At 40.0% G+C, this 144179-nt stretch overlaps 1 protein-coding gene across 4 annotated transcripts; it reads left to right on the plus strand.

Annotated features, from left to right (window-relative positions):
• Positions 1–6893: 6893 nt before the first annotated feature.
• Positions 6894–105899, plus strand: PAPSS1 (3'-phosphoadenosine 5'-phosphosulfate synthase 1). Of its 4 annotated transcripts, none has more exons than XM_057705970.1 (13): positions 7073–7309; positions 11723–12637; positions 21003–21117; positions 26336–26571; positions 32267–32405; positions 36178–36296; positions 55109–55222; positions 57856–57967; positions 60327–60532; positions 63649–63784; positions 76507–76775; positions 90965–91194; positions 105179–105899. In XM_057705970.1, exons 3-13 carry the CDS (start codon positions 21006–21008, stop codon positions 105315–105317), a joined length of 1812 nt encoding a protein of 603 aa, XP_057561953.1. In that variant the 5' UTR covers positions 7073–7309; positions 11723–12637; positions 21003–21005; the 3' UTR covers positions 105318–105899. The 4 variants fall into 4 exon arrangements, with proteins under 4 accessions (XP_057561952.1, XP_057561953.1, XP_057561954.1 ...); XM_057705971.1 differs by lacking the exon at positions 11723–12637 and adding an exon at positions 19394–19453; XM_057705969.1 differs by lacking the exon at positions 11723–12637 and having other exon boundaries at positions 6894–7309.
• Positions 105900–144179: the final 38280 nt, after the last annotated feature.

The following is a 144179-nucleotide window of genomic DNA, read 5'->3' on the forward strand; positions in this document are numbered from 1 at the left end:
AGATAAATGTATCCAACTGCATCACTCCCTCACCCCCAGAAGTTGCATGATTTACCCAAGGTCATATGCGCAAAGTAAAAAACCTAGATTTCTACCAAGTTATTTCCTCTCACTCTGAAGATTTCCTTTGAATTATGAATGAGACATAATTTTAAAATATAATAATTTTTAGTAACGTCTTATGAAATTTACTATTTGGGGGCTTTTTTCTAAGGAAAAAAAAAGACAATGCTAACCACAAGGAAGTGCTTCAGAAGAAATTTCTTTATTCAATTGAATCCCCCTAGTGGAGAAGATATGCCTCTATCTATTTTCATATACCTTCTCCACACACAAAACATGGAGAAAATGGAGCTGCATTGACTAGAGGGGTCATTTTCTCTACAGACTGACTTAGAAATCTTCTGACAAGTCCCAGAGACTTGAAGGGAACTTTCCTGAATCTGTGGTGATTCCTTCCAGATGGAAACCAAATATCCCTGACTGCTTCCAAGCCAACACACCAGTTTCTCAGCTGGTGGGGATTTAACAAGGGAGTGTGGAGGCGAATGGCATCCTAATGACCATTTACCTCCGGCCTGTGCAGCAGATTTTTAATTTTCCCAGGTGAACTTCAGAGACTGATGCTCTGACATTACCAAGGTAAATGACTTACAATATTATCAAGCTTACTTACTGAGAATACCTGTGTACCCAAAGGGTAAAAATACACTTTGCTCTGGGTTTCCTATAGCTCCTCCGTTTAGCTTAAAATATTTCCTTTGCAGTTTTGATAATGTTTGAAATATACAGTTAAATTATGAGAGAGATCTTAATGCCTAAGGTTAATTACTTAGTTATAGATATTTAGGAATGCCCATCCATTATTTAAAGCAATAGTTCTCAAAGTATGGTCCTCTCTCACTAATGGACTTGCTTCATACTAAATGAGAAAAAGCCTTCAATGGACATTCCCTCATCTTTCCACCACCTATACAAATGGACTGGCATCTGTGCCCACCTTCTCCTTTCACTTTTTTTTTTTAAATTTTTTTAAAATTTATTTTTTGGCTTCTTAAGTTGGGTCTTAAGTTGCTGCTCATGGGCTTTCTCTAGTTGCAGAGAGCGGGGGCTACTCTTCATTGTGATGCACAGGCTTTTCATTGCGGTGGCTTCTCTTGTTGTGAAACACAGGCTCTAGGCACTTGGACTTCAGTACTTGCAGCACACGGGCTCAGTAGTTGTGGCATATGGACTTAGTTGCTCCACGGCATGAGGGACCTTCCCGGATCAGGGATCAGACCCATGTCCCTTGCATTGGCAGGCAGATTCTTAACCACTGCATCACCAGGGAAGTCCCTCCTTTTACTTTATTTTGCAGGAATTACTTATTGGCCATTAAAGGCCCATCCCTTCCTTGTGCTTCAGATTCTCAGCCACAAGGACCTCCATCAGTTACCCTCTCTCTCTGTTGGATCACTCTCATTAGCGTACAATTTACTCTAGTTTTTCTCTTTTCATTTTAAACTATCCTCCATATTATCCTTCAACTATGTCCCATATCTCTGCTCCTTTTTTCAGGCCAAACATCTTAAGGGTTGTTCTCACATGCTCACTTCATTTGACTTCTAATTCACTCTTTCCAAAAGAAGTTTTTTTGTATGTGTGTGTAAAAATGATATACCAAATAGTTTAGAGTCAAATAATTCTATAAGGAATTTTAAAGTAGAGAGCAAATCCCTAGTCATGGTCCCCTTCTCCCCCAATTTTCCTTCCCTGGAGGCAACCACTCTTTTTTTTTTTTTTTTTAATTTTTTATTTTTTTGGGGGTACACCAGGTTCAATCATCTGTTTTTATACACATATCCCCGTATTCCCTCCCTTCCTTGACTCCCCCCCTCGAGTCCCCCCCACCCTCCCTGCCCCAGTCCTCTAAGGCATCTTCCATCCTCGAGTTGGGCTTCCTTTGTTATACAACAACTTCCCACTGACTATTTTACAGTTGGTAGTATATATATGTCTGTGCTACTCTCTCGCTTCATCTCAGTTTCCCCTTTACCCCCCGCCCCCTCCCATACCTCGAGTTCTCCAGTCCATTCTCTGTATCTGCATCCTTGTTCTTGTCACTGAGCTCATCAGTACCATTTTTAGATTCCGTATATGTGAGTTAGCATACAATATTTGTCCTTCTCTTTCTGACTTACTTCACTCTGTATGACAGATTGTAGTTCTATCCACCTCATTACATAGAGCTCCATCTCATCCCTTTTCATAGCTGAGTAATATTCCATTGTATATATACGCCACATCTTCTGTATCCATTCATTTGTTGATGGGCATTTCGGTTGCTTCCATGTCCTGGCTATTGTAAATAGTGCTGCAATAAACATTATGGCACAAGTTTCTTTTGGGATTATGGTTTTCTTTGGGTATATGCCCAGGAGTGGGATTACTGGATCATATGGTAGTTCTATTTGTAGTTTTTGAAGGAACCTCCAAATTGTTTTCCATAGTGGCTGTACCAACTTACAGCCCCACCAACAGTGCAGGAGAGTTCCCTTTTCTCCACACCCTCTCCAACATTTGTGGTTTCCAGACTTTGTGATGATGGCCATTCTGATTGGTGTGAGGTGATACCTCATTGTGGCTTTGACTTGCATTTCTCTGATGATGAGTGATGTTGAGCATCTTTTCATGTGTGTGTTAGCCATCTGTATGTCTTCTTTGGAGAAATGTCTATTTAGGTCTTCCGCCCATTTGTGGATTGGGTTATTTGCTTTTTTGGTATGAAGCTTCATGAGCTGCTTGTATATTTTGGAGGTTAATCCTTTGTCCCTTGTTTCAGGCAATTATTTTTTCCCATTCTGAGGGTTGCCTTTTAGTCTTGTTTATGGTTTCTTTCACTGTGCAAAAGCTTTTAAGTTTCATGAGGTCCCATTCGTTTATTCTTGATTTTATTTCCCTGATTCTAGGAGGTGGGTCAAAAAGGATGTTGCTTTGATGTATGTCATAGAGTGTTCTGCCTATGTTTTCCTCTAGGAGTTTTATGGTGTCTGGCCTTACATGTAGGTCTTGAATCCATTTGGAGTTTCTTTTTGTGTATGGTGTTAGGAAGTGTTCTAATTTCATTCTTTTCCATGTTGCTGTCCAATTTTCCCAGCACCACTTATTGAAGAGGCTGTCTTTTTTCCATTGTATACTCGTGCCCCTGGAGGCAACCACTCTTAAGTCTTTTAGCAAATTCTCTTGGTATATATCCCCATATCTTGAAACAATGGGTGTACTGCTATTCTTGGCCCTTATGTTTTAGACAATATCTCTTGTTCTCTTACTATGGAAAATGAGGATTTATCTCTTTCCTCTCCTATCACCATCACACACACCACACACACACACACACACACACACACACACACACACTCTCATTTTATCCCCTCAACCTCTCCAGCTAGTCATACTGCAATTTTGTTAAAGTTTATATTCATAGTTTACATTATTATGACTAAATATGTGTGATTTAGAGCAGAGCCATGTAGTAAAACTATTATTAGTCTTCCTTTCCAGCATGATCTTTTTCCTCTGGAAACAGTTTCTTTTCTTTTTCTGTCTTTTTTTTTTTTGTCTTTTTTTTTTAAGCGGGTGTGTGTGGCTTTCTTTGAAAAATTCTTTGCTTTTCCTCTTCCTAAAAATAACTACTCTTGCATAAAAAAGAACTAGTATAGAAATATACTTTTTTAAAAAGAATACTTCATAAGTGGCTCTCGCAAACACTTCTGGTGCCCACTCACATCCCCTCAGCCCTTTCTACTGTGGAGCACGCCATTCCGACCTCCACCTGTGAATACACTTACACCTCTTTGCGTGAGGGCTTTCTTTGGGGCTAGTGTCCTCTCTATCGATGTGCATTGCAGTCTAAAAGTACCAGAGAATGAACACTCCCTGGGAGTAGGCCTTGAATACTGACTGAAGGGAGCTGTATCAATGCCTTAGTTCTCTCTCTCAGGTGAGATACTCTGAAGCAGGGGTCCCCAACCCCCAGAGGTGCGGACCAGTAGCGGTCTGCAGCCTGTTAGAAACCGGGCCACACAGCAGGAGGTGAGCGGCGGGCGAGCCAGCAAATCTTCATCTGCCGCTCCCCATTGTGCCCCATCACTCACATTACCGCCTGAAAAGTGCCTTCCACGAAACCGGTCCCTGGTGCCAAAAAGGCTGGGGAGTGCTGCTCTGAAGGACATACTCTACACGGTTTCTCAGAGTTCCCTGGTGGGATTTAGCTCCAGTTTCCCACAATGGCTGCTGGTAGCACACTCTTTATTGACTTGCTTCTTGAGCCTGTATCACTCCACCAATGGTGGGGTGTTCACCTCCCAAATAAATGACTTGTAGTTGAATCCTTCTTTGCATGCCTGCTTCTTGAACAACTCAGACTGAAACAACAGTGCTGAGTATTTCCTGTTACATCACATTTTAAGGTACATGATATCTGCTGTCCCAGTTTTAGAGATGCTAAGATTAATAGGTGGATGCAGGTGGTGTCAGCCTGATTTGTCCATTACAAAATTCCCTTTCCCACCTGTATTCGTCAGGCTTCTCCAGAGAAACAGAACCAATAGGATAGATACACAGATAGGTAGGAATTGGCTCACGTGATCGTGGATGCTGAAAATCTCCAAGATCTGCAGTCAGCAAGCTGGAGACAGGAGAGAGCTAATGGTGCATTTCCAGACCAAGTCCAAAGGCCTGAGAACCAGGAGAGCTGATGGTGTATATTCCAGTCAGAAAGACAGCAAGCTTGAGACCCAAGAGCCAACATTTCAGTTCAATTCTGAAAGACAGAGAAAGACCAATGTCTCAGCTCAAGGAAGTAAGGCAGGAGGAATTCCCTCTTACTTGCTGAAGAGTCATGTTTTTGTTCTACTCAGACCTTCAGCTGATTGGGTGAGGACCACCCACATGGTGGGGGTGGTGCAACCTACTTTACTCAGCATTACTGATTCAAATGTTAATCTCATTCAGAAACACAGACACACCCAGAATAATGTTTAACCAAATATCTAGGCACCCCACAACCCCATCAAGTTGACACAAAATTAGTCATCACGCTTTCACCTAATACTTTTATCAGCTTATTCCATTACTGTCAGAGTTCAGAAATTTATTGAAATTAAGTTGTATATACAGACTGCAAATGAAGAATCCCCAAAGAAAAAGGTACAAGGAAATCATTGACAGTTTGAGGCCAAGTAACAAGATTGAATTTTTTAGAAATATCGCTCTGACAGCAATGTTAAGAATGCAGTGTGTGGGCAGCAGATGCACAGGATGCCCAGATACAGGGATTAGTTGTGACTCATCCTGGATATGGGGAGGGCCTAATAGTAACACAGTGGCAGTGGGGTAGATAAACAGGGGGCTGATGTGCTAGCTATTACGAATGTACGACTGTCAGCATAACTGATGGGAACTTGGGCCTGCACAAGTTCCTTTTATCCTTCCACTGACCCCACCCAGGACTGTACTCTGCAGTAAATCACTTCTCTGTCGTCAAGGGCTTTGTGGTTAATAGATATTGTTTAACAATCATTAGGACCCAGTGGCCTCATTGCTATCTTAGTCCCCAGACAACGACCAAGACCTTCGCTGACATTTTCCCAGTGCCAAGGAGACTCGTTACCCATCAATAAACCTTGACTTAAGAATGCACTTCCTGTTTCTAAGCCATACTTCAATAGCCTAAGTTAACTATAAAACTGTCCCAGTGTTCCCTCAGCAGGGTGGAGTGCAGCTGCAAACACTTCTGGATCATAGTCCTCTATGATCTCACCCTGTAAGTTACTGTATCATAAACTAATCCATTGATTACATGGACCTGCGTGCCTCATTTTCTGTCTCAAGATACCTTCTTAGTTTGGTGGGCATTTTTCATTCCCCCTTTTCCTCCAAAAAAGAGGCAGTAACGTCAGGTCTTAGTGATCTGAGTGTACTGTAGGGTAGGGCATTGGCTTATGGAGGAGAAGCACTTCAAACAACTATCTTGGTGCCAGGGGCAAGCTATGGAAAAGCCCTTAGAGCAGCAGTCCCCACTCTTTTAGGCACCAGGGACCGATTTCCTGGAAGACAATTTTTCCGGCTGGTGGGGTGAGAGTGGGGGTGGGGGTGTGTGTGTGTGTGTTGGGGGGATGGTTCAGGCCGTAATGCAAGAAATGCTGAGTCGCAGATGAAGCTTTGCTCCCTTGCCGGGACCTAACTCCTGGAGGAGGCTCCCCTCCACCCCCAGCCCATCCTCCTGTGAAGTAGCCATGGAATACTTAGGGGATTTTGAAAAGGTCCTCCACAGATAGGCATTCTACTCTGTGGTAACCAAGGGCCCTCCCTCAGCCTGGATTCCATTCCTCTAAGGATTTCCTGAGAAGCTAATAAAACAGGCCCCTTTATGGCTTAGCCGACAGAAATCTCCTGAAGAGACGTCTCCAAGCGGGGAAGGAATCACCTTGCAGATCACCAATTAAAACCAGAAGAGGTATTCATAACCGATGTCTGGGGATGGGGTATTGACTTTTTTTTTTTTTTGAAACTGTACGTTGAGCAGAATTTTAAAGCTAAGCGGAACATGTGGAGAACGAGCTGTTTAGTAAATCTTCCCTTTGCGAAGCTGGAAAATTCCTTTCTAAACGTGGCCAGGCCGAGACCGGCACAGATTTGGAGGACAGGAAGCTGATGGCCGGGCTTATGGAGGAAAAGCCAGAGGGCCAGGAGACCACGGCAATGTCGTCTTCCGCCTCGTAAGCAGGGAGCCAAACCCACAAAGAGCTGGGAGCCTGGTACCTACCCTCCCTGTTCATACAGGTCCAGGCCTGGGACACGTTGCTTTCAGCCCCTGCGCATGCGCAGCGCAGGGCTGCGAGCCGGGGCGGGGCCCTGGAAGTTCCACGACTACCTTCTCAGGCCCCGCCCCTTCCTCAGAATCAAAGGGAGGAGCGTCGTGAGCGCTCCCGTCGGCGCGCTCTCTGAAGCCCCGCCCCCAGCTCCTGCGATTGGTTCTCGTCCGTTTCTTCGCCCCACCCCACACACCTCTGCCCCGGACCCATTTCGGAGGCGCTGCCGACCAACGGCGCAGTCGGAGCCGGGAGCACGAGTGCGCGCGTAAGACAGCACCGGCCGGCGGAGTCTCGAGGAGGCCCCGCCTTCCCGCCCCGCCCCCGCCGGCCTCCTCTCCTAGGGCTACCCTCCGGTCGCTGAGAACCCGGGCAGCCGCGCGCGCTGTGCAGCCATGGAGGTCCCGGGTAGCCTGTGCAAGAAAGTCAAACTGAGCAACAACGCGCAGAACTGGGTGAGTCGGAGCAGAGGTGCGGCGGAGGCTCTGGGAGGCTCCAGCAGGCTCCGGCTGCAGCTGGTTTCGGAGCCGCTGCCTCCCTCCCGCCTCCTCTGCATCCTCCCTGGAGAATCGCGGGTGGTACCCGAGGCCGCGGCGCCTTCCAGCTGGGGAGGTGGGTGGTGCCGGGTGGAGTGGCGCGGCGGGGGCGCGGGTTTCGGGCTGGGCTCCGCAGGCAGTCCGGTCCACGATCCATGGGAAGAACGCCACCTCCTCCAGCTCCTCGCCTCGGATGAAGCCTCGGCGACTGTCTGGCGGGAGTGAGCTGGCGGCTGCCGAAACCCGCACCCCCCGAGGGGGAGCTGCCCGCCTCCCCTCCAGCGGCCTGAAGGTCTGCGGAGGAGGCAGAGGCAGGCGGCTTTGGTGCGTCCCTGAGTTTTCTTGGCTCCGCCAGGGCAGTTAGCCCAGCCAGGTTTGGGTCCATCTCCATGTCTTCCCATGTCTGACTTTCTGTGGGAAGGGAGAGTGCCCAACAATGTGGCCATTCATGAGTTGAGACTGCCCTGAACTGAGGTTCTTTGTGACACGATGTTGAATAGGAATATGTAACAACATGGAAGGAGTAAAGTGTGGGGAAACTAATGGTTTATAACGGTTAGCAAGGACTGCCAGTTGGCTTTGATGGGTAAATGTTATGTCCTCAGAAGGTTGCTTCCTTCCTTAATTATTCTTGGTAAGAAACAGCCTTTAAGCTAAGATTTTGTAAATGCAGAGGGGGTGGGGTGGGGGAAGTGGTGTCCAACTCCGGAGTCCGGAAAGGCTCTGGTTTTAAGTTTGGATGGAAATTTTTATTTCACGGTACAGCAAGATCATGAGGTTTCAATGCAGCCTTGTAAGTCATCATTACCCTTGGTGAGTCAAAGAAAAAAAAGAAGCCATTTCAGACGAATGTTCATTTCAAGTCTAATTTACCATATCTATTATTACCAAGTATTCTCACCCGATTCTTTTCCCCTCTTTAGTTATTTAACTCTTCCTTAGGTGATAAGGAGGGAGAGGAGATAAGGGCTGAATTAGAACATTGGAAAGAGCACTGGACTTCTGGCCTGGTGTCTGGTTCCAGCTTTACCATTTAGTAGTTGTGTGATCCTGAGTGAAAACACTCGACTTCTTTAAACAACAGCTGACTTAAAGGTAGAGTAGTGGTACTTCGCTGGATAGTTTTGAGGAGTAAAGAAGATAATGATTTGGAAAGTGCAAGGATAGTACTGCTATGAAACTATTGATATTACTCCTGTTACCTTGAGGTGTTTCCTAGTTAGGGAAATAAGGTTGGCTAAATTGAGGTATTTACAGGTCATTTCAGCCACACCCTCTGTAACTCATTTACTATTCCATTTGCCAAATAAGCGCGTGTTCTTTATAGAGGCATGTGCTGCTACTCATGGAGAAGATGAAAAATGAGGGACTCAGTGCTTGCCTTCCAATTGCTCATGGCCTGCTTGGGGTTCTAATTGGCATTTGCCAGGTGATGAACATATCTTTACAGACCCCGGTGAGTGGTGTGAGACAGTTGTTTTATCACAGTTTAGAGGAGAGATTAGTTTAGTCTGGGGGTTTTGGGGAGGGTTTATGGAGAAGTGCACTCCGATTTCTCAGGCAGAAAGGACCTGTATGAATAAGGTTTAATGATAATTATTAATATTATTTATAGTTATTATATATTATTATGGTAAGTAATAATATATAAATAATAATAATAATTATTATTTACTCCAGGAACAATGAAGAGACCTGTTTAACCACTCTGGCGGGTGTTTGTTGACTGGAGATGAGAGTGGATCAGCAGAATGGGGCTAGGTCATATACAGTTGTTAATGTTTGGCTGCTGAGTTGAGACTGGGTTCTGTGAGAGATTTCTGATGAGGCTAGAATTTTTAATCTTCAGGGCCTTGTAAATCTTTCTTTGCCCCAGGAGGGAACACCCATCATCTTTTCCTCTCACATACATCAACCGATAGGCACACATGTAGAGAATCCATGCGCCTTTAAAGTTCCCATCACATGATGAAATTGATATTCCAGGAAGACTGGTCTGGTGAAGAAATTAGACACTGTTAGAGCCCAGATGTAGAAGTCCTGGAGAACAAACAGGGTTATAGTACAGTTTATATGAATTAATAGATTTGAAGAACGCCTGGTACATGAGTACCGGTTAAGGTATTTTTCTTGTTATTGCTATTAATTTATCCGGTTGTAAGGGCAAAGTATTGGGCTAAGGTGGTAGGGGAAAAGCAGAATATTAAGCATTAAGAGCATTCAAGAAAGAGTAAGAAGGAGCTGAATAGAGTTAGGGAATGAAAGAGGGAGATGTGTTAAAAGGTGATCCTGAGATTTTAATCCTGGGAAGTGGGGAGAAAGGTTTGTGGCATGCAGGGAATTTGGGATGTAGGTTAGGTTGAGGGCTGGAATGATGGTGATAATAGTTAAACACTGAAGGAGAGTTTACTATGTGCTGGAGACAATTTGAAATTTTTTACCTAAATTAGCTTATTGAATTTCTGTAATGTTTTTGAGGTGGGTATCATGATAGGGAGTGGTTTAAAGAAAGGACCCTGGAACTGGCTGCCTGGACTCAAACCTGGGCCTCACTATTTTCTAACTGTCTAACCTTTGGTTAGTCACTTGATTTCTCTGTGCCTCAGTTTGCTCATCTATAAAATGGGAGTGGTGGCCTCACAGGGATATTGTGAAGGTTAAAGAAGTTAATGTGTGAAAAATGCTTAGAACAGTGTCTGGCGTATAGAGAGTGTTGTGTGTGTTAGCTCTTATTGTTACAGTTATCCTTTTTATTCCAATTAATAGCTCCATTTTATTGTTGAAGCTGAGGCACAGAGATGTCAGAGAGCTTGTAAAAGGTGGATCCAGTATTAAACTTGCTGCATGTTAGGGACAGATGGTGTAGTAGAGATAGTCTGTAGAACAAGGCTATGCAATAGAAATATAATGTGAGCAACATAATGTAATTTAAATTTTTCTAGAGGTCATATTGAGAAAAATAAAAAGGAACAGGTTGAAATACATTTTAATGTTTATTTAACCCGATATAGCTATAGTACTGTCATCTCAATATAAAATGAGTTTAATACTATCCTAATCAATATAAAATTATTAAGAAATTTACATAAGTATGTATTTTATACTTAGCACACATCCCAATTCAGACTAACCACATTTTAAAAACTCAGTAGGGACATGTGGACAGCATAAATATATGAATTGAGTTAGGTTAAGGTTGAAAATAAAGATTTGATGGTTAAATTTGAGTTAGAGAATATACTAGAGAGAAGGGAGGTGTCTCCATGTACCTACAAGAATAGTAAAGAAAATCAAGAATGAACATGCCCCTTTAGCCCCCTCTTAGCTCAGTCTGACAAAGCATCAGGTGTAATGAATATCACTCTCCATTTTATTGAACCTTTCTCTATTGGGACTGGCTTTCATCTGCCTTTGATAAAACATTTCAAACTGTGTGTTAATTGGCCCTCAGTTGAGACCCAGGTGTCACTCACCCATTTTGTAGACTCATGTTGGGCCGAATCCTTTGCTTGGACTCGCTTTACAGTGGAGTCGGGTCCTACTACCCACAGAGTAGTCTGAGATCTAGTGCTGCCATTCAGAAACGCATACAATCTCATTCTGATTTGCTGTTCCATTCCCCTCTCTCCCCCACTCCCCAAATTCCCATAGCTCCATATCTCCAGCACCAACCTTCCTTCCGTACCTTACATCCTCAGCCTTTCCTTCTTCCCTAATGCCTGTTGACTTACATCACTTGTGGAAATCTTCAGAGCCTCGGGCTCCTTTACCATAGCAGTGTGGCCCTCCTGTGTCCACACACTCTTGCACATAGGCTGAACTCTTTGTTCACCTCCATGTTCACCTCCGAGTTATGTTGCACTCTGCTGTTACCGTGTATCATGTAATCATATTTCGTTAGACAGGTTTTGTGTCTGCACAGAGCTTCTCCTGATATAATAGGTTGGGGATAAGGGTTAGGGTGCAGAGTAAGCTTGGATACTTCTGATATTAAAAGTCTTAGATAACTTACTAGTAATTTAGCACAGCTTAAATAAGAGAATAAGCTCCGTATGTGGTAGGATAAACATAGTTTTGTCACTTACTACATGTGTGATCTTGGGCATGTTACCTAACTCCTCTGTGCCTCAGTGTCTTCAAATGTATATTAATGTGGATAATAAAACATGGCTTATAGTGGAGCTAATACTGCATATCTCATAGGGTTATAGTGAGGTTTAAATTAGTATATTTAAAGCACTGTGGTACTGGTACATGAGCACTATTTAAGATGTTCTTATTTATTAATTCATCAAACATTTAACACCTGCTTTGTATGTGCCTTTGTTCCAGGTGCTGGGGATGCAGTGATAAAAAAGACAGAAAAGGGTCCTGCTCTCATGGATATTACATTCTACCTGGGAGAGAGTTAATTAAAAAGCAAATAAATGAATGAAATATTTTCCCCTTTTATCAGTTCTACCTTCTCTGAACAATTTGTCCCTCATACTGTTCGATGCCTTTCATGGAAGAGGGAAGACTGAGCTGGTACAAAAGTGAAACAGGCATGCAGAAATGGAACACACAGCATATGAAAAGCCATGTATTCCTCCTTCAGAGCATTGGCCTGGCTGTGGGTGGGGGCAGATACTGAGTTTCCTTCCCTGGAAGCTAGGGAGATGCTGCTGGAAAAGTTGCCTAAAGGAGAAGGAAAGCTGGACTTGTATCAAGAATGTACTCCATGTTGACTGACAACAAAACAGGAAGAATGACAGCAGGATCTAGATCTGCACTGTCCAGTCTGGTGGCCACTAGCCACCTGTGGCAACTTAAATTTAGTGAAAATAAGATGAAACATTCCATGTTTCAGGTGCTGCGTTTCCATAGGAAGCTCACGGCCACCGTATTGGACCGTGCAGTACAGAACATTTTCGTCATCTCAGAAATTATATTGGACAGGGCAGGTCTAGATAGTAACTTCGGGATGGCTGCCGACCTTTTTTCCTACTTATCTGTGTCTTTATGTATTCACGCACTTGTTTTTACTTTCTTCCCCGGGGAAGGAAATTTCGAGAGATGGTGGCAACTTTGAAATCATGGTTTTGGGCAATTCTGTAGTCCTGGCTCTGGCAGGGTACCCAGCTGTCAGTTAGTCTCCCATTAGCATGGTGGCTTCTCTAAAGTTGAAATGTGAAATAAGCTTCCTAGCTTGTCTCTGTTACATTGACCTTTGAGGAGTAATTTTCTTCTCCAGCGATTCTGGACCAGGTAAATATTTGCTACCCCCAGGGGAGTGTTTGGCAATATCTAGAGACATTTTTGATTGTTATATTTGTGTAGGGGTGGGGGTTACTTCTGACATCTGTTGGGTAGAGGCCAGGGATGCTGCTAAAAATCTTAGAGTGCACAGAACAGCCTCCACAACAAAGAATTATCATTAATGCTGAGTCCCAAAAGTCACTAATTCTGAAGTTGAGAAACGCTGTTCTATTCTTTGCTTTGAGTAAGAAAAAGGGGAAATAAATTATGGAACTCTGAAATGCAAAACTAGTGATTTAAAATAGAATCCAATTGATACTAGTGTTTTCTCACCCACCAGTTAGAATGTTACCATCTTTTGCTCTGAGATGGATCAATTACGGGTAGCATACCAGCAATGAAACAGTAAAGTCCAACCCTGAATTGTTTTGAAAGCAAATTACTAAGTAATTAGTTCAAATGAAGAGGCTATATGTTTTTTGTTTGTTTTTTTGGTATTTACCTAAGTGGTAATTATTTCTGTGAAATATCCTTTCCTAAGGACACAGTTCTCTACCAAGTAAGCTTTAACTGAGTAAAAATAGTGGAAATATTGGACACTATGTATAGAAATCCAGTTGGATGACAGCAGAGATTCTTACTCTTCTCTCTAGTTTCTTTGATGCTTGCATCCCTTCCCACTGTCTTTATCTCTCATATGTTTAAGTGTTCAGTTCATTGTTTTTATTTTTAGTATATTCACAGTTTTATAACCATCACCAATATCTAGTTTTAGAATATTTGCTTTACCCTGAAAGGAAATCCTGAACCCATTAGCAGTCATTCCCTATCCTTCTCCTTTCCCCATCTCTAGCCCCTGACAACCAATAATCTACTTTTTGTCTCTGGATTTCCCTATTCTAGACCTTCCTATAAATGAAATCACAGAATATATGGCCTTTAGTGTCTGACTTCTTTAACTTAAAAAATGTTTTTAAGGTTCACCCATGTTGTAGCATGTATCACACTTCATTCCTTTATGTGGTTGAATAATACTATGTTTTATGGTTGTATCACATTTTACTTATCCATTCATTAGTTGATGAACGTTTCAGTTGTTTCTGCTCTTTAGTTGCTATGAATAATGCTGTTGTGAACATTCATGTACAGTAAATCTCCTACATATGAACGACTTCCATTCCAAGAGGGCATTCATAAGTCCAGTTTGTTCATAGGTCCAACAAAGTTAGCCTAAGTACCCAACTAACACAATCGGCTATATAGTACTGTACTGTAATAGGTTTATAATACTTTTCGCACAGATAATACATAAAAAACAAGCAAACACAAAAATTAAAACAGTTTTAATCTTAGAGTATAGTACCTTGAAAAGTACAGTACAGGGGTTCCCTGGTGGCACAGTGGTTAAGAATCTGCCTGCCAATATGGAGGACAAGGGTTCGGTCCCTGGTCCGGGAAGATCCCACGTGCTGTGGAGCAACTAAGCCCGTGTGCCACAACTACTGAGCCTGTGCTCTAGGGCCCAAGAGCCACAGTTACTGAGCCTGTGTGCCACAACAACTGAAGCCCATGTGCCTAGAGCCTGTGCTCCACAGCAAGGGAAGCCACCGCAATGAGAAGCCTATGCACCACAATGAAGAGTAGCCCCTTCTTGCCACAACTAGAGAAAGTCTGTGCCAGCAATGAAGACCCAATGCAGCCAGTAAATACATAAATAAAAGTACAGTACAGTACCAGCTACATCACTGCGGCTTTTATGCTTGCTTCCAGACATCCTGGACTTGAAATAAAGATACTGTACTACTGTACTCTATACAGTACTGTAAAGTACGCAAAAGCACAACCACTTGTAGAGGATGCATGCACGTGACAATGTACCCGAGACGTGGTGTTAGCTCAACTTCTGTGACTGGACATGCAGATGCCCATTTGCATCTTTGAAAGTTTGCAACCTGAAGGTTCATATGTGGTGGACTCACTGTACGAATTTTCGTGTGCACTCTCATATGATTTTGTCTTTTAAACTTTTTGTTTTTGACTCTTGGGTCTTCGTTGCTGGGCTTGGGCTTTCTCTCATTGCTGTGAGTGGGGGCTGTTCATTGCGGTGGCTTCTGTTGTTGCGGAGCACAGGCTCTAGGCTCGTAGGCTTAGTTGCTCTGAGGAACATTGAATCTTCCTGGACTAGGGATTGAACCCGTGTCCCCTGCACTGGCAGGCAGATTCTCAACCAGTGCGCTACCAGGGAAGTCCCTCATGATTTTAATAATTTCAATTTCTGAGGTAGACTTAGTGCATTTTGGCCACCCAGTCTCTGAATTCACTTCATGTATGTAGGGAATACCCCACTGTCACCATGGTGGGAGGCAGGGGCCTGTCACAGTATAAAGATATCTTTATCTGTTTATTGTTTGTCTCCTTCCCTGAAATGTTTTTGATCTGTTTTATTCCCCATATCTAGGAGGGATCAATTTACAAATAATGAGTGAGTGAACAGGTAGTCTCAGGCTCATTTCTGACTTCTAGGAATCTCTTATGGCTGGACTTCCCAACTGGAGGTCATCCAGGGGCCCTTCCATTAAAAGTACTGACAGTTTAAAATATCCATTAAGTAAATAGTTAAATGTTCTTTGATCTTTAAAACAGAATAGTTGAGAGCCATAATGTATATGCAGAGTGCATGCGTGACAGTCGGTCATCGAATAGGCATGCCAGTATCTTAGCTGTGATTCAGGAGTTCTGGGGTAGGGCCTCAGATTCACTTTCTGATAAGTAACTGGGTCATTGCCAGTGTTGCTGTGCACCATGCTTTGTAGCAGCAAGGTTTTAAGTGTAGCCTTTTCAAGTTGTTTTCTTAATGTCCAGGAATGTATGAGCTTCACTTTTGCTGTGTGTCTTTGGTTTGTTAATGTTCAAAAGACTAATTTCAGTTATCAGTAACTCTGTGAACTAAAGCTTTCTTCTCGTTGTACCCCTTTCAATTTATCCACGTGGTACTCTACCACCTCTCCAGTTTACTCACAGTATGTCTTGGGATGTAAAAGACACATGGATGTTACCATTTCCGGTATTCTCTTTGGAAGAATCTACTGTTTGGTAGTCAGTTTACGATGGGCAGTGGGATGAGTGATAGATGTTGAAGTCCAGAATTTATGCTTGACATTTGGTATATGCTTTATGCCTTCACAAATTTCATTTAAAAATGAAGAGTTCTTCATAAAATCATAACAAACTCCCAAACCATGAAATTCTCTAAATAGCATCATAGGACAAGTTACTTTGTCCCAAAGGGAAGTGGATAAAATAACAGACAGCCCATGTAGAAATTAAGGTGGGTTAAAAATGGGGCACAGGGCCACTTGTGTGGGTGTTGAGGACAGCAGTCTGTAGAATGTGTAGGAAATGTGCCCCACAAATATAAGAGGCCACCTGACATTAGCCTAGCAACAGGACTGGTGGTCATTTAGTCCCAGCTGTAGAAAGAGAAGGAATTCTCTTGAAATGAATTGTTCCAATTCCACTGTTCTTAAGACTTCTGAATGTCAACCATCATTTCTTTTTTTTTTTTTTTAATAAATTTATTTATTTATTTATTTATTGGCTGTGTTGGGTCTTTGCTGCTGCACACGGGCTTTCTCTAGTTGTGGTGAGTGGCGGCTACTCTTCATTGTGGTGTGCGGGCTCCTCATTGCCGTGGCTTCTCTTGTTGCAGAGCATGGGCTCTAGGTGCGTGAGCTTCAGTAGTTGCGGCACACGGGCTCAATAGTTGTGGCTCATGGGCTCTAGAGTGCAGGCTCGATAGTTGTGGTACACGGGCTTAGTTACTCCGTGGCATGTGGAATCTTCCTGAAGCAGGGCTTGAACCTGGGTCCCCTGCATTGGCAGGTGGATTCTCAACCACTGTGCCACCTAGGAAGTCCAACCATCATTTCATTTGTAAGTTATACAGAGAACACAAATCACACTTTAAAATAAATGCCTTATATTTAACTTTACTGAGCACTGACTAGGCTCAAGAAAAGAGGTTGGGTGTCGTTAAAAATACAACTATAACTCATAGTACTTGACCTAATTATATGCAGAAAGACACCTAAAAGTATAAAATGGTCCATGAATAGCAAACGAATCCTATGGGCATTAAATGTTACAAGGACTGCCTGGGTGTATGTACACCAAGCCAAATATCACTATAAACCACCCAGCCTATTAGGAAAGAATAAACCTGATTTCGTTGTTCCGTGGAGAGAAACTAGTCCACTGAAGACTGAAAATAGGAGTGGAGAGTCGGAAAGAAATAACTTACTCTTAGCCCTTACTCACTAATGTCATGTTTTCCCTGCGGAATTATAGGAAGGATTTGGCTAGAGTGGGTGGGAAAAGAAAAGAGAGGGGAAGGGGAACCAGCAGATTACATACAGAAATGGCCTTCAGATTTTTAGTAAAATTCAGGCATACACCCACTGCCTTGCAATTCTAATAGTTTTTAAAAGTGCTCTTTGATTTAGTCTGAAAAACTGGGAGGTAGGCGATTGTGGCAAATCTTTTTTTGTTTGTTTTTTAATATGGAAAATATCAAACATACATAAACAATAAGCCTCCTTGTACCCAGGCTGCCGTATTTGCTGCCAGAATTTTTTTAAATGTAGGAGGCAAGAAGCCCAAAGGGAGCATATCTCCTAGTGATTAAAACAATGTCTTTTCCTATATTCTCTCTCAACCACATCCTCAGCAGTTTGTCGCTTCTCCGTTTTTATACAGTCTACTCAATTTAAAAAGAAAGACAGTAGATATTTTATGATGCCAAAATGAATTAAAATTCTTTAGACACAATTTCTTCTTGCCCAAAAGCAAAGCAACTTGGAAAAAATCCCAAAACAAAATGACCAAGTCAGACAGGTTCTGCAAGTGTAGGCAGCTAATGTGTATAGCACCCTCCTGGTCCCCCCATCCCAGTCCTGGCCCCATCCAGCAGACTCAGCTCTTGTTTCCTTCCAGGCTGCCTGGCTGGGAGCGAAAACTGGATATCTCAGAAAAGAGGTGCTGCTGCTTCCTAAGAGATGCAGATGTCTGTGTCAGATACCCATTTTGTTTTGTTTTGTTTAAAATCCTGGAAATGCATAGCTGGCAAGTTATGTTTGCTTCATCAGTTTAATTGAAATGAAATGGGTTGGGAGACCTATATTAGAATTCTTTGTGATTTTTGGAAGTACTGATACATCTGCTAATGAGATGGTTAGTGGGGAAGGAGTGCAACTTTTTTTTAAGATTTATTTTATTTCTTTCTTTCTTTATTGTTGGCTGCATTGGGTCTTTGTTGCTGTGCACGGGCTTTCTCTAGTTGTGGCAAATGGGGGCTACTCTTCGTTGCGGTGTGAGGGTTTCTCATTGCAGTGGCTTCTCTTGTTGCAGAGCACGGGTTCTAGGTGCTCGGGCTTCAGTAGTTGCAGCGCATGGGCCCAGTAGTTGTGGTGCACAGGCCTAGTTGCTCCTGGGCATGTGGGATCCTCCTGGACCAGGGTTCGAACCTGTGTCCCCTGCTTTGGCAGGCAGAGTCTTAACCACTGTGGCACCTGGGAAGTCCCAGGAGTGGTGCTTTTGTGGTAGGCCTATTAAAAGAATTGTCGAATTGTCCCTTTGGCCCCTGAGGAGCCCCTGCCTCCTCCCCAGGGCAGTGAGTGATAGTAAAATGCAGATGGGCAGAGATGCTTTCTCCTGTACACCAGGGGGATTGTGCAGGGAGAAGGGGAAAGAGATCCTGAACCTCAGGCACCTTCTCAGGCCAACCAGTTTTAGAAAAGAGTACATCTGGAAGTTGAAGATCTGGATGGAAATAGTCCCTTTACAGAGTCCGTGTTCATATACCTATGAGGGTGTTTGTTCCCCATTTCGGAGACCTCTGGGTCAGGGTAGAATCTGTCTCTGACTATTCCACGCCTCAACCTGAGCCACTCCTTTGGCTGTGGAAAACACGGTCATGGCCGCTGCTCTTGCTTTAAATGTTAGGTTGTCGTCTCCAGATGGCTTGTTTGGACTGCCCAGCAATCATTCTGGATTTCCCCTGTTACTTTTTCACTTTGCTCTGCACTCGCTGTTCCCTGTCTGGAAGGTGCTTCCCTCAGAGGTCATCAGAGGTCTTAAATGTCTTCTTTTTCCTGAAGCCTTCCCTGGCCACCCTCACTAAACATCACACTTCATCTGATATTTTTTCACTTTTTTGGCTTTATTTACTTTTCCCCCCTCTTTGATACTTATTTCTTACATAATTTACTTATTTATCTTGGTGTTTCTTTTCTCCCCTCTGTTTTTCCTGTTAGTCCAGTGGTTCTCAAACTTGAAATGGCATCCGAGTCACTGGGAGGCTTTAAAATGCAGCTTGTCAGGCCCCACCCCATAGTTGATGACTTAGTCTGCCTGGGGCAGGTCCTGATACTTTGCATTTTAGCAGTTCCTAGGAGATGCCAAAGCTGCTGGTTAGGGAACACGCTTTGAGAACCGCTGCCCAGGGCCGAAGGGCTAGAGGAGCCCCAGGAGGACGGTGATTTTATTAGTATTGTGCACTTCTGTGTCATCAGCACCTAGAATAATGTCAAGCATGTAGTGTGCTTTCAATAAATGTCTTTGAGTGAATGGTGAATAAAACTGTCTTAAAAAATAAGAGCTATACGCAGTATCAAATACAAACACCCTATTAAAAGAATGCTGATACTTAACTATGCTATAAAGGTATAACTTGTTGAAAAGAATCTAAAATATGGTTTTGCTCCATAGGAGGAAAAAATAGAGGCTATGTGATTCATTTTTTCAGTTATAGAAAACAGCTTTATTGAGGTAATTTGCCTACCATTCAATTTAGCCACTTAAAATGTACAATTTGATGGTTTCTAGTATATTTACAGAGTTGTGCAGCCATTACCACAGTCAATTTTAGAGCATTTTAATCACCACAGAAAAGAACCCCGTATCCATTAGAAGTCATTCCACATTCCTCCGCCAACACCCCAGCCTGAGGCAACCACCAATCTACTCTTTATCTCTCTAGATTTTCCTATTCTGGAAGGTTCATATAAATGGAGTTATGCAATATGTGGTCTTTGTGACTGGCATCTTTCACTTAGCATAATGTTTTTGAGGTTTGTCCATATTGTAGGATGTATTAGTACTTCATCCCTTTTTATTACAAAGTAATATTCCATTGTATGTATATATCATAAAAAATTAAAAAATTTTGTTTACCTAATTATTAATTGATGGACAGTTGGCTTGTTTCCACCTTTTGGCTTTTATGAATCATACTGCTAGAACATATGGGTACAAGTTTTGTGTGGATATGTTTTCATTTCTTGTGAGCATAAATCTAGGAGTGGAATCATTTGGACATATGGTAATTATATTCAATGTTTTGTGGAACTACTGTTTTCCAAAGTGACTGTACATTCCTATCAGTGAACCTATGAGGATTCCAACTTCCCTGTATCCTCACTAGCACTTGTTATTTCCTGTCTTTGTGATTACAGCTATCTGAGTGGGTGTGCAGGGGTATCTCATTGTGGTTCTGATTTGCATTCCTTGGATGGCTAATGATGTCGAGCATCTTTTAATGTGTTTATTCGCCATTTGTATTTTTTCTTTAGAGAAATGTCTGTTAAGATCCTTTGAGACCTATATAATTTTATGCCCTTTTTCTTTAAGGAGAAGAAAATTTGGTAGAATAACAATTATGTTCCATTTTTTTCATTATGCATTTTGTGATACCTGCAGTCATCCCTTCCACACTTCATTCGGGAATCTGCTCAGATGCCACCTTCTCAGAGGTTTTTCCTGATCATTCTGTCTAAAGAGGCACTCATCCCCCATCTCTCTTTCCAGTCTTACCCAGTTTTATTTTCAGAGTGCACTTGTCACGCTCTGATTTAATAATTAAGTTTTATTGATCTCTCTCCCCCCAGTGGAATGTAGGGTCAGTGAGGGTAGGGATCCTGTTTTTTTCACTTGGTGTACTAATAGGGTCTCAGGAATCACTGGTTGAGTGAATGATTGAATGAATGAGAAGATCGGGCTCTGGAGTCTGCCACTCACTAGTTATGGGAACTGGGGCAAGTCATTTAACTTTTCTCAGGTGTTACACCTTCATCTGGAAAACCACAGTAGTAAGAGTTTCTGCATCCTTGAGGGGCTTTGCAGACTAAATTAACTGGTCTATGTAAAGAACTCAACACTGTGCCAGGTACTCTAAAGAAGGAAAAAGCTGTTAGTTTTAGTCTATTTCCTTGCTTTTGGCATGTTACATAGGGCAATTACTGTATGTTTGCAAGGAATATGTGTTTACCTTTTAAGGGACTCAGGTAAACCAGAATTATTTTTTTTCCCTTTTTTCCAGGGAATGCAGAGAGCAACTAATGTCACCTATCAAGCTCACCATGTCAGCAGAAACAAGAGGGGTCAGGTGGTGGGGACCAGAGGTGGCTTTCGTGGTTGCACAGTTTGGCTAACAGGTATGGTCCAGAGAGATAAACCAATTTATTTCAAAAACAGTGTTTATAGACAACCTTGAACTAGGAGTGAGCATATTTAAATTTTGAGCTGTATTCTTGTATCTGCAGCATCGTAATATGTAATTGACAGAGTTGCTTAATAATAACATATTTTCTTTTGGTAATTCCTTTCATTCTTTACAAAATCGCTGTTAAAGGGGAAAAATCAGAATGCATCTTAAAACTACTTTCTAGTTGATAACTTCATTACATTCTATAAAATTCTGCATGCAAATAAGGCCTGGATTCTGCCTTCAAAGATGCTAATAATGTAGACTGTATGAGGGGAAAGAATGTGTGATGAAGAATTTCACACAGTTTCTATCATTCTTCTTTTGCTTTGGCTTCTGATTGATTTTTTTTAAATAAATAAATTATTTATTTACTTATTGGCTGCGTTGGGTCTTCGTTGCTGCATGCAGGCTTTCTCAAGTTGTGGCGAGCGGGGGCTACTCTTTATTGTGGTGTATGGGCTTCTCATTGCGGTGGCTTCTCTTGTTGCAGAGCACGGGCTCTGGGCACACGGGCTTCAGTAGTTGTGGCACATGGGCTCAGTAGTTGTGGCACGTGGGCTCTAGAGCACAGGCTCAGTAGTTGTGGTGCACAGGCTTAGTTGCTCTGTGCCATGTGAGATCTTCCTGGCCCAGGGATTGAACCCACGTCCCCTGCATTGGCAGGCAGATTCTTAACCATTGTGCCACCAGGGAAGTCCGCTTCTGATTGATTCTTGTGTTGATTTTCCCAGAGTCTCTCTTTGAGAGGGTAAATTGATCCAGATTTTGGAGGTGGTTTTAAAAATGATGGATCTTTTTTCACTTCTAGGAGTTTTATTTAAAATTTTGATGCATCTTGCCAATTTACCCATGTTGGAGGACAGAGGGAATGAAAAGTGCCCAGTGAACTGAGAAGGTATCTTGAGACTGAAAAACAAGGCAGGCAGCTCCATGTAATCAGTGGGTCCGTTTATTAGAGGGTAACTTACTCACGGGGTGGGATCTGGCAGACAGTGATCTGGAAGCATTCACAGCTGCACTCTGCACTGCTGAGGGGCCACTGGGACAGTTTTATAGTTAACCTAGGGTTTGGGGGTATGTGCTTGGAAACAGGAAGTACATTCCTAAGTCAAGATTTATGAATGGGTAACTAATCTTCCGGGCACCAGGAATACATTAGCGAATGTCTTCATCATTGCTTGGGGACTAACAGAGCAGAGGGCGCCAGGACCTAATGAACATTAAACAATATCTGTTAACTCCAAAGCCTTGATGACAGAGAAGTGCCACACTGGCATCAGTTATCTGACAGGCACACAACTCATTAAAATTTATACCTTTTTATTTTCCTAATGTGGATGAGCGTCCATTTCCCAGTGTCTTTGTCAACATGGATATTACTCATCCTTAAAATTTTTGCTGATTGCCAAAAACAGCATTCCCATTTTCTGTTTTTATAAATTGAAATTTTCAGTTGTAGATAGGTCTATGTGTTTCTGTATGAAAGAAGACAGCATTTTTTTTTAAGAACTTTTATTGAGATGCAGTTAACATACAATAAACTGCATATATTTAGAGTGTACAATTTGCTATCCCAATCTCCCAATTCATTCCCCCCCAACCCTCCCCGCTTTCCCCACTTGGTGTCCATATGTTTGTTCTCTACATCTGTGTCTCTGTTTCTGCCTTGCAAACTGGTTGATCTGTACCATTTTTCTATATTCCGCATATATGTGTTAATATACGATATTTGTTTTTCTCTTTCTGACTTACTTCACTCTGTATGACAGTCTCTAGGTCCACCTATGTCTCTACAAATGTCCCAGTTTCATTGCTTTTTACAGCTGAGTAATATTCCATTGTATATATGTACCACATCTTTTTTATCCATTCATCTGTTGATGGACATTGAGGTTGCTTCCATGTCCTGGCTATTGTAAATAGTGCTGCAGTGAACATTGGAGTGCATGTGTCTTTTTGAATTATGGTGTTCTCTGGGTATATGCCCAGCAGTGGGATTGCTGGGTCATATGGTAGATCTATTTTTAGTTTTGCAGGGAACCTCCATACTGTTCTCCATAGTGGCTGTATCAATTTACATTCCCACCAACAGTGCAAGAGTGTTCCCTTTTCTCCACACCTTCTCCAGCACTTACTGTTTGTAGATTTTCTGATGATGCCCATTCTAACTGGTGTGAGGTGATACCTCATCGTAGTTTTGATTTGCATTTCTCTAATAATTAGTGATGTTGAGCAGCTTTTCATGTGCCTCTTGGCCATCCATATGTCTTCTTTGGAGAAATGCCCATTTAGGTCTTCTGCCCATTTTTTGACTGGGTTGTTTGCTTTTTTGATATGGAGCTGGATGAACTGTTTATATATTTTGGAGATTAATCCTTTGTTGATTCATTTGCAAATATTTTCTCCCATTCTGAGGGTTGTCTTTTCATCATGCTTATAGTTTCCTTTGCTGTGCAGAAGCTTTGAAATTTCATTAGGTCCCACTTATTTATGTTTGTTTTTATTTCCATTAATCTAGGGGGTGGATCAAAAAATATCTTGCTGTTATTTACGTCGAAGACTGTTCTTCCTATGTTTTCCTCTAGGAGTTTTATAGTGTCTGGCCTTACATTTAGGTCTTTTATCCATTTTGAGTTTGTTTTTGTGTATGGTGTTAAGGAGTGTTCTAATTTCATTCTTTTCCATGTAGCTGTCCAGTTTTCCCAGCACCACTTATTGAAGAGGCTGCCTTTTCTCCATTGTATATCCTTGCCTCCTTTGTCAGAGATTAGTTGACCATAGTCTGTCTCTGGGGTTTCTTTCCTGTTCCATCGATCTGTATTTCTGTTTTTGTGCCAGTACCATACTGTCTTCATCACTGTAGCCTTGTAGTATATCCTGAAGTCAGGAAGCCTGATTCCACCAACTCTGTCTTTCCTTCTCAAGATTGCTTTGGCTATTCGGGGTCTTTTGCGTCTCCATACAAATCATAAAATTTCTTGTTCTAGTTCTGTGAAAAATGCCATTGGTAATTTGATCGGGATTGCATTGAATCTGTAAATTGCTTTGGGTAGGATAGTCATTTTCACAATGTTGATTCTTCCAATCCAAGAACATGGTATGTCCCTCCATCTGTTTGTGTCATCTTTGATTTCTTTCATTAGTGGAAGACAGCACTTTTGAATGCTTCCCATCTCCTCCTTCTTGAGCCTAGATTGAAGTTAAATTGTTACATTTACATTGCCTAGGCTTGTAACACATTCTGCTCCAAATCTTAAATTTCCATAATTGTTTATATTTGAGTTCTGTAAGTAAATTGATTGAACCTTACCACCTCACCATCCGTTCTTTTATTACCGCATGCCTACTCATGAGTTCTTTCTTTGAGTCATGTTTTTGTGGTCTGTATTTTTTGTTAAGTGGTTTTTATAAGATGGCTTTCCGTTGGATTCTGAATTCCCTGAGTTTCTATGTTTGAGAATGTCTGCCTGTCTTTTATGACAACTTGGCTGGGTAAAATGTATATTTGGTTCATACGTTCTTTGTCTTGGAATTCTCAAAACATCACTCCATTTTCTTCTATTAAATGCTGTGACTAATCTGATTTTTTTTTTCTTCTCCTTAGGAATGAAAAACACTCCTTAGAAGTGTTTTTTCCTTTTTTCACCTGCATGCCTGAAGAATTGTTTCTTTCCGTATATTTTCTTCCAGAAGTTTTGCCTTTCTCGTTTAGGCCCTTTTCCTTCTGCAGTTGATTTTTGTGTGTAGTGTGAGGGAGGGATCCATTTTCTATTTTTTCCATATGGATAATCAGTTGTCCCAAGATGATGGTATCCTTTTTCTCTGATCTAGTCCATTGGTATACTTGTCTATTCCTCTATTATTGCCACACTGTCTTAATTACTATATTTGTAAAGTCTTGAAATCCATTGGAGTAAGTCCTTTGGCCTTCTGCATTAGGAATGTCTTGAGTTTTGTTTTTTTTCAGCTCTTTGTATTGTATAATGTATAATTTTGCAGTAGGTTTAACTAACTCCCCCAAAATCCAGTTGGGATTTGGTTTGGGATTATGTTGTATCTAAAGGTCAATTTGGGAGGAAATTGATCATAGAATATTGGATAATCCTTTTCTTGAATGTGGTATATTCCGTTTCTTTTACCACTAATGGTACTTATAAATACTGTCTATTAGATTTTTTGGTACTTGCTTTATAGTCTAGAATGTAATCAGTTTCATAAATGTATATTTGAAAAGAAAATGTATTCCCCTGATGTATTCTGTATATGTTCATCAGATCAAGCTGGTTAATTATGTTGTCAAATCTATAGCCTTCATTTTTTTTTTTTGACAATATTGTTGGAAACGGAAGTCATGATTTCTTTCTTTTTCTTGCAATTCAGTAGCTTAACCAGATCTGTCCAGGTATGGAATGGTTAGTATGCCATTTTCTTGGAACACTGTTTTTTCTCAGTTCTTATTTCAAATAAACTTTCTTGTTTTATATTTTTACGTTGATTGGTATATTAGTTTCCCAGGGCCACTGTAACAAATTACTATAAACTGAATGGCTTCAAACAACAGACGTTTATTCTCTCACACTTTGGGAGCATAGAAGCCTGAAATCAAGGTTGGTTCCTTCTGTCAGGTCCAGGGAGAGTCTGTTCCATGCTTCTCTCCTAGCCTCTGGTGCTGCTGGCAGTCCTTAGCATTCCTTGGCTTGTACACGTACCACTCCAGTCTCTGCTTTTGCCTTCACATGGCCTTGTTATAAAGACAGTACTTTTGTCCTTTCTTTTTCTTCCCTCACCAGAAATAATTTGGGCATATAACTTTCTTTTAAAATTGACATGCAGCTTTAGAGTAATGGTAAAAGGAGGACAAAGTGACTATCTGCCCAACTATGTGTAATATTAAAACTGCTTAAGCCTTTGTAGCGCACTAGTTTCTAGGATACTTTTGGGCATAGACAGGAGTTACTAAAAGCATAAATGCTTATTATATTTAAACTATAGATATTTTTAGCTAAGATGTAGTAAAATCTTTCAGAGAAATATTAGATAAGAATGTTACTAACAGAGTTCTCTGAATAATGTATATAATTAAGCCTGTAGTTAAAATTCTCTGTTACCAAGTAGTTATCCTTCTAACTTTATATATGGAATCTGTTTGGACTGTTCGCTTCTAGGCTTATCTGGAGCAGGAAAGACCACAGTGAGCATGGCTTTGGAGGAGTACTTGGTTTGCCATGGTATTCCGTGCTACACTTTGGATGGTGACAACATTCGCCAGGGTCTCAATAAAAATCTTGGCTTTAGTCCTGAAGACAGAGAAGAGAATGTTCGACGCATTGCGGAAGTTGCTAAGCTGTTTGCAGATGCTGGCTTAGTGTGCATCACAAGTTTTATATCACCTTATACTCAGGTACGTGGCTTTTGCACCATTGCTGTTCTGATTACATGTATTGAGAATATGGTGTCAGGCAAAGGAAATATAATTTAAACATTGACATGTACTTTGAGGCTAAATCCAAATTAAAACAATTATCCTACAACATTTCTGTGCTGCAGCTTTCTGAGTAAATTCATTTTTGAAAAGCTTGCTGTAACCCACCTACCCACTCCCCCAAAAGTATAACCAAAGTTGTTGAACAAGTTGATGGCCAGATTATTTCAAGTTTGACTTTTCAATTCAAAAAATTCTATAATAAATACTCAGCATGTCTCAAACACCAGGGAAGATCTTAGATTTCTTAACATGTGTCCTGTCGTGGCTTTTTTGCTCACAATTCTTATCTTATCTTTCATCACACTCTTTCTTATTTTAGAGATCATAGAGCATTAATTTACTTTTTTGTATTTCTCTGAAAAAAATCATGTTGTTTCTCACTGCAAGAATTTTGTTTCCCTCTGCCTGGAAGGCAGTCTTCTGCTTCCTCCTAGCCTCACCTCAGCATCGGTTGACACCTGTTCATGCTTTGAGACTCAGATTGGGTGTCTCCTCCTCCTAAGTCTCTCAGGCTTTGCTGGGTACCTGTCCTTGGTGGCCTTGTTATTGTACCATAACACATTGTTTTATTATAAATACCAGTTCTTTGATAGGTGGTGCTAATAGTGGCAGCAGTAATAATAATAATAATGATAATAATAATAGCAGCTAACGTTTATTGAACACTTACTGTGTACTGGTAACAGTTTTGAAGTGCTCTTATGTGAATTAGCTCACTTAGTTCTCATCACCCAATGAGGCGGGTGGAGGTAAGGAAACAGGTGTGACTCACCCCACCTCACACACACTACGTGGCAGAGCAAGGATTTACACCCAGGCAGTGTCACTGGAACCCTGCTCTTGCCCGCTGTGCTTTGCTGTCTCTAAGCACTACTGGCTCCTTGAAGGGTGTGACTACATCCTATTTATCTGTATAATCTTGATGCCAAGCCCAGATCCTGGAACACAGTAGATATTGCGTGTTTGTTAAATGATAGCATAATCCCTTAGGAAGCCCAGATACAGAAGAACAAGTGAGTTAGTGTAGTAGTTAAACAAAGCAGATTTCAGGCCAGAACCAAGAGACTGAAATCTCGGCTCTGCCAGTTACTCTTAGGACCTTGGCCGATTTGCATAACCTTCCAAGCTCAGATAGTGCCGACTTCGTAGAGTTGCTCTGAGGATTAGGTAAATCATACATTCACAGCTCTCAGCACTGTGCCTGATGTGTAATAAATATTCAGTAAGAGAAATAAATAATAGCACAATTCTAGTACTGTATCTTAGATCTGGATGGTTACTTAGACATTTTTAAAAAACAAAAACAAAATTTGAGCTGTAACGGTTGCAGATAAGCATGAGATTGAGGGTTAATCATACAAGATCACTTAACTGAACCATGGCAGTAGTCCTAAAAGGTTCTTTGAGGACTAGCTACTTTTCATTTTCCTGAAGCACTGGGATCGGTGGCATTACATCAGTTTAAAGTATCCTGAACAGCAAGAACAAAGATGCAGTTGTAGAGAATGGACTTGAGGACACGGGGTTGGGAGGGGGCGAAGGGGAAGCTGGGACGAAGTGAGAGAGTAGCATTGACATGTATACACTACCAAATGTAAAATAGATAGCTAGTAGGAATTTGCTGCATAACATAGAGAGATAAACTTGATAATGGGTGATGACCTAGAGGGCCAGGATAGGGAGGGTGGGAGGGAGTTGAGGGAGGGAGGGGATATGGGGATATATGTATAAATACAGCTGATTCACTTTGGTGTACCTCAAAAATTGGCACGAGAGTGTAAAGCAATTATATTCCAATAAAAAGCTTAAAAAAAAAGTATCCTGAATAATGAAGTGTATGAGAGAATGAAAGTTGTTGGAGTTCCTGAATTCTTGGATGTAGACAGTTTCCTTAGTAATATAATAACAGTGATACTCTTGCACTTTCTGGGAATCTTTGCAACTCTTGGAAAAAGAGAAAGTCAGTGATGCCTAATTTGGAGAGCTAGCAGCTGAAACCTGGGTCTCTAAAAGTACATGCTGATCTGTTTTCTTGGCCCCTTTGTTTCTGTAACATGGAGCAAAACTTTTGTTGATCTCGTCGCTAAAAGCACTAAGAATGGAAATGAGGTTCGGACTATGCTTAGGGCATGTCAAAATCCATGATAATATTTGGACCAAATCATATATTATAGGATATGTGTTTTCTTCTATGTCACCATTAACCTTGGGCATCTTGGTTGTAAAAATAAACCTGATAGTTCTTATCCTTGAGGAGTCGGTGGGTAGTCTCGTGGGAGCATAGAGATGTGAACAGTTGCAGTTTATCTTGAGGCAAGTGAATAGATACACGTATAAAAAGGTGCTGCGGGAGATTCACTGAGGAGGTGCTACTTGAAATGAGTCATGAGGGTGAATCAGTTTATCAGTTAGACTGACAGGAGAAAGCTATTTCAGACAGAGGAGATGCTACAGTATTGTCAAAAGCATGGAAATGTGAGGGAATTTGGTCTTTGGGGAACTGTAGGTGGTTTGTTTTGGCTGCTGTGGAGGATGAATGTGAGGGGAGATGAAGCTCGAGCAATTTGCAGAGGTGTGACAAAGAGCTCCGGACTGCTTGCAACTGTGCCCCACAGGCAGTCGAGAGGCTGAGGTTGTATTGGGGAATGTGTCTTTGGGTTTGTATTTTAGTGAGGTCACCCTTAAAACCTGGAATGAGAATTGTCGGAAGGTAGGAGAGTTACGAGGCTTTTGCAGTGAATTCAGGTAGCAGCCATGGGAATAGAAAAGATGGGGCATACTTGAGGGCTCTTGAGCCTATAGCATCAGTGGGTGTGGTGCCTGGTTGATTGCTGAATTTGGGGGTGAACATGAAAGATGGTGCTTTCTGAAGAGATGATATGATTGAGTTAGAATACATAGGGTAGGAAGAGAGGAGATGACTGTTTCATTTTAGGTGGGTTAAGTTTATAATGCTAGTGGCATATCTAGGTGAAGATGACCACTGGGTGATTGGGAAATTGGTTCTGGAGCTCAGGAATGTTGTGTAGAATTGAGATATAGATTTGGGAATCATTAACTTTATTAGTTGAAACCTAGGTGAAGTTGAGTGTACAAAAGAGTATATAGCATAAGAAGAGAGCCACGGTTGGCAACTTGGGAACACCTTCATTTAAAAGGACAGATGGAATAGTAGGATCACAACGTAATACCTCTGCCAGATACTAAGGTTATAAAGCTAATAAAATTATTTCAGTATATTGGGGTAAGATCTGTGACAGAGGTGTATGGTGGGTACTCTGAGAACCCAGAGGAAGCGAGGCCCTCAGTCAGCTTGGACAGGCAGGGTAGGCTTCTTGGAGGACTTAGCATGGAGCTGTGCTGTGAGGGAGCACATTGCTGTGGCCAGAGGAGAGGGGTGGACTGTTTTTGGCGGGGGTCGGGGGAGGCGTTGGCAAAGGCATTTGGCCCAAATAGCCTGGTAGACAGGCAGGTATTAATTACTGGTAGAACATCAGGTGCAAGACAGAGAGTGGTGGGGCCACGTGGAGCAGGCCTGACGTGTCACACTGAGAGGCCTGGGTTTCACCCTGATGGTGGGGGGGAGTCTCTGATGAGTTTAGTGACGTGGTTGAATTTCATCCTCTGTCATCCTGGGGACAGTGCAGAGTGTGGCTTAGAGCAGGTCAAAGCTGGAAGCTAGCAGACTGATTAAAAGGGTGTCACAGTTGTTGAGGCAAGAGAAACCAGGTTGAACCAGAAGTTAGGGAAGAAGTGCAGACTGGGTTAGTGTAATGTCTAGAGGTAGAATCTGAAGGACTCTGTGACAACATACACAGGGTGGAATGGCAAAGGGAAGAAACCAGAACAACTCTGGGGGTTCCGGGTGAAGAGTGGTGTCATCCCATGATTTGGGTAGTATAGATGGGAATGCAAGCTTGGGAGAAAAGAGAGTGGGTTCAGTTTTGGCCGTGTTAAGTTAGAGATACCTGGGGGATCTCCATGTGGGTCTGTTTAGGAGGAAGTTGGAAAGGTGTGTTTAATTTCAGGAGAGGACAGAGTTCAGGCTTGAGTGTTGGTGTATGTGTTGTAGTTATATTCACTAGTTTGTTGTATTTTTTTAGATTCCACATGTAAGTGATATCATACAGTATTTGTCTTTTCTCTATCAAACTTATTCCACTTAGCATAATGCCCTCCAAGCCCATCCGTGTTGCTACAAATGCCAAAATCTTACTCTTTTTTATGGCTGAGTAGTATTCCATTGTAGGGGGAGGATTTTGATTCTGTGAAGGGAGGAGCAGCAGGAGGGAAGGAGATAAATGTGGAGGATGTATATCTATTTATATGGCAGAGGGGAGATTGAGAGCATTTGTGTCTGGGGATTTTCTTTTTGAAACTATACATGTGGGGACTTCCCTGGTGGCACAGTGGTTAAGAATACATCTGCCAATGCAGGGGACATGGGTTTGATCCCTGGTTTGGGAAGATCCCACATGCTGTGGAGCAGTTAAGCCTGTGTGGCACAGCTACTGAGCCTGTGCTCTAGAACCTGTGAGCCACAACTACTGAGCCCACGTGCCACAACTCATTACTGAAGCCCGTGTGCCTAGAGCCTGTGGTTTGTGACAAGAGAAGCCGCTTCAATGAGAAGCCCGCGCGCTACAACCAAGAGTAGCTCCCGCTCACCGCAACTGGAGAAAGCCTGCGCGCAGCAATGAAGACCCAATGCAGCCAATAAATACATTAATTAATTAAAATAATTTTAAAAAAAGAAATTAGAAGTGTGGCCATCTGATAAAAGTGGAAGTAGGTGTGGGTTGTTGGAGGGGCTATAAGACAGGTGTCAAATGATAACGTGAGCTCTGTGGGGGTAGGATGGAGGAAGGTGCAGGGCTAGCTTTAAAAATGGAGGCACTGCCTTGTACATAGAGTGTGAACGTGGGGCCTGCGTTTGAGAACGGGAAGATGAGTGAACCCTCAAGGGAGAACTTGGTTTTAGTTAAGACCAGAAAGAAGAAGAGTTTCACTTACAAAGGAGGCAGTGTACCAGAGGACAGGGTGGAGAGAGTTTAGACTGAGCCATGAAAGTATCGCAGAGTTGGGGGTTAGGAGCCATGCAGAAGAGTGAACTTTTGGGAAAGCTAGAGATGTGAAGTGGCTGCAGGGATTTGCACTTGGCAGGTGAATAAACTAGCCTCAGGGTTCTGAATGGACCCCTTGTGAAGTTACTTTCATGCCCTCTCAGGCTGAGGTTGAGCCCGTTGTTAAGAGACAGGCCTGATGACATCTGCATTCGAGCTGGGCTTTGGCTCAGTTTCCTCATAAAATTTAGGTGAAAGTTTTTATGGGGCATCTATTGTTCTCCCTCCTGGAACTTGCCAATATCTCAGATTTTTAGAGTAGTAGGGCTTTTAAAATCCTTAATGAAGAATGGGTGTGTTAATCTAATAATTTCTTGGGTTTATTTTTTCTTTCAGTTCCTATTTTCAAAATGTAAATGAAACTTTGTCTAATATATTTGCCACTAACGCAGCTGGAAAGCACTTGTCCTTGTCCTTCATCTTAATACGGTACCCTTGATTCATATGAGCACTCTTTATTATGCTTCTGTGTGTGTCTTTTTTCTAAGGATCGCAACAATGCAAGGCGCATTCACGAGGGGGCAAGTTTACCTTTTTTCGAAGTGTTTGTTGATGCTCCCCTGCATGTTTGTGAACAGAGGGATGTCAAAGGACTCTACAAAAAAGCACGGGCTGGAGAAATTAAAGGTAAGGCATATGTTTTACCCAGTTTGCCTTTCCTTAGATATTTCATCTTACCATAGCTGAGACTGATAATCTTTTCTGAGAGATGGAAGTGTTCAAACCACCTGGAGCTCCTTGAAATGAGAAAGTGAGTCTTGTTACACTCTTGTACCTCTCACGCCTACCAGTAGTACCAGCACCGTGCACGCTCAGTATCTCCGATCAGGTTGAAATCCTACTCACAAGACAATTGTAGAGGATTGGGACTTTGGGGCTGGGGAAAACCTATTCGGTATAATTAGGTGCCTAGCATTAGATTGGATATCAGTTGCTAGCTGCTGCCACTTCTATTCTCTTTGTTCCTGTGAAAATGTAGGACATTCCATATCTAGTGGGAAAAATGCCTGAACTGTAAGCATCTCGAGAGCAAGGAAAATGTCTTGTTCTTATTTATACCATAGTGCTTGGAATGGTCTGAAATTCATTTTTTGATTGCTGCATTAGATTAAATGAACATATCTGTGACTTTATCAAAGTATATACAGCTCATATTTTTGGTTTTATGGTCTGCTCCCAGAGTTTCAACTATGATGAAAATTTGGCCATAGAGACATTTAGAACCCATTCTGCTGTGGCCTTTGATACCAATCATGCGATTTCTCTTGTAGACATCCTTTGACATTAGTCCTGGTCTGTTACCGGTATTATTATTAACAGTAACAGAAGGGCATGCCAGCATTAAAAAAAAAAAAAATCAGAGATAGATTCAGCATTGTTTGGGATCAGTTCATGCCAGTAACTTTTGTTTGCCCTCCCAGCAGGGAGTGTGATAGCTTCAGATTGTCAGGAGCTCCCAGGAGGTCTGTGAAGTATAGATTTTGGCACCAGCTTCTGGCCCTGGAAAGGACAAGGCGGAACAGGAAGGAAAATGCTTATTATTCTGGGCTCTTCTGTTTGGACCTGGGAGCGCATTAGCAGTTGGGGCAAGTTCCACTGGCCGTGGTGAATCTGGTTCCTTGGGCAGAGCTCGTGTCGTCTTGCCACCACGGAGACTCAGTGTCACTTACAGTTTGCTTTCTGTATCTGGGAATGTGTTTGTATTAGTTCAGTTTTCTATGTTTTACCTCTTTACCAAGTGTTTCTTAGTTCCTCTGAATAGACATTAATAAAATGTTCTTAGGTTAATGTATACCTGTGTGCATGTGTGTACACACATTTATTTATGTTAGGTTTGCCATGGTACTGGAGTTTCTAGCTGGACAGTTTTTAAAAAATCATTTACTCATTGTCACAATGGTGCTTAAAATGTTTCCTACCAATGCTGTTTCAGAGCCTTGATAGTACACATTCAAGGACAGGTGAGATTGCATACATTCAGCAGACTTCAGGCTTTTATAGGCCTTTACATGGCATTTACTAAACTATAACTATATGCCTGTGTCAGCTACTCTACTACCTAGATTATATTCATGAGTAATGCTCAAGTAGTTGTTATCTACTTAAATATAAATGTTTTTCTCACAGTGTACGTTTATTGTAATCACTTACGGGATAACTTAACTAGAAAGAGACTTCTAAAATGTTAAACCAAGTCTTCTAACACAGTGATCCTCAAGCTTTGCTGCACATAAGTATTATCTGGTGGAACTTAAAAAATCTAGTGCCAGGGCTGTACCCCAGACCAGTGAAATCAGAATCTCTTGAGGATGGGACCCAGTGATTCCAGGATGTAGCTACATTTGAGAATCAGAGCTTAAGAACTAGTGTTTTAACCAGGTTTGTTTTTTCCTCACCTATTTCACTGAGACTCACCACTAATACCGTTGGGAATATTGGCAATGCAGAAATTTCTTCTAGGGTTCAGGGCTTCATGTGATTCTTAAACAATATGAAATAGAAAAACAAATAGGCTATAGACTTGTAGTGTTTATTTTAAACCTTTTTAGTGATGATTTTAAATTCATGTTGACCATTCTAACCCAAGAATGACTTGGCATTCCAAGGCAGACAGACCTTGAACGACTTAGGTATGAAGCAATGTGAAAGACAGGAATAGTATATCTTCAGCTCAGCCAGCCCATTCTGTGTTCTTACTCTTCTAGGCAGTTACACGGTAGCACATATATGATACGGAAAATCTAAATAGTGGTTAATATCTAAACTGATTACATTTGGTTGTGGAACATTTTTGGTGATATAACAGGATTCCTTACTTACATTTTGCTTAAGCTAATAGTAGTTGATCTGTCTTACCTGAACACTTAACATGATGGCAGAAGAAGCCTGCAGAGCTTTAATTCGGCTGTAGGTAATCCTGGTGAATGTAATGGACAGATTGACTCGGCATCGTTTTTTTTTGTTCTTTGTTTTTTGTCTTTTTTCAAGTTGTAACCTTTTTATTGTTGTTGTTCATTATACATAAGTTTCCAAAACAAATGTAAGGTGTGTTGTTTGAATGATTTGGCCGTGAAACAAAGCCACCGGAAAAGTTCCTGCCTAGATAGATGAACTGTTTTCAAAGTCTCAGAGCATGGGTACGGAAATAGTTGGCAAAGAATTCACCCAAGATAGACAAAGCTGTGAACAGACTAGTCATTTGAACAATTTTACTTTCAACTTCTGATCCTGGGAATTATTCACAATTGCACAATATTAACTTTTTTAAAGTAAAAATCTTGCCTCTTTATGTTCCTACGAGAAAGTCAGTCCTGGGTAGTTTGGAAACTAGAACTGGAGCAGGGTCTATAAGAGTCTAATATCCAGTTTGGCATTGGTGTTTGCCCTGAGAGGAAAAAACCTTGTCGAGTTTGGTTTTATGCCCAAAGCTCAGGCACTATGTCCTTTGTTCCCGCAGGGAAGCTGGATGCTCTGGATTACTTGGTATTCATTCCTGTTTCTTCCCAGGCACTGTAGGCATTTACTGAACAGAAAAAAAGGAAAGGTGGTGGAAGTATCATCAATCATAATGATGAGAAATATCATATCCTCATTATTTGAAGGTGACAGATTTGCAAATGTGCTTACTCACTAAAATTCATTTGTAACACCCCCATCAGTGTACCCACAGTGCTTTGGCTGTCACTTGTAGACACACACAGAGCAGCAGAATTTTAGTCGCCCAGAATACACGTTCCCAGCTGAAGTTGAACGAGGCTTTTGTATTTCAGCTCTCGTACTGTAAAGAAATGTCCTTCTGATGGCCTATTTAGTGCCATGTTTTTTTGTTTTTGTTTTTGTTTCTTTTTGTCAGCAAGTTTTCTGTTTAAGATGTCTCCCCGCCCCCTGTCCCGGCATAGTGCTGAAGTACTGTCTAGTGTTTTCAAGTGCAGGAGGACTGACCTGTCTGGTGGAGAAAATAACACGTGTTAGATAAGCTTCATTCAGATATGAGTTCTAGTGCTGTAGGCCATGAGTTTGGTGTTAATGAATCAACAATGTATATTAAATAAGGTATCTTTAAACAGAAACACTCATAAAACAAAGTTATATATTAATCGATTGACAAAACTTTGGTGACAAGAGGTCACAGGAGCCCAACCCCACATTTCTAGTGGTTCAGTATTCAGTAATTTCGTGTTTGTGGCAACTTTTTTGAACATAACTGTTGCGAATGATGAGGATTGACTGTGTTCAAAGAAGAAACAAAAGTTTAATTAGAAATCTGCTCCCAAGGAGGAGGTTTCAATATTACAACCCTGTAACCTAGAAGGGACGGCATAAACATGAACTTGAGCATAGCAGAGACGTACACTTAATTTCAGTTTCCACCCCCTCTATTATCTGTTACCTTTTATAGGTTTCACTGGGATTGATTCTGAATATGAAAAACCAGAGGCCCCTGAATTGGTGCTGAAAACAGACTCCTGTGATGTAAATGACTGTGTCCAGCAGGTTGTGGAACTTCTACAGGAACGGGTAAGAGGAGGTCCAAGAGGGAATCCCCAGAGAATAATTATATCCGTCTTATAACATTCCCCCTTCAAAAAAAAAGGTGGTGGTAATATGGAGTAACATTTGTATTTTAAGTTCTAACAATTTTATTGAGATATAATTGGCATAGAGCATTGTGTACGTTTACCGTGTACAGCATAATGATTTGACGTATACACAGCATGAAATGGTAATCACAGTAAGTTTAGAGAACATCCATCGTCTCATATAGATACAAAATTAAAGAAATAGAAAAACATTTTTTGTGTGTGTGATAAGAACTTTTAGGATTTACTCCCTTACGAATTTTCATATATAACATACAGCAGTGTTCTTTATAATGTTGTACATTACATCCCTGATACTTATGTACCTTATAACTGGAAGTTTGTACCTTTTGACTGCCTTCATCCAGCTCCCTGTACCCCCACCCCCTGCCTCCGGTAACTACAAATCTGATCTCTTTTTTCGTGAGTTTGTATGTATGTGTTTGTTTTTGAAGTGTAATTGACCTACAACACTGTGTTAGTTTCTGTTATACAACATAGTGACTTTTTAAATACACTTCAAAATGATCACCATAATAAGTCTAGTTATGATATGTCACCCACAAAGGTATTAGTTATTAACTATGTTCCCCACACTGTATATTTCATACCCATGACTGACTTATTTTGCAACTGTAAGTTTGCACCTCTTAATCACCCTCACCTATTTCCTCCTCTCAGTCCCCTCTCTTCTGGTAACCACCTTTTTGTCCTCTGTAGCAATAACTCCGTTTCTGTTTTGTTAAGCTTGTTCATTTGTTTTGTTTTTTAGATTCCACATGTAAATGAAATCACGCAGTATTTGTCTTTCACTGTCTGAATTATTTCACTTAGCATAATATCCTCTCTGGGTCCATCCATGTTGTCATAAATGGCAAGATTTCATTCGCTTTTATGGCTGAGTAATATTTCATTGTATACATATACCACAGCTTTATCCATTCATCTATTGATGGGTACTTGGGTTGCATCCATATCTTGGCTGTTTTAAATAATGCTGCAGTGAACATAAGGGTGTATGTATCTTTTCTAATTATAGTGTTTTTGTTTCCTTTGGATAAATACCTAGGGGAGAGGTATTGCTGGGTCATAGGATAGTTCTATTTTTAATTTTTTGAGGAATCTCCATACTGTTTTCCATAGTGTCTGCACCAATTTATATTCCCACCAACAGTGTGGGAGGGGTCCCGCTTCTACATCTCCTCAACAACACTTGTTATTTGTGGTGTTTTTGATAATAGCCATTCTGACAGGTGTGGGGTGATAGCTCAGTGTGGTGTTGATTTGTATTTCCCTGGTGATTAGCAATGTTGAGCATCTTTTCATGTGTCTGTTCTTTGGAAAAATGTCTGTTCAGATCCTCAGATCCTCTGCCCACTTTTTAATCAGGTTGTTTGGTTCTTTTGATGTTAGTTGTATGAGTTCTTTGAATATTTTGGATATTAACCACTTATCAGATATATCATTTGCAAATATCTCCGCCCATTCAGTAGGCAGCCTTTTTGTGTTGTTGATAGTTTCCTTTGCTGTGCAAAAGCTTTTAGCTTGATGTGGTCCCATTTGTTTACTTTTGCATTTGTTTCCCTTGCCTGAGGAGACATAGCCAAAAAGAGTGTTATTAAGACCAAAGAGCATACTACTGATGTTTTCTTGTAGAAGTTTGATGGTTTCAGGTCTTACATTTAAGTCTTTAATCCATTTTGAATTTATTTTTGTATATGGTGTGAGAAAGTAGTCCAGTTTGATTCTTTTGCATGTAGCTCTCCAGTTTTCCTAATGTTATTTATTGAAGAGACTGTCTTTTCCCCATTGCATATTCTTGGCTCCTTTGTCATAGATTAATTGCCCATGGAAGTGTGGGCTCATTTCTGCACTCTCTGTTCTGTTCTTTTGATCTGTTTCTGTCTGTTTTTGTACCAGTACTATACTGTTTTGATGACTGTTACTTTATAGTGTAGTTTGAGATCAGGGAGTGTGATACCTCCAGCTTGTTGTTCTTTCTCAAGATTGTTTTGGCTGTTCAGGGTCTTTTGTGTTTCCATACAAATTTTAAAATTATTTGTTCCAGTTCTATGAAAAATGCCATTGGTATTTTGTTAGGGACTGCGTTGAATTTATAGATTGCCTTGGGTAGTGTGGTCATTTTAGCAATATTCTTCCAATTCATGACCAAGGTATATCTTTCCATCTGTTTGCATCATCTTCACTTTCTTTCATCAGTGTCTTACAGTTTTCTGAAAACAGGTCTTCTACTTCCTTGGTTAGATTTATTCCTATTTTATTCTTTTTGATGCAGTTGTAAGTGGAATTGTCTTTTAATTTCTCTTTCTGATAGCTCATTTTTAGTTTATCGAAATGCAACAGATTTCTATAGATTAATTTTGTGTCTTGCAACTTTACCGAATTCATTGATGAGCTCTGGTAGATTTTGGAAGTGCCTTGAGGATTTTCTATGTAGGGTATCTTCTTATCTGCAGTCACAGTGTTACTTCTTCCTTTCCAATTTGGATGCTTTTTATTTATCTTTGTCTGATTGCTGTAAGACTTCGAATACTATGTTGAATAAAAATGGTGAGAGTGCACAACTTTATCTTGTTCCTGATCTTAGAGGAAATGCTTTCACCGTTGAGTATGGTGTTAGCTGTGGGCTTATCATATATGGCCTTTATTATATTGAGGTACGTTCTCTCTATGCCCACTTTGTTGAGAGTTTTCATCATCAGTGGATGTCGAATTTTGTCAGAAGTTCTTTCTGCATCTGTTTGGATGATCATATAATTTTTATTCTTCAGCTTGTTAATACGGTGTATCGCGTTGATCGATTTGTGGGTACTGAACCATTCTTACATCCCTGGGATTAATCCAACTTGATCAAGGTGTATGATCCTCTTAATGTATTGTTGAATACACGTATTTTAGAATTCTTTCTAGTGCTGACAGTTTTCTGTGTATGCACATCACTGTGTTAGGTGTTGTGGAGATGGTACCATGTATGTACCACATGAAATACTCTAGTCACTGTAAACCACAGGAGGCTTGAGAGACAAGTAATCTTTTATTTTATCCATAATTTTAACACACAAATACCTAATAGAGAAAGTTCAGCCTTCATTATTCAGCTCTGTACCTTGGCATCAATATGTTTTTAAGTTGAGTTACATAATATAGTTAACTTTTCCTAAACATTTAGAGAGTGCCCTGATTTTCCCTGTGATAACTTGATGACATCTTATGGTTGAATTGTAGGGAGGGACAGAAGTGCTCTTCTTTGGTTCCTGAGTATATGGAAACATAAAGGGGTTTGATGTTATCCAGAGCTCAGGCCCACTAGGTACATGATTCTCTCAGAGTTTAGCTTGATCTCAGTTTTTAGAAGTTATTTTTCTTCCCTTTTCTGCTCCTTTCTCCATACTTCCCCTTTTCCAGTGGAGGGTCACGTAGTTCATTTAGCTGAAGAGGTCTGGCCTTTATGTGGGTCTCAGTAGTTCCTTTCTCCCCAGTCATGGAGTCCCTACCTTTGCTCTTCAGTGTTGCGCAGGTACTCCTGATATGGTGGTACACAGACGGTGATGCATCGTTGCTCCTCATTCTGTCCTAACTGTGGCTTGTGGTGTCTGAACCCCCTCTTGATTTTTAAAATCCTATTACCATGAAATTCTTTCATCTAGTATCTCTTACTGGATATACTAGACATAAAACTTTTAAATAAAAACTACCTATGTCTGAATATATTATGAATGTTTAGCCTTTGAAGTTTTCCACATTATAAAATGTTTACCAGATGATTAGTCTGGGACTTGCTTTCCTCATTTATTTCCCTTATCCAAACATTTTAGCTTAGTAGAAATAAAATGAATTGATAATTGCCCTGCTCTGATGTTTTTCTTTGTATATATCGATGTACTCTCTGCAGGTCATGGGACCAAATCCCAGGACATTTTGTACTACATCTTTCTTCTCTTCTTTATTTTTCTGTTGGTTAATAGGTTTCCTATTAACTAACGTCTGAGCTCTTGAGCTAGTCTTATTGCTCTGCTTCTGGCTTCCCTCTCATCTCTTCATTATGCATCCTTTCATCATCCATCATCAATCAGATATCTGCTAAAAGCCCACTACTGTAGTTAGTCACATTCCAGGGCACTGGCACTATAGAGCTTAACCAGCTGTGTTTCTGTCCTTGAGGAATTTACTTTGTAGGTGATAGAAATAGAAAGTAGAGTATATAACTCCCCAAAAGTGTCTTAAAAACCCTAGTTTCAATATATACATAGTATATTGGGAGGCACAGAGGACTTTATATCAGATGAAAGCCTTTATATGAGATCTCATCTGTTTGTTCTTTTTTATTTATATAAATTTATTTTTATTTTTGGCTGTGTTGGGTCTTTGTTGCTGCGTGTGGGTTTTTCTCTAGTTGTGGTGAATGGGAGCTACTCTTCATTGAGGTGTGCAGGCTTCTCAGTGCAGTGGCTTATTTTGTTGTGGAGCACAGGCTGTAGGTGCGCAGGTTTCAGTACTTGTGGCACACGGGCTCAGTAATTGTGGCTCATGGGCTCTAGGGCACAGGCTCAGTAGTTGTGGCACACGGGCTTAGTTGCTTTGTGGCATGTAGGATCTTCCTGGCCCAGGGATCGAACCCATGTCCACTGCATTGGCAGGTGGATTCTTAACCACTATGCCACCTAGGAAGTCTTGTTTGTTCATTTTTAAAAGATGTTTTTTTGGGGAAAAGGATACATTTTTAAAATTTTATTGAAGTATAGTTGATTTACAATGTTGTGTTTAATTTCTGCTGTACAGCAAAGTGACTCAGTTATACATATTTATATATACATTCCTTTTCATATTCTCTTTCTTTATGGTTTATCACAGGATATTGAATATAGTTCCCTGTGCTATACAGTAGGACCTTGTTGTTTATCCATCCTGTATATAATAGTTTGCATCTGCTAATCCCAAATTCTCAGTCCTTCCCTCCTCCAGCCCCCCTCCCCCTTGGCAACCACAAGTCTGTTCTTTGTAAGTCTGTTTTTTGTTTTGTAGATATGTTCATTTGTGTCATATTTTAGATTTTACATATAAGTGGTATCATGGGGTATTTGTCTTTCTCTTTCAAATTTACTTTGCTTAGTATGATAATTTCTAGGTCTATCCATGTTGCTGCAAGTGGCATTATTTCATTCTTTTTTATGGCTGAGTAATATTCCATTGTATACATATACCATATCTTCTTTATTCATTCATCTGTCAGTGGGCATTTAGGTTGTTTCCATGTCTTGGCTATTGTAAATAGCATTGCTGTGAATATTGGAGTGCATGTATCTTTTTGAATTATAGTTTTGTCTGGGTGTATGCCCAGGAGTGGGATTGCTGGATCATATGGCAACTGTATTTTTAGTTTTTTGATGAACCTCCGTACTGTTTTCCATAGTGGCTGCACCAGACTACATTCCCACCAAGAGTGTAAGAGGGTTCCCTCTTTTCCACACCTTCTCCAACATTTATTGTTTATAGACTTTTTAATGAGGGCCATTCTGACTGGTGTGAGGTGGTACCTCATTGTAGTTTTGATTTTCATTTCTCTAATAATTAGCAATGATGAGCATCTTTTCATGTGTTTGTTGGGTGTAGAGTTCTGGGTTGGCAGGTTTTTTTTTTTTTTTTTTTTTTAGTGCTTTAAAGATGTTGTTCCATGGTCCTCTTGTTTGCATTGTTTCTAATGAAAGTCTGATGTAATTCTTTTCTTTTTCCCCTCTCTTTGTAATGTTTCTTTTCTTTTTCTGCTTAAATTCAACATTTTCTCTTAGTCTTTCTTTGGTTTTTAGCAGTTTTAGTATGAAGTGTTTAGGTTTTTCAGTGTATTTAGATCGATTTCTTTCAGTTTTGAGTTCTTTTATGCTCTTAGGTAGGTAGTTTATTCTTTTATTGGTTTTTGAAAACTCTTGACCATTATCTCTTCAAATATTTTTGTCCTACTCTCTCTCCTCCTTTTGGGACTCCAGTTACACATATGTTAGACAATATAATATTGTCCCACAGCCTAACGATGCTCTGCTCTTTCACTCTTTTCTGTCTTAACTTTTCAGCTTTAAAAACTTATGTTCACTTATTTTCAAGGTTACTGACTCCTTATCAGGAATATAAGGGATATATTGACTTGCCCATAGGAAGAATTTTTAAACTCTGATAATTAAAAAATTCTACCATCATTTGGCTGTCCTTTAATATAATGTATGTCTCTTGGGTAATTGTAGTTATGTTAAAGTCCTGACTTATGGTTCCAATGTCTGGGTCATTTTTGGATCTTGCTGTATTTCTTAACAGTGGGTGGTTTTTCTTGCTCTTTTCGATGTGTCCTAATTTTTTATTGAAAGCTGGGTACTGTGTCTGAAGAACAATAGAGATTGAGGTAAGTAGTATTTATGCTTTGGGCAGTTATACTTCTGTCACACTGTTAGTGTGGTGAGTTGAGTTAATTTAATAAGTAGCTCAGCTGGGTTTGGGTTTCCTTATGCTGTGGTTACTCTTTTTTTTATAAATTTATTTATTTGTTGGCTGCTTTGGGTTTTCGTTGCTGCACACGGGCTTTCTTTAGTTGCTGTGAGCGGGGGCTACTCTTCATTGTGGCGCGAGGGCTCATTGTAGTGGCTTCTCTTGTGGAGTACAGGCTCCAGGCATGTGGGCTTCAATAGTTGTGGCTCACGGGCTCTAGGGCACAGAGCCCGTGAGCTCAATAGCTCAATAGCAGTGGCACACGGGCCTAGTTGCTCCGTGGCATGTGGAATCCTCCCAGAGCAGGGCTCGAACCCTTGTCCCCTGCATTGGCAGGTGGATTCCCAACCACTGCGCCACCTAGGAAGTCCCTCTGTGGTTACTCTTGATGCACTGCCAGCTTCAAATTTCTCAAGTGGTGGGCTATTCTGCCTTGTGCTTAATGTGGGATCTGGCCTGCTGAAGAGTTTTCACCATCGTCTCTACTCCATCTTCAGCTTTTACCATTCCTTACATGCCTGTACCACAGAAGGGGTCCCCTTCCAGGCTCTTACTCCTCTCTCAGCAGTCAACTGCTGTTGCTTATTACTTAGTGCTGGGCTCATGAAGGAGGAGCAGTGGTGGTTCGCAGTTCTGCTGGTCCAGCTTCAGTCTTAAGCAGGACCCATGCTCCTGGGTCTTAGAGTGGATCTTTCTCAGTGTCCCTTCCCCACCCTTCATGGTAGCCAGCCTCTCTTTGAACTTGGGAGGTCTTGGAGGGTGGGTTTTCTGTTCCTCACATGCAGATCCCTGGTTTGTATTGGTCAGGATCCTGGGCCAAGAGAGTTTCTTCTACCTTCATACTTGCCTCTACCCCTCTCCTGGAACAGTGGACCCTGGGTGGGGGTGGGGTGGGGGAGGGGCGGGGTTCCTGCCCTCCCCCATCAGCATAAGGCTTTTGTGTTGGATGAGACACTGTTGCAGGGAGTGGGCAGAGCTTTGTGCCTGTGCATGCTGAGGGAGCTCTCTCTGGTCTCTAGACCTGCTGCTGATCTTCCTTGTGGATACGTTTGTAGGCATGCTTGTGAGTGCAGAAGTCCTCATGTCTGAGTTCCCAGTGATACTAACTTGCCACACTAGTCCACACACAGCCTGTAAGAGTTTTCAAAACTTTAAAGCTGTTTTCTTCTTCCTGCTTTTATTTTTTATTTAAAAATTTTTTTTTGGCCGTGCTATGTGGCTTTTGGAATCTTAGTTCCCTGACCAGGGAATCAAAACTGCACTGCCTGCACTGGAAGTACAGAGTCTTAACCACTGGACTGCCAGGGAAGTCCTTTCCTGCCCTTATTATAGCCATCTCTTCCTCCCAGACTCTCCTAAAGGGAGATAATTCATGTGTCTTGACTACTTGATGGGACTTGTCACTCTTTAGAAGCAGTTCACCTTACTGCTTTGGGACATCAGCTCTGTGATGGGCTCAAGAACACTTGATTTTATAGGTTAGCTGGCCTTTCTGCTTGTTAGGTGGTGGCCTATTGGGAATCTCTGTTTCATTTTCAGTGAATTATCTGTCCTTACTCTGCTTTTACTCTTTTGGGGTTGTTTATGGTTTTCTTATAAATTTGTATGAAATCAATAAATATTAATTCTATGCCATTTTCATTGAAACTATGTTCGCAGTATTTTTCCTTTAGATTGTAGTTTTTTTGTTTGCATTTTTTGTATGTTGAACCTGTCTTTTTTTTAACTTTGAGATTTGTCATATCAATCAATGTTAGAAAGTTATACATAGTTCTATTTTCTATTAGTTTGTATTATCTATTTTTTATTTCTGATTAGTGATTTTTATGTGTTTTATGAAACTTCAGAAAAATACATATAGATATTCTCATAAAATTTTAGGGGGCTCGTGAATCTTGGAAGCCATTTTATGGGCTGTAGATAATTCCAGATACTTCAGACCCTTGAAAGAGATTCTTAAACTTAATGTGTGATGGGTGCCCTCCATCCCTTCTTTCTTTCCTTCAGTTCCTAAACCACTTCTTTGGGGCCCTACTCAGAGTAGTATCCTTTGAGTTTGACACTTTACGTACATAAAGGCTATGTGATTTTTTGTTTTGTTTTGTTTTTGTTTTGTTTTTGTAGTGGCAAATGATTTTGTTGTTTTTTTTAAGAAAATTTGTCTTGAGAAAATTTTGCAGTTCTTCTATAAGTTGAAAAATAGTACAGAGAGTTCTCATATCCTTCACCCAGCTTCTTCTTAATAACTTGCATCATCATAGGCCATTTCTCAAAACTGATACTAAAGCACAAACTTATTTGGATTTCACAAGTTTTTCCAGTAATGTCCTTTCCTGTTCTTGGATTTAATCCAAGATCCCTCACTGTATTTAAATTATTTTTAACCATAATTCTGTAAAATGAAAATGCAAGCTCGTGTGGTATCTGTTATGCACAGGACTTTGCTTTTTTTTTTCCCCCTGTAATGGTAAAAAATTGAGGGTTGACTGCCAGTTCTGTGTGCCTTTTATTCCATTTTGTATTGTTGGCAAAATCATCTTTCTAATCCTTTCCGTTTTTTACTCTAAAATATATATTGATTTTTTTCCCATTGTTTATGGAATTAAGGTAATTTGTGTTCAAGGTTCTCCGCAGTTTGGTTCCAAGATGCATTTTTTTTCTTATTATTGTCCTTATGTCTTTCACCATAGTGTTTCCTTTTTTTTTTTTTTTTTATGCCGTTGCTTGCCTTAATCTCTGTGGCCTTAATTAATGCCTTGCTCCTAATTTGTTTGTTCCTAATTAATGGTTATACCTATTATTCTTCCTTTCATACAGATATTAGTCTATATGATGCTTGCTAGACAATCTGATAGACAGCTTCAGTCAAGTTTTTGAAAAAGAGGAATAGGGACTTCCCTGGTGGTCCCGTGGCTAAGACTCTGAGCTCTCAATACAGGGAGCCTGGGTTCGATCCCTGGTCAGGGAACTAGATCCCACATCCTGCAACTAAGAGTTTGCATGCCGCAGTTAAAAAACCCTGCATGCCACAACTAAAGCTCCCTCATGCCGGAACGAAGACCCAATACAGCCAAGTAAATAAATAAATAAATATTAAAAAAAAAAAAAAGAAAAAGAGGGATAGATAAGAAATGAACATTTAGCAAATACTTATTGTAAGGGACATGTATGTGGGGCTTTTAAAATATTTGCTTTGATTGTTAGAATCTGGGGGAAGTGGTCTTTCTCCTACTTTAGCTTGTAACCACCTCTGGCGATTTCCCACTTGGTCTTTGCACTAAGTACTTTATGTATCCTATATTTATTCACACAGTAAACCTATGAAGTATTTCAGAGATATTAACTAACTTGCTCATGAACTTACTGGATTCTCTACCTAGGATTCCAGGTACATGAATTCCTAGAATTCATTTTCACATGCCTCTGATTTTTACTTTCAAGAGTGTTCTCATTACACCTCAAATACAATATAGTTAAATTTACAGCCAGAAAGGTATTCCGGTTATATTAATTTAAGACAGACAAATTTTCTTTTGAAAAATTATTCACTTTTATCCTAAAGCTGGGTAGTGACAAAAGAAATGTAAATGCCTCCTTAATGTAGTTTGCCTTATTGGGTACCACACTCTTTTGGGGAAAAAATTTCAATTATATGCTTTCCCAAGTAAATGACTTCACTTCCCAGTGAAAGTATGTATATCTGTTTGTACTGGCTGATCCTGTGAGTTAATTTAACAAATACTTAGTGCCATACCTACTAGGTACTGCTATAAACCACTGTGAATGTGGCAGTGAATTAGATAGAACAGATTCCTGCTTCATGGAGCTTACTACCATAATTTATGGTTATAAACTAGAATGATTATATAAATTATTTTTTTCTTTTATAACATGATGTAGAATTTAAAAATACAGTTGAAGGAAGAAATACACAATGCACAACTACTTCTGGCGTTTATTTTCCTTTGATTGATTTTCTCACAGAGTTGAATCCCAGATGAGCATTAGGGTACACGGGGAAACCAGTGAGTACCTGATGTTCAGCTCAAAATTTATGGTTATTTGGTGATACAAGGAGTTCATTTGCCTGCTGCACCCTGATCACAAGGTGACTTAGTGTCATGTGCACTTTTACTAATAAACTTCTTCTCCCTGCTGATCCAGGGGTAGCCAGTGCAATTCAACTTCTGTGTCATCACAAAGACATTTATTAGATTTTTCCAAAGGTAGGTTATGTGAGCTCACGTAGTACAGATTGGGGGTGGAGGGTATGAAGATGTCGAGTGCAGTGGTGTTTTCAAGGAATAGTAACCAAATCTCCATAGCTTTGTAGTTTGTGCTTTGAGTGGGAATGTGAAGATTAGAGGTTCTGCACTGATGGAAGACCTGAAGTCTTACCGTGTACAAAGCCTTTGGTAGTCACTTCAGTAGCATTATTGCATTTAATTTGTGTTAAAACTCTCATATATGTGGAATATAGAAAAGTGGTACAAATCAGCTGGTTTGCAAGGCAGAAATAGAGACAGAGATGTAGAGAACAAACATATGGACACCAAGTGGGGAAAGTGGGGGGTTTGGGGTGGGATGAATTGGGAGATTGGGGTTGCCATATATATATATATATATTACTAACAAGAAAAAAAATATCAAATTGTATACTTTCAATATATGCAGTTTATTGTATGTCAATTGTATCTGAATAAAAGTTCTTAAAAAAGTAATTTGTGTTAAAAACTCTGGGAAGTAGTTATAATTTTCCTCATTTTACTGATGAGGAGAGAAATTTAGGAAGGTGAAGTTGTTCGTCCCGAGATAGTTCAGGTGTTTGAGAAGTGCTGCCTCCCCTGGAAATAAGTGGAATTTTTTCTGTCTAATCCTTGGTGTTACTTTGGAGAGACTCTTCTGAAATGAATTCTACCAGGTATTGTTTCTTTAACATTCTTTACTGTCGATGAAAAATTAAGCAGTCCATCTAAGAAAGAAATGGAAAATTTTATTCAAGCCAAATAGAGGATCGTAACCCAGGAACATCCCCTCAGAAAGCTCTGAGGACTGTTCCACCCTTCAAGGTCAAAGCACAGTTATACAGGTTTTTGAGACAGAGTGCTGTACCTTAAATGACGTAGATAGTTTGTACAGTCCAGATCTGTAAGTACAAAGTGGGGGTCATCGTGACCCCTTACAAGATCTGGAAGGAATGTTATCTTTTAAGGAGTTGTCGTGTTGGTGCTAGGAGAATATTGCTCTTTATGATTGAACATGAATTTCTGCCAGTGGGGAGAGGTTTGGCCAATGCATAATGCAGACACACAAGGCACAATGGAGGTCAGAGGGCAGCGAAAAGTTTTCATGTTTAAAGTTTCCCTGATTTGCCTTAGAATACGAACTTTTATTTTGTCATTACTAACATGTGGAATTGGTTTTCACTGTCCACGAAGAAACATTTTTAGTGTGCTCTACAATGAGTATTTTAGAATGATGGGTATTTTCATTCTATCATCTCTGGATTGCCTTATTTCTCTTTTGATCTGGCTTATGTAGTATAATTGGAATAGGCAATGTGGTCATTTATATAAATACTTAATTTCTTAGTATTTTGTCAGAGCATCTTTATTTTCTCAATGTGCTTCAGTTGGCACATTTCTATTCAAGAAGATAGAAGACGCTGGAAAATATTGAGGGTGTTTTTATTTAAGTTTTGTCCTAACCCTTGAATGGTCACTAGATGGCCTGCTGGTATTGCATTTTAACTTGGCGGGTTATGACATAAGGAAGTAGGCTTCTTGCTGATGGTTTTAATCTAAAGTGATATTTTAAATACTGTTTTTAAATCTATAAGGAACTCTTGGTTTAGTAGTGCTATAAATTATTTAAAGGTTTTGTCTTTTTATAAAATGGTGGTTTAGTGCTCTAAATGGATTTTATACTGCACGTAAAACCAGACTTTGCAGCTCAGTTTTAAAGTGATGCCAGAATGTCGTTTGGTGTTCATGCTTTGGATACATGTAGTTTAGATAATAGAAATTTAATAGTTACATAAAAATATGATTGAGCTCTAGTGTTCAAATCTCTTGAACAGATTTGACTCAAGCAAAAAGGGCAGAAAATACTTAAAGGAAAACTTAAAATGTGAAGTCACTGTGTTTATTAACATATTCACAGATTTTTAGGAAGATTAAAAACAGAAAGCAAGAACTACTATTTTCAGGTAGCGAATATTGGTTGTTCTGCCGGCTAGTTTCCAGGAAAAAAACAAACAATTATCTCTTTGAACAAAGATAGGGATACAACATACGTTAGGCCTTAGATTGTGTTCAGTTAGTCAAGCAAAAAAAAAAAAAAAAGTTTTGAGTATTCATGTTACATTTAAAAATTAAATTAATATTTAAATATTTCTAGACCCACCTCATTAATGGTAGCGTGTGAATTGTTTACTGACCCCCTGTTCAGGAGAGCCCCTAGGAGCACCCCTGTTTCCTCTTTACCCTTAAATGCTGATGACTGTGGAACTCTTAAGATTGGAGGTAAGGGGTTAGGTACATAAACACTTGTTCCTGACCTGGCTTGTGATCTATTTTTGTTTTAAAGGAAGTTTCCTGAAATAATAATAAGTTTTGTACATACAGGTTGCAGAAGAACACATTATCTTCTAAGAGCTGACTGTGTCTCTGGGGACCCTAATGAATCCCAAATGAAATGGGGACAGCTCATCTGGCAGCAACATCGTGTTCTGTTGTCCAGATCTCTTGTCTCACTTTGAGGTGGTTTTGATCCTTTTAAATGTTGAGCAGTGGTTTTGGAAACTAAACGTATTTGTCAGTAGAATGTGCTAGGAACTAGCTGTGTCCACATTTTAAAAACTTTTTGTCTTCCTGGTAGAGAGTTCTCTTCTCTGTATCCATCGAACCTACAGAGAACTCACTTCCTCGAAGCATGTGTTCCATGTCCCTGTTGATTCTGCTGTGTTTGTGTGAATTCCAAAAATACTCGCGTTTTAGAAGAGAAAAGCAACGGCAACCTCTTGAACCTTTATGTTGCCATTGGTCAGGCATCAGAAGAATTTTGTATCTAAGTTATGAGGCTAAAATTCATTTTTTATTAATTACTGGATTTTGAAAAGGGAAGAATTTTGTGAAATGCTTGTAATGAAAAAAATTTTCTACTTAAACAATTTTAATACTGCTCTTTCATGTTCAAACTAGTTCTCTTGGATTTGCTCACAAACTTGTTTGTGCATTTGGTTTTTAACTTAGGGTGTGGTTGGAAGGAAACAGACATGATGTATAGAAGCATTTGTTGGTTTTCAGTTCTTACTCTGAACAAAGTCTCTTCAGAGGGAGCAGATGTATATGCCCGAGTGCACACCCCAGTGTGGTGGCAGTCTACAGAAGGGGGATTCCGAGGTGGAGGCACAGGGAGGACAGACCCAGCCTTGTGCCAGGAGCATCGCAGTGGGCAGGGTGCACTGCTGCTCTTCCTTAGTGTTTGTGGGCTGACCCTAGTGATGCTGGCTTAGGAAACGAGCTGAAAATGCCCAGCTGCATCCAACAGAGATCAAAAGATTTAGTCTGTTGGATGCACTCGTTTAACCCTCCAAGATTGTTGACAGCTATTAGCGGTAAATGAGGGGTGGGGAAGAGTCGTCAACACCCAGCACAGAGAAGGCATCCCGTCCTTACAAAATAATACACGCTTCAGGGATGGCAAGGAAAGCTTTATGTAGAGTTATTTGTATCAGTAAAATTCTTCTCTTCCCTGGAGTTCCTGTGTTATTTGTTCCCAGGCTGTGGGTTCTGGTTTTCAGAGTCCTAAGAGGTTCAAAGTGGTGGAAATGGAGATTTTCAGTTTATTCACAGTGATGAGTTTGAGAAAGTTGGTTGAAAATCGTTAACTTGTTATTAATAGAAATGTTTAGGCGTAACTGAAATGTTGAATATTTTTACTTTTTGTCTAGCAACTTTATTAACACAGAAAGATCACACGCTCACCAGAATCCCCGGGAATTGTAAATGTTTGATAAAATCATGAAAATAAACTAAGAACAATTTGTGTGACAGAATGTTTCATAACTTAGTTTTCAAGGGAGAAACAGTAAAGGTCTTTTTTTAAATTTATTTTTTATTTTTATGTTTTATTTGGAGGAGAGTAGCGTTGGGACCTGAGTTGGAATCCCAGTTCCAGCACCTATCAATTAATTATACGACCTTGGAAAAAATAACCAAATTTCTCTGGCTTGAATTCTCTCATCTGTGAAATGGGAAATGAAAATAGTACCTGTCTCAGAATTGTGCTGAGGATTCTATTAATAAATGTACTTTCTGGCATGTAGCAAGCACACTATAACTATTATTTATTGAGTATTTATTGTGTGTTAAGCACATTGGAAGACAGGATAGCAGGGATTTGGGGCGAGCTATTAACCTCTCCTGAGCCTTAATTTCCTCACCTGCACAAGGAGGCTCGCAGTAGTTTCTTCTACTTTCATAGGTGGGATCGCATGAAAATTAAACGAATTAGTTCATGTGAAGCCCTTGGAGCATTGCTGGTATTGTCGTTAGCATCCAGTAAATGCGACCCCCGCAGTTTACATACTGAAGTCGTTTGTCACAACAGCCCTGTAACTATGTACGTGTCCACTTTCTGTTGTTGTTGTTAAACAGCTGAGGAGACAAGTTGAGACACGTTAGATAACCTGCTCAAGGCTGCACTGTTAGAATGTGAACTCAGGTCTTAAGTACAAAAATCAGAAATAACTGACCTATAGACCCCTGTTGCTTTCTTGTAGTTCTTTTTGGTTTTGAAGACGGTGTGTCTCTAATGTTTTGTGATTAATGTAAATATTTAATTCCAAGTGTGTTTTGTGAAACTTTAACATACTGTTTCTCACAAAAGCCCTAATGAATGCCTGACTTTTTGTGTAACTTAATTTTAGCATTCGTTCCTAGTGTAGAGGACTTAAATTCTTTATTTTACAAAAATGTGTGTTCCTCAAGGTGCCCTTGAGAGCTTTACATGTCCAAGAAGCCAATTGAATATATAGGGAGTGTGTGCAGTTCACTTAATGTACGTCATATTGTTCTGGGAAAAGCTGATTCTGAATTTTTATTTTCTGGTTGTTGGAGAAATAGGCTTTGTACAAACTGCTGAAACTACCAATTGCCCTACAATATGCCTGTGGGTGAAGAACACTTGGAGGGGAATGTACAGAAATGACAATAATAGCCATATATAGGATGATGGGTTTTTCTTATTTCCACATTCTCTTTACTGCCATTTTATAATTTAAAATAAATGTATTAAAAATAATTCCTGGAGTTAGAAGGCACAGATTGGACTAGCTTAAGCTATTTCTCTTGCTAGATTTCTGAAAGAGTCTTTACAAGGTTGTATGGTATTTACATCTACAAAGAGAAAATCGAGGCCGCTGGTGGAAGCTGTCTCTCTACCTTCATCACTATTCTTTGATGCCCTCATGTAGCATTTACTGTTAATAAACACAATAAACAGCCTTCGGCTGTGAGTACCTGCTGCAGGCTTAATTGCAAAAGGAGGTCTGGACTGGAAGGTTTATGAAGTGCCTTGTGCTGTGCAGTTTGCTCTTAGCACACACACACTTTCTACTTTCCCATGAGCAGTGGGACACTCAAAGGGCAAAGGGCCTCCAGAGAGCTGGCTGAACGTGGTGTGGTAGCAAGCAGTGTTTCTTTATTTATGTCTTTTAATTTTGTTCTTTCTTTTTTCCTTCCTGTTCACTCTGCTTATTCATTCTTGGGTTTCTCATGAGAAAGATCAGAGGCCTCGAATTTACTGGCAGGAGGAGCTTGATTTTGGAACATGATTTAGCCAGTGCTGTTCCATCTTTGAAGGAGCAGAGTGTCAGAAAAATGTAGGAGAATAATTCTTTCTAGATTCTCAGAACCCATAGGGGCTGCTTGAGTGGTAGCACTCAGGCTTTCATGAGATCATGTAGCTTTGAGACACATCTGATTCTGCTTTTATCCTCTAATGAAGATGTTAATGTAAGTCCAAATATAAGTTGAAGTTTCTTCCCAAACTTTTTCCTCAGGAAAAGTCGTAGGTAGTGTCCTTAAACACTTGGTTCTTCCATGAGTATTTATTTTGAATTACTTTTTTTGTTCTTATGCATTTCTTAAAATGGACTTTATTTTTTAGAGCAGTTTTAGGTTCACAGCAAAACTTGAGTGGAAAGTGTAGAGAAGGAACTCCCATGGCTCCCCTCCCTGCCACACACAGCTTATCCTGCTATCAGCATCCCTCTCCAGAGTGGTACCTATGTTATAATTGACGAACCTACATTGACACATCGTTAGCATCCATAGTTCATAGTTTACAATTGGGTTGAACGTTCTGTGGGTTTTGACAAAGGTGTAATGGCATTTATACAACATGGTAGTGTCATACAGAATAGTTCCACTGCCTAGAAAATACCTGGTTCTTCCTGTTCATCCCTTCTCCCCTCACCTGTAACCCTGGGCAACCACTGATGTTTTTACTGTCTCCATAGTTTTGCCTTTTCAGAACGTTACATAGTTGAAATCATACAATATGTAGCCTTTTCAGATGGGCTTCTTTTATTTAGTAATCTGCATTTAAGCTTCCTCCATGTCTTTTCATGGCTTAATGGCTCATTTCTTCTTAGTGCTGAGTAATTAATATTCCATTGTCTGGATATACCACAGTTTATCCATTCATCTACTAAAGGACTTCTTGGTTGCTTTCAAGTTTTGGCAATTGTGAGTAAGGCTGCTATAATCATCTGTGTGCAGGTTTTTGTGTGGACATAAGTTTTCAACTCATTTGGGTAAATACCAAGGCGCATGATGGCTGGATTGTATGGTAAGAGTATGTTTAGCTTCGTAAGAGATCACCAGATTGTCTTCTCAAGCAGCTGTACCATTTTGCATTCCCGCCAGCAGTGAATGAGAGTTCCTGTTGTTCTGCATCCTTGTTAGCATTTGATGTGGTCATTGTTTTGGATTTTGGTCATTCTAATAAGTATGTTTTAAGGGTAGTATCTCATTGTTGTTTTAAATTGCATTTCCTTGATGATATGTGGTATAGAGTATCATTTTATATACTTATTTGTCATCTGTATATCCTTGTTGGTCAGTTGTCTGTTCAGGTCTCTGGCCCATTTTGTAATAGGGTTCTTTTCTTATTGTTGAGTTTTGAGAGTTCTTTGTATATTTTGGATAACAGTCTTCTTTCAGATATGTCTTTTGCAGATTTTTTTTCTCAGTCTGTAGCTTGTCTTCTCGTTCTCTTGAGAATTTATTTTGAATATGAAATTATTGCTTGGACATATGAAAAATGTTTAATCAATGCCAGTTTTGTATGCTTATGGAGATTACTTGATTGATTTGACTGAAACATTTTAAAGTAATTAAACACATTTAGTAGGATTTCCCTGCTGGTCCAGTGGTTAAGATTGCCTTTCCACTGCCAGGGGCACTAGTTCAATCCCTGGTCAGGGAACTAAAATCCTACATGCTGCACAGTGCGACCAAAAAAAAAGAGAAAGAAAAAAGAAAAAAACAAAACACATTTAGTAATTAATCCTAGGTGTATAAGTGTAAAGGTCACTTGATGAGCAGTGTATGAGCAGTGTGTAAGTTTGCGATAATTACAAATAGATACCTGCGGGATAAATGAGAAAAAGCTCTGTCCCAATATGATATAAACGAGTACTTGGAGTTTGGATAAAATTTCCAGACTGCATTTCATAAGAGATCAGAGAGAGCTGTTTCTCAAACTGCAGTGGTCAGAGTAGAGCTGACGTTCTCTGAAGTACTGTCTTACTTGACTAAGAAGGTGGCTTTAGTGATGCTGGTGATAAAGATTCATATGGAAGCTGGAATAAGATGGTTTCATAATATGTTACAGATAATAATGATTACATTTCAAGTCCTTTTTTTTTGTTTGCTTCCAAAGTATTTTTATCATTACCCCTTACTTGGGGTTGCAACTTCTTTGCAGTTGCCTGATATTGACATATATGATACATTCTGGGAATTTCTTTCTCACTAGATAGTGGGAGATGATGTTTAATGATTTCTTGCATGTGAGATGTTATCTGCTTGTGAGTAGACCCGCTGTCATTAGGAAAATTGATTGGGAGATACAGCATTAAATTCCTCTCATATTTCTTTCTTTTTAAGTCTCATTTTTAAATGTTAATTTTCTTCATTAAGATACCCTTTGAATCAAACATTTAATTGTACTTTTGTGGATGTATAGGATATTGTACCTGTGGATGCCTCTTACGAAGTGAAAGAACTGTATGTGCCAGAAAATAAACTTCATTTGGCAAAAACAGATGCAGAAACATTACCAGCATTGAAAATTAATAAAGTAAGTGCTTTGTTCCTTTTCATACTGAGTGATTTAACCTTATATTTAGTTGTTAATCTATAGAGTTTGTGACTTTAATGTTGTGTTTGAGGGCATGGGAGGTGGTGGTAGTTGTGTATATCACAATTCCCAGGGATAGGATCTATGTTTAATTTGTAAAACATATTGCCAGATTACCATGGCTTTGATTTTCTTTTATGTTAATATTTATTTATTTTGAAATATCAGAGAACAAAGCTTATGTAGGGTTTTTAGGCTTATCAGGAAGAATGAGTTCTAAAAGGTTAAAAGTTTTTAATAATTAAATAAACATTTTTTCCTTTAAACCTGTTTCCTAATCCCTTGCCAAAACTCTGACTTTCCCTTTCTTTTAGTATGAAGAATAATTCTGTTGTATGTCTTAGCTCTAATAATATCATTAGATGTTTTTCCCAATAAAAAGTTGCTTAGTTAAACTAGATATGGGGACAATGGAAGATATAATTTACCACTTTCAAATCTTAGAGAATTTTAAATTGTATCATTCAGATACAATTTAATCATTGTATCATCCACTTTAAAAATGGAGAGATTTAGGAATAAGAACTTGGACTAGGACTAGAATTTCCCAGCCTTTTTTTTTTTAGTATACTTAAAAATCCCAGATACCTAGGGAGGTGCCAAATCTGAAAGTAAAGAGAAAGAGAAAAATAAACCCCCCAAACCTTCTGAGGTTGGAGAAAGACTCTTCAAAGGCTTATTCAGATTCCTGATAGGAGTACATTATCTGGGTGATTTGTGTGATTGAATTTCTGACCAGAAGGCAAGACAGGCTGGAGAGGAGCAGAGAAAAGGAGAGTTGGAGAGCAGAGCCACTCAAAGCTGACTTTGTGAAGGAACAACAGATTTTGTCACTGACAGACTTTGCATCAAATGAACACACACACACACACACACACACACCCCGGGGCAGGGAGAAGAGAGGAAGGGAGAGAGAGAGAAAAAGAAACTGAGAATGAATGAATATGAATCCAGGTCAGTTAGGCTCTATAACCCAGAAGGATACGAGCTTTTTCTAAATGTGAACTTTTTTTCAATACAGTGGTTTGTTCTTTGCACAGCAGTATGAAAAGTAATTAATTAAATAGAAAACTTATGTTACATCATCTAATGTATTAGCTCGGGCTGTCATAACAAGCACCGTAGCCTAGATGGTTTAAACAACAGAAGTTTATTTATTCACTGTTCTGTAAGTTAGAAAGTCCAAGATCCAGGTGCTGGCTGATTTGGTCCCCGGCGAGCCTCCTTTGCTGAAGTGCTGTCAGACGCCTTCTCACCTTATCCTCACAGGGTGAGAGTGGGAGCTCTGGTGTCTCTTTCTCTTTTTATGAGGGCACCAGACCTGTTGGGTTGGCACCTACCCTTAGGACCTCATTTAACCTTTATCAACCTCTTCAGGGCTCTATCTTCACATATATTCACCACAGCATATTTTCAGGGGGCATAAACATTCAGACTATAATAGATACCGTCTAGAATTAGATTCCAGTAGAGACAAATAGTGGCCATTGTCAAAGGTTTAGGAAAAATTAGTAAGAGGAAAACTTGAGAGCAAAACAACTTGGTGCATAAATATACTTTTTTCCTGCGAATTGAAGGAGGGGAGTACTTTACCATTATTCGACCTCTCAGTGGGACATGCTGGCCAGCATGCTTTGGGAATATGTGGTGAGGCACATCGTACTGTGCACCTCTTGGCCAGGTGCTTTATCTTTTTTCAATTGAGAATCAGTGATATATATATATTCATACACACACATCCAGGTAAAAAATGAGCATATCCAGCTTACAGTAATTCATTAATTCTTTAATATTCTATGGGATATACTAGAAATCTTAAAATTCAAGAAATAATACAGGAGACTTCCCTGGTGGTGCAGTGGTTAGGAATCCGCCTGCCAATGCAGGGGACATGAGTTCCATCCCTGATCTGGGAGGATCCCACATGCCACAGGCTGGCTGGGCCCGTGAGCCACAGCTACTGAGCCTGCATGCCGCAACTACTGAACCTGTAGGCCTCGAACCTGAGCTGCACAACAAGAGAAGCCACCGCAAAAAAAAAAAAAAGAAAGAAAGAAACAATACAGTGTTTGTAAAATGGAGGGTACTCTGTCATTGGTGAGGGATTTTTTTTTTTTGGTAAATATTTTTCTCTAAAGTTTGTTTTAGTTTAGGACAGTGGTTGTCAGAGTATAGCTTCCAGACCATCATTGTTAGCATTTTCTGGGCACCTGTTAAAAATACAAATCCTTATGTCCCACAGTAAACCAACTAAATCAGAAACTGGGAGGGTAGAGCAGTCTTCATTAAACCAGCCTTCCCAAGATTTCTTAATACATATTAAAGTTTGAGGACCACTGGTTTAAGAGATGCTATTCTTATTACAAATGTTGGGAAGCCTAATGTTACTTAAGTTTATTAAGAAAAATACATATTTTTCTAGTGTTCTTATTGTTTATTAGATTTGTATTATCTGTAATCATTCTTGAGAAGTTCGTTTCCATTGCTTTCAAAATTAAACTCCCAAAAGCCATTACTGCTTTGTTCATCAGTACATGAAATAGAGCATTTTTCTTCACTGTCTCATTTGCTAGGTGGATATGCAGTGGGTGCAGGTTTTGGCAGAAGGTTGGGCAACCCCACTGAATGGCTTTATGAGAGAGAGGGAGTACCTGCAGTGTCTTCATTTCGATTGTCTTCTGGATGGTAAGATATTTTACATTCAAGTACATTAAGTATGGAAAAGAAAGCACACAGTTGCAGGGATTCATCACTATTTATAGAGAGTACTGGTAACATCTTAATGAAGACAGCACTTTAAGACTAAATTATGTCAGTACTGAATATTTTAAGTGTATCATGAGATCTTCTTTCCATTTTTAGTTCTCCTGATTTTGATTTATTGCAGGGGGAGGAGGACAACATGGGGATTAGGGCTGAAAACGGATTTAAAATATGAATACAGTTTCCCTGTGCCCTATCCACCTGATCACGGTAGAAAGTCTTCCCCCAGAAAGTGTACATACTTACTACTAAATGGTGCTATGCTGAAGCCCATGCTTGCTTAAGCCAGGCGTTCTAACAAGGATGGAGTTAAGGAGTTAACTCTAACCAAGTTAAGGTGTCCTGAAATGGGTGGTTAAAAGGATGGTTCTTCCTACTCTTTTAAAGCACTAAAAAAAAATTTGCCAAAGAAATTGATATTTAGGATATTGTAATTACATTCCAGCTACCTTGAATTTCATATACTATTGGTAAGATTAATTTACTACAATAAAGAAAATATTGCTAAATGTTAAAGAGCTATGCCACATGATACAGCAATTCCACTTCTGGGTATTTACCTGAAGAAAACAAAAACATTACCTAGAAAAAAATATATGTACCCATATGTCCACTGCAGCATTATTGACAATTGCCAAGATATGGAAGCAACCTAAATGCCCATTGATAGGTGAATGGATAAAGAAGATACGATACATATATATACAATGGAGTATTATACAGCCATAAAAAACAATGAACTTTTGCCGTTTGCTACAGCACAGATGGACCCAAAGGGTATTATGCTAAATGAAAGAAGTCAAACAGAGAAAGACAGATACCATATGATTTCACTTATATGTGGAACTTAAAAAACAAAAGAACAAACAAAACAGAAACAGACTCATAGATATGGAGAACAAACTGGTGGTTGCCAGAAGGGGGTGGAGGTAGGCTAAATAGGTGAAGGGGGTTAAGAGGTATAAACTTCCAGTTATAAAATAAATAAGTCACAGGTATGTAATATACAGCATAAAGAATAATACAGTAATAATTTTGTATGGTGACAGATGGTTACTAGACTTATGGTGATCATTTCTTAGTGTATTTAAATGTTGAATCACTGTGCTGTACATCTGAAACTAACGTAATGTATGTCAACGATAATACTTCAGATTTTTAAAAAAGTCATAGAACCTTACAAACTTGCGACCACATTCTTCTGTGTTATAACTTCTTTTGACTGGGAAGTAAAACAGATACTAGAAAATGTAATTCCAAATCATTGTTCTCAAGAACCTTTATCACAAGAACGTAAGGATTAAATTTTACTTTTTGATTTTCTACCTTGGAGATAATGGTAAAGTCTTTGTGGATTGCCTCCTTAGTGATGACTTAGTCTTGGGTGTGGTGTAAATCTACCTATTAATTTTCCATTTTGAACTCTACCTTATGGTGGTAATTTTAAAACAGCCCAGCAGTTATCATTGATTTCGTTGATGTCTTTGCCCAAAGAGGGCAGGTCATGATTCTCCCCCCACCAAAAAAAAGTATGGGTTCTCTTTGATATGTAAATAACATCCACATATGAATTTGAGCATTCATCCTGTTTTTCTAACTTGTACGTGATGAGAAGGAAAGAAAAAAACACTTTTGGAGCTTGAAAGGTTAGGAACTGAGACTATGCCTTTTGTCTCCCTGACAACATACTTTGGTTTCAGTGGAGCCGCTGATCTTTACTACCTTTGTTTCTTGCCCAGTGATAGCTGGCGTTAGTTCCATCCTGATTAAAAACCAAAAACCTTTTTGAGTGTTTTCGGCTTCCCGTCTCAAGAATACCCAGGTATATCAAGTATACGTAAGTGACTTAACCAACTTGCCACTCAGAATGTAGTTATCAGCAGTATCAGTTATTATGTTTTTCCTGTAAAGGCGCTGAAGCATAATTCTGTCTTACTCATGTATTTTTGGTGATGTTAGGCTTACCTAGCTGATTCTTCCTTATTCAATGGTTTATTTTACTTATATGATTCTTCCCCCTAAAGACAGTCTCATAAGTGGTCGTGAGGAGTATTGCTACACACAGTGTTGATGTTCCTAATTTTTGCTTTGTTTTGTTTTTTAACTCTGGGATTGTTGCTTGTTCTCTCCCTAATTTTCTGTTTCACGTACCAATGGAACACTTTCACTGGAGCAATAAATCTGTTATTATTTGAAGAGTGTCTGTTGAAGTGTGAAAGATAGACGTGAGGCCTGTTGAGTAATACAAGCTGTGTGCTTTCTGTTCCTTTGTGCCCTGCAGGGGGTGTCATTAACTTGTCAGTACCTATAGTTCTGACGGCTACTCAGGAAGAGAAAGAGAGGCTGGACGGCTGCACGGCGTTTGCTCTGATGTACGAGGGCCGCCGTGTGGCCATTCTTCGCAATCCAGAGTTTTTTGAGCACAGGAAAGAGGAGCGCTGTGCCAGGCAGTGGGGAACAACATGCAAGAACCACCCCTACATCAAGGTCCTGTGTAAACCTGGCTGCATTTTATCTTGATTTGCCAATAATGTTTGTGCTGAAATGTGAGGTGTTACCTGTATATCAGCTATGCCATTGAAACTGTTAATATTTTGCAGAATCGAGGCTGGAACGTATATTAGTGTGATGAGCATATGGTCTTGTCGTTTTGGTCCAGATAAATATTCAACAAATATTTTTCACACGTCTACTATACACCAGGCACTGAGCTAGGTGCCAGTGCTGGGAATATAGAGCTGACGTGCACGACAGGCACAGTCTTTATATGCCTGAAGCATGCTGTCTGGTGGTGGAGCAGATGTTGATCTTGTACTTACCGGTAGGATGTGAGGGCAGGTCACTATGGGAGCCCATGGCAGGGTGATTTTATCTAATCTGCGCTTTTAATTGAACATTATGTTTCTAGTATGAAAGCAGTAAATTTTTTAGTCTTCTCAAAGGGCCCTCATGCATTTGATGTATTGTGTGTGAAATGTTATCACTGAAATCACATTTCTGTCCTTTGTTTTAAAGTAGACTTTGAACTTTCAAAAAAACTAAGTGAGGGAATTCCCTGGTAGTCCAGTGGTTAGAACTCGGCGCTTTCACTGCCAGGGCCTGGATTTGATCCCTGGACAGGGAACTAAGATCCTGCAAGCTGCGTGTACGTGGTGCAGACAAAAAAAAAGAAAAAAGAAAACAAGAAAAAGAAAAAAAAAAACTAAGTGCAATTTTAGTAGCTTTATTTATCTAGAAATTTTATATAACATCTGTTTAGATCATGGAAATGTGATAAATTTCATTTCACTGTCTTATGTAGGACAAAAAAATGAGAAACTTAAAAAAATAGGCAGATATATTGTTTTATCAAATAAGGTTGAACTAATGGTGGTGTCAGACATTCCTACAGCATTAAAATTCTACAGTTACTAATACCATAGTTTACAAAACATGCATAAGTACATTTTTTGAACCACATAGCAGACCCATAGGATGGGTGGCATTTCCATCTTACACATGGAGAGATTGAGACTTTATGGGGGATATATATCTTGACCAAAGTTATGCAGATTATAGTTGGGATGAGGGTCTGATTTGAGTCCAAGACCTTGGGCTTTAAAGCCATCTTCCATAATCCACAGCAGAGAGACATTATTGGTTTATGTAGAAGCTTCACGTACTCTGTAACCCCTACCACTAGAGAGTGCTTTTTATGTGAATTCATTGGAGGAGACATTTTTAAATCACGCAACATATGTGAATGCTGTTTACATTATGTGGGACTTTTATTTAAATCAGTCTTACAGACTTCTTAGGATAGTTAGTACCTGGTATGCAGCCTTGAGGGAGCAGTAGAATTTGGATAGGAGGGATCTGTAAGAAACAGCTTTCCAGGTTCTGGAGCAGGAGGAGAAAAGACTCAGCACGTTTGAGAGATGGTTGGTTGGTTGTCGAGTAGGGGAGAGGACCTTGGACTTACCATTCTATCTTAAGATGTTAAAATTTTGTTCAGTCATAGTGACAATTTACATGTGTTCATGCTTTTCAAACCACATTTCTGTTTTTCGGTCCTTACAGTGACCCTTAGAAGAGACAAGGTTATTTTCTTTATCCTCAGGAGTCTTAGAGTGGGTTCAACTTGCCCAGAGCTGCAGAGGCACCAGGGAGAAGTCAGGATTAGAGTCTATCTTAGACATTCTGAGCTCTTTCCACTACGCTGCTCTGCCTTACTGGGAACAGGCAGGTTTGACGGGGTCACAAAGGACATGGTGATTTAAGAAGCCGGCTGGGTGGTCTAGAGCAGGGTGTCCCTCTTCCAGCCCCATTTCCCCCCCAGTACCGGCCATGCCCTCACTGTCTCCTGGCTGGCGTCCTGCTTCCTCTCAGGACCATTAAAATCCATTTTCGTCAGTGCAGCCAGAGTGAGTCTTTTCAAAATATAGATCTAAGCATATCACTGCACCCTTTAAACCTCCGGTGGCTGCTCATTGTAATCAGAATAAAACCTGTGAGGCCCTGCGGGATCCGGCCCTGACCTTCTTACCATCTCTTCCTCTACCGCTGCCCCTCTCCTTGCTTTGGCCTTTCTGACCTTCTAGCCGCATCAGCCTTCTTTTTGTTCCTCAAAGACTGTTTCTGCACCAGGACTTTGTACTTGGCATCCCTCTGCCTGAACTGCTTTACCTCCGTGACGAGTTCCTTTTCATCATCTCAGGGTAAATGTCACCTTCCTCAGAGAGGCATTTACTGACTCCTTTCTCTTAGATACCATTCACTCTATTCCCTGGACATTGTGTTCCAGTGCCCTGTTTGTCTTCTCCATAACGTTTATCGCTGCCTGATATTTCTCTGGTTTCTCCTGTCTCGCCCACCAGAATGTAAGCTCCACTGGAGTAAGATCTTTCTCTCTTGTTTTCTGCTGTACTTCCCAGTGCCTAGCACAGGCCCTGACACATGCCACTTCCTCAGTGAATATTTGTTGAATGAGTGGTTTGGTGGATGGGGAGAGACCTACTAGTGAAGGAGACCAGACAGGAAGTGGCCACGCAGTCACGGTGCATTGTTAGCAGAGAAGCTGAAGCTCAGGGGAAGAGCTTGAGCTGCATTGCAAAATGAACGGGTCCTAGAGGGTACGTCTCCTCCTCTCAGATGCAGAGAAAGACCACGAGTGAAGCTGAAAGAAATTTGAGATGGTGTGGAGATTGGAAGCTGTGAATTTGTGTCCAGCTCCATCATCATTGCTTTAATTTCTGAAAAGTTTAGGATTGGAGAACACAAGTGGGCGGGATGACCCAGGGTTACACATTTTGCTGTTAATCAACATACAACAACAATGGAAAGAATGTTTCTGTTGCTTAAAAGTCATAATTATTCATTTTGATTTCGTTTGCCTTTCATATGCAAATATAATAGCTGTCACAAATCTTTTGCAAAATTATAAAATATATTCTAATTCTACAGCATCTCTAATCCCAGTTAGTTGATAAACCAAACAGATTTACCATTGACCTTAAGATGAGAGTAGTTTACAGGTGTATTTAGCCTGTGTGAGAGAAATGTTCTTCTTAATTTTGATCTTAGTTCCTGTTTAAAAAAAATTGTTTTCTTTCTCTTGCCATTAGATGGTTATGGAACAAGGAGATTGGCTGATTGGAGGAGATCTTCAGGTCTTGGACCGAATTTACTGGAATGATGGTCTTGATCAGTATCGTTTTACTCCTACTGAGCTAAAGCAGAAGTTTAAAGATATGAATGCAGGTAAACATGGAACTAATTATCTAACATGGGACTACTTGGAGTTTCTGCTGGTGGGGAAGTTCTTGAAGATTTTTTCCAATGCTTACTAAAATGTAAGACAGAATGAGGAGTAAAGATAAGTGTAGTTAGCAATGGGATATGTAAGGAAAGGTAGTGAATCTGAATCAGCTTATGTAGTTCACTCATATCAATGTGCTTTATATCCCAGAATGTCTTATTTGAGTGGCAGGTACCACTGCAGAAAATAACAGAACAACAGTATCACGTTTGCTGTTCTTTCAGCAAGTGTTTGTTGTGCATCTTTATAGGCCAGAGTACCAAGTGCTGAGGATTCATGAATAAATAACACAAGAGCTTATGGTGTAGAAGAGAGAGACAGTCAACCAATAACAGAAAAAGTTGTTGACAAGTAGGTTAATAGTGATTGCACATTTCTGGATTAGGATGAAATGGAGCAGTAAATGTAGAGAGTTTGTAGAAACTGTTCTTTATAATACTGTCTTAGAAAGTGTCCCAGGACAGGGATTTTTATATCAGACCTCTGTGATTAGCAGGTCTTTTACACAGAGGTAGGTAAATGGTGTGTTTACACTGGTGCACCCACACTTGCAAATTCCAGGTGCCACAGCATTTGCTGTAGATTTGGGGAGGCTTTTTTAAGGTCTGAGGAAATGGAAGCCTCCTACAATCATGCTGCTAATGAATTCTCACCACTACAGAAATGATTAAACCCTAAGCATTGGTGCTGCTTTTTAAAATACCTTCTAAAAAAGCCAAACCAAACCAAAACCAAAACAAAACAAAAAAATATCTTCTGTGTAAAAATTGAGGCGATATGGTTGGGAAAAGTCACGTGAATGTGAATGCTTTTTAAGAACTAGCTGACCACCAGCAAGATTTATTAACCAGTAGCCCACCTTCCCAAGTGACTCCAGAAGCAGATGAAGAGCTCCCATTTCATCAGTTTAGGCTCTCTGACCCCTCAGGTCCTGGTAGTCCTCCAGGGTTCTGTGTGCACACTGCCCCCTACTTCACCACCTAGAAGTTAAGTGGTTGTGGGGAAAGGTGATTTCTCTCTAAGGCTCATTTCCGCTAGTTGTACAAATGAGGACAACAATGGTACCTAACACTTAGGATTTTATTGTAAAATTCTAAAAGGCACTGTAACAGTACCTGGCACACAGTAAGAGGTTAGGGGGGTCGCTATTTCTGTTATGTAAGAAGCTAGTTTTACCTCTAAGTAAGGGGTATACAAGTAAGGGGAAGAGAAAGAGTACCTTTTTATTAAGCTCTATCTTAATTAGCTGATATTTGAAATGATGTGAAATGGATCAAGACCTGGAGGTCTGAGGTGGGCACATACTCTTCAGAGCTCCACAGTCCCCACCAGCCTGCCTCATTTGTTCACATTTGTTGCTTGGCCCCCTTAGGGTATTTGATAGTGTAGGACCCATTCCTCTTTGTGACTTTTATTCCTCTCCTCTGAATTTGAAGCACATATTTGGCAAACTACTTTATGCAGGAATTTCTCTGAACATTACAGCAGCTTGTTTTCTTCTTTCTCGCTAACATGTTTTGGGCCCAGTCATAGAGGACTGTATCATGACTGCTGGAAGTCAGTGATGGTGCCACGTTCTCCTTTGTCTGTGTGTGACTTAAAGGTCTGTGTGTAAGTCAGTTTTGGCCTTTGAGATGTAAGGAAGCAGGGCCCCTGGGAAAGGTTTTCCTTCCTGAAAAGAAACTGGCTTAGGACAAGAAATCTTTTCCCATCTTTCCTTTTCCTCCTGCTTTGGATGCTGTCATGTAAGGGTATAGTGTTTAGAGCTCTGGCAGCCATTCTGTACCATGAGAATCCATGAGAATCTTATACTGTTTGAGTTTCTGATCCAACCTTGGGTCTTCTGTATCCAGATTTCTTATTCAAAGACCTAATGCATGTTTGAGTTGTATAAGATACTTCTGGTTGGGCCTTCTTTTATTTGCAACTAGAAGCATCTGATAGTTTAATATGTGAGACTTTTTTTTTCTTTCTGGCGAACAGGAACATGTTTAGCCAAGGACTTGCTGAGACCTCCTTGCTTACTTTAATTTTTTTCCAAAATAATTTATATCTGGAATTCATGTTAATAAATAAATGTTTTGGCACTGTTGAGGGGTCTTATTAAGAAATTATCATTTATAATCAGAGACTTTATATTACATCTGTTTTATATTCTTCCTTGTGCTCCAAACATTTTAAATCATTTAGAGGATTTGTTGCATAAAGGGTGATTGCAACTTTGTTTAAAGTAGCTGAGAGCCAGTTATTAGCCTTAAATCAAGCAAAAAAGATGATAGAGTGTTATTTTGTTTACTTTTCCATTTTAGACTAAGGCAAATAAGCAACAGACTGCGGAGGTCCCTTTATGGTTCTCATTCACTCTTTCTGGAAGCCAGTAGCAAGTCATCTGCTCTTGTGTACAAATCATCGTTCAAGGAGAGAAAGCAGGAGATATTTTTTCTTTTACTTAGGGTTTCTTGTCTTACCTGTCCCTCCTTCTCCTTCCCTCCTCTTAGGAGAAGAACCTTGATTATTCTGTGTGGGCTGTGTCCTGTGCTCATTAATATGATCAGTTTTGCTGTTTCTAGACCATTCTGTAGCTGGAACAATTGAGAGGGCTTTAATACCCACGTCAGTGATTGCAAGGTGACACGGTTCCAGATGGCAGGTTCTTTGAACCACTGATAATTGACCACTATCCTGGAAAGAAAGAGTGAATTTCACTTAAGCCATGTAAGAGCCAGTTAGTGTTTATCATACACAGTGCTGGCGTCCTGCTGGGTTACAAAGGAAAACGTTGACACAATTTCTTTCAAGCTAGTGTGTGGCAGCACAGTGTTGAATAAGTCTGAGAAAGCTTTGATGAGTTGTTGAACCACAGACTATTTTACATGAATGCATAGCGACGGTAAGTGGATGGATATCTTAGGCAAAGTTGGGCACGATAGGTGCAGGAGAAAGCTGAGGTGGAAGCAGGTGGTTTGCCTCTGAAGGCTCTGGGCTTTCTTGCCCATACATGGCAGTGAGCTGGAGACATGCTATAATCTGAGATTGGGTGACAGAGCCTCTGTCGGTCAGGTCAAGGCTCACTCAGATGAGGCTGTGAACATTATCTAACGAAGTGAGTATTTAAAGACGGGTGGTCAGGGTTAGGGGAACTGCCAAGGAATGAGGAGGCATCTGGGGACTCGCAGTTTGGGGTAGTATCACCATTCCTGACAGGGTGTCGGAAGGAGACATTGTTTCTGAAGTAGGGTGAGGAGCGGGAGCTGTGGGGAGCGCCCCTGGGCAGGAGCTCGCTGTGGGGGGTGTGGACGCCGCTGGCATCACAGCGCTGAGGCAGGATGCTGCCAGGGCAGACCTTGTCTCCTCCGCCTTCTGTTGCCTGCTGGTGCCTCCCCGGTGAGGAAGGAGTACAGCGCTCCCCAGACACTCGCGCACAGCGCACACGCACAGAGGCTCGAGGCGGGGACTAGACGGGAAGGCGAATGGAGAACCGGCAGTGCAGAGTCCAGCTGGCAAAAAGCTTTATGTTCAACATTATTTTTCCCTTTAACTTGAAAGCATTTCTAGTCTTGGGAAGGAAGAACAACTTGCTGCCATACTTTGGGGTTCGAGAGCACCTGTTTGTGAAAAATTCTAGTCTGTTCATATTTACTCACGTGGCCTCTCTCTGTCTTGCTGATTTTTTTTAAGGACTTTTATCGCGATGTAATTGACATACAATAAACTGCATATATTTAAAGTGTACACTTTGAGTTTTTTTTCTTGTTAATCATGTATATATGGGAATCCCAATCCCCCTCATGAGCCGTTTAAGTAAAAGAAAGGCTGGTGATTTATGACAGTCCCCAGGGAGGAGGGAGACCAAACTCTTATTTCCAACTCTCTTCAAAAAACTCCCACAAAAACATAGCGTGCATGAACCTCCCCCCCGCCCCAACAACCCTAGAACTATTGTCAGGACTCTCTTGTTCAGCTACTATGTTGATTTGGGGGAAATCAGAAATGTCTATACTTAGAGCTTTGGGGTAAAGTGGCAGATAATAGAGCTTGCGTAGGAAGAGACTTATTAATTACTGCTGTGTGTAGGACAGTTTTCAGAGACGTTGAAAGGAAGGAAGCAGGAAGATGTTGTAATTCAGTGTTTGGTGGTTGGGATGCAGGCCAGGGCTCTGCCTGTGGGCTGGGCAGCAAAGCACAGTTCTCAGAAATCTGGGGGAAGGAGTTAGGAGCATTGCCCTGCTGACCAGTTCATTCGTTGCTCACGGCTGCCCTGCTAGGCAACTGCAGGTTGTCCCCGGGCCCTCGCTGAGACACGGCAGTGCGGGGGTCCAGCCTAGGTGTTTGTCCTGTGCCCCAGCCTAGGTGTTTGTCCTGTGCCCCATCGGAGTTCCACGGCTGTGACGCTAGATCAGGCAGCCCGCGTCCTGCATGTACCCAGGGGGTCAGAGCCCACCCTCCTCCTACCAGCAGAAAACATTCATGGGTTGCCATTCCTTCCCCTGTCACGTGTCAGCACATCCTCAGAAGAACCTTTCTCACTGTCGTCTTCCGCTTCCATCTGCTGGAGGGAAAGGGATCAGACCATACTTGTTAACATGGTGTGTTGGCTCCTGGACTGGATGGTGTGGAATCCGGAGGAGAGGGAGAGAAGCTGGACTGTGGGGCTCTTCCTTTACTTAGACGTGAACTGTAGGAGAAGGTACAGGTTTTGGAAGCTGGACCTGCTTTTGGCTTGAGACCTGAGGATAATAATGACTGAGGGTGGAGGAGTTGAGGGGGTGGGGGCGGTAATGAGCAGGATCTATTGAGATGTGTTTAGTAATAAGTCTCTGTAACTGATGAGTTGGAAGGTCAGGACTTAGAGATGCAGCTAACAGAAGCCATCTGTATGCACATGGTAATTGAATCCAGGCGAAGGGGTAAGTTTCCTGAATGAGTACGTAAAGAAAGAATTTCATAGGACCCAGCAATGAACCCTATGGCTCTGAGAGGACTACAAGATGTCAGAAACAGGTGGTTAGACCAAAATGGGCCAAGCAGAGTATAATATGTCGTACACATCTGATCACATCTGTGTAAACATGTATGCATAAGGAGAAAAACTAGGAGACTATGCAAAAAGCCCAAAACAGTTCTATTAAGACAGTGCATTTGGGGTGATTTTTTTCGCTCCAAATTTTCTTCAGTGTTTCTTGAGTTTTACTAAAGAAAAAAGGGTAAAGAGGCAGATGGAGTAGAAAATGTTGGTGCCATGGTTAACAGGCCTTGAGGCTGTGAGGACAGTGGTGTAGCAGAGAGGTCAGGACCCTTTACAACAGGAAAGTGCCTTTGGGTTTGACAGGGGTTTCATGGTCACTGTGTGGCGGAGCAGGACGGAACTGGTGGAAGGGGTGGCTCCAGTCCCGCTCTTTTCCTCCATCACTTTGTCCTTCACATTGTCACCAGACTTACCTTCTGAAAACAAACATCTAATCATGTCCTCTTGGAGTCGAAGGAAGTATATTCCTTCTACCATGGATTTATTCTCTGATGAGTGGGTGTCTGCTTCTCCTCCTCCAGCTCGATGGTAAGCTCCTGGGGATAGGACCAGTTTCACTGTTCCCCTGGGACAGTGTATCGGAAACAGAATTTTCTTCTCGTCCCAAACTGATTTCTTCCCTGCCCCCTTGCCTGCTTTGGCTGCCGGTTGGAGGCTAGATGGCGGTGTGGGGAGACCAGTTGTCTTGTGAAGCAGGGATGAAGGGCTGATGTGTACACCCGGAGTGAAGAAAGCAGGGTTTAGTGAGGTTTAGGGAGCAGAGCAATGCACTGTGTGTGGAGGAGGGCAGGGATCCTTCAGCGTCGAAGACTCTGTGGCGGGTAATGGCTCTGTGCTCTCAGAGGGCGTGGAGGAGGACCAGAGGTGCGCAGGGAGGCTGGCAGGAGGTGATTGGAGATGGCTGTGGAGTGCTAAGAGGCAGGTGGATTTAGGGGAGTTTCAGTCAGAAGGAGTAGATCTGTGAGTCAGTAACACAGAGAGCCCCACTAATGACCCCAGCGTGGGGGAGCAGACTGGGGAGAGGGTTGAGGGAGAGGGTAGCGCTTGTCTTCACCATTGTCACGGTGTGTGACCCCATTCACCATGTGTAGGTTGTGATTGGTCAGACGAGCCTGTCTGTATCCTGGGGGAGTAGATTGAGTGAGTGGAGAGAATGCAAGAATTGGTGGATGGTTTATTTCATATGGAAAATGTGGGAGCATGTCTCCCCACGACAGTCTTCTGATTTTGCCGTCTCTCCACCCTACCTGTTGACTCGAGCCCACATCAGTCCTGCACAGTCTACTAGGCTGATTTGCTGTGCAACATTACTGATTAACTCACTCATAATCTCTGTTTGGAACGCAGAATCCTTCCTAACCTGTCATTCAAAATTCTACATGATATCGTGTGCTAGGCTTCGTATCCATCTTTGACATAGTGGGTGATACTGTGTCCTCAGACACATCTGCTTTCCTGCCTTCACACTTTTGCTCACACCAGACGGCTTGGTTACAGTGCTCTTACTTCCATCACCTGAATTTCATTTGTCTTTCAGAGGTCAGTAAACACCAGCCTGCAGGCCAAATCTGGCCTGCTGCCCGCTCTTGTAAATAAAGTTTTATTGGGAAACATCCACACTCGCTTATGCATCGTCTGTGGCTGTTTTCGCACCACTCTGGCAGGGTTGAGTAGTTGCAGCAGAAACCCCACAGCCTGCAAAGCTTAAAATATTCACTGTAGCTCTTGAAGGAAAAAGTTTGCTTTTGCGCACAGCATCAGTGGCTTCACCGTGTACTTTCTGTAAATCAAAATTGTAGAATTCTTGGTCCTTTCCCAGGAATGAGGGCAGAAGGCTAGAAAGAAACAGAAATCATAAATGTTAATGTTAAATTTCAGTCATTTTGTAGACAGTGCCACATTTTCAAACACAGTTGAAACCCCAATCTTAGGTAAAGCAGTTGGTCTTAAACTAAGCCATAAAGAGTTATAAGTGAAAAGGCAAATATTTTACAGCAGTTGCGGTGTGACAACAGAGAATTCACTGTCCTTTAGAAAATTGGGATGAGAATGTGAAAAATTGTTGAAAGTTGCTATAAGTATCAGGGGCCCCAGGTCCATAGCGGCCCATTATTCATTTTCCATCCTTGATGGAAAATTGATGGAGGAAAATTTAATGGTGGTGCATATTGGGTTATGTTAGTTGGGACAATACCTTGGGAACGTAAGCTTCCAGTGGATCAGTGCTCCAGTTACATTGTTCATCCACTTAAGTTCTCTAGTGGGGAAACCAGATGGTAGGGATGAAAACGCAGTCTGGAGCTACAGGCGGTTAAAGCCATATGTGTAATTCATTGATAAATAGCTACAAGGGATTGAAAAGACTGGAAGTTTAGGAAAGACCTGGTAATATTGGCAAGAAAAAATGGGCAGACAGATCAAATGATCACTGGATTTCTGAATGGAACTGATAATAAGGAAATAATTCTACCTGGAAGAAATTTTGGCAGTAAAATCTTCATATGCCGCTAATGTAAACTTTTAATAAGTCATTCATCTTAACTTTATCTTTTAAATGTCCAGTGTGGAGCAAGATTAATTCTTTTTGGAAAGGAAACCTAGGTAGATGAATTGTTAGAATCTGTGAAATACATATATTTGAGACAGACTTTATTTTTTAAGTTTCCTTTTGCACATCCTGTCATATAAATAACCTTGCTAAATGGCGATTTTACAAAATCAGATTTGACCTGATTGACGTCTCGGAATGTAGTTGTCATACACCTGAGATGTATTACCCAGGGGGCCCATTCACAGTGAGGCACCTGTTCCTGATTAAGGAAGGCGAAGGCTGCGTATTGCAGCACAGAGCTAACGCACCCTCTTCTTGGAAACACTCAACTGCAGTGTTAGTTTGTACTGAAGTAGACCTTGAGCCACCAGTAGAACAGTGGGTTCAATTTCCTGCCGGGAACTTTTAGATATGGTGTTTTTTCTTTTTTTTAAAGAATGAATTGTCTTAAGGAACTTAGATTTATTACGTGACTACAGTGTACATCTCACTGTGCTGGGTACTTTATATTATTTTATCTTCATAACATAACCTTAGTACCATCTCCACTATGAAGATGTCCAGAGTGAAATTAAGTCCTTAAAGTCCACGGTCCGTGGTTAAAAAATTGGTAGATCTGTGATTTGAACACATAAATATCCTGTTCCAAAGCAATACTTCTTCTATGTATATCTTCTCTTTTAAGAATTACTAGAAAAAATTTCAGACATATACTACTTACATTTGTAAGTAGATATAGTAGTATAATGAATCCCTATATATCTCTAACCCAAACTCAGTGATACCAACTCTTGGCTAATCTTGTTTTACCTGTACCCCTACCTACCCCACTGCATCCTGGCATGTTATTTTGAAGCAAATCTCAAACCCCATGTCATTTCCATCTAAATATTTTATTTCATTTTGTTTTTTTTATTTTAATAAATTTATTTATTTATTTTAATTTTATTGGCTGTGTTGGGTCTTTTTTGCTGTGCATGGGCTTTCTTTTAGTTGCTGTGAGTGAGGGCTACTCCTTGTTGTGGTGTGGGGGCTCCTCATTGCCATGGCTTCTCTTGTTGCGGAGCATGGGCTCTAGGTGCATGGGCTTCAGTAGTTGCAGCACATGGGCTCAATAGTTGTGGCTCACGGGCTCTAAAGTGCAGGCTCAGTAGTTATGGCACATGGGCTTAGTTGCTCAGTGGCATGTGGGATCTTCCTGGAGCAGGGATCGAACCCATGTCCCCTGCATTGGCAGGCAGATTCTCAACCACTGCGCCACCTAGGAAGCCCTCCATCTAAACATTTTAGACAGTATTTCTTAAAGGTAAGGACTTTAAAAATTACAGCCATGATATCACTGTTGCACCTAAATAATAATAATAGTTTCTTAATACTTTCAAATATCTAGTTAGTGTTCATATTTCTAATTTCTTTTTTATAGTTTGTTTGAATCAGGATCTAAATATTGGGTTGGCCAAAAGTTTTGTTTGGTTTTTTCTATAGTAAGATGGTTCTCCTAGTGTTTAGTTGTCTTTAGCCTCATTTGAAACAATTTTGTTAGATTTTATTGTCACAGCTGTCATATCAGTGTGCATTTTTTAAAAAACTTATCAAAATTAGTGAATTTTTGTGTAGCCATTTTAGTATTGAAGATGGAAAAAAAAAGCAACGTTTTCAACATATTATGCTTTATTATTTCAAGAAAGGTAAAAACACAACAAAAAGATTTGTGCAGCGTAAGGAGAAGGTGCTGTGACTGATCGAATGTGTCAAAAGTGGTTTGTGGAGTTTCATGCTGGAGATTTCTCACTGGACAATTCTCCACGGTTGGGTAGACCAGTTGAAGTTGATAGATCTACTGTCATAATTTTTTACTTCGTTTTTTAACTTTTTATTTTGAAATAACTTTAAATTTACAGAAAAATTACAATAGTACCAAGAACTCCTAAATATTCTTCATCCAGATTCCATAGTTAACGTTATGCTTTATTTGCTTCCCTCATTCTCACTTTCTTTCAGTTACAGAGATGATGCCTCATTATCCCTTAGCATTTCCTGAAAATAAGGACAACCTCCTACCTAACCTCAGTATGCCCGTCAAACTTAGGAAGATACCACTGACATGATACTATCTAACCTGTGTACTTCACTCACATCATGCTATTGTCCCAATAATGTCCTTTATCACAAAACCAACAGCGACAGCTAAAGTCTTCTCTTTGCCACCTTTCTTTCTGGTTCAGGATGTCAGTCATGTCTCTTTAGTCTACTTCATTCGAAACAGTCAGTCGTTGTATATTCACAACCTTGGAATTTTTGAAGAGTACATGTCATTTACTTTCTTGACTGTCTCTTAGTTAGGGTTTATCTGCTGTTTCCTCATGATTCGGTTCCAGTACACATTTTTGTCAGGAATCCTACACGAAGCGGTGCTGAATTCTTGGTGTATCATATTTGGTGGCTCACAATTTTGAATTGTCTTATTACAAAGGTTAACTTTTTTAAAGTTAACTTTTATCATTTAAGATTGTGTTTACAAGGTTTTTCTGCTGTAATGTTAACAAATTCTTTTGTACATACTAACGTATTTTGGGGGAGAGATTTTGAGACTCCGTAAATACCCCATTGTCATCAAACTTTTATCTGCTAGATTTAGCACACTCCAAATACTGCCAATTGGTGATTTTTCTAATTCCGTCATTCCATCTACATTTATTAGTTGACCTTCTACTATAAGTTAGAGTTTCCACTTCTCCCCCACTGATGTTTTCATTTATTTTATTCCTTCTGAATTCACAGATTCCTATTTTAGTCAGCGTTTTAAAATCCATTAATATATTACTTTGATGTTTAGATTGTCCTAGGTTGGCCTTTGGGGTTGTGCCAGACTGGTTGCTGTATCCTTTTGACAAGTCGTCATTGTTCTCTGAATACTTCCTTTCCTCATGACACAAGAGATGTTCCAGCTCATGTTGTACTTTCCGTACCCTAGCCTTAGAATTGGCCATTTTGCCAAGGAGCCCTGGTTTATTTAAGTGGGATGTAGCATTTAGAATGCAAAATTTGGGCTTTAGTATCGCTCATTGCCACTGAGTAATCATTGTTTGTAGAACCTTACAGTGGACAGAACCAAGAAATGTGCGTAAGTGCATACACTCACACACGTTTATATCTGTTCCTGTATGTATCTGTCTATATAGCTGAAAACCATGAGGTCACCCTGCTGCTTTCAACCCTAATCCAATACCACATGGTCTTTTCTAGCCTTCTTTTTGGTATTTTTGCCTTTTGTCTCCTACAGTGAGAATCCTGGCTCCCATTATACTCAATATATCTACCACCCTGTGTATATGCAGTCTCCCAGGCAAACGAGCTGTCTTTTCAGCCCTGGCCCTATTGGCCCCAAGCACTCAGGCATCTCCTTGGCCCAGGTGCTCCAGGCTTGTGCTGGGCCAGAGTCCTCTTACTCTCTTTCCTCCCTGTGGTGCAAGCCTGGAGCCACTCGCCTGCAACCTCCCCATCAGTGCGGTAACTCAGATCGGCCCAGGAGGAGGATTTATTAGTACTTAGTAAGTGTCTCTGTCATACTTCAAGGCTGTTTACTAAGAACGGGCAGTACGCAGGTAAGGGAGGAGAGGGGAGAGAACTAAACTTGCTGATGAGATGTAGCTGAGAATCAGAGTGCAGGTTCAATGCCGGCAGTGGTCCCCTGAGTGGAGCAGTTGTCAGTGCTCATGTTCAGGAGACATTCTTCGTCTGCTCTTTTTTTTTGGGAAGGACTGGAGTATAATAGGGTCAGGAAGTAAAATTCCTTCTTGGTCTTGGGGAAGGGGAGTTCTGGAATTCTACTTAATGGCTAAAAGGGATGTTTTGAAATCTTTTGATATGCATATACTATATCCAAAATTTGAAGTGATTTCAGAAGGATAGAAAAAGTTTCAGGTCCGTACCCTTCCTCCCATTTCCTTAAAGCAGAATGATTGTAAATACTCACATATATGTATCAAGACTTCTTTTTTGTACCTTATGTCATATCAGTTATTTCTTTGGTGAAAACCAGCCTTGTTCACGTATAAAAGCTAACTTGAGAACTTCAAAGCATCGTGACAGTGCTCTAAATCTTGGAATATCATGGGATGTGTCCTCGAAATTCTCCTGGTCAAGTAGGGTGCCATAGTTTTCTCTCTGTGCCTTTTGTCACGGTGATAGAAGAGGGTCAGAATTGAGAATAGATTGGGGATGTTGTACTATTCGGCTTAAAATTATTAGGGAAGGGGAAGATGTTCCTCTCTGAGTCAGGATTGGATCAGCGTGGTGTGATGATGTACCAGGTATTGTGAGGGCATCAACCACAGCGTTCCTCTAACTGGGTTGTTACTCTGTTCCGTGAAATTACTCAGTGACTCCAAGGAGCCATGCCTTCTAAGAAAGGGCTCCTGGTAGTGAGGGTCCCATGTAGGAGCGAAGCCAGGGTTGTAAGCAGAAGATACATAGTTAACCAGTTTAATTAATCCAGCAGTTTTCAAGGTTTGAGTGATAGCAGTGGCCCTTGTAAGGAATATTGTTGTTGCTAAACTATAATCCGGAATCTAGACCTGGCATCACAGAACAATGGGTTCCAGTCAAGCAAAGTAATCAGTATAAATGAGCTTATTTGGATAGTAAGTAAATTTTTTAAACTCTGCATTTCTCTTTCTGTCTTCCTTTAATAAAAGAGTATCTTAGATCCACTGGTGGGATTGACCTGATGAGTAATTAAGGCATAGACCAAGAATTTATATCCATTGCAAGCAGTTGAACTCGGATGTTAGGGCCAGAAAGTTTGATTATCATTCTCAGGTTGCCCGTGAATTCAGAAAGTAATTATTATAAATCGTCACTATTATGTGACACATCCACAGGCTTGTAAGATTTGTAAAGTAATAATTACTGTATCATGTTGCCTTGGAGTAAATGGTCAAAGCAATATGTGTTTTCACCATTTCTGATTCTGAGCGTGCACGTTTGCTGAATCCTAAGCATCAAGCTTCAAGAAGAATTGCTTACCCTTTGGAAGGTAATCTGTTAGAAAAGTACTATTCTTAACTCTGGAAATTCTCTTTCAGATGCGGTCTTTGCATTTCAATTACGCAACCCGGTGCACAACGGCCATGCTCTGTTAATGCAGGATACCCATAAGCAACTTCTAGAGCGGGGCTACCGGCGCCCGGTCCTTCTCCTTCACCCTCTTGGTGGCTGGACAAAGGATGATGATGTCCCTCTGATGTGGCGTATGAAGCAGCATGCTGCAGTGCTGGAGGAAGGAGTCCTGAATCCTGAAACCACAGTGGTGGCCATCTTCCCATCTCCCATGATGTATGCTGGACCAACTGAGGTACACGGCTTTTAAGATTTTCACAGTACCAGTGTTGAAACCATTCTTACTAACACAGCAAGTGTGAACAACAGACCTATCTTTTGATTTTTTTCTCTGATCTGTAGATCTATTCTAAACATGAGGCATGCCTGGAGTACTCACCTGCTCTGTTGAGGATGTTCTCTAAAGGTGGCCTCCAAGAGGCAGCCTCCTTAGGAATGGGAAGGCAGGGAGGGGTTCTCTTGCTCTTATTGTGGTTCTTAGTCCCAGTTGTGAAAGAGGAAAAGTTCCTTGCAGACAGAGGGCTGGGCAAGCTTGGGAAGGTGTGACACAGGCTTTTGTCTGGCCAAGTTATACAGATCTGATAACGCCCATCTTATCCCTTTAACAAAGTCCAGAATTACTCTTCCCAGGGGACAGATTTGGTCTGATTTTTGCTTCTGGTATTTCAGTGGGAAGAAAAGCATGATATCTTAAAAAAAAAAAAAAAACATACACAAGGCATTCTTCATCTGTTCTTTATTGAAGGACTAGTAGAGTTAGGAAGTAAAATTGCTTCTTGATATGGGTGGAGGAGAGTTCTGGAGTTCAAAAGGTGGTCAAAAGGGAGGTTTTGAGATCTTTTTTATAACCGCGTATGAGGAAGAGGACCTAATTAGGTTTCTGCTTCAGGGTAGAGCTGGCTTTCAAAAAATATTTGTTTGAATAAATGAATGACCTAAAAAGCAGTGTGTGGGAAATTTCTAGCCAGTGGCTTGTTGCGTGTTTAAGATAAAGAATGGAATGCAAGTTATGGCTGCGTTCTTTTCCATCTCCGCCTTGAAGGGAGATGAATTTACTTAGATTTATCTGGGAGGCAAACCTTTCAGAAAAATTTAAAAAATCAGTTGGATATACCCTGTGACGTCTTCCTTTAAAAAAATAGTTTAAAAGGAAATGCAAGCATGTTTGGCTATTCTTTGGGATCAAGCCTAAAAATTTTTATTGGAGCTTAGTTGTGGGGTTGTACACCCTTTAAGAAATAGTGACAGAAAACCACACCAACAACAAGCTGAAAGATTGTAATATATTCGACTCTTCTCTTGGATGCAGCCTAAATAATGCACTGGCACTTCCACGTAAGGTAAAACTCATATTCTCCCCTCTTTGTTGGTGTAAAATGTTTGTAAGAATCGGGCACCGAAAGCCCTGTTAGTTTCCCAGAGACCACCATGGTCTTCAGTTCTTCCATCTGGAAGAGGAACTAAATTATTTTGGAAATAAAGTAACAATTTTGTGCCAGTAGTTTCTCAACTTCTTTTTTGGTGCTGTCTTCATCCTCATTTTAAGGGACTCATTTGGACTGAAGTTCTCCAGAATTATAGGATGAATGGTTTTCAGTGTGGAAATGATGCACGTAAATTTGGGGTTAGGAATGAGTTTATCAAAAACCTCATTAAAAGCCAGCGAGGACAATGAAGGAATTTATCTTCCCTATTGAGGACATATTTTGTCCTAGTTGTGTTTCTTATTCCCTATCTAAAAGGCGAAGTTGTGGCATTTTATTACCTAAATAAACTAAAAACTGCTTGAGAAGGTGGCAGTGAAGGGATAGATAAATAATAAAAACAGCCAGCTATGGTAAAAGAGAAAGGCCTTTCTTGAGAGAACAGCACAAAGGGTCAAGCGTACTGTTTTGTCTACATTAGGAAGATTTTTAAAAGTCTTCTGATTTCAGAGCCAGGTGTGTTTCTCAAGGAAGATTCAAAGGTGAAGGTACCTAAAGGTGCCTTTGGGGGGCTTGCATTTGGCGTACTGCAGAGTCTCTCTCCTTGCCAGGCAAAGCTGACGAGGTGAGCAGGCCACAGCAGGCCCTTCCCTGGCCTCAGGTTTGCCTCCTGTTGCTGCCCACAGGAGCATGGTCTGCTCGAAACAACACAGGCTGCTGTTGAGGCTTAGGCCTTTTCTTGGCCTGGTTTGTCACCAGCTGGTCTGTAATCTCAGGCTAGACTTCTCTGAGCTATGTTTAAGTGCACAGAAAAGGGTTACTTAAGGGATGCACAAGGAGGTGCGACTAAACATTCTTTAAGGTCCCATTCTCATCATTTTCTTATTTTCTTTTAACTTCCTATTGAAGTGTAATATACATAGGAGGAAGTGCACATTTCATAAGTATACAATTAAATGAATTTTTCCCATTTGAACAGTCATACAGCCAGCGCCCAGATACGGAAAAAGACTGTTACCAGCACCCTCGATGACCTCCTTCCTGCTCTCCCCATGGTAGTCATCACTGTCCTCAGTTCTCACATCATAGATGCAATTTGTTTGTGTTGAAGGTTGGATGCTCTGCGGAGCAGACTCTACAAGTGAGACATTAGTATTCAGGAAATGTATTAGGGATGGCTCTTGGGATCAACATGTGTGGGGAGGAAAGAGATAGGAAGGGAGCAGGATTGGGCAGGGGGAGAAGTTGAGCTGCCGTTCAGTCTTAGTGGAAGCCTCAGTTGACCCCCTGTGGAGTTCTGGAAAGGCCTTTCAAAGATGTTCCGAGTTAGACAAGAAATAGTCATTTATACCTCTGTGTTGACTGGTGATTGGCTGCCGGGGAGGGGGCATGTCTTTGGGAGCTGCTGCTTTTTTCCACAGAGGTAGTTTCTAAAGAGGGCTGACAGCTGCTGAGTGTGTGCTGGCAGTGCTTCTGAAGCTGGGGGAATAATCCTTCCTTCTTGGGGGGACCTGGGCATTGCATCACAGCATGCCGTCCAGCCTGTCCTAGTGCTTTTAATAACAAATTATACAGTGTATACTCTTTGGTGTCCGGCCTCTTTCGCTTTACCTTATGTTGGTGAAACTCACCTTTACTGTTGTGTGTAGTTAGTTGTAGTTGGTTACTCTCAGTACTGTGGAGTGCCCCATCATGTGACCGTACCTTGATGGGCGTTTGAGCAGTTTCCAGTTGTTTGCTATTAAGAATAGTGCTGGTATGAAGATTTTAGTGCATGACTTTTCGTGGACATTTCTGTTGGTTGTATACCTAGGAATTCTGGATATTCTAGGAGTATGCGTTTGTTCACCTTTAGTAGATGTTGCCAATCAATTTTCCAATGTGGTTGTACCATTTTATATTCTTGTCAGCAGTGTATTTCTTCATCTAAACTTGATTACCCTTTTCATTTTAGCCATTTTGGTCCTCTAGCCCTATTTAACCAAGCATTCTGTAATACTTTTACTATTTCTTAACCAACCTCAAATTTTTTTTCATTGAACCTGTTTCACTGAAGAGAAAATGGAGAAGTGAGTTGTACTTATATACCATGATTGAGAATATAAAACTAGCCTGTTTTTATTGAGCTCTTACTGTATTTGCCAGGCAGTGTCCCAGGTGCTTTATAGGTATTAGCTAACTTCATCCTTAGAATGACACCAAGAGAATAGGTCCTATTATTATTATTCGCAATTCAGAGATGAGGAAACTGAGGTAGAGGGGTTAAATAACCTGTTCAAGATCACACGGTGGTGCCGAGATAATCTGGCTCCAGAGCCAGGTACTATAACTGCCACAGAATGTTTTTTTTTTTTTATCTTATCATAGAATATTAAAATATATGGCCACAGATTTTTGGAAAACAGACTGGAAATAAATTCTTAAAATATCCTGTAGGAGTTCCAAAACAGTAAATTAGGATGTCCTTGGCTGACACTCATTAGAGGTGGAATCACTAGTACAGGACCTTTCAAACATTTTTTGTTTATCACAGCCTAGAGTTGTGGGTTGTGGTCTTTGTTTCATCTGTATGCTCACTCTTTGTATTCTTATGACACCTGCCTCGTGGTAGTGGTAACATCTGCCTGTGTTTTTGTTGTTGCGAGGAATGAATGGGGTAAATGTGGATCACGTAACACATTGCCTAGCTTGTGACAGTACCTGGTAATTAGTACCAACTACCTTAAAAAACAATAACAAGCTGTGTTGATGCACATTCTTTACCATCCCTAGGATTCTGTCCCTACCTCAAGGGAGCTGCCTACATCTCAAGGCTGCTTGTCAATCTTTGCGAAGTTCTAGAATTTTGATTATGGCAGAGAGCCTGGGGTGACCTGCTTCCTAACAGACTCCATGTCCGAGCATGCATCTTCTAATTAGGGATGTCCTTTGGTGTTCGATAACATATGAAAATAAATAATATAAAGACAAATGAAAATAATCATTTCTGGAATGCCTGTGTAGGTGTCTGTCACACACAGAACAGATTCTCTGCACACGTTATATAACCTCATCCCCACAACAGCTCAGTGAGGCGGGTTTTATTTCTATTTTACAGCCGGGGTTACTGAAGTTGAGAGAGACCAAGTAACATAACTATGGTCTGTCCAAGAAAACCAGAGCAGGATAGTAGTTAAAACAGTAAAAACAGATTTTTATTCAGGAACTATTGCAACAGGGGAAAAGAGACCTCAGCAGAGAACTGGGCTCAGTTGAATACATCATGGTCAGGTGGGGATTTATAGCCAAGGAGCAGAGTGGGAGTCAGTGGATGGAAAATTACTAAGAAGAAACATCAGAAACAACAGGCATGGGCTGATTCTGGTTAAACAGACCTAGCAGGATCCTTGCTGAGGGCAGGACAGCCTGATCAAATATCACTTGCGGGGTGGTGGGGATGAAGAATTTGATCAGATATTGAGGATGGAGGGGTTCTAGACTGACTTGGCAAGGTTTTTGCTATAGCTGGGTGGTACAGGCTCTGCACGATGGACACTGAAGGTCAAGGCATAGAGGGCTTGGAGGAACCTAACCTGAGTTAGGTCAAGGAGAGAGCCTTGGTCAGATCTTACAAGCAGCACGGAGCTGGAACTGAAACTCAGGCCTTTCTGACTCTAAGACCTGTGTGTTCTTTTCACCAGGCTCTTTGCTGCCTGGAGGCCTGGAAGGGGCCTTGACAGTTGGTGGGAAGGCGAAGAGGTTAAGGGTCCCCTGTGCCTGCACAGAGCTCCCAGGTTTCCTAGAAGGCTATAGGCATGTTAGAGTAGTTTCTGCCTGTAGATCTGCTTGGAGAGTCAGTTACATGCTAAGAGGCGTGGCTCTCGTCAGGGAGCACCACATCTGGTGCCCGAGCAGAGGCCATTTGTAACTTCTGAACTTTTACAGAACAAACTTTAGAAAATCTGATAAACATCTTCATATTTTAAACCATGAAATATATTAATGTTTATGACCTGGCAGGATTTAAACTGTTAGGTGAGTGGCTTTTGAAAACTATCCATTTCTTTTTCTCAAGTGCCTCACTTTTGTGCTTGACTTATTTGGCTTATTCACAGCCTCAAGTGAAGAATTTTTTTTATAGTTAAAAAACAAAACAAAACACAACACTCATTTTTGTAGCTTTTCCAGTGACATCAGGAAAAAGTCTGCCAGTAACGCTCATTTGCCAACTAATAATAATAAAATAAAAACAGTGACTCTTCCTTTAATCATTTTCTGTAGGTCATTTAGAAGACATTGGTACCAGATTTGTCCCCCAGCACAAAGGCTTCTCAGAACAATGAGCAGCTGCTAGCCTATTTGGTTATCAACAGGATGTCCCTCATTTTCCAGTCTGTAAAGATTTAATGGCTTGATTCCTAAATTCCATTTTAGGAATTGGGTCAATGGGGAGCAGGGCAGCATGTGGTGGGAGAGCTACTTTTCTAATGCTAAAAATGTGTCATATATGTACTTTTTTTTTTTTGAGGCATTAATCTACTATGTAGAAAATTGTCCCATCTCACTAAATGCTAAATCCATTTCTGTAAAGGGACACGTGTTACGTGAAAGTGCTGAAAGTAAGATGTATCTTGGAATGTAGATATGTACAAATAATAGATTCTATCTTGGGCTTAAGGCATTTGAATCAAAATTACCAATTGAATTTTGGAGAAGACGCATTGTTAGAAGCTGGAATTTTTCTTTGCCATGAAAGTTATCCATGTGGTTGGTAAATGACTCCTTAATAGCAACTGATTCTATTTAAGTGAGCAGATGCCCTTAAACAGGGACAGTAGGGACATATTGCCACATGATGCCAGTATAGTCATTTAATTAGTTCATGCTTTACGCCAGTATTTGGAGTAGTAAATAGGAGGTCTGTTAGGGTATAAACCTTGTTCCTCTCCATAAACACTTCCAAGAGCTTTAACAACGTAAAGGGACAATTTTAGGATCTGAGCCTTGTTATAGGAGCCATAAACTCTCAAGTTTTAATTGTAATTTTTGACTCTGAGGTCTTTGATAATTTTGTCTTCCACTCATTTATTTTATTGATGTTTCTGGAATAGTGTAACACAAATTCACAATCTCTTATCCAAAATATTTGGGGTCATGTATTACTTAATTCTTCTGATGGATCTAGGACATAACGCATATTAATATTTCTGTAGCAAAGTGAATGATTTTTCACATTAGTTGGGATAAACAAAGGCCATAGATAACTTCATGTCAGTTTTGATGAGGTTTTGCTAAATTAGTTAAAAAGCTGGGATTTTGGATTTCAGATGGACATGTTAAGTAATCTTCTTATGGTAACCATTTGGTTAGTATGTACCTGTATCAGGTCACCATGTTGTGTGCTTTAAACTTACATAATGTCGTCTGTCAGTTTTATCTCAATAAAGCTGGAAAAAAAGTTGAACCTTAGATTTTGGGGTAAGCAATTGTGGATCTTTATCACAAAAACATTTAATGTCTGTTGATTTATTTTAAAAATAATTTTGAGGATTCCTATAGTCTTTTTGTATACTTTTAGCTTATATGTGTCTTGAGAACTGAAATTACTGATTTAATTCAGAAACATTTGATTTTACGGGTGTTTTTAGGGTGCTTTTCATGGGGGGTGGTACTTTTCTCCTGTCTTTCCTATAGATTTCCATCTCAGAATCTGTTTTTGCCTATTTTTTACTCAAGCAGCATCAAGTTCAGATGCTGACTTTTAGTTTGGCTTTTCACTTTTTTCTGCAATTGTAATCTATGCTGTTTCTTCTCCAAATGTAGTACTAACTTGTATCTTCTCTCCTGATCTGATATCCTGTCTTGCAGGGCCTGATGCAGTGTAAGTCGCTCAATGAGAATAGGTTATGAGTGGACTTTGGGGTCAGAGAGACTCAGTTCAAATATTCCATCTCTTAGTTGTTCATTTTGCAGCTTCGAACATGTTATTGAAAGTTTTCTTATTTGTAAAACAAATTAATTTGCTCTAAACATTATATGAGCTATTTCTAAAACACTGTTTTTATATTAGGAAGAACTCAATAACTGGTACCTATTTTTTTCTTCTCTCACCCCTGTGAAGGATCTCATGAAATGTTTTCCAGTGGCATACCACCATGGTTGCTTTTCTTTGGTTCCTTAAAATAATTATCAGTGAAGGGGTGGAGAGATAGAAGGGAATCAAGGACTTTTGACTTTCATCAAAAGCAAATTTTGGGGTCCCCTGGATTTGGGAAGCAGGAAGGGGAAGGAGGAACTGGATTTGTTCTCTGTCCCATGATCTCTGTCACACCTGCCGGAGGCCTGGCGTCAGCCAGGGCAAGGTAATTTACAAGAATAAAACTAGTTTGGTTGCCAATGGTTCTGAAGAAATACCTCTCTTACATTTGAGTTGTGTTAATTTGAACCCTGAGACAGCTGAGGTTTATCCATGAAGATAAAGGAAATCTTTGGGAAAGTCTGTATTTTGTGTATCAGACCTCAGATTTCTGATGTGCAGAATGAAGGATTTGCATGCCACAAGCTAAACTCCCTTTCGACCCTTAAAATGCAGTGTGAACTCTAAAGGGTACCCTGGGGCTGAGGGAGATTACCAAAGGAAGGATAGACTTGGAAAAGGGATCCTCTCCCCAAGGCTGGGCTTCAGACCTCATTGGAAAAGGTGTGGTTTCATCCCACTGGATGGTGCAGTTCCGGGGATTGCCTGGACCACACTGTCTCACAGATGCCAGACAGCAGGGAGCAACCCTCTGGTTCAACAGGCTGTCTGAGGCTGACACACTGGTGCTCAGCTGGGGCCAGGGTGTTGGGAGCAGGCTTGCTGCCAGATCGGTGCACAGTATGATACCCATATTGGGATTAATGCAGGAAACAACCCTCTGAGGCACAGATGAGCACAGGATGACGAGTGAGAAAGCAGGGGAGGGAGTCAGGGAGCTGGTGGGAAGCTTGGAGTGCCCTGGTGCTTGCATTGGGAGGGCTGCAGCGAGGTGGTCACTGGACTCAGGCTAGGGCTTTGAAGTTGTTGAAGGATTGTGCACCTTGGATGCACCAGAGTGCCACCAGTTATCCCCATACTCGTGTTCCGCTACACACCCTTCCTTCTACAATGTCCCTCTAATGCCCTCTACTGATAAAACTGAACATTGTGCTCACTGTGAAGGAGAAATGCTTATTTTCAATCCGTTATCCCAGAGCAAATACTGAGGGTGAATTTGGAGTTGAAAGGCAGTGGGTTGATAATTGGCCCAAAAAGCTAGACTGGACCTCCCAGCAAGGCTTAAAACTGAGCCTCAGGAAGATAAGGAGAGTTGCCAGTAAATTACCTGTCTGCTCGAATTAAGCTCTTGAGATTCTAAAGGAAAACAGAACTATTCAGACTCCTTAAAACAAATCATTCATGAGTCCAGCATACAGCAACACATTATTGCAAATAAGCAGGAAAGTGTGATTTATAATCCAGAATAAAACTGTCACTAGAAGCATACCTTGAGATGATGCTGATGTTGAAATTAGCAAATGAGAACATTAAAGCTTCTTAAAGAAAAATATTGTCTTATGAATGGGGAATCTCAGAAAAGTGGAAACTATAAAAAAATTAAATGGAAATTCAAGTACTAAAAAAGTATAGTATCTGAAATGGAAACATTTATTGGATGAACTTAAAAGCAGAATAGAGTTGGCAGAAGAAAAAAGGTCACTGAGTTTTTGAAAACGCAATAGAAATTATTTGCAAAAAAAATAAATGTGACAAAACGAGCAAATCCTCAGTAACTTGTGGAGAATGTCAAGCCATCTGACATGTATAATTGGAGTTCTGAAAGGGGAGAGAGAGAGAGAGAGGGAGGAAGGGAGAGAGGATGTGGCAGAAAAAGTTTTTGAAACGAATAGTGGTTGAAAGTTTTCCAAAATTGGTGAAAAGCATCAGCCTACAAATTCAAGAAGTCCAGTAAATATAAGAAAGGATAAATTCAAAGAAAACCACAATTAGGCACATAGTAGTCAATCTGCTGAAAATTTATAATAAAGAGAGGAACCTTAAAAGCAGAGGGATGGGGAGGGGGAGAGGGAGAGGGGAACGATAGGGACATAATAGGAATGATTGCTGACTTCTCAAGAGCATTATGAACTAGAAGCTATGGAGTAACATTTTTAAGAGAGAAAAAAAACAGAAAAGTAAGAACAATTCTGTTAATCTAGAATTCTATATTCAATCAAAAATAAAGGTAAAGACAAGACATTTCAGGTAAATGAAAGTTGAGAATTTTATTTTATTTTTTTAAGCATTAAGTTTTATTTTATTTTTATTTTTTAAGCTCTTTATTGGAATATAATTGATTTACACTCTTGTACCAGCTTATGAGGTACACCAAGGTGAATCAGCTGTATTTATACATATATCCCCATATCCCCTCCCTCCCGCGACTCCCTCCCACCCTCCCCGTCCCGGCCCTCTAAGGCATCACCCATCGAGTTTATCTCCCTATGTTATGCAGCAATTTCCCACTAGCTATCTATTTTACATTTGGTAGTGTATATATGGCAGTGCTGCTCTCTCATTTCGTCCCAGCTTCCCCTTTGCTCCTCCCCCCACCCCGCCCAACCCTGTGTCTTCAAGTCCGTTCTCTACTTCAAGCATTATTTTTATTTTTTAAAGATATTTCTAATATTTTATTTTATTTTACTTATTTTGTTGTTTGGTCTTCGTCGCTGCATGCAGGCTTTCTCTAGCTGTGGCTAGCGGGGGCTTCTCTTTGTGGCGGTGCGTGGGCTTCTCAGTGTGGCGGCTTCTCTTGTTGCAGGGCACGGGCTCTAGGCGTGTGGGCTTCAGGAATTGTGGCACATGGGCTCAGCAGTTGTGGCTTGTGGGCTCTAGAGTGCAGGCTCTGTAGTAGTGGTGTATGGGCTTAGTTGCTCTGTGACATATGGGATCTCTCTGGACCAGGGATCGAACCTGTGTCCCCTGCATTGGCTGGTGGATTCTTAACCACTGTGCCACCAGGGAAGTCCAAAAGTGGAGAATTTTATTAGAGAGGAAAAGTTTTTCAGAAACCCTCCAGCAGACTTCCCAAGAGATTCTATTATTTGCTCAGATGCCTACACTGTACGGCCGGATGTCAAGGAAGGCTGGGAAAGCAAGGACCTGGCATTTTCATCCTTTTGGGTGAGGTTCCTGTCATCAAGGAATAGGGAGATCAGGGCAAAGAGATATCAGTTGTTGTGGAGGCAACTAGCAATGTCTGCCACCTGTGAATTAAATTACTTTTATAATCAGAAAGAAATGACAAGGATATTTGTTATTTGCTACATAGATGCAAGTAAAGCCAAAAATAAGTCATTTGTTGTTAGGTTGGCCATTTACAGATTCTTAGAGGGGTTTATAGAAAATTTTTAGGTATCGTCTTGTATTCCTTCCTCAGTATGCATTCAGTTTCCTGATAGTCCTGCTAGCCACTGGGCATGAAAAGACAAAGAATACAACTTGACCTCTGTCTGCTGGGTAGACAGACAGCTCTTACTGATTTTTAGCACCATCTTCTGGGCAGCATGTCATCTTTAGAGAATGAATGAATTTTCTTTAGAAACACTGGTTAGGAAGCAATTAATTCACCTGTGCTTGTCAGGAAGTACCTTATATAATAATAATAATAGCAGCAATATTTGTGACTTCCCTTTATTGAGGGCCAGATGGTATCCTGAGTATTTTCAAAACTTCCAATAATCTTATGCATTAAGTATTATCGTTCTCATTTTTATGAATTAGGAAACTGGGGTTTATATAAGGAAATCGCCTAAGGGCGTTCCATCAGTAAGTGGCAAAGCTAGGATTCAAATCTAGGACCGCCTGACTCTAAAGTCTCTATTCTTAACCAGATACCAATGGCTGTGGGCTGACTTGCATTATCTGTGTTAAAACATATTACCTGTTCAGTAGGTTGTAAGTTGACGTACACTAGGCGTTCTTGGAAGAGTTATGTATGATTTGCTTACTCATGGCTGTTAAAATTTAAAAAGTATTCTCATAAGGGAACCGTTCATTAAAATATATATTGAAATCATTCAGGTCACCTGCAGGATGATGCTGACTCCATGTTTGTTTTGTTTACATTTAATGTACTCGTATAACTTCTAGAAGAAGTCAGAGAGGCAATTTAATTTTCTGGCAATTTTACAAGACAAAATTAGAGCTGGCCCCTGTCACCAGTGTGCTTTTGAAAAATAATCCTAGTTTATTGACCATTTGGCACTTGAATGATTTAAGGATCTAGACATAAATATTTAATGAGAAAAGTAAGTTCACTTAAATTCAGAAAACTTATACTGCTCTTTTAATTTAACTCTGTAAGCAGTAGCTATTTTTCATGAGGCAGAAAAGATTTTCCATTTAAGTGGAGTTGCAGAGTAGTTAGTTGATGACTTGAGTCTGACTGACTCCTTGATAAAAATACTGAGTGTTAACTAGCAAAGGTCTTCTGTGTATCTACTATGAAGGGGCAGAGGGGAATGAGCAGAAGTTTCACTACGAGCTGGATCTGGGGTAGGTGGAGGAAAAGGTGGTGTGTGTGGGGAACAAAGGTCTAGCATCACGCTTTGCCATCTTATTCATGCAGAACTGCTGTAGCTCAGTGCAAGCCGAAGTAACACTGTAGCAGGAAAAGAGGTAATTATAGGACCTTGGGGTCCTTTCTATTTAGTTGGCTTATGGGGAAAACAACCTAGGATAGTGCTCAGGAGGCTTTTTAATGGTCCATGTTTGGAAGTGGCACACGTCACTTTGGCTCTCATTCCTTTGGCCAGAACTCAGCCATATGGCCACACTGCAAGGGAGACTAAGAATTGTACTAAACTATGTTCAGGAAGAAGGATAATACAAGGTACATAGAAATACCAGTATATGGAAAACTAAGCAAGTGGAAAAACATCAAGGCAGTTATTAACTCTGGGAAAAACAAACAGTTGTACAAGGAGAGGAATAAAATAAAGATGGTAGCAGCTAGCATTTATTGTGTACTTACTCTATACTTGGCACTAGTGTAAGTCCTCACGTTTCATGTTAATTTTCTTAAAAATTCTGTGTGATAAATGCTGTTGTAATAGATGAATGTTTATTTCACCAAAGTTTTGATATCACTGTATTTATTGGGTAAATGGGATAGGGGATGAGGGTAGTGGAGTAAGAACCAAATATCTTCTTTTACAGTAGGAAGTATAAGTAATGTGGAAATAATGGCTATGTTACAGTTGACCCTTGAACAACACAAATTTGAACTGTGCGGGTCCACTTACATGCAGGTTTTTTTCAGTAAATACCTACAGTACTATATGGTTTGTGGTTGATTGAATCCATGGGTGCAGAACCTTGGATGCAGAGGGCTGACCATGGGATTTGAGCATCCACAGATAGTGAGGATGGCAGTATAGAATTTATAAAATTAAACAGTCAAGATACAGCAGTATACACATACTGATAGAGGTAAACATCAGCAGAAACAACTAAAAAAGTTGAAACTCTTCAGGGTGACCAATTCAAGTGTAGGGTATGAGATTGCCCTCATGCTCTTGCACTTTCTGAACTATGTTGATAAAAATAAAGTACCTGGTATAAGAGAAACTATCAAGAGATATAAAATGAAAGTGATGTGTAGTTGTCATCACTTATATCTCTTTTCACATAGAACTGAGATGGTTTTGTAAATCACTAAATAATGAAGCCATACACTGAAAGGAAGCTAAGACCAAGTTTGTAGACCTGGGTTTGTCCTACACTGTATTGGCCAAGTCACTTAACCTTTGAGGATTTACTTCCTTTAAATTTTAATGAGAATGATGATCTCTTACAGTTACTTTAACTTCTAAAGTCCTGTAGTTCTAGGTGTTAGACCAACTAATTTTTGTTTTTAAACAATAGGTCTTAATGTGAAAGTATATGCTACAGAGCTAGCTTTGAGTGCAGCCTGGCGGTTTAGTCACAACCAACACCTTGTTTAATTCTTACCTAGTGTCTTAGGTAGCAGTCACTTAGCTAACAGGATTTTCTTTGTATCAGTTTATGTAAATAGTCATATAATTTAAATCATTTTCATCCAATTTTTTTTAAACCTGTTAAAGTATAACATAGAGAAAAGTGCATACATCACAGCGTGCACACAGCTCGGTGAACTCTTACAGTGAGCGTACGCTGATTTCCAGCACCTGGATTGGATCCTGGGTCAAGAAACAACATTATCCAGGGACTCCTAGAACTAGCATCCCACTGGATTAGGTGCAAGCTTTTATTTCCAAAGTTGATCAAAGGATTCAAACTTTCAGTTACAAGATGAATAAGTTCTGAGGATCTGTTGTACAGCATGGTGTCTGTGGTTGATAATACTGTATTTTATACTTGAGATGTGCTAAGAGAGTAGATTTTAAGTGCCCTCACCATAGGCACAGAAAGGTACCTGTGCCATGTTGGATGTGTTCATTAACTTGATTGTGGTATTTCACAGTGTGTATGTATATGAAATCATTGTGTTGTAGGCTTTAAGTGTAAACAGTTTTATTTGTCAGTTATACTCAATAAAGCTGCTGGGGAAAATAAAGAATATTATCATTATCCCAGAAGCCCCTGCCTCTCTCAAAAGATCAACCACTAGCCTGATTTCTAACCAATAGACAGATTTTGAACTATATATAAATGACATCTAGTCGCTATGTAAAATCCTACACGTAGACACAGATGTACATTCACATATCTCTTACCAGTGAAACAAATATATAAATACATATACGTAAATATCCGTGCACATATATACTTTTAGGTTTTTTGGAAGGGGAGGGATTGCCAGTTTTGTTTCTGGCTTCCCAGGATGAACATTTTAATTTGTTGAGATCTCCTGCTGATATTGATTGTATAAGAAGTATATACATTTATTAGCCACTTAGTGCTTCTAAGTGCTGGTCATAAAATCATGAGTATCTAACATGAACATTTTTGTTCTAGGTCCAGTGGCATTGCAGAGCACGGATGGTGGCAGGAGCCAATTTTTATATTGTTGGACGAGACCCTGCTGGCGTGCCTCATCCAGAAACAGGGAAGGATCTCTATGAGCCAACTCATGGCGCCAAAGTGCTGACCATGGCCCCTGGCCTGATCACCCTGGAAATAGTTCCCTTTCGAGTTGCAGCTTATAACAAGAAAAAGAAGCGAATGGACTACTATGACTCTGAGCAGTAAGTTTTACATTCTCTGCACGAATATGTGAAACACCTTGTGCTCTGAGCTGCTCCCAGGGCTTTAATGTATTGTCTCGTCTTTACAGTAACTTACCAGTGATAAGCTCTGTTGTACCCATTTCAGAGGGAGGCAAGCCAAGGAAATGAATTTCTCAATATTTCAGAAGTTAGAAGTAGAAAAAAAAATTGAATCTGTTTTCATGGTTCATGATCTCAGGAATTTTGTTGTGAAGTGTTTAAGGGCAGTAATGACATTTCTGTCTGCCTTATTACTGAGCATATAGGAGTACGTAGGAGTTAGTACCAAGGACTTAGTGATGATTGTGCTGATGAGCCCAGGGGATCTATGTAATGAGAGAAAGTTTAATATATATGCAATCATTGTGTGACAGGCACTGTCCTAATTGCTTTACAGGTATTAAATTGATACCTGTAATTAATACCCCATAATAATTCTGTGAAGCAGGTGCAGTTATTATCCCCACTTTGTAGGTTGGTAGCAAGGGGAGGCACACAAAGTTCAAACAACTTGTATAAGGTCACAGAGCCAGCAAGTGGCAGCTCAGCACTTGAACTCAGGCAGAACCCCAGCGCCTATGCTCTTGACCATTAAGAGTTCAACTTCTTTCTTAGAAGAACCAAAAAATGAACAACCTTTTAGTACAGATTACTGGTTGTATTGAGCGTGCATCTGTCTTCCTTTGACTGACAAAATTTTATTAATTGCTATTTATAGATAATATCAATACAGGCATACCTCAGAGATATTGTGGGTTCTGTTCCAGACCTCTGTGATGAAAACGAGTATCTCAAAAAACAAAATGAGAACAAAACAAAACAAAAAACCTGAGTACCTCAATAAAGCAAGTCACACAATTTTTTTTGTTTTCTGGTACATGTAAAAGTTATGTTTACACTATAGTATATTAAGTACACAACAGCAGTATTTCTAAAAAAGCAATTTACGTACCTTAATTAAAAAGTACTTATTGCTGAAAAACACTGACTATCGTCTGAGCCTTCAGTGAGTTGTCATGTGTTTGCTGGTGGAGGGTCTTGCCTCGATGTTCATGGCTGCTGACTGATCAGGGTGGTGGTTGCTGAAGGTCGGGGTGACTGTGGCAATTTCTTAAAGTGAAAACAACAGTGAAGGTTGTCGCATTGATTGACTCTTCCTTTCACAAATGACCTCTCTGTAGTACACAGGGCTGTTTAATAGCATTTTTATCACAATAGAGCTTCTTTCAAAATGGGAGTCAGTCCTCCCAAACCCTGCCGCTGCTTTATCAGCTGAAGTTGATGTGATCTTCTCAATTCTTCGCTGCCATTTGAAGATCTTTACAACGTCTCACCAGGAGTCGATTCCACCTCAGGCGACCACTTTCTTTGCTCTTTCGTTAAAGCAACTCTTCATCTGTATAAGTTTTGTTGCGAGATTGCAGCCATTCAGTCACATCTTCAGGCTCTACTTCTAGTTCTCTTGCTATTCCCACCACATCTGAAATTATTTCCTCCACTGAAGCCTTGAACCCCTCAAGCCATCCGTGAGTGTTGGAATCAGCTTCTTCCAAACTCCAGTGAATGTTGGTATTTTGACCTCTTCCCAGGAATCACAAACATTTTTAATAGCATCTAGACTGGCGAATCCATTTTTGAAAGGTTCTCGATGGACTCAGGCCATGTACATCAGAGGAGTCACTATCTATGGCAGCTATAGCCTTATGAAGTGTATTTCTTAAATAAGAAGACTTGAAAGTGGAAATTAGTCCTTTATCCACAGGCTACAGAATGGGTGTTAGGTTAGCAGGCATGAAAATAGCATTAATCTCCTTGTACATCTTCATCAGAGCTCTTGGATGACCAAGTGTGTTGTCAATGAGCAGTCATATTTTGAAAAGAATCTTTTTTTCTGAACAGTAGCTCTCAGCAGTAGGCTTAAAATATTCGGTAAGCCATGTTGTAAACAGATATGCTGTCATCCAGGCTTTGTTGTTCCATTTGTAGAGCAGAGGCAGCATAGATTTAGCATAATTCTTAAAGACACTAGGATTTTTGGAATGGTAAAAGAACATTGGCTTAAACGTAAAGTCACCAGCTGCATTAGAAAGCCAAAGGACAGGAGAGCCTGCCCTTTGAAGCTTTGAAGCCAGGCATTGACTTCTCCTCTCTAGCGATAAAAGTCCTAGAAGGCATCATCTTCCGGGAGAAGGCTGTTCATCTACATGGACAATCTATTGTTTAGTGTAGCACCTTCATTAGTGATCTGAGCTAGACCTTCTGGATAACTTGCTTCAGCTTCTACATCAGCACTTGCTGCTTCACCCTGCACTTTGATGTTACGGAGACAAGCTTCTTCCCTCAAATCTCAAACAGCAACCTCTGCTGGCTTCAGACTTTTCTTCTTAAACTTTCTCACCTCTGTTGGCCTGCATAGAATTGAAGAGAGTCAGAGCCCTGCTCTGGATTAGGCTTTGGCTTAAAGGAAAGGTGTAGCTGGTTTGATCATGTATGCAGACAACTAAAACCTCCTCCATCTCAATGAGGCTTGTTTTGCTTTCTTATCGTTCACATGTCCACTGGAGTAGCACTTTTAATTCACTTCAGGAACGTTTCCTTTCAACATTCACAACTTGGCTGTTTGGCACAAGGGGCCTAGCTTTCAGCCTGTCTTGGTTTTCAACATGTCTTTCTCACTAATAAGCTTAATCATTTCTAGCTTTTGATTTAAAGTGAGACACGTGCAATTCTTCCTTTGACTTGAAAACTTAGAGGCCATTGTAGGGTTATTAACTGACCTAGTTTCAATATTGTTGTGTCTCAGGGAATAGGGAGGCCCGGGAGAGGGAGAGAGATGGGGAACTGTGGTTGGCGGAGCAGTCACAACACACACGTTTGTTGATTAAGCTCCCCATCTTCTATGGGAATAGTTTATGGTGCTCCAAAACAATTGCAGTAGTCCCATCCAGGGTCATCGATCACCAGATATAATAATGAACAAGTTTGAAATGTTGTGAGAATTACAGAAATGTGACACAGAGACACAAAGTGAGCAAATGCTGTCGGAAAAATGACGCCAACAGACGTGCTTAACCCAGGGTGGCCGCAGACCTTCAATTTGTGAAAGACGCAATAAAGTGAAGTGCAGTAAATGAGGCAGGCCTGCAGGTACACTCTGTAACTTGAGAGTGGCAGTGTGAGGCTGTAGAATCGGAAGTTACGCGTGCTAGCCCTGTTCTTCCTGCCTGCCTTGAGATTCCTGGGTCGTCTCTGGCCGTGTTTCTTCACCTCTAGCCGTGGATGAGTGGATCCCCTCCCAGCCCCAGATCTGTCGTTCTTTCCAGGATCTATTTACGTTAGTAGGTGCTTCGTGTTTTGTGGATTGATGCTTATTTAGTACAAATTACATCAGCTTATTTAGTACCCCTGCTATTTGAGTATAAATTATAATTCATGTTCAGCAAATAGTTGTCTCTCAGATCTCTGGGGAGATCTGTGCCAGGACTCCCCTGCAGATACCAAAATCTTCAGATGCTCAAGTCCCTTATGTACAATGGTGTGGTATTTGTATGTAACCTACACACATCCTCCTGTATACTTTAAATTACCTCTAGAATACTTATAATACCCAATGCAATATAAATGCTACATAGATAGTTGTAAATACAATGTAAATGCCTTGTAAATAGTTGCCTGCCCATGATAAACTCAAGTTTTATTTTTTGGCTCTCTGTACTTTTGTGGTGTCAGTTGTTATTTTCCCTCTTTCATTTCTTATATTGTTTATTTGGGTCCTCTCTCTTTTCCTCTTGGTGAGCCTGGCTAGAGGTTTGTTGATTTTGTTTACGCTTCCAAAAATCCCGCTCCTGGTTTTACAAGTTTATATTTTGGAACTTTCTGGAATTCTCCCCTTACCCCTGAGTGTTTTCAATCAGAGGTTGGTTGAATCCTTGGATGTGGAAACCGTGGATATGGAGGGTCGGCTCTATTTTTAATTTGTTTTATCAGTTCACCTCTATTGAGAGGTGCTAATTAAAAATTGACTGAGCCCAATAACTTCTAATCTGAGAGCACTCATCCTTTTTCCTGTGATACTGTGCAGTTGACTCTGCTTTCAGGAATAATGCTGGTCCCAACCCTGTGTCCTCATTTGATGTGGCCCGTTTTGTAATGGTACAGACAAGAAGGAAAAGGAAACTTTTTTTTCTTCACATCTTTATTGGAGTATAATTGCTTTACACTGTTGTGCCAGTTTCCGCTGTACACCAAAGTGAATCAGCTGTATGCATACATATATCCCCATATCCCCTCCCTCCCACGACTCCCTCCCACCCTCCCTATCCCACCCCTCTAAGTCATCACCCCTCATCGAGTTGATCTCCCTGTGCTAGGCAGCAGCTAAAGCTTCCCACTAGCTATCATTTTTACATTCGGTAGTGTGTATATGTCAGTGCTGCTCTCTCACTTTGTTCCAGCTTCCCCTTCCCCCACTGTGTCCGCAAGTCCGTTCTCTACGTCTGTGTGGGAAAAGAAACTAAAAATCAAAACACTCTCTGGTTTCTGAAAAGGACATAAAATTTGATGGCATTTAACTAAATAAGTTATCTGGATAAAGAAATACTACTGTTAACAGTGGAGTTTGAGGGATTCATTGGCTTCTCATTTAATGATAAATAATTCTGGAGAAAATGCATAATTTTAGATGATAGCAGGCTTTTCTGAGTGACGGACTGTAGCAAAATACAGGAAAACCTTATGAGTCAGTGAACAGAAAAGGCTTATTAGATAGCTGGCTTGGGGAAATATGAAGGAACTCCGGACTGTTCCCTTGGTAAGACCACTCCAGACGATTATTTCATTGATTGATTGATCGTTTTTTAAGGACTTCTACTGAGATATAATTGACATACAATAAACTGCATATATTTAAAGTGTACAGTTTGATTTTTTTTCTTATCAGTAGTGTATATATGGCAATCCCAATTTCCCAGTTCATCCCGCCCCCCCCACCCCCCCTGCTTTCTAGACTATTATTTTTTGAAGATCTAAGTTGTGGCCCAGGTTATAGTATACTTCAGAATCACACCATGAAAAGAATTTGCAATAAACCAGAAAATTTTTCCCCTTATACAAAATCAGGGTTTGTCAATACTTAGAAATAGTTCTAAATCATAGTGTGTTTTGTTTTGGCCTAAAAATGTGTGTGTGTTAATGTATGTGTGTATATATATACACACACACACATACTTATATACATACATACACACATACTACACTTTCACTGTCTAAAAAAAGTGCAGCTGTGAAAGTGGTGTGCTGAGAGTTGTAAATGGACTTTTTCTACCAAAGAGATACCTTAGAATAAGCTTAAAGAAAATTTCTTTAAAGAAAAAACAATTAGGGTAAACCTTGAACTGTATTACTGCAAAAGGTGATTGAAATGGAAAATATAAATTAAATGTTAAGGAAAATAAAAAGTTTTCATATATAGGTCTGTCCTTTTGTGGTTCAAAATACATTGGGCCACCATCAGAGATTTTAATTTACTTAGTCTGGAGAGAGCATTACCCATCGGCAATTCTTTTAAAAGCTCCCCCACAGAGGGTAGCCTAGCCTTCTGGCAAATCTGTAGAATGTGTAGTGTCAGAGATGGAAAGCTGCACAGGGCAACCCTTCACTTCTTACCCAGCATGAAATTTATTTGTATAGTTTGCATACAAGATGTTAGCAGCGTACCCTTATTCTGAAAGTAACAATTAGTCACTTACAGAGTGAGGGGTGAGCAGTAGAGTCGTTCTGCTCGTGGTCAAATACTTAAAACTTAGGCAAGTTTCCATTTTGATGAGTTAAGGAGGCAAAACTAAAGGGAGCTGAGCTTTTTTTTGACACTTCTTGTGCCAACGCGTTTCATTACTGTGGTTTCTTTGCATAATCAGCTGATTTAATCGCCCACAGAATCCTAGAACCCATCTGTATGTAGTTGAATGATGTGCTGGGAAGCCCTTGATAACTTTCATGTTTTGTCAAAGCTGTGTAATACTGCTTTAAGTCTCTCTTTTAATCATTCAAAAGCTAAATAATTACATCAGTTCTCATAAGATTTTCCGATGATGAATTCTATATTAGTTGCATGACTGGCTCATTTTCTTGGAATTTTTTTTTTTTTTTGAGTTACCAAATCTTAATAAATTGTAACTTGGGAAGCTTTAAAACTGCCTTAGTTTGCTAATTTTTTATATTTTTGTTCAAATATAATTACGCTGATGGGAATATGTTGGAAAGTGATTAAAATTTTGTGGAAAGTCTTTGATGTAGTGAGAAAACACAGTTGTTAATTATGCACATATGAGGTTGTCTCATGTTTGATTAATGGATGTTATTCAATGCCAGTTTTTATGTAATTAATGATTTTGTAGCCTTTTGATTTGATTAAATACCAGTATAAGACAAGGCTTAGGGAGAAAAAAAACAAACTTCATCAAGATTACAGGCAAGATATTATTGATAAGAATTATGATAAAAATCATCTGTTTATACTTAGGAAGTTAAGTAGGTTCATATTAGCTGTAATAATCGCTCAAGGAAATTTAGTTTTAGGAGTATAAGATTAAAGCCCAGGGGCTTCCTAGGTGGCGCAGTGGTTAAGAATCCGCCTGCCAATGCAGAGGTCACGGGTTCGATCCCAGCTGCAGGAAGATCCCACATGCCACGGAGCAACTAAGCCCGTGTGCCAAAAAAAAAAAAAAAAAAAAAAAAAAAAAAGATTAAAGCCCATTCTTTCAGATATTACAAACTTTTAGAGATAATTCAGCTATTTCTAATTTTTCTCCTTTATGCAGTAAATCTTCTTTGTATTTGGATAGATAAATGCAAAATTTTAGTTCAGATTATTGAAATAGCAACTCACCAAAAAGAGAGTGCACGTGGGTGAGAGTGCTTGCTAGAAATGGGGCTGTGAAGGGACAGGTGGACATGAATGTTTGCTATCCGGTTATTTTCATGTTTTCAATAGAGTACTTCTTTCATATATTTTAATGCTGGAGTACAGCTTAAATCAGTGTCATTTTTTTAAAAGCACTCTACTTAGAGGCATCCTTCAAGGCTTTTCTCATATATTTTTCACCTGCTCACCTATTCTAGTGTTTCTGTGTGGTGACTCTTAAAGCTATGACTCAGTGTTTCCAAGTTGCTAATTATGCTAGTTTTCGATTGCTGTGTAACAAATGAACACAAATTTAGTGGCTTAAAACATTAGCCATTTATCACCTCACAGTTCCTTAGGTCAGAAGTCTGGGTGGGCCAAGCTGGACAATCTGGCCAGGTTGGGCTCTTATCTGAAGGCTCTGAAAAGAAGCAACTTTCAAGATGACCTTTGTTTGCAGAATTCAGTTCCTTATGGTTTTAGGACTGAGGTCCCCATCTTCTTACTGGCTCTCAGGTGTGGGTGGCTCTTTGTAGCTAGAAGCCATGGTGAGAGTCTTCCTTGGGGGCCCCACATCTCAGCAGTAGAACCTGTCTCAGGTCAAATCCCTTTCAGGCTTCAAATCTCTGACTGCTGTGTCATCTGAGAATATTCTTTGCTTTTAGAGGGCTTGAGTGATTAGGTTAGGCCCACTCAGATAATTTCACTATTTTCGGTCACTTAATTCGTAACTTTACTAGCATCTGCAGAATTCCTTTTGCCATGTAAGGACATAGGATGGTAGCACATGAGGGGAAGGTCATGAAGGCCATCTTAGAATTCTGTCTACCACAGTACAGGGGGTGTTTTCTGCTTACATTTCTTGGTATTATTTAACATGCCCAGAAGCAGCTTTACCTTTCCCCTCAGGTATCTCCAAATCCTGCATTGGCAGGCGCATTCTTAACCACTGCGCCACCAGGGAAGTCGTGTATATTGTTTTGAAGTCAACATGTTGTGTTGAAATTAGTAGAAAACTTTCTGACTTTGCTATGCTTTATTCATTTATTAACTATTTGTTGAGTCTTTACTATGTACATGCCATTGCTAAATGTGGGCATGTGGTTGGAAACAAGCAGATATTGTTGCCTTCATAGGACTTACATTCTGAAGAACACAGACAGTAAACCACTTAAGGGTGGCATACGCTTTGCAGAAGACTTGTGGGAAGCTCTGCTAACACTTGTCTGACCAAGTCTAGGTTATCAGGGATGGGTTCCTGGAGCAAGTGATGTTTTGGGCTGTGCTCCAAAAGATGAGGTAGGCATTCCCCTGGTAAAGAAGGAGGTAATCGCATCCTAGACAAAGGGGATAGGTGCATGGAAAGGTGCTGAGGTGTGAAGACCCAGAGGGTTTGGGAAGAAGGCCAGGGTTGGCTGGAAAAGGGAGTGAAAGGAAGATGATGAGATAGGGACTAGATAAGGCAGTTCTTTGAAAAGTACAAACTGGAATAGATTTTTAAAAGATAGTGTTGTTACAGTGTACATTAACTATTAGGAAGTTCCGGTTTTTGGTAATTAGGTAAGTTGATTCTCCTAAGAAATTAATTCTTAAAGAGGTTTTCCTAAGAATTCACTAATTTCTCCTAAGAAATTAACTAAAAATTCTGGATAAAGGAAAACATTTTCATAAAAGTATTGTGGCGCTGATAAGATGATAAGAACTATAAGGCTGAACTATTAAGTGAAGGTTAGAACTTCAGGTAAGTTGAGTGTTGAAGTTCTTTTGTCCTGGTTGACGTAGCAAACCTGAGAGTTGATGTCTACGGTCGTGACCAAGGTGGGGATTCTCCCTCCCACCTTAGGTTGTTAATAGAGAATCTGAAGTGAACCCCACCCATTCTCCGATTCAAAAGCTCAGAACTGCTTAAATGGACCAAACTCATGTCACCTGGGTTGTATCAAAACGAAACAAATAAACAGCCAAAAAGCCCTCAAGCCATGAAATTAGTTTATGGTGGTTCTTAGCTGGGCATGCCTCTAAGTATTCAGCAGAAGCAAACGTAGACTCTTGCTGGAGCATTACTCCTTTGTCCTAGACCTCAGCTTATTCCCACAAATAATTATACAAGCTGAACGAACAGTTTAAGTTAAAAATGATAAAGTATACAAGGAAATATAGCACCAAAGTAGCGGGGGGGGGGGGGGGGGAGAAACTATAGTCAACACAGCAGACCTGCAGGGACTTCATGTATTGGATTGGCCAAAAAGTTCATTTGTGTTTTTCCATAGAGTTCTGAAAAAACAATGTTATGGAAAGGTCTGAATGAACTTTTTGGCCAACCCAATACTTAGAATTACCAGACGTGGATTACAAAGTAACTATACTTGCAGTGTTTGTTAAAGCAAAGACAAGCTTGAAACTAATACAACAGCACATAAATGTATAGAAATGACCTAGCAGTATAGAAAAGAGAAAGATGGGAGGGAGGTCAGAGTGGAGGTGTGCATTAGTGCAGGGGTTAATGAAATGATAGTTGAGGTTTAGGTAGCTTACAACAAGGGGATTGGAAGAGAGATGAGTACGCATTCCCTGGAAACTTCTCATTTGACTGAATGTCTGATAGGAACTGTTCTCTAGCTTTTATTTATGAGATTTTTGAGGGGAGGAAAACATGTTGAATTAAGGATTTTGGTAAATTAATTCGAGATAATGAAATTTTTCATTTATTTCAGTTGGTCTTTGGTTTGGAAATAAAAATTGTTAAATTTGTTATGTGTGATGCCAACCAATGCTTTTTGGTTCCTGGAAAGAAAGCCATAAATAGCCAATCATCTGGTTTTGAATAGTTGATTTGTATTTGAAGAGAATTCTTAGTGTTTTGATGTACACTGTATTATATGAGTTTCTTTCGAGTTAGATGAAAGGTAATTAGCCCCCAGATAGTTAATCAGATTCACTTTTAAGTTACTACCATTATTTTTAGTTCTATCAGAGAAGAAGCTCCCCTTTGCATCTCTGATTATTATCTAGTTAGCATTTTTTAAAAAGCTGGTCTAATTGATTATGAACTTCTGAAAGATAAACTTGAAGGCCTCTCTGCTGACCCCAGCTTCTTGTCTGTTTGAGCAGCTTGTGCTGGTGGCTCTGATGGCCACATATGTGGACTGAGAAACAGCAGATGGTTGTAAAGATTTAAAATCTTCAACAAGCGGTCAGAAGTGGTTGCACTTTGGAGTTGGTCACGATGCTGGCCGTATGTAGTCAGTGTGTCCCACGTGGGACAAGATGCTGGACCCACAGGGTCCCACAGAGCCTGCTGGATGGTGTGCTTTTTCTGTCCTTGTGTTCTAACCCCTTTCCCCTTGGTTGTTTCTTTTTGTTTGTTTTTTGTTTTTTGGGGGTGTGTGTGTGTGTTTTAAGAGGAGGCGTCCTGTCAGCTGTGGATTGTAAGACTCTGTGACCAAGTGGTTTTGAAAAGGGAAAAAAAAAAAAAAAAAAAACAGACGTGCGTTTCTTTTTTTAGGTGCCATGGAGATGGGTTAATGAGTGTGATTAGGTCGACTTAACTAGAATTGCTTTGTAGTGAAAGCCTAAGGTCCTTCATTTAGTAGCCTTTCCTGCTTCTGCCAGATTCCCAATTACTCACAGATAAAGTTCAGAGCTAGTTTTAGATCATTCCCCAAATGCCTCAGTTTTTACTTGATTTAATTTTTTCTGTAAGATGCTATCCATTTAAAGATGTAATTGTGAAAACTGATTACACTATAGATAGTGACTCGAGTGTCGGGTCCTTGCACCTGACCTCTCATTAAATAAATCCTCGTGTGACGGATAGAAGTACAAGTATGAAGCAGAGGGAAATAAATGTGTTTTCCGCAGCCAGGGTGGAGTGGAACCACCAGCATGTGGAAGCAGAAACTCCCATTTCATGTGATGAAGAAATGCTTGTGGCATGCAGGGCAGATGGGGTGTGAAATAGCGTCAGGAAAAGAGGTACCCAGGGACTTTGGTTTTAAAATGCAATTTCAGAAGGAATGCAAGCAGACCTCTGGATTGCAGACCGTTTGGCGTTCTGAGGAAAGAAAGGACTTTAATTGGTCTGGCTTTTTCCCTTTAATCACAAAGTCAGGACAGAGTCACTCTATAAGCTGCTTCCTCATTTCTTTCCCATTGACCATCAGAAAGAGGAACTTTATGCATGGGACACAGGACTTCCTTTTTTGAAATCAAAATTTTAAATTGACATGGCCAGAAAGATCTAGGGTCATAATTTTCCTTAATGGGGCTTATTTAGGGAGTTGATAAGTGAACCTCCTAAGGAACTGAAACATTCAAGCAATGCTTGTCAGATGATTCTCAGCTGAACTAACCAGTTGTACATCCGGTTGGAATGAGGGTTTTTTAGATGCAGTTGGAGAGATCTGGATCCCCCCACACCCTTGACTTTTCTTCTCCAGGTGCTGCTTTGCTAAGGCTCCAGGCTTTCTGTAGCCTGGGGATAAAGCCACCCAGCTGTGTTGATGGCTCTTCGCATCATCAGTTCATTCCCACGCAGGTTCTGATTACCCTCAGGAGACAACCGTGCATCTTTATTGAGAAGGTTGAGACCATCTTGCATTAACCACCTCATCTTTTTCTAACTCCAGGTCCTCACTGTTTCTCCTTTTCTTCATGTTTCACCCTCCTTGTCAGAGCTCCTTTCTGTGTTCTTCATTCCAGACTTTCTTCTCCATCTTTCATTTCTTTCCTGTTACCCTCTCCTGGCTTTCACAGCCTCTCCTGTACGCATGCTAGGACCTCCCTTTTCCAAAAAAGAATCTTTTCTCCACTCTGTGTCTCTCTGCCAGTTTACCATTCCATCTCTTTTTTTCCCCTCATCCACTAAAACTCCTTGATTCAAGAAAATTTAAATGCTGATTTAAATTTTTATTTAAATTTAAATTTTAAAATTTTAAATTTAATACTTAAGTTTAAAATTTTAAATTTGAATGCTGATTTGTGTAGCCAATGGATTATTTTCCCCTCATGATCACCTTCCTTAGCCCCTCTGTGGCCTTACCATTAAACATTTTTCCTTTTCCATGACTTCCATGTAGTCATCTTGGTTTCTTGGTTTTCTTCCTACTCTTTTGACAAATGCTTTCCCTTTTGGTAAGTCTTCTTTCTTGGAGAGATTATTCATTTTCTTGAACACAGTTTTCACTTTAGTGTTGATAAATTTAAAAATTATGTTTCTAACCCCAACCTTTCCTGAATTTTTTGGAAATCTCCTCTCATAGTCTTGATATTTTTTCTCACATGCAGTCAATTTCTTTTTCTGCCCTTAAGTTGTAGTCATTTATGTAGGAGAAAGATGATAGGATAGCTTACTTCATGTTTCAACTATTGTAACCAAGACATCTGCATGGGCCGGTTTATTATAATAGATTTGACTTTTCTTGCATACTAAACACATGATAGGAGTGGGAGATACTCCCTAGATTTAAACTTCTTGACTCCGTCTTGCTTTGGAGCAATATCTGTTTTTTTTTAAATTTTTTTTAAGATTATTATTTTATTATTTATTTTATTATTTATTTTTGGTTGCATTGAGTCTTCCTTGCTGCACCCTGACTTTCTCTAGTTGTGGTGAGTGGGGGCTACTCCTCATGGTGGTGCATGGGCTTCTCATTGCAGTGGCTGCTTTTGTTGTGGAGCAGGGCCTCCAGGTGTGTGGGCTTAGTAGTTTTGGCTCGCAGGCTCTAGAGCACAGGCTCGAGGCACACAGGCTTAGTTGCTCCGTGGCATGTGGGACCTTCCCAGACCAGGGATCGAACCCATGTCCGCTGCATTGGCAGGCAGATTCCCAACCACTGCGCCACCAGAGAAGCCCTGGGGCAGTATCTGTTAAACTTTGCTTTTCTTCCATCATCTTTGAAAATGTGTGCAGACATTTAAAAGATGTTTTACCTAAAAAGATGACAGCTGTTGGAATATTGAGTTGAATATGTATTTTCCTGTCTTTCTGGAAGTGCCGGGAATAGAAGAACAGACAGGTGACTGGGAGAAGGTGTTGCATGCCTGAGTTAAAGAAGTAGTGACTTCTGTTTAATAGCAAGAGATGGGATTATAAAGCATTAACATTGATTTTTCCTGTGGCTGATTAAATGAGTTATACTATTTTATATTCATATCCTGTATGTATAATGTTCCAGAATAAAACTCTTAGACATGTTTCACAGTGGGGTAGGATATTCATGAAAGTCTGGGTACCTCACTGGGGAGTCGGAATGGCCAGAATTAGGGCCAGCAGCAAATGTGAGAGGGAGAACTAGATCCAGGACCAAAAGTCAGGTTGATCTTAGGAACTAACAGTAGTGAGCAGGCATAGGGATAGGCCAGATGCAAGAGGTAGCTAGAGGCTAAACCAAGTCCAAGACTCAGAAGCCCAGTGAGCAGCTGGGGCATTGGGCACACAGGTAACGCACATCAGAAGGGCAGGAGAGGCCAGAGACCCAGGTGCGCACGCTGGCTCTTGAGGAAATCGCAGTACTTCTTTCCTGGTCTGGAGCTCAGTCCTACCAAGTGGACAACCCCAGAACTCATAGATAGACTAAGTGAACCAGGTTAGGAACACAGTGTGTGGGTTCCCCCAACTAAAGTGGAGGTGAGCAAGGTCAAGAGAGAAGCTAGATCGGAAGCTGACTACTGAAGAGGTCACGAAGGGCATGTAGAAATCTCTAGTTTTGAATAATCCAGATTTAGAGAAAAGGGAATATATTGATACACGGAGCTCAGATGAACCACAGCTGTCAGAAACCCCATCTTACGCTTTTTTGGCCAGAGGATAAAGAGTAGTGACTTGTATAAGACTCTGAATGGTTGTATACTGAATAAAAATTTTCTGTACATATACCTTTTCATTCTTTCATATTTCACCAAGTATTTATTGAGTTCCTAGTTAGAAAGCTAATAAAGTCCTTGATCACTGGTCAGTACTTATTGAATATGCTGTATGTCCCCAGCACTGTTCTTTTTTAAAATTTCACTATAAGTTTTTAAAAATGTGAAATATTTTTCTTTTTTTTTTCTCCCTTTCAGCCATGAAGACTTTGAATTTATTTCAGGAACACGAATGCGCAAACTTGCCCGAGAAGGCCAGAAACCTCCTGAAGGTTTCATGGCTCCCAAGGCCTGGACCGTGCTGATGGAATACTACAAATCCTTGGAGAAAGCTTAAGCTGTTAACTCAGCCGCTTCACATTTGACACCTCACTGGGTGACAAGAGGGGACCATGTAGTAACTGTTGGCATTTCTTTGTGGCAGTACCTGTCTGGATGTACTTCCTAGAAACAGACCCCTTTCCTGAACTAGCATCAGTTTTGGTCTGCCTATGAGTTTTGTTCTGAACTAGTGTAACACACTCCTGGTCTTAATGTATCTTTTCCACTTATAGTTAATATTCCTACAATACAGTTTTAAAATCTTGTCTTTTTGTATGGTATTTATGCTTCTGTCTCATGATTTTTTCAAGCTGTTGTATCAGTTGTAACCAATAGTATACGCATTGAATCTCACTTTTCATCTCTCAAAAAAAGAAAAAAAGTCCACTAAACAGTAAACTTGGCTAGACCTTGTTTTGGAAATTTTACAAGACATCTGTAGCAATTAGATTTTTTTTTTTCTACATTGAAAGTATAAACTGCTTTCTTCCTTCCCATCAGCTATTGATCTCTCAACTGTTACACTCTAAAGTATATTAATATCTGTGTAAGCCCTGAATGAACTTTATTCAATAAAATTAAACTTTTTGGCTTCTTATTTATGTGACTTTTTAAAAAAACATTGTTTTGTTTACGCATTCTTTATCCTTCTTGTGAAAAAGTTGCTGACGGGGAAGGGAAAATATAGGCGTCTTTCATTACTGGAATCTATTGATAATAATTAGTTCCAACCACTGTTTCATAGTGAATTTTTAAGTGGGAAAGTAATAATGCATTCTCAATCCATCTGAAAACTCAACCTGTTTCCCCATATGTCACTCTAATATTCTTAAATACCTAAGATGGTGGTACTAGTAATAGAGACATGATAGAGGGAGGTTGAGGGATGCCAATTACTTTATTTTGGGGGGGGGGCAACATATCAAGTTTGCTTTTGTAGAATATCCTCAAGTAGAATATTCAAGAGGAGATGCTTATTTATAAGGGGCTGAATATATAATTTTGGTTGAGATGCCAGCATTTTTTATTTTCATACTTCCTATGATGAAATAATCTTATATGATCTGACCTTGAAAATTCAGCATTATGAAGAGATGGCAGATTATACATGGAGATAGTGTATTGGCGTTAAGGCAACTGGGAATAAGATACCACTAGGAAAAGGAATAGAAGGAGAAATGAAAGCAAAGTAAAAATGGATGATTGAGGGAATCGATTAGTGAGAAAGTTGATAAATAGAAAAAAAATGGAGACTGTGAATAAATAGTTTCTAGTGGGTAGATACATTCACTACTGGATACTGAATGAAAATATTCATTAATGGATGATGTAAAAAGTATATGAATGTGTATATTGATGGGAAAAATTAGAGGTGATAACTGATACGACTTTTTTAGCTCCACATTATCTAGATCTCTTTTACGGAGATCTCCTTTATATAAATCTTGTATAAATCTTCAATCATTATACACACACACACACACACACACACACACACACACACACACACACACACAGGTTGAAGGGTTGGAGAGGGATTCTCCAACCACAGACAGCTAAAGTGTGACATAGCACCTCAGCTCAGCTAATTCAGAAACTCCAGCCTCAAGTGCTGAATGTGTTGGAATGATGCAAAGATGTAGAGACAGAATGAATCATGGTTTCATGGTGGTGACGATAGAGTTGAGATTCTGGGGGCAGTGAATATCCTGTGGGGGGCACCCATGGCAGTGGTGTCTCCTATGCGGAAGTAGTATCCTATCTTGAATGTTCCAGTGGCATGATCTTGGCTGAGTTCTCTGCCACTAACCTACTTTCATTCCTGACCATTTTCTAAGCCTTATTCTCTTGCATTTTCCATCAATTCTATAAGAGACCCAGCAGCCTCCCCATATATTCCTTTGCTGCCTAAATTATCTAGAGTTTCTGTTGTTTACCAAGAACCCTGATCATAACAGGTGACATGTAAAAAAAAATGTGTATTTCACATTAGAAATCTTGATACTGTTAAATTCAAGGTGATTTTTACAGCTGACGTATTTTAAAAGTTTAAATATAAAGAAAAGAATCTTAATACTTGGCACTCAGAAAACATATACTTTTTTTTTTTTTTTTTTTTTGACACACGAGCTTAGTTGCTCCGCGGCATGTGGGATCTTCCTGGAGCTGGGATCGAACCCGTGACCTCTGCATTGGCAGGTGGATTCTTAACCACTGCGCCACCTAGGAAGCCCAAATATATACTTTTAAAATTACAAAAATATACTCATAAATCAAGCTGAGAAGATAACAGAAATCAACAGCACCAGGGTGAAATGTAATTGAAAATGTAGCTTTGTGTCCTATTACATAACTGTCCTTTCTGAATTAGTCCCATGGCACCCCTTGTCTTCAATCCACCAGAGAGGGACATGATGAAAACATAATTCTAGGCCCCTGTGTTCTTGGGACTGGCCACCCACTTGTGTGTTTCAGAGAGATGGAGAAGAAAATAAAAGTACTCATTGATTTCTACCAGTCCACGGGTTGCTATGTGTCTAATCTACAAATATGATATATGCGGAAATTTTCTTTTTCCTTCCCAGTTCATAAAAATGAGCCCAAACCAATCTTTAAAATCTTCAGCCCTTACAGCAAACCTCTCCTGCCAAGTGCTCTTGGAAATCTAATGCCATTTTTATCTATCCATCAGCTGGAAAAGTGAATGGAAAAATAATTATTTTTTTTAAAGGAAGGAGGAAAAGAAAGTGCAATCATCTTGGCAGAAATATGTTTTAAATCTGTCAATTCTCTATTCCACTCTGATAATCAAGACCACATATTTGATTTTCATTTCCATCCAAGAGGGGAACAATTATGTCCATCTCTTGGAAGTTAGCGTTTAAATACTTTATCAGGAAAAATTCAGAAGTCATGCTTCCCACATATGGTATATTTTTTATTAGCACATATGTATCCAGAGGTGAGTTGGCTCACAAAGCAAGGAAGTATTTGCCCACTGGGCTTCTTTTATGTGTGGGCTATATTCCTTAGAGGGCCTATAAGCCCCTTTGTATTTCTGCGGATTCCATTTCCTCCTCCACACAGTCTTGTCCTGAATGTAATTATATATAAGTTGTGCAAAACACATTCTGTCCACCTAACTCTCAGTCAGTCTTTTCTGGACTGAGGTGCAAGCTGGCCTCCCTAAAGGTAAGTACTTGAGGACTATAATTGAGCAGGGGTGTGTTGCAATTGGAACCTCTTTTTCCTAACTTCCTGTTTCACGAGATTCTCAGGAAAGTGGCACCAAAGTTTAGGGCCTAGATTTGAAGAACTGAAATTAGAAACATGGGAAATCTCAGCATGGACCCTTTTTTTTTTGCCTCCTTTTTCCTAAATTTTACCCCTAAAATTCTTTGTCTTCTCTAATTGTGTTAACTATCATCTTAGGTCAGCATGGACCTTTATCTCCTAGACCTGCACCAGCACTGAGCATCTCTAATGATCTGCCTTTGTTGGGAAGAGAAATTATGGTTACCAAAGAGGAAGGGTGGGAGGGAATACACTGGGAATCTGGGATTAACAGATACTCTCTACTATGTATAAAATAGATAAACAAGAAGGACCCACTGTATAGTTCAGGGAATTATATTTAATATAATAATCCATAATGGGAAAGAACCTGAAAAAGAACATATATATAGATATAGACATATAAAACTGAATCACTTTGCTGTACACCTGAAACACTGTAAATCAACTATACTTCAATTTAAAAAAGAAAAGGAAAACCTTTCCACTGAAGTAAATTAGAACACTGACTCCCTCTCTGCTCTTCTTCCAAGAGCTCTGGCTTGTCCTCTTTGAGAAGTGTTTGTTCTCTCGGAGAGCATAACCACCCCTATTGCCCAAGAGAAAGTATCTATTAAAAGTAAACTGGGGCCTGGCTGCACAATCAGGTCTTTAAGAAAAAAACAGGGACTTCCTAGGTGGCGCAATGGGTAAGAATCTGCCTGCCAATGCAGGGGACATGGGTTCGATCCCTGCCCCAGGAAGATACCACATGCCGTGGAGCAACTAAGCCTGTGCACCACAACTATTGAGCCTGTGCTCTAGAGCCCGTGAGCCACAACTATTGAGCCCATGTGCTGCAACTACTGAAGCCCACGCGCCTAGAGCCCGTGCTCTACAAGAAAAGCCACGGCAATGAGAAGCCTGTGCACCACAATGAAGAGTAGCCCCCGCTTGCCACAACTAGAGAAAGCCCATGTGCAGCAACGGAGACCCAACACAGCCAATAAAATAAATAAATAAATTAAAAAAAAAAAAACAGCCACGTGATGAAGGAGAGACTGAGTTATGTCTGACCCATGACTGGTTCACTGCTTGGCTGTCCAGTGCCTGCCCTGGATGACTTTGAACCTCAGTGTGTGGCTAATGCTATTTTGTGTGATCTAGAGACACATCTATATGTTGTCCCTGGGTGCAGTTACAGCAGTATGACTTCTGATGTGTTGTGGACAGTTCTAGTGGGCTACTCGCAGCCATTATTATATTATGTTATTATTTTAAGATGTAGTCTTTTTGCCAGGAAACACAGTGATATCAATATTTATGAGTCTAGACCTTATAATCTTTGCTTCATAATGCCATTCCCTAGCCCACTGAGCTAGGGACTAAATACAGATACATGTCAGATACAAATCTAATGGCAGTCAAGACACAGTATCCCTGTTTCAGCTGTACTTTGCCCTCACTTTTTCCCTGTGTCCGACTTGTCCTGTGTTTTTTAAATTAAGAACACTAGTACACTTTTTGCAAAGCGAAAAAGCAGAAAAATATATACATTTGCCTAAAGCAAGCATGGACTAATCCTATGAAAAAATGATAGTACTTTGGGAAATCATGATTGAGAGGAAGATAAAGATTAGAAAGGTAGTTTATTCTCAACATTAATGAAGAAGGTCTGCTTTATCAACATGGTCGTTACTTACGTTAAAGCTGCATTTTACAAGTGTTACACTTTTCATTTAAAAGTTCAGCTTTGACACCTCTGATAAAAGCATAAAATCTTAAATATATTTAACTTTCAGAATTGAACTATAAGTGATGTTTCATGTACGAGAGAATTATTTATACCTTCTGTGAGTATAACAGGAATAAAGGTATCAGGAATAGGAAATTCAAAATAGTATACTGTTTCCTAGGGTTTTCCATACAGGGATTTTTTTTTTCCTGTTTATATAGTCAAAAGATCTCATAGCTAAGAGTAGGATGATAAGTATAGAATAAAATTTAAATTTATCTTGAATAAGCATAATCAAAATCATAATAATAGCTAATATTTGCTAAGCGCTATTTTATTTGCCAGACACGGTGCCTACGTGCTGTACATGTGTTATTTTGCTTGATGCTTGTAATAATAAATGGCATAGTAAGAAATATGATTAAAAAGGGAGAAGAAAAGATTTTTTTCAAAGAAATGAAATAAAAAGTAACAGCATAGTATAATTTTGTTAGAAGAGAAAGTAACATTAAAAGTTAACTTTGATAAAGAGGTCAAGTATGAGATAAATGTGCAAAAACCAAAATCACATAAATGTGCAAAAATCAAAATCTCTGCATTAACAATAATTGACTGTAGCTGTATCACCAGCTGATGATGGCTGGGGAAATTTGGGTTGTGGTAAAGGTAGGGGAAAAAAAAATAAACTGGAGTAGGACCTGGAAGCTTTATGATTAGAAGGATAAGTGATAGAATCAATTAAAATAGCAATGACAAGATATAAAATAATTTGGTAACATTCTATATTAGAAAAAAAAACACTGTTGAGTTACAGAGCTCTAAAATAGAATATAGCTTTGATGAAATAAGAAAAAAAGAGTTCTCTAGACCAGGAGTTGACAAACTATGATCTGGTTTGCTGCCAGTTTTTGTAAATAAATTTGTATTGGAACATAGCTACACGCATTGAGATATTGTCTGTGGGGCTTCCCTGGTGGCACAGTGGTTAAGAATCCGGCTGCCAATGCAGGGGACATGGATTTGATCCCTGGTCTGGGAAGACCCCGCATTCTGAGGAGCAACTAAGCCATAACTACTGAGATATGCGCTCTAGAGCCCATGAGCCACAACTACTGAGTCCACATGCCACAACTACTGAAGCCTGCGCACCTAGAGCCTGTACTCTCCAACAAGAGAAGCCACCGCAATAAGAAGCCCACACACCGCAATGAAGAGTAGCCCTTGCTCTCCACAACTAGAGAAAATAGAGAAAGCCTGTGCACAGTAACGAAGACCCAATGCAGCCAATAAATAAATAAATAAATAAATTTTAAAAAGAAATATTGTCTGTGGCTTCTTCTGTGCTCCAGCAGCAGAGCTGAGTGGTTGAGAAGAGACCCTATAGCCTGAAAAGCTGAAAAAGCTTATTATTTGGTCCTTTATAGGAAGAGTTTGCCAACCCCTGCTCTAGGCTGACAATTACTTCTACAGCGTGGAGTTCCCACAATGGAGTTGCTACTAAAAGGAGGGGACAGACTTGGGGAATAGAGCAATACGCTCAATATTTAGTCTGTATATCTCACCCTTCTATTCTTTTCTTCGGCTTGGATGGGAGTGAGATGGTAACAGGGAAGAGACCCAGACCCTCAGCAGGTTTAACCCTGTGAAGTCAGAGAGATCAGAGTGGTACATGCTCCATTGCCTCCTATCAGGAGTGAGATTGAGTGCTTATGACAGTAACATGTCCAGATAATTCAATTAAGTGTCAGACATGCAGCCTGAGTCAGTTTGGAGCTATGTTGATTGAACTGTTTACTGAATAAAACAGTTTTTATTATTTTATTTTATTTTTATTTTTTGCTTAGAACAACACACATTTATTATCTTATAGTTTTGGAGGTTGGAAGTCCAAACTTAGTCTCAGTGGGCTCAAATCAATGCATCCAGGAGGGCTGCGTTTCTTCTGCAGACTTTAGGGGAGAATATGTTTCCTTGCCTTTTCCAGCTTCTGGAGGCCACCTGCATTTCCCAGCTGGTGGCCTCCTCTTGCTTCTTCAAAGCCAGCCGTGTAGCATCTTCTGATCTCTGTCTCTGACTCTGACACTCCCGCCTCCCTCTTATAGGAATCCTGTGATAACTAGAGCAGAGTTTTCAGCGTCATGTTGATCCAGCAGCATCTCTTCTGGTGATGGGAACTAAAAATTTGTGAATCCAAGTGAGTATATTTTTAAAGTAGATACAAGGCAAAGAATAAAAATAGATATGAATTTTAATAAGCAGTGGTTCCAATAGTAGTTCTTTCACTTTTATACTTGCAATGACTGTCCAGGCAATTACAGGTTCGCAATGACTGGTGACAAGAACATCACGTTTACCAGCAGAAACACCAAATGTGTAGTGCCGATAGTCCTGCATGTGTTCAGGGCATATAAGCTAAGGTTCCTATGAGAACGTTCACCTTTGCGTTTCCTGACTTCCATGTTTTAATCTGTATCCTGTGCATTGTATTAATATATTTCTTTGCATGTAGTTTCCTTTTAAAACATGAGAACAAAAGAAAAATTTTAATATCCCAATCTCTCAGGACAATCACCATATACCACATAATAGCTGCTTTGAGGGTCTTAAGTTTTTTTTTTTTAATTAATTTTATTTATTTATTTATTATTTTTTGGGGGGTACACCAAGTTCAATCATCTGTTTTTATACACATATCCCTGTATTCCCTCCCTTCCTTGACTCCCCCCCGCCTCGAGTCCCCCCCACCCTCCCCGCCCCAGTCCTCTAAGGGATCTTTCATCCTCGAGCTGGACTCCCTTTGTTATACAACAACTTCCCACTGACTATCTATTTTACAGTTGGTAGTATATATATGTCTGTGCTACTCTCTCGCTTCATCTCAGCTTCCCCTTCACCCCCTGCCCCCTCCCAAACCTCGAGTTTTTTTTAAATCTTTGGAACATAGATAAGGGATTTGGTTCATTTTATTCATATCATTAATGGGTTAAAAGTATTGTGTTCAGAGTTTGCATAAAAATTTTTTTTTTACTGCCAGAAATAAACAAAAGAGAACAAAGAACCTCAATCAGGAAAAGAAAATGTAATAAAGCTTAGAGACAGACTTGGAAACTCAGTTTTAAGTGATTAAAATACATTAAGTGGAAACTTTTAAAAGGCCATCTTTTTAGAAAAGGGACTGGAGTGATGACATCGTCTACCATGATAACTCTGAAAGAGCACATGTGATGTGGTAAAAGCAAGGGACTTTGGGGTATTATGTTAAATGAGATTTTTAAAAAGTGTGAAAGTACTTGTTCCAGACCTTTCCATATAGTAGGTATTCAACATATGTTTGCTTCCTCCCCTTTTGAGGCAGACACTATGTGTTTCCCAGACTCTCTTATAGCTCTCATTGGCCATGAGACCAATTTGGGCCAAGGAGACGTGAGAGGAATTCTGTTAGGTTGGGGGCTTTGCTTTTCTCATAAAAGAGAGAGGACACAGCGAGCCACACGTTATTTCTTTTTTTTCTGTCTGGTAGGCAGACTTCAGAATGCTTCCTTGGCAAGCTCTGTAACAAGACGTGGTGCGTGGTATTTAGCAATTTCTGCTGTATTTGAAAAAAGTCTAAAGAAATGTTTTTCAAATGGTGCCCTTGTCCTTAGAAAATCTTTGTATTTCAGACACTCATAGTGATAAAATACACAGATGGGTTCCAAATGCTGTCTCTTCATTTATCCACCCAAATAAAATACCCCTTATCAACTGACTTGAAAATTGAAGTAAATGTTTCTAAGAGTAAAACTAACAAATGCATTATTTGTGCTACCTGGAAATAAAGAATAAAGTTTGCAAATAATACAAAAAACAAAAACAAAAACTGTGCCCTTGACCCATCTATTATAGACACCTGGGTTGGTATCTCTGGGTTGAAGCCAAGAATATATATTTAAATATGTGCTTTGTGTCATTCTTATGCACCTCGAAGTTTGATATCTGGAGATGTAAAAGCTGAAGTAGGTAGTTCTTTTGAATCGATTTGTTTAAAAGTTATATTTTGATTTGGATCTGCATTCCAAGTAAAGACTTTAATAAGCTTTGGACTTGACTATCAGCTCCAGAAACTGAGGTTTATGGAGAAGTTACTGTTGAGAACCACTTAGTAATGCCTTGGTCCTTTGAACATCTTGAGAAATATGTTGAGAATTTACAACTGGACAGAGGTAGATCAAGGATGGTCTTTACCTGAACTAGGGCTTTGATAAATCTTTTCTCCTTTGCTAAAATGTTAAAACCTATTTTCACTCCCATAAATAATTCTCAGGGATTCCTGAAATACTAAGAGCCTATATAATCTTTCTGAGGAACCGAACAAGGCCACAGCTAACAATAGAACATTAAAATATATATATATTTTTTCTGGATCCTAGGTTACCTCTTCAGGTGATTGCAATTTGCTTGGTTCAAGTCTCCATCCAGGAAATGACAAAACATTCTCTAAAAAGCCCAGGGTCCTTAGTTGAAAGCCTTGTAATCAATTAAATAGGATTTTAAATTTTAAGAAGGAAAAGTTAACAGGCATATGAAATACCTGCAGACATCTCCAGATTCCTCCAAAGTCAATTTTGTGTTAGAGGACGCTCCAATAGTAGGGAAATAAGCTGATGTAGCCCCACATGGTGCAAGGCTTCCTGTTGTCCTTTCAGCTGAGGTTTCGGGGACTCAATACAGGCATTTTTCTCTTCAGGGCCAACCCGCTCTCCCATTCTCTCAGTATTCCCACCTCTCTTTCTTCATGGCAACCCTACCACACTGGAAGGGTTTTTAATATGAGAAGAAAGAATGCTCAGTCTCAAAAAATGCTTAGCATCAAAGTTCTCTAGGCAAGCTCTTCAGTGCTTACAGGTTTTTGTTTTAAGTTTTCTTAATGTTCTGAGGAACAGTAAGTCAACTCTCTCACACCTCCCACGATCTGGGCATCCCCTTCCCATGAGAGACATCTCACTGGCGCTTCAGCTGCCAAGAATAACTCGTGGAAGATTCCCACCCTCCAGTCCTGAAGGAGATTTCCCAGAATCTGTTCAAGCAAGTGACTTTTTAGGATAACCAGGGCTTCCAGTTCTGGGAACTTAAAAATGAAATCAATTGAAAAGTGTTAGAGAAAATCTTGTCACAAAAAATGAGAATAAAATATAACCAGTGGCAAAATACCAAAATGGGAAAACTTTTGGCTACACTAGATTTTTTTAATTGCTTTCTGAAGATTTTAGGATTTTATTTTTTTTTAAAATCCCATCTAGTTTTATTGAGAAATAGTTGACATACAGCACTGGGTAAGTTTAAGGTGTACAACATAATGATCTGACTTATATCATGAAATGATCACTGCACTAGGTTTAGGGACCATCCATCATCTCATATAAATACAAAATTACAGAAATAGAAAAAAACATTTTTTCCTTGTAATGAGAACTCTTAGAATTTACTCAACAACTTTCATATATAACATAGAGCAGGGTCAATGATATTTATCACATTGTACTTTACATCTTTAGTACTTATTTTATCTTATAACTGGAAGTTTGTACCTTTTGACTACTTTCATCCAATTCCCATTCCCCCTACTCCCTGCCTCTGATAACCACAAGTTTGATCTCTTTTTCTATGAATTTTTTTTTTTTGGAGTATAATTGCGCTACAACACTGTGTTAGTTCCTGTTACACAACATAGTGATTAGATATTTCTATGCATTTGAAAATGATCACCACGATAAGTCTAGTTTCCATCTGCTACCATACAAAGATACTACATAGTTACAAACTATCTTCCCACACTGCATGTTTTATACCCATGATTAGAGTTCTTAGTAATACAAAGTAAAACAAACTAAAGCTTCTTGTTTTATCCTGGCTAGGATGCACTGAAATGAGGTGCAAGGTGTGAGAGCCTGGGGAAATTTTGATGACTCCAAACCATGTAGCTGGGTCCCTGAATGCTCAGGAGAGCATCACTTTGCCCTGCCTCTGGCTGTTGGAGGATTACTGATGTTCTTAATGAGAAGAATTTCACGCGTGTGGAGGGGTGAAGCCGATTGCAGTAAGAATGAAGCATTTATGTTGGACCCAACAGGATCAGCCACTGTAGGTTTTTACCCAGGACTGTGACATGAGGCAAACAGGATTTCAGATAACTCTGCCCACGGTGTGCTGAGTGGAGAGGAGTATCTGCAGAGGGAACAGTTAGAAGGGCTGTGTTTTTTCAGACAGGGGTCTAGGAGGGCCTGCCTTAGGTGTTGGAAGAAGCAGTGGAGAAGGGAGGATGCCTGTATCATCTTCCCAAGTAACTCCCGGGCCTCACAGCTCTGTCTGACCTGTTCTTTGGTGGCCACATATGCTTTAACATCATTTGTTCACTCATGGGTGAGGTTTTGACAATATGAGTTCAAATTTATTTCTGTTGTGGCAGCTCCAAATATCGGATGTGTCTACTTTTAGGTTCTGTGCCTCAGGAAAACCTCTCCTCTTCCTCTTCTCTGGTGGCCCTCTCTCTAATCGCTCCAGCGGTATTGTCATGTTACAGGATGCTCTCTGTATACACCAGGAAAACCTGTGATGACGCCACCTTACCGTTGACTTTCTAGATTGTTTCTTGGAGAAATGCAGGTGTCTTTTCCTAACTGGAATTTCAGGATATATGAGAAAGAGCCCTGAGGAAATAATCTTAATAGATAATATTTGCTGTGGGTTTCAATGTGCCAGGCATTGGGTGAAAGGCTTTATATACATTAACTCTTCTAATCTTCACAACCTTATGGTATAAGGTAATACCTTTGTCCCTGTTTCACAGATGCAAAAACTGAGACTTATGGTAAGCCTCAAGGTCACATGCTAATAAGAGGTGCAGTTGGGGACAGGAACCAAAGTGTGACTGATTCCAGAGCCTAACTTGGTGTGAGACAGGGTTTTTGTTGAGGGGTTTGGCATCTTCCAGAAATACAAATTAGCCCTTTGGGAGGAGTAGGTCCTTAACGAGGACAAAACAATAATGATTCCAGCATAATAAATAGTTGAACATCTACTGTGCACCAGGTTCTGTGTTGAATGCTGTATACAACTTACTTGATTTTTACAAAAGATTAAAGAGCTAGGTAAAATGCCTATTTCACAGATAGGTAAACCAAAGCTCAGAGAGGTTAGGGGAATTACTCAAGATGATGAATCTAGCAAAATGCAAAGTCAGGACTAAGATTCAAACCCAGGAATTCTGCAAAGGTGGCACACACTCTAGACTGTGAGTGAACACTAGTTCTTAAGTATTTTCTGGTTCTTATAACATGCTTCAGAAGCCTCAACAGTAGAGTTGAGGCTGCTTCATAACCAAGACTCACAGGGTTTTCTGAAGTGGTAGCTGAAGCCTTCCTGAATCAGAACTGCTTCTGATGCTTGATAAAAATATAGCTCTCTGGACCCAATAAATCAGAATCTCTGGGGAAAGGGGCTCAAGGATCTGTATTTCTAAGAAGCCCCTGCTTGACCACCTGGTGGCTAAGTTTCAAGAGTAAGAGGTAGAAGCAAGAGGTGCCTAGAGGCCCAAACTTGAAACTTGCATCCTGGTGTTTTTGCCACCTGCCATTGCCCAAAACAAGTTACAAGGCTGCCCAGGTTCAAAGGGAAAGGAAATAGTCTGTCTCCTGATGGAAGAAGTTGAGTTGTAAAGTCAAATTGCAAGGTCACATTGCAAAGGATAGAAGGAAGCAGATAGTATTTTGTGGTCATTTTTGTACTTTATTACCAATGGGAAGCCCACCAAGCAGCGGGCTTGACAGCACCACTCACTTTTCTAGAATGCTATCCTGAAGTACTGCCTTTTCCATGATGCAGAAGGTACTGATGCACTTAGTTTTACAGAAACAAAATAGAATTTTTTGATGAGATGGGAAGAGACTGTGGATATCTTTTGTACTATAATAGTTTCACCACATTTCTCATAGCAAAGTACTAAAGAGCTGTTTAGCTTAAAAATGCATTTTGCAATTTTTAAACAAAAAAGTAAGGGTTCCAAATTTGGTATCTTCTTCTGTGATGACAAGTGGCTGTCAGTAGTATGCCCCCCAGCAGACATTGTTTGAAAATATAAACACAGAATCTATCCCACAAGTTTAAAGTGATACTTTAACAGTGAAAGAGAAAGTAACTGCTTTTCAAAAGAAACTCCTGCTGTGAACAAAGCATTTTGAAATTGGATGTTTGGAAATGTTCCATTGTTATTTTATTGTCAAAAACAACATAAATGTGTCACGTACAAATTTTCTCATATCTAAACTGATAAAAAACATCCTTCAAGTAGGGAGTTTCAGTGAGTTTTGAAACAAATAATTTTAAAATGTAATAGTTTCTGATTCATTTATAAGGAAATATGTATTGGAAAAAATGAAAATGTACTAGTGATATTTTAACAGAAAAATATCGAAAATTGGTAGATTAAATTGAAAATTAAGCTCCAGGATTTACAATCAATGATATAGTTTTTCCACATGGCTCTAAATATCTGTGCAAGGAACTTTTTGCAGATGTCAGCCATTAAAACTCAGTGACATAACCTAATCCACAAACGGGCGGAAGACCTAAATAGATATTTCTCCAAAGAAGACATGCAGATGGCTAACAAACACATGAAAAGATGCTCAACATCACTAATCATCAGAGAAATGCAAGTCAAAGCCACCATGAGGTATCACCTCACACCAATCAGAATGGCCATCATCAAAAAATCTGGAAACAATAAATGCTGGAGAGGGTGTGGAGAAAAGGGAACCCTCCTGCACTGTTGGTGGGAATGTAAGTTGGTACAGCCACTATGGAAACAGTTTGGAGATTCCTTAAAAAACTAAAAATGGAACTACCATATGACCCAGCAATCCCACTACTGGGCATATACCCAGAGAAAACCATAATCCAAAAAGAAACATGTACCACAATGTTCATTGCAACACTATTTACAATAGCCAGGACATGGAAGCAACCTAAATGCCCATCAACAGATGAATGGATAAAGAAGATGTGGCACATATATACAATGGAATATTACTCAGCCATAAAAAGGAATGAAAGGGAGCTGTATGTAATGAGGTGGATAGACCTAGAGACTGTCATACAGAGCAAAGTAAGCCAGAAAGAGAAGATACCGTATGCTAACTCATATATATGGAATCTAAACAAATGGTACTGATGAACCCAGTGACAGGGCAAGAATAATGATGGAGATGTAGAGAACAGACTTAAGGACACAGGGTTGGGAGGGGGCGAAGAGAAAGCTGAGATGAAGTGAGAGAACAGCATTGACATATATACACTACCAAATGTAAAATAGATAGCTAGTAAGAAGTTGCTGCATAACATAGGGAGATCAACTCGATGACAGGTGACGACTTAGAGGGCTGGGACAGGGAGGGTGGGAGGGAGTCACTGGAGGGCGGGGATATGGGGATATATGTAGAAATACAGCTGATTCACTTCGGGGTACCTCAAAAACTGGCAGAAGAGTGTAAAGAAATTATATTCCAATAAAGAGCTTAAAAAAAAAAAACCCTCAGTGACATCACAAAATGTTGAATTAAGATTTAAACGTATAACAAAATATTGTTACCGACCCTCCCCAGATGGTCCCCAACAAGGGTCCTCCTGTCCTATGTCATTTGAGCCAATAGAATGAGACCAAGTTTGGTTCAGGAGCAAAGGAAAGCTGTATTCTTATCACAGAATTGGAGAGGAATAAGATGGAGCTCTAGAGCGCACGCTCTCCCCGGGAGGCCATGGGAAGGGCTGCTTTACAGGAACCTGAGCTGGGGGAGGGGCGGAGTGCTCAATGGACCAGGTGCAGCTGTGTGGCTCAGGCGCGGAAATGCCAGGTGCAGCGTCTCTGCACGCGGCCTGCCGCCGCCGCCGCCGCCGCCATCTTGAATCGCAGTGTGGAGACAGTGCTTCTGCGGGACGCCCGCGGAGCTGGAGTGTGGCGGCCACGGTCTATCACCAGGAGCTCTGGTCTGAAGTGCCAGGCCTCTGTAGGCGGCATCCTGTGAGCAAGTGAAACTAGACTAAGCCAAAGGAAAAAAGGTTAGACTTTATTTGAATACCCAGATTCTATTTTTTTTCCCCTGGGAATCGTTAATGGGCTTTGCCTGGGACAGTATACTGAATCACTTTGTGTTCACTAGAATCGTTAATGTTAGTGCTAAATTTTTAATACAAAACAATGTCCTGAGAAACATTAATAAAAATTTAAATTTATTTAAAATATAGATTATATTATCTATCTTTTTCGAATTTAATCTTCTATTTTTACCTTTCCTAATTAACAAAGACTAATTCTGGTGGACATATGTATACATACAAATACCGGGTATATTAAGTTGGCTATTGTCATAAAAACAGAAAATAACAAGTGTTGGTGAGGATGCAGAGGAAATTGCAACCTTGGTGGGTGCACTGCTGGTGGGAATGCCCAGTGGTGCAGCAGCTGTGGAAAGTAGTACAGTGGTTCCTCAAAAAGTTAAACGTACAATTACCATAGGATCCAGCACTCAGCTTCTAGGTATGTGAAAACAGGGATTCAGATACTTGTGCACCAATGTTGAGACTTCTGCCCAGAACTGGAAACATGCCCTTGGGCTTAATGGCCTGTCAATTTGTACAATTTGCTAAGGTTTCAAAAATTATTTTCTTCTACCTTCTGTTTCCCAGTCTTAAAAGATAGAATAATATAAATTTTCTTACTATATAATCGGGATAGGCAATGCTAACTGCTAAAAAAATAATATCTAAATCTCGGTGGCTTAATACAAAAACAGTTTATTTCTTGCACTTATCACAGTCTGCAGGTAGACGTAGATCATTCTGTTTTTTAATAGCGTTACTTTCAACCTGTGGATTCGATGATCACTGTGGAAGAACAGGGAGAGCAGAAATGATCATGCAAGGGCTTTAGGGCCAGAACTTAAAAGTGGCCTTTACCTCATCCTATCTTCATTCCATTGACCAGGATTGGTCCATAACTGGTCAATAACATAACTCCAAACTTATCATGTGGGACACTGAGATATGTAGTTTCCCTGAATTCTCAGGAAGTGTTAAAGGACTTATTGAGCATTTAGCTAGTCTCTGTCACAACTTAGAAAAAAAAAATTCTTGATTTTTTTCCAAAGAGATTTAAGCTATATTATGAGGATGCAAATGAGAAAACATGATAAAATAATAATTGTATGAGGACAATGAAAAAGTGAAAGTGAGACATTTTATACTAAGCATTTATGTTTTATGAGCTTGAAACCCTTTTCTTACTTATCATACAACCATAGTTGCTATTCCTTTTCTCATTGTGCCAGCTCAGAATTCATACTGCGAAACAATTTCCCTGTTCCTGAGTCAAAGAAGACATCAAAATGGACATTTTGTTATTCATATCCACATAACTTATTTTGGCTCTTGAATTAAGCCCAGGCGGTAGAAAACAGCCTGATATTGCCTTCTCTATTTTATAGAAAACAGAAGCATAGAAACCTTAGCTAAGACTGTCATACAAGCATTTGTCATGCTTACGTCCCCAAGACAGTTGAAGGGTAGGTCTGGGAGGAATCCCTTAGGAAAGCTTTGTTGAGGGATCCTCAGTTTAAGCTCGTAAATGGACAGTGTCGTTAATTGTGTGTCATGGTTGGTGATGGTTAGAAACCTTATTTCAATATGACTCGGAGCCAAATGCTCTATTTCTCTGACAAGAGTCAAGGGCAAGTGTGACATTGGGAAAGTCACTCGACTTCTCGAACCTCTAGGTTTTTTTCTTGCCTATAAAATGAGGACCTCACAGGGATTTGGGGTTTGGTAAGATAAAATATTTGAAAGCAGCTAACTCAAAGTTCCTGGCACATAGTGAGGGGTTCATAAATGTTCATTCTGAATTTTATTGTAGTTGTCCCATATTTTCGAGTCAGAGCCCGCATCTCCTCTGATGTAGCACTGGGGAGGATATAGACCTTGGCTGCAGAGGGAACAAACATCAGTTTAAGCCCTACAACCTGGTCCTCCAACTCTGTGCTGCAGCACATGGAAGTCTGCTTGTTCTGTGACATGTGAAACTCCAGATATTTATACCTATAACCTTAAACATCACCAACTTTTGAGTCAGTGTTTTATTCTTGCGGGGTTGGGAGGGGAAAGAGTGGTGGGGTGAGGGGGCAGCATCAATAGGCTTACAGTCATAATCCGATGAGTGTGTTTTGGGATCCGGAGCTAGGAGGACACAATGTGGCCAAACACGTGTGAATGCTGATCTGGCCCAGAGTGATGTGCTGGGAGCTTCCTGGCAAGCACAGCCCGGAGCAGGTCAGGGCCCTGAGGGTCTCTTTTGTTCTCTCCTTCAAGTATCTCAGATCCACTTGCCAGGGAAGATCTGAGCAAGAGAGGTTGGTCTCATGCCTGGAGCTGTCTCATCAGCTTTGTATTACTATATTTCCATTTTCATCCATCTGGGTTCGGGACTACATACAGGGAAGAAGTAATTGCAGAGAAAACCTTCAGCTTCTCTTTTATACAATATACAGAGGCAGTAGGGATTTATCATTGACCTTGAGGAGGTCTTTGCACTTTTCTGGGTGTCGGAAGGAAAGGTTAAGATTTGTCATCCTTGAAAACCTCACAGGGGACAACCAGTGGTGCTATTTCTACTGTCTTTTTCTTTGTTGTGGGATTTTATTGAAGCTTGAGAAGAAAAAAACGTTTGTCCTAAACACTCCTTTCTGCATAATTAAGCTGTATTTTTCCAGCCATTCAGATACTCAATACTAGTCCGTTGCTGTCTAGAATTCATGTTCATGTATGCAGGGGTTTAAAACCAGGGGTATATTGATAGGCTTCATAGATTTTATGAATTAAATGGAAACCTCCCCCCTGCACCCCCCCCCCCCCCCCCGCATGTGTGTGTGGTTTTTTTTTCTGGCTTTCAGCAGATGCTCAAAAGCATCTGTATCTTCCCCCAAAATGTTGAGAATTGCTGGTTAACGTGATATCTGCCTGGTAAGTCTGGATCTCACTATTGGACATTGCTACTATATTTTTTTTAGAGAGGATTAGTTACTGCTATTCTTATTTGTAACTAATCATATTTGTGTACCCTACCCTACACAAGTGTATGGTATAATTTAATGAATTTCAGAATTTTGAATTAAGAAGAATGTGTTCAAATTCTGTCTCCCTTACTTCCTGGTGGTGTGGTTTAGGCCAGGTTGCTTAAGTTCCCTGTGCCTCTATTTCTTCAGCTGACCAAGGAATGATAATCCTTCTCTATAAGTTTCCTAGGAGGCTTTGAAGAAGTAAGATACTTGAAACTCCAACATGTTGCACAGTCAAATAAGTTAAATATAAGTAAGTCTTGTTAAGTAATGATTATATAAAAGGTCTCCCCAACCTGGATAGCAGTCTATTTTTAAAATATTTTAAATTAATGTGTTATTTAGAGGAAAATAGAGAAATCAGATGAAACATGAAGAAGCAATCACTATAATCCTACTACTCAAACTCACTTTTAACATTTTATTGTATCTTTCAAGTCTTGTTTCCATGGATAGAATTTTTTTTAAAAATAGTCATAATTATACTACTTTTATAATTAGATCAGATCATTTATGAACACAATTTAAGCCATTTTCCTTGTTGTTGGATTTTAGGTTATATTAATTTCCAAAGTAGTGATAATTTTTCAGTGAGGAATAAGATATTTTAAACAGATTATGTCTATAAAGTAGATTTCCAAAGGTGGAATTTGATGACCAGAAAGTATTAGCCTTTCCTTAAAAGACTCTTGAAATATAACTGGATTCACAAATTATGTTTTTTCCAACTTTATATTATGTAGTGAAACACATTTATGGAAAAGTGCATACACCCATAAGCACAATTTCTTTCTCATCTATTTATTGCAAACATGAGTTTACTTACATTGTCACTGGTTCAGAAATACCCTTCATACCCCTCTCAGTCATTATTTCTTAGCTTCTCCACAAAGGAAACCACAGTCTTTTTTTGAGAGGGCCTTTCTTTGCCTTTATTTATAGTTTTATCATTGAGGCATACATCCCTAAATATCAGAGCTTGGTTTTACTGTTTTTATATATGATAACACTTGATGTATAAGTCATCATACGGTATGTATTCTTTCATCTGGATTCTAATGTTTGGTTTCATGTTTGTGAGAGTCATTCCTGTTGTTACGTGTAAGTAGAAATTGTTCATTTTCTTTGCCATAAAGTCTCCCAATCTGGGTAATAATTATGATCTGTGGTCTACCCTTATCACATTACAATACCTGAAGGGATTTTATATATTTATATTTCCTTATAAAGAAATGAAAGAAACAAACATTGGAGTATCTACTTTAGTGTAGAAACCACAAATCTGAATGTTTTTGGAAGAAGAGAGCGAGTGTGTTATGTGCGTGTGCTTTTGTTTTTAATGTGGAGTGTTTGATAAGGGAAATAACTAATATATAACATATGGAAGATAATTTATGTTCTAAATCATTGCTCCTTAGCTTGAAAATACAAGGCCATACATGTGTCTGTCTGTGTTTGTGTTTGCTTGCATAACTATGAAAAATTCTTTTTTTTTTTTTCATGGAAAGAAAAAAAAGTATTTCTTTCAGAGAGTAGATTGTCAGCCCCTTTTTAAAGTGTGATGAATGTTTCTATGTTTAGATACCTTAATGTTTTGATAGAACAAGTAGGAGTTTACTTTGCATTGTTACAAACTTAGATTAGCAGTTGTAATCTTTCCTCCCCATGAACAAAGATAACAGAAGATAAGATTTTTGATAGAACCCATTAAATTGTATATATTTGACTGGAAAAGAGAGAAACACAAAACTTTCATGTTTATAAAGTACAGAGATTTTGAAGCAGAAGCCTTCATTATTCTCTACATGTCTTAAGCAGATTCATCTTTACCTACTGATTCATTTAAAAACAGACCTTTCTTGGGACTTCCCTGGTGGCACAGTAGTTAAGAATCCACCTGCCAATGCAGGGGACACGGGTTCGAGCCCTGGTCTGGGAGGATCCCACATGCTGCGGAGCAACTAAGCCTGTGTGCCACAACTACTGATCCTGTGCTCTAGAGCCCGTGAGCCACAACTGCTGAGCCTGCGTGCTGCATCTACTGAAGCCTGCACGCCTAGAGCCCATCCTCTAGAAGCCATGGCAATGAGAAGCCCACGCACTGCAATGAAGAGTAGCCCCCACTCGCCGCAACTAGAGAAAGCCTGCACTCAGCAACGAAGACCCAATGCAGCCAAAAATAAATAAAATAAATAAATAAAATTAATAAATAAATAAACACACCACAGGCATAAATCTGAAATTTAAAATTTCACGAAGACATGATGGATTTTAAGAGATAGTAGCACCTCCCTCATTATTCTCTTTTATCTATAAGGAAGGATTTTTTTTGTATCTTTGACGCATCAAGGTCTAAATTAGGAGTGTCATCAAGAAAGGTCCCAGCAAGTTGGAGCACATTTCCATGCTCTGAGTTCACAAACGTGAACTTATTCATTCACAACATAGTGAATATATAAAGAAGTTCTCGCAGACTGCATCAGGCGCTTCATCTACTTCTGAAAAGCTGCCTTAGTATAGGCCCTCCTTTGTGTGTCCATTTTTGACTCCAAGAGAAGAGGAATCAGGACTTTCTATTTATTACCTATATTTAAGCAATCAGCGTAATCCCAGTGCATAGTGATCACTCAGTAAATATTTGGAAGTTGTTACCATAGGCCATTGAATCCTGGCAGCCAGCATCTGTGCAAGCATTTGTTACAGCCTCCACAACCTTCCACAGGAGTTTGGCAACATCACAAAGGCCTTCCTGCCACCAAAATGCTTTCTTACCACTACCGTGTTTGCAGACCAGGAGAGCCAGAGGGAAACTGAACAATCTCCTGACTTTGTTAATTCATTGATGCTCCTGCTTCCAATGGAATCAAGTCCCAAGATGAGGTAGCAATGAAAGCTTCCTGATGTCCAGGGTGTAAGAAAGGAAACAGATACTTTGTATTCTTATAAGATAGGGTGATCAATACATCCTTGCTGCCGCCTAAGTTATTGAAATAAAATTACACATACCGTTCTTAATAACAGAAATTCATTTCTGAAACTCAGATGTTCTATGCAACAAATGCTCACTTTCAGCTCATTCTGTTACTTTAAGTAGTAAATATAAATATGATATACCACTCACTCATCACCAATTTCCTTAAATAGAACTAAAATAGTTATTATGTATATTATTACATATGTAAGTAATAATTGTAAAATGCTACAATATTGCTTCCTGATCCCCACACAGTAAAAGCAGTGGTTATAAATAGTTGTTTTGCATGCAGTAACACATTGCACTTCCCCACTGTTAGCACTCTTCAGCTCTTAAAAAAGTCTGTATAGAGTCTGACATTTTAGCAATTGCATTTGGAATCGTAGAATTTTCCTATACATCACTTTGTTTAATATGTTGTAATGAGTGTGATGGTTGATTTTATCTGTCAACTTCAGTGGCCTAAAGGATGCTCAGATGGCTGGTAAAACATGATTTCTGGGTGTGTCTGTGAGCATGTCTCTGGAAGAGATTAGGATTTGAAATGTTAGACTGAGTAAAGATGATCATTGCATCAATGCAAGTGGGCATCATCTAATCTCTTGAGGGCCTCAATAGAGCAAAAAGGCAGAGGAAAGGTGAATTTGCTCTGTTTGAGCTGAAACATCTATCTTCTCCTGCCCTGTGACAACAGCACTGCTGGTTCTCTGGCCTTTGGACTTATACCAGGGCTTATACCATCAGCTCCCTGATTTTCATGCCTTTGGACCTGGAGTTATACCATTGCCTTCCCTGGTTATCAGGCTGTCATACTCAGACCGAACACCACCATATTTCCTGGGTTTCCAGTTTGCAGATGAAGATCATGGGACTTCTTGGTTTCCATAATCACGTGAGCTAATTCCTATAATAAATCCCCTCATATATATCTGTATATATCTGCTACCGAGTCTAAACTTGTTCTGCTCACCACACAGCAGGCCAATAAATTGGGAGATGAGTTGTTGGGGCAAAGAAAGCCAGCAGACCTAGAAGATGGCAGACTATATAATGTCCTAGAGAATGATCTTACCTGAGTCAGAATTCAGGCTTTTTTTATACTAAAAGGGGAGGGGTTCTGGTTGGTTGTTGCAAACTTCTTGGTGTCAGAATCCTTTGTTTTGCCTCTGTCCACATAGGTCAGGTCATGATGTTCCTGTAACAAATATTATTCTCTGTTCTGCAGCTTTTTATCTCTATTTGAATGGAAGAGTGTTATACCTTTAAAGGTCAGAGCCTTGAGAATGGGCTATCCTGTATTTTTCAGGCTATAGGCAACATTCTTTTACAAAGGGTGCAGAGCCAGCATGACTAAGCACAGGCAGCAAAGCACAAAGCTTAAAGTAAAGGAAACAGATCAAACATGGGGTCAGATTTGTTCTTCCCTATTACATATTCTATTAATTCTGCTTCCCTGGAGAACCCTATTAATACAATGAGTTTTAGGGATATAAATATAGATTCTTTGTATGTAAACATCAGCCAAAATGAGTTTTGCTGATATGTTCCTTAAAGTCTGGGTATTGGAAACCAAAAGATGTTCCACCATAAAACATTAGCCAGGGTGATATTCTTTGGGGTGTGACTGTACAAGAGTCTATTTTAATTGAAGTCATTAATGGATTCAATTTTGTTATCTAGGTGTTTACAATTATCGAGCGTCTGTAGAGAGAGCCATTTTATATTGCAGACATGCAGGTGCTGTTTCCTAATGGAGTTAATTCCTTTTCTATTTCTGTTCTCCCTAATCTCCTGAGTCCTCTAGTCTATCCACAGAACAGGGGTAGTGCCTCTTGAGAGTTTGTTACTTTTATCAACATGTGTGTATATGGGGAAAGTTGAGCACATAACTATAAGGAGGAAGGATGGGACAAGGTACTGGCACTGACGTGTTCCTCATAGCTTTTCAGGAGCAAACCTCTATTTGACTGATGTTAGCAGAGCAAACACCAACATTTCCCAGCGTGGGTAGATTAGAAAAACACGGTTTTTGAAGTCAACAGATCTGGTTTCAAATCCCAGTTTCCCCCACTTACCTGTGTGACCTTCAGCAAGTTACTGAACCTCTAGGATTCGTTCTCCTTTTCTATTAAACGGTTAGTATGCTTACTTCGGAGGGTTATGATAAGGATTAAACGCAACAGTGAAATTTTTATAGTTTTTCTGTTAAAGTATTGAAGTATAGCTGACTACAAAGCAATTTGGTTTTATATATGTATATTTAAATATAAAAGTAAAAATAAAAGTTACATATATACATATGTACATACACATATATACACGTATACATATATATACATACATACAGATATACATGTATATTCGTATGTATACACATAAACACACGCTCATGTATTTAAAAAACTCTTTTCCATTATAAGTTATTACAAGGTGTTGAGTATAGATCCTGTGCTATACAATAAATCCTTGTTGTTTATTTTATATAGAGAAGTATGTATCTGTTAATCCCATACTCTTAACTTATTCCTTCCCCCACCCCTTCCCCTTGGTAACCACAAGTTTGTTTTCTAAGTCTGTGAGTCTATTTCTGCTTTTTATTTTTATTTTATTTTTTTGGCTCACAGGCTTAGTTGCTCCGTGGCATGTGGGATCTTCCTGGAGCAGGGATTGAACCTATATCCCCTGCATTGGCAGGCAGATTCTTAACCACTCTGCCACCTAGGAAGCCCTATTTCTGTTTTTTAAATTAGTTGATTTGTATTATTTTTTTAGGTTCCACATATAAGTGATATCATGTAATATTTGTCTTTGTCTGACTTACTTAGTATGATAATCTCTAGGTCCATCCATGTTGCTGCAAATGGCATTATTTCATTCTTTTTTATGGCTGAGTAATATTCCATTATATATATATATATATACATACACACACATATATATACCACATCATCTTTACCCATTCATCTGTTGATGGACACTTAGGTTGCTTCCATGTCTTAGCTATTATAAATAGAGCTGCTGTGAACATTGGGGTGCATGTATCTTTTTGAATTAGAGTTTTCATCTTTTCCAGATATATGCCCAGGAGTGGGATTACTGGATCATACGGTAGTTTTATTTTTATTTTTTTAAGGAGTGTCCATTCTGTTCTCCATAGTGGCTGCACCAATTGACATTCTCACCAAAAGAACCTTCTCAGGAAGGTTCTTTTTTCTCCATACCCTCTCAAGCAATTATTATTTGTAGACTTTCTGATGATGGCCATTCTGACTAGACTGAGGTGTAGTTTTGATTTGCATTTCTTTAATAATTAGAGATGTTGAGCATCTTTTCACCTGCCTATTGGCCACCTGTATGTCTTCTTTGGAGAAATATCTGTTTTGGTTTTCTGCTCGTTTTTTAATGGGTTGTTTGTTTTTTGTTGTTGAGCTGTATGAGCTGTTTGTATAATTTTGGAAATTAAGCCCTGTTGGTCACATCATTTGCAAATATTTTCTCCCAGTCTGTAGGCTCTTTGTCTTGTTGATGGTTTCCTTTGCTGCGCAAAAGCTGATAAGTTTGATTAGGTCACACTTGTTTATTTTTGCTTTTTTTTTTTTTCCCCTTATGGTTTGGGAGATTGGACACAGTGAAATTTTAAAAATCTATAAAACTCATCCCATAATAGACTGTGAAAGTGCATTTTCTGTGTCAAGGCCAGCCTCCCCAGGCAAGAGGGAATTCTCCAGAGTCTGCCTTTGGACTTCACTGGCATCATCAGCTCTCCTAGGTCTCTAGCTTGCTAGCCCACGCTGCAGATTTACACTACTCAGTCTCCATAACTGCTACTCGGTTTCCATAGCTGCATGAGCCAGTTCCTTATAATAAATCTCTTTCTTTACATATGCATCCTGTTGGTTCTTTTTTTTTGGCACACGGGCTTAGTTGCTCCGTGGCATGTGGGATCTTCCTGGAGCTGGGATTGAACCCGTGACCTCTGCATTGTCAGGCGGATTCTTAACCACTGTGCCACCTAGGAAGCCCCGTTGGTTCTTTTTTTCTGCCTAATACATAGACCCATGGTAAACTAAGGGCTCAAATATGGGAGTTATTTTGAGGTTAGCATCTACATGTCTGTGACATAAAGCTGCCAACCAATATCAACAAACACCTACTAGTTTGAGAGTACAAAATACCACTAAGCAAAAATAAATTCTACAAGTTCATAAACCATTAAATTAACACTGAGTTATAATAGTTTTCCTTCCACTTAATGCAATTTTTCTTCAGATTACAACAGACAATGATATTTTCTGTAAAGTCAGAGATCTGAATGACTGCGGTTTTTAAAAGTGGATACTTTTTTTCCTCCCCCTTGGCTGCACCGTGTGGCATGTGGGATCTTAGTTTCCCGACCAGGGATCAAACCTGTGCCCCCTGCATTAAGAGCATGGAGTCTTAACCACTGGACCGCTAGGGAAGTCCCAGGAGTGGATACTTTTAATGCAGAAGGAATTAGCATTTCCTGATAGACTCTGCTGAACTCACTGGGGCTGAAGAGGGTCATATTATCTTTGTAATTTCGGAGTATGATGACAATGCCTAATATACAGACTCCATCTCCTAAATTTTTCAAAAATCAATAACATGAGACCTAGGGGGAGTGTAGGTCACCAGGCCAACGATATGTGATAGACCTTGATTCTCATTTTATCTACAGTAGATGGAGCTATCTACCAAGTGAAAGCCTGGCTCTCAGCGTCAAAATTATGTTCCCTAGGAATGGGGCTGCTATAGTAAAATGTTGCATATTTGGGAGGAACGGGATGGGGGGAGTTCTGAATTATGAAAAGCTGACATTATAGAATTATAAGAGAAATGACTTTTTCTTACATTCAGGAGTAGTTAGGAACAGTTCCTAGCTCTTGTTTTTGTCATATATGAAGCTCCCTGCTGATAGGTGGTGGTGGGGAGTGAGTCCATATTTAGTCTGACTCAGGGCCCTCCCCTGTGCGCACGCGCATCTTCTAGCCAAGACGGATTCCAGGGCGAGGGTCTCTGGGAAGTTGACAGAACAGATTATGGTCTGGTACCCCCTCCCTTCTCTGACCCCTGAGGAACCTTTCTGTGCATGTGTAGTTTGGGAGGTCTCTTTGACCTCAAGAAACGGGAATATGTGGTCTCTGCATCTTTTATCCTAGCAGGACTCCGCTCCTTCTTGCTCCTGCTCCTGCTGTTGTCTTTATCTTGGAACATCTGTCCACAAGGGAAAGATGAGCAGGGGTGAGAGAGTGAGAGAGCAAAAGAGAGAGAGGGAGAGAATGAGAGAGCTCACAAAGTTAGGCCTTCTTTGAAGGCCTAAATCTACAAGGCCTCGTGTAGCACAAAGTCCCTCAATATGTTATAGGCTTGGTTCTCTCTTCACTGAACTTCTGTTGATATTTTGAGCTTTAGTAAAATCACTTTTTAACATCTTCCTTGCAGCCCATTCGATGTTGGTATGGGGAAGACTGGCAAGTCAGAAGGTACTGGGGGGAAAAGTGGTAATGGCCCCATTCTGGGGAGGCTCTGATGAAGACTAAGGACCATTGTGGGAGAGGTAGGGGCTTTGCTACTCCACAGTGTACTACCAGGCAGTTTCTGCTGTTAATTAGCAGCAGCAAAGGGGCCACAGAAACACTCAGTCTCCTGAGTCTGCACATGCACAGAAAGGTTCCTCAGGGGTCAGAGAAGGGGGGGGGGTACCAGACCATAATCTGTTCTGTCAACTTCCCAGAGACCCTCGCCCTGGACTCCATCTTGGCTAGAAGATGTGCGCGCACACAGGGGAGGGCCCTGACTCAGACAAAATGTGGACTCAGAGCCAGGCAAAGCAAGATGATTGGTCAGAGCAAGCTCGGAAGACCTGCCCCCATATAAGTGATTTAAACTACCCCAAAGGTGTACAGCTCGTTCTCTGAGGCTGCCCGTGTGTCTATCCGCATGTACATTTTTCCTCCTAATGAACTCTTTACTTGTTTCACTACTTTCCATCTCTTTGGTGAAATTGCTTTCTCCAAAGCAGACAAGCCAGGGTCTTGTCACTAGCTAGTGGCCCTCGTGGTCTAGTGGGTAGGATTCGGCATACACACTCACACCGCCATGGCCTGCGTTCAATCCCTGGTCGGGGAACTGAGGTCCTGCTGCAAGTTGCCACAGGCCACGGCCACGCCATGGCCACCTGAGATCACTTCTAGCTTCAGCCCTCATATCTGATACGTTTTCTTTCCTCTGGGAAACGTCTCCCATTCTTAAAAAGTTCTGCAAAGTCCAGTGGCTTTGGTTTTACCTAGGTACTCATAGATACTCTCCTTTGGTCAAATTGGCTGATTTGAAAGAGAAGAGGAAGATCCAGAAGGTGTGAGCAAAAGGGGGCCCTGGATTAAGCCCTCTACTTTGGTAGACCCCGTTCATCGCAAATATACACACAAAGTAAATTATTAAAGAGCGAATGGGCATCTCTGTCCCTTGAATTCTGGAGCTCACTATAATTACAGCATGACCCATGACCACTGAAATGCTTCTCTACATCTCTTGCCCTCTGTCCTCTAAACAAAAGTGACCATGTCTGCATGCCATGTAGGTGGTGCTATTATCATGTTCAGAGATATAAAGTACTTCAGCATGCAAGAAGGTTTTGAATGGCCAAAACAGGTAAAAGAAAAGGCTAATTAAGTCATCAAAATCAGCCATTCAGACAGCATAAATGCACAGCTTCTTGCATGATGAGGTGTGGGTTTCCCAGTAGGGCTGAGAGTCCTTTTTCTTCTCTTTATGCTTCAGTTTGTGGATCCAGAGATACTGAGAAATTAGCAAGGTATTTCCAACAGTTTGTACATGGTTGCTTAAGATCACTTTCAACACTATAATTGCTATCAATTACATTTTATGTATGTAAGTTTAGATGTAACATTGACGAAGAGTGATAGCAATTCTTTATATTGGCAGCTGAATGGATTTTGAATGCTAAACTAGTAAATTAATTTGATTTTTATTATTACATTTAGTAAGATTTACTTATATTTTAAAAATATTAAATAAAAATTTATTTTCTTTATATAATTTTATTTGATATTTTGATATTCCATAATGTAATGGAATATCAAATAATACTTTTTATTTTGCCTTTTATTTCTGTAATATTTTGAATATATTAGAAGAAAATCATTGTTTTTGAAAAAAATATACAAATAATTTTAATTAAAAAATTAAAATTTTATTGATTGTTTGGCTGCATTGGGTCTTTGTTGCTGCGTGGGATTTTCTGTAGTTGCGGAGAGTGGGGGCTACTTTTTGTTGTGGTGCAAGGGCCTCTCGTTGCTGTGGCTTCTCTTGTTGCAGAGCACGGGCTCCAGGCGCGAGGGCTTTAGTAGTTGTGGCACGTGGGCTCAGTAGTTGTGGCTCGCAGGCTCCAGAGAGCAGGCTCAGCAGTTTTGGCCACACAGGCTTAAGTTGCTCCACGGCACGTAGGATCTTCCTGGACCAGCGATCGAACTTGAGTCCCCTGCACTGGCAGGTGGACTCTCAACCACTCCGCCACCAGGGAAGCCCCTATTTAAAAACTTTTATATCCTATTTTTGATGAAGACTTATCCAAATTGTGTATATTTTGAATATCATTACATTTTACTTTAAATTTATTAGATCATTATTATTCGAAAAACACAAATTATGTAAAAATTATTCACTATGATGACCTAATTAGTGATTTTCCTGAAATGTAGGCAAGAAAATTTTATGAAATAAATACATAATAGTTTATGAACCATAGAGGTCTTTCTTTTATTATTCATACAAACATCACTGACTCATCAATAGAATATTCAGACATTCAGAATAGTAATTAAATTCAGTCTTTTAAAATATTTTGCCAAAACTAAGTTGTATAAAAACCATGGCTTTATACAGTCTTTTCAGTTTTCTTGTTACAAATGTATTTGTCAAGGAAAAAGGATTAAAGATACTTCATTCGACAGTTTGGTTGATTTTTAACTTTTAAAGGCTTAGATAAATGGTGTATGGGTGTCCCTCTGTCTTGAGAAAGAGGAAAGCAGCCCCAGATATCTGAGAGCTGGCTTCAGGTGGCTAGGAGCTGACCTGGTACTTGCAGCTAGGCAATGGTGTTCTCCGCGGAACATGGACAATTTCACACAGCGCTATCGTCAGACAAGGTCAGTCTGTGACCATAATGGAGCAAGACAGAAACCAGACCACTCAAAAATCATGTTCTAAGTACATGAACATTTTCCAAACTAAAGCATGGCCCTCTCCTAGTTATTGGGAGAGACTACTACTTCTTTACGGATACACCTTATTTCCAGTCTCTTCTTCTTATATTCTAGATAAGAATTACTAAAATTCCCAAATGCAAAATTACATCCATTTCCTGATAGCACCCAATCCTAGGCAAAATCCCACTTCCCTAAACTGTCCTCAAAATTACTTAACACAGCCCAAATCCTGTATGTCCTTTCTAAAACCTTCTTAATAAGAAAGCCCATGTTCCCCATGACGAATGTGATAAGTCAGAAATCCCAACACACTACAGAAGCCTTCCTGGCGGTCTTTGGCTGGAGGGCTTTGCCAATACTGTTGTTCTAGATCCTGCAAATATTAAGGAAGTTCCTGCCTGGAAAGAGGGTTCTGATTCCAGTACAGTTTCCCCATCAGCTGAACTTGTTGCTGCTTCCTCACTAGTTACCAAGGGCCAAATGTATCTCTAAGATCATGACTAATCCCTCCCAGACAGCGTAGGAAAGGAAATTCCTATGTTAAACTAACTTCAACCCTGTTCCTTATGAAATGGCAAAGCTGGTGTTATTTAATTATTCATGGAAGAATTAAAAAAATATTTATTGAATATTTATTAAGCACTAGTTATGTGCTAGCAGTTATAGTTGCTGAGGACATAATGGTAAATAAATGGACAAAAATCCCTGTGTTCATGTCACTTACATGCTATGGAACATAATGACTTCTTCCTATGTTTGGTTTATATTAGACGTAATGGCTCTTTGTTATTCGGGATGGGTACCGCCAACTAAATGAGAAGCGTTTTGATGATCAGTCTTAACTTCTGTCTACCCCATCCTTCCTCCCATCTGTGCTCCACCCCCTTATGGAAGATGGAGAAGAAGATTTAAGTTTCAGAACATACAAAGCTGAGGGCCAGTTCTCAGAACGTGAGTCTGTTTTGGTAGTTTAATTTGTTATCAGCAACATGTACACAAATAATGTATTCAACTTAAAAAATTGGTTTCAAATTAAATATGCCCACTTTCCTCTCTAGCATCTTGTTGGCATTACTTAAGGAAATCAGAGCTTTTCTTTATAGTTAGAAAAGATAACCTTAATTCTAGTACTGTTAAGATTATCACAAAATCTGAAATAATGAAATCCAATTTAATTCAGTGCCACAAATTTGTATTGAATACCTTCTATGGGAAAGGAGCTTTCTTTTCTTGTATCTTTCTTTTATGAAGGTTAAAATGCTTTGCAAACATTAGTGACATTTTCAAGATAATGCCTAGATCTGATCTCAATAAATTTGTAGCATACAGTGTATATATATAGCTTACTATATATATAAAGCAACATTTTTAGTAATGACTCATATATAATAGTATCTGCAATGTGGTTTCCATTATAACTTTAGTCCTCATCTGCTAGTAACTTTCTCCAAATTTAATCTTTTGGGTTGAAATTTTCCATGCCTGGTTTAAGCTCAAAGGTATTTAAAAAAATTACTTTTTAAAGTTTCAGGGAAATTCCTTTGGCTATCATATATACCTCTTCTAATTTCAAATGTAGGCAAGAGAAAAAATAAAAAGGAAAGATTTGAGTGTATGGGTATGGTATTTGTGTGTTCAACTAGAAGCATAAAAAATCCTTTATACCCTAGACCTAAGATCATTTCACTCAGCTTATTTCCTAAAGTGACTGGAGCAGGCTTGCTATTACCTGGTATGCCTTTGTCACTGCAGGACTATTCCTCCACGTGGAAACGGTGGCTAAAAAGATCCTTAGAGATTAGACTCCCTTGGCATTTAAACATGTATGTTTAGCTGATTATTGTGATGAATTGCACACAATTCCTCTGAGGCTCCTGGGATGGGAGTTCAGGCCTCCATCATGTCTTCCCCCCATCCCTGGTTCCATGTAACAAGTACGTTATTTAAGAAATTAAAAGTGGCTTCTCATCAGAAAATATGAATGGTTATAGCCTTTTAAGGTGTTTATAATGAAAAACATATCTCTTTGGTTTCAGTTCTGGTAGCTGCATTGCCAAACTTGGAAATGTTGTGTAGATATTATTTTTGTTCTAGGATATCTATAAATGTAGCTATAAGTACATCCCCCCCCCATCCAAAAATAAAGAACAAACATGGAGCCCTCATACAGGTCTTTTTTTTTTTTTTTTTGTGGCTGTGCTGCTTGGCTTGCAAGATCTTAGTTACCTGACCAAGGATCCAACCCCTCTCCCCTGGAGTGGAAGCACGGAGTCCTAACCACAGGATGGTCAGGGAATTCCCCCTCATAGAGATCTTTGGTGAGGCTTGTTGATGTATGTAGATTAACAGCATTCTTGAGGACAAAAAAATGAGGGGGAGCACAGGCAGGAACTCCTTTTCGACCCACAGGAGAAAAAATGAAATATACTCCGTATCTTACATTCTCATGTGTCTTGAATCTTCACCTTACACTTGATTTAAACTTTATTCCTATCTTAAATGTTATTAGAAAGTCATCACTTTTGAAATTTTGTAACTTGATCTTCACCTAAAAAAACATCCAGTTGCCCCAAAGGCATTTAAAAAGATGACATCTTAAGTATCCTCTTTCTAAAGACATACCCATGTGTGTATATTTGTGTAACTGGTTTGCGTGCCTGTCTATTCTCTCTCTGTAGCTTTCCCATCAGGCATATACACATACATCCGTGTAGATCCAGAATTTTCCACAAGGAACAAAGGGAATCTCAATGAAAAGCAACACTTTTTATGGATCAATGCCAAGGTACCGGATCCTTGTTCTTTTCCAGTTGATTTATCTTAATGATTCTCTGTCAGGGAAGAGGCTTTATGAATTCTGCATGTCCTATTCAATTACAGCAGCATGCTTGCCTCAGCTTTGCAAGGCTAAGCTTGAGATGATTTTTTCCTCTAAGAATCTACCTGTATTCAGGGACAAAATGAGACCAGTTACTGATGGAAAAATATCATTAACAAAAAGTTTTCTTTTTTTTTTTTTAAGCCTCATGATTACAAAAATTAAACCTGGACAAGTTTTGCCAACCTTGTTTTATATTTGAACTTAGCTTTTCATTTCTTTCCTCAGTTCAGTTAGATATAGGTCTTTTTTTCTTTTTTATAATTATAGATTCACATGCAGTTTAAAAAATATATTTGTTTATTTAGGCTGTGCCAGGTCTTAGTTGCAGCATGCAGGATCCTTTGTTGCAGTGTGCTAGATCTTTAGTTGCAGCATGCAGACTTCTTCGTTGTGGCATGCATGTGGGATCTGGTTCCCAGACCAGGGATCGAACCAAGGCCCCCTGCATTGGGAGCACAGAGTCTTACCCACTGGACCACCAGGGAAGTCCCAGATATAGGTCTTAGAACTATGCTTTGAGTTAGGTTTCAGTATAAGTAGACAGAATGCATTGTCAAAATGTTCCCTCTTAGCCCTTTCCTTCTGTAGGGAAGCATGGACAGAGCTCTGGGTTGTTCTGTAATAGCGCTGTCTGATTCAGCTTTCTGTGAAAATAGATATGTTCTATAATCTGCTCTATGCTTTAACATGGTAGCTACTGGTCACTTGTGGCCATGAGCATTGGAAATGTGCCTAGTGTGACTGAGAAACTGAATTTCAAATATTACTTAAATTTAATTAATTCAAATTTAAATAGCTTCCTATAGCTAGGGCCTACGCTCACAACACAGGTCCATATAGTTTAACTCTTGAAGATTACACTGAGATTTTGTCAAAATGCTATTCCTGGGACTTCCCCGGTGGCGCAGTGGATAAGAATCCGCCTGCCAGTGCAGGGGACACGGGTTGGAGCCCTGGTCTGGGAAGATCCCATATGCTGTGGAGCAACTAAGCCCGTGCGCCACAACTATGGAGCCTGCACTTTAGAGCTCGTGAGCCACAACTATTGAGTCTATATGCCGCAGCTACTGAAGCCCATGTGCCTAGAGCCCATGCTCTGCAACAAAAGAAGCCACTGCATAGAGGAGCCCGTGCACCACAATGAAGAGTAGCCCCTGCTCGCTGCAACTAAAGAAAGCCCTTGTGCAGCAATGAAGACCCAATGCAGCCAATAAATAAATAAATAAATAAATAAATAAATAAATTAAAAAAAATGCTATTACGGTAACAAACCACCCCAAACTCAGTGCCTTAAAATATCCATTTATTATTATCTCTCATGATTCAGTGGGCTGACTACTCAGCCCAGACAGCTTTCACTGGGGGTTTCTCACGTGGGTACAGTCAGATGGGGCTGGCATCATTAGGCAACTGGACTAATGTCCAATATGGCTTCTCACTCCATGCCTGGGTGCCTGGATGGTTTGGAACAGGTGGGGGCTAGCCAGGCATCTCTCTCCATGAAGCTGCTCCAGGGGACAAGCTTGGGTCTTCTCACAGCACGATAGTCTCAGGAAGTTGAACTTCTTAACACAGTGTCAGGCTTCCCCCAGAGTGAATGAAAAGACAGAAAGTAGGTGCTGCCATGTTCTTCCAGCATGGAAACTGGCTCAGCGTTACTTCTTCTATGATCAATTGGTCAGAGCAATCCCAGAGCCTGCCCAGATTTACGAGGTGGTGTCCGAGACCCTACCTCTGGGTGGGAAGGAAGTAAAAAAATTGTGGCTGTTTTTAGTTCTTCACAGCTATTCTGTAAAGTGGAAAATTCTCCTAAGTTCAAACAGTAGTAAATGTGAAGTCACATGCATCTACTTTCCTTCTCTATCTGACCAATAATATAATTTCAATTGCCTGTTTCAAGGGCAAGAAATGAGAAGAGCAAAGAATTTTGTGCTTTTGATGAGGATTTTGATGATGTCTTAACTGAACTAGGGACCTTGATGAGAGGAGAAACTTAGTGATTTTATTTTAAATCAGGACTCAGCTTCATGAGAGGAGCAAACACCATTGGCTAAGGTAATTTTCATTTTTCTAAAGTGATTGTGAATACCAAATTCTGGCTAAAAGTCCTTTCCACACTGAATGCATGTAAGTGCTGTTTTTATCTGTGAATATGTAATGATCATTTTAATTTTTTGTTTTGTTAATGTAGCTTCAGTGGCTGAGGTTGTCTATTTATTAAACCCTTTTTTGCCATATTCAGCATCAAGTTGATCTTTTCTTAAAAAAGATGAATAATGTGATAACAAAAACTTAGCTTCTTTGCATAAGATTGAAATCTTTGGATTTCTCGAGTTGCTCTGAGGATACGTTTGCTTGTTTGATTTGTGTTTCATTACACATTTAAAACATTTCTTCAGCTTAATATCAACTTTCTTCGACTTTAAAAGCTCTGCATGGATATCCTGTTGTCAGCCAGCTTCCACCTGTCCTGTGCAAGAATATTATGTTCAGGTGAACATTGCTTCTCTCCTTAAAAGCTGACTGCTTTCCAGGAGTGCTATTAATAATTTCATCTTGCTGTGCAGTGTTAATCAATAACGTTCACATGACGCCACATGATGACCTGGATCTAGGTCTCTGGGTCATATAGAGAGTCAGCAGTTCCATCAAACGCAAGGCCTTCCGTGTTGTCTTGGGATTGCTCCCACACTCAGAGCCACGTTGTCAAATGGCCTTCCAGAGGACTTTCTGGTATTGCTTTTATTTGGTTTCCTGCTCTTTTTTTCCTTAGATTTCATGGCAGAGAATATTTCTTAGCTAGTCGAATTCAGCAAGGCTTTAAGATCTATCTTGCAGAAGGAAATCTGGCTGTGTAGGGCTTCCTTGGTGCACACCACACTGATCAAAGGTGTGCTCTTATCACATTTGGGGGCCAAATTAAGGGGTGACGGGTGATTCTTTGTTCCAGCCACTCCTTGACTCTCCCCTGCTGTTACCTTCATTCTGATCCCATAATAAGTCACATAACCCTATTCCTTTAGGTTTTCTTTTTTTAAATAAACTTACTTATTGACTATGTTGGGTCTTCATTGCTGTGCGTGGGCTTTCTCTAGTTGCAGCGAGCGGGGGCTACTCTTTGTTGCGGTGTGCAGGTTTCTCAGTGCGGTGGCTTCTCTTGTTGCAGAGCACAGAGGCTGTAGGCACGTGGGCTTCAGTAGTTGTGGCATGTGGGCTCAGTAGCTGTGACTCACAGGCTCTAGAGCACAGGCTCAGTACTTGTGGCGCATGGGCTTGCTCTGCGGCATGTGGGATCTTCCCGGACCAGGGCTCCAACACATGTCCCCTGCATTGGCAGGCAGATTCTTAACCACTGCACCACCAGGGAAGTCCCTATTCCTTTAGGTCTTGTATTAGCCTTTTTCAGTTCCGTTTGCTTTGGCAGCTGTAGCCGAAGTTCTGGCCCTCTTTGTTATCAACAGCCATGGCTTCTGGTACCTGGCAGGGCCTTCTGAGCGTGGAAAGAATGGAATCAATAACGAGTGTAGTTTTGGGGTTGGACATGTTTGGCAGAATAAGAAACCAGTGCTTGGGAACTGAAATGCCATTTGTCACTCCCATACCCACGTGCACCTCCCATACAGGGGATTGCAACTTCTCTCCACCCTCACACCCTCACGACTACTATCTAGTCCAGACCACCAGCGACTCGCTCACCCTTCCTCCCCTTCCTCTTCTCCCCATCTACTGCCTGAATGATCATTTGAAAATATGTATCTGATCAAGTCACTCTCCTGCTCCCATTAATTCCTGTTGCCTTCAGCATAAAGCCAGATATCCTTACCATGATCAGAACAGTGCAAACTTGTCCCAACTCCTCTCTCACCACCTCTCACACGCTCCTCTCCAGCCTCACCAAAGACTCGCAAGTAACTGGAACTCACATTCTCTTTGCTACTCAGGTCTTTTTTCCGTGTACACAGTCCTTCTTCCAGTAACACTCTTCTCCCTACTCTTCTAAGCCAACTCCAACACTTCTGTCCCTGGTAAGTCTTAGTTTGAATATTACTTTCTCCGGGATATCATCTTGTCTGGCTCCACAGACTAGATTAGGCCCACCTGTTATATACATCTTTTTCTTTATCATACTCAATGTACTCACACCATTGGTTCGGGCTTTTGTTTTCTCCTAGAAGTTTTGTGCAGTTAGAGATCATGTCTGACTTATTCCCCATAAAGTCCTCAGAACATAATATAGTACCTGGACCAGAACAAGCACTAAAAATTACTGAAAAGTTGAATAAATTCCACATAATAGAAACATCTCTGCTAAAAACCTATTGTTGAGCGTGACTCTCAAATAAGAAATCATAATGCAAGTAACCCTCAACCTGAAACAACTCTGTAAAAGAGATTTCATTTTTATCAAAAGAGTTATATTCCCTGCCTTTGGGTTCAGTGCCTGCAATAAGGAGTAGTCTTTGAAATACAGCTTATAAATTCACAGTGGTGACACTGCCTGAGATAGTTTTAGATAATCTTCGTAACCCAGGTACAAAGAAGGTCATAAGTCAAAAGTGACAAAGAGAAAAGAAATCTTCTTTGGTAGGAAGCCTTGATCCTCATTTCACTTTGCTGGACTTTGCTGTGTGCACATTGTGCCTGGCTAACCCCAGATTTACATGAAAGGGCTTCATCAGCTTTCAAAAAACCATATGGGAAGAACATCTACACATATTTCTTCTGATACCTTCAGGCACTGCTAAGCAGCTGGTATTAATGAATAAGAATGGCCAGTGAAGTCATGGTATGTTGTTGCTAGGAAGGAACGGTTTATAGCCAGGAGAATTATAGATTACTAGGCAAGAACACCCAGGAATAGAAGGGATGTATGATTTCTGCATTTCGCCTAGATTTGGCCACCTGTACTGCTTAAGGCAATACAGTGCTGGGCTGATTAGCAGGTATTAACGCTATTCCTACTGATGATGGTCCTGGGAGATGGGACCAATACCTTCAATACTTATCCAAAGTATTTCAGAGCCAATATCCCTAACTGAAGCCACTGAGGGAGCTATGAAAAGAGACCCTGGTTAAATAATGACATTTTGGAAGGTTGTTTCTCTAGATTTCCCATTTTTCCTTGCAGAAAACATATTTATTTCCTCCCACTATGTGCATTAAAATTTTTATTATGTTGAGACACAATTCCTACTATAACCTTTTAAGAGACCCAATTCCTGCTATAACCCAGATGTAGGAATTTCCTTCTGTCTGCATGGGATTCTTTCCAGCTTCTTACAAACTCTGACGCAAAACCCCATCCTCTCACCAGTTACACAAGAAAATCCAAGCATACTTTTGGGTAGTTTTTAGTATTTTTCATATTATTCTGCTTTACCCTTTGTAACCACCTGATTAGTGTAACTCAAGTGTTTCCTTCAGAGCCCTAACCTCCAGCTTCATCTTCTCCCTCATTCTTTGCCCAGACTGTACTCAGTCCCTCTGACACCTCTTTTTCTCCTTTGTATTATTCACAGCAGGGCCCCTTTTTGGCAGAAAACCTGGCTGACTTTGACCTACAGGCTTAAAAAAGAGTTTCTACAGAAAATGTTGGTGGCCAACAACAGATATGACAAAATTTTCGCTAATCTGTACACTAGAATATGTTGGAGTTGGTGTCTCCTCTTCCTTTTCCTTTTCTGTCTCTTTTTTCCCTATCTCCTTTGCTGACAATTTGATTTTTTAAAAAAATTATTTGGCTTGGAGGATTTGACTCAGGTTTCAGAAATAATAAAATAAATACCCTAAAGGGAATTTGAGTTTGAAGGCTTTCCTTCTTAATACAGTTCTTTTTGTATAGTTGGAAAAAACTACAGTATAATGAAATTAAATTCAAAGAACTTAAGCTTGTTCTATACACATATGACTATGCTAGTGTTTCCCCAGTCTCTCCATAGAGCTAGCTGTCAAGAGTTTCACCTTCTTTGGAACTTAGACTGTTCTAGGATATTGCAAAAAGATTTTCCAAAATGGGCAGGAAAGCCAGGAACTGAACACGTTATCAGAATTTGCACAGATATAAATTCCACTGGGCAGTTTTCAACCTAATTTCTGGATGTTGATGCAGGGAATTTCTTATCATATGTGGATGGAAAGGACAGTTATCTTGGCTTTTAGATGGAGGCTATAAAAGTGCTATAAATGTTTTAGATTTTATTATTACTGTTATTATAAAATACAATAAAGGAATTTTTGGACACACAACCAAACCAGAACCCAGAAAGTTAGAGGGGTGTGTGGAAGGTGAAATCAAATTGGGTGATGGAGTTATGGAAAGCAGGGATAGGTCTAAATGCCTGGTGCTTAGGATTTTGATGTCTGTAGAGGAAGAAAATTCTATGGTGAAGGCCCTATGGGAATGAGAGCTACAGTTGAGTATCTTAAATATATAATAACAGTAGCCAACATTTATGAGTACCAGCTAGGTACCAGGAAATGTTTGAAATACTATAACCTTTTAAAACTCTTAATACCTTAGAAATTATTTATTTATTTATTAAACTATAGTTGATTTACAATATTGCATTAGTTTTAGGTGTAGAGCTTCAGATTCTTTTCCATTATAGGTTATTATAAGGTATTGAA

The sequence above is a fragment of the Hippopotamus amphibius genome, chromosome 13 (genome assembly GCF_030028045.1).
Source record: "Hippopotamus amphibius kiboko isolate mHipAmp2 chromosome 13, mHipAmp2.hap2, whole genome shotgun sequence".
Classification (NCBI taxonomy): domain Eukaryota; kingdom Metazoa; phylum Chordata; class Mammalia; order Artiodactyla; family Hippopotamidae; genus Hippopotamus; species Hippopotamus amphibius.

What these genes read in the sequence shown, in the direction of transcription:
- PAPSS1 (XM_057705969.1), top strand. Translation starts at nt 7,250, where the DNA reads ATGGAGGTCCCGGGTAGCCTGTGCAAGAAAGTCAAACTGAGCAACAAC. An exon ending in CAGCATTGAAAATTAATAAA is followed by an intron (nt 55,223 to 57,855) that starts GTAAGTGCTTTG and finishes CTCATTTGCTAG; the next exon opens with GTGGATATGCAGTGGGTGCA. An exon ending in TTTCGATTGTCTTCTGGATG is followed by an intron (nt 57,968 to 60,326) that starts GTAAGATATTTT and finishes TGTGCCCTGCAG; the next exon opens with GGGGTGTCATTAACTTGTCA.